General features: G+C 37.5%; 1 protein-coding gene and 1 pseudogene across 3 annotated transcripts; both read right to left on the reverse strand.

Annotated features, from left to right (window-relative positions):
- Positions 1–8,482: 8,482 nt before the first annotated feature.
- SPRY3 (sprouty homolog 3 (Drosophila)) lies at positions 8,483–121,126 on the reverse strand. 2 transcript variants are annotated; one of them, XM_011982930.1, is made up of 3 exons: positions 121,044–121,126; positions 15,654–15,828; positions 8,901–10,041 (listed from the first exon to the last, which is right to left on the reverse strand). In XM_011982930.1, exon 3 carries the CDS (start codon positions 9,933–9,935, stop codon positions 9,069–9,071), a length of 867 nt encoding a protein of 288 aa, XP_011838320.1. In that variant the 5' UTR covers positions 9,936–10,041; positions 15,654–15,828; positions 121,044–121,126; the 3' UTR covers positions 8,901–9,068. The 2 variants fall into 2 exon arrangements, with proteins under 2 accessions (XP_011838319.1, XP_011838320.1); XM_011982929.1 differs by lacking the exon at positions 121,044–121,126 and having other exon boundaries at positions 8,483–10,041; positions 15,654–16,054.
- LOC105541770 lies at positions 38,141–39,310 on the reverse strand (annotated as a pseudogene). The gene has a single exon (XR_001006380.1). The product of XR_001006380.1 is annotated as a 60S ribosome subunit biogenesis protein NIP7 homolog pseudogene (transcript).
- Positions 121,127–130,284: the final 9,158 nt, after the last annotated feature.

Genomic DNA, 130,284 nt, shown 5'->3' on the forward strand with positions numbered 1-130,284 from the left:
CTGAGGGCACGCTTGAATTTACCGTTTTATGTTGTTCTCCAATCACATTCATCTGTTTAGATGAAAATGTGGAACAAGTGATTATATTTAAGTTTCAGATTTTGTCAGGCAAGTATGCTAGAGGGAGAGAGGGAATGTAATCTGGGTAACAAGGGAGGTCAGAGTTTGGGGGGCCTGATGGATAATAAACAATTGGGGATTAAACATAATGTTGAAAATTATATATAAGTCATGTTAAGATATGCTCTGAGTATAAGGAGGCACTATTAAAAATATTTTAGAAACAGATATTAGCTGAGACAGTCTTGGGCAAATCGGGACGTATTACAATCCTATTAACATAGCCATTTTTATACTGAAAAGGAGATTGCAGTAGTTAAGAGCACAAAATCTTTAGAGTCATGGTTCCTGGGTTCAAAACCAGGCACAGAAAAGCTAACTTGTCAAAGGTGGAGCCAGCTACAATCCTTTAGATGAAACCCATCAAGCATGGTTCCCTGCATTGCACCCTCTCTTGTGTATTATTTGTATCTTCTGATTCTAAATTCAGTGCTGCTTTTGGACTTCAGGTATGCTCTAGCCTCTTATGCAGTAATTACTCTTTATTCTCCTTCTTGGCTTCAGTCTCCATCTTGTTTATCTGAAGTGCTCTTGAAATACATTTCAGTTTCTTCAACTATTAACACCTACCCCAACCAAATTTGACCCTTCCTTCAGAACTACAGATTGAGTCTGATTTTTCATTCTGTCCACCTGCACTTTATGCAGCTCATACCTAGGCTCTTGGGTTAATTGTTGTGCGGCAAAGTACAAGAACTTCTTCGGCAGTGTAATTACTAGCAAGGAGCTCTTTGGGTCTATATTTGCTAGGAAATCATAGGCCCCTACATGGCCTCGAAACAACCCAATTTTTCCTAAACATAGGTCATCACCTCTTAATTACCTGAAAGGAAACCCCTGAGATGAATCTGAATTATAAATATTTGTCATTATACTTTTAGGCCTCTTGATTTACACTAATTCCTTGTTTCTCTACCCTCCCCTTAAAAGGCAGGTATTTCAAGATGAAATGAGAATATATTTATCAAATAGATTTTTAAAACTTACTTGTAATGTGACATATAGAATTATCTAGTTTAATCATGGCATGTTTTACATTTTTTAGTATGGTTCAGATAAGAGGATAAAGAAGTGCTTTATTAAATACACATATTTTTGTATTTAAAAATAACTTTCAAATAAATACTTTAAAATCATTGGCAAAAATGAATGATGAATTAGGAATGTATATTATAATTTCAAAATAAGGAAGACATAAGAGGCCCATTTTATAAATGGCATAGAATTTTATTTTTAACAAATAAACAAGTAGCCAGATGTATGACTCCTAGGGGAGTAGAAGTGGCCCTCTCTGGAAATTCATAATATCCAGGATGGATAGGATGGAATTGGATATGGATACCCTGTTCTGGGGCTCTGGAGTTCAGGAAATGTGTTTCTTATGGTTACAGATTATTCTGGGAGTACTAGATCCTCAAATAATCTATTTCTTCGGATGCGCCAAGTCAGGAAGCCCCTTTCCTCCATTCTGGCTTCTACTAAAGAAGCTCCTCCTAGTGGGCAACCCTCCCCCTTGGCTTTCCATGGGTACTGCCTTTCAAAAGAGACATCCTTCAACCAGGACCAGCCTCAGGAATGGGATCTACAAATTCCATAGAAACCCTGGGCTAGTTCAGCACTAAGGCCATGTTGTGATTGACTGCATATAAGAAATCCAGGTATTCCATTGCTTTTATATTCCTCTTGATCCCTATTCCAGCAAGGGCAAGAGAAAAATGTATGACCTCTTTCTTCAACTGCTAATTTTGATTGTCACTGAGGCCAAGTTCAGTTTAAAGGCACATACAACCTACACACGTGTTCAATCTTGTTACATGCTATCAGGTAGACATAATACCGAAATGATCGACTAAAATAAAAACAACTTTTATTATGTTGTTTTAGAGACTCAGCCCCACATATATGTTATACATTAATTCCCTTGCATTTGTATAGAACCTTGTACATTAAGAAAAATGCTTCTGCTTTAATGATTCTCATACACTCTCTAGGCTTTATTATCTTCATTTTACAGATGAGAAAAGCAAAGGCTCAGAGGAGGAATACGGTAGAGTTAGAAGCAGTATAGCATAAAGACAAGAATTCTGGCCTAGGAGTCTGCAGACCTGGATTCTTATCCTGACTTCGTCACTAACTCACTGCGTGGTTATAAGTAAGTCACTTTCCCTCTCTTAGCCTCACTATCTGCTTTTATAGAACAAAGTGATGAGTGGATTTTCTCAAATCTGTTTGCATATTATAATCATCTGGGAACTTTAAAAATTCATTTCTCAACACCCCCAAAGATTCTGATTTAATTGGTCTCAGGGTAATGTGATTTCTACAACACCATTTTGACTCAGAAACAACCAATCCAGGGAAAACCACAAACCCAGTCTGGTATTTCTCTCTGAAGGAGAGAAACCTTGTCATTTAATATAAGATCTAAGTACTACAGAGCATGTCCTAGAAGGGAGTTTGAAAGGCACATAGTGTTAGTGGCATATTCTAACTTTGAACCTGTAGGAGACAGGCCGAGTCTCCACCCATCTCTCTCTCTCTCTCTTTCTTTCTCCCGCTCTCTCCCTTTCTCCTCCCTTCCACCCTATAGAATCATTCCAGATGAAGAGCTATAGGAGTTTGGAAAAGAAGAGTGTTGATATAAGTCAAAGACAAAATGGAATTCAAGGGTACAACTGAACCAAGCAGTTAGTAAATAGTGTTTTAGGTGAGAGAAACACACTGATTACAGAGCTTTTTTCTTTCACATATCTCATTTTCTTAACCTTTGTTTTTCTTTCTGGATCTACATTTACTATTACTTCCCATTACTTTTTTCTTTCTTTCTTTCTTTCAATATGGTTTATGTATTAAGAAAGGCCTGGGGCCTTCACCTACTTGGGAGGCCTTCACCTCCATTGGAAGGGGATCATTAAGAAAAATATTCACAGAGTAAAGTTGTTTAAGCCAACTAATCTCTGGTATAAAAATGAGTATTTCCCAAACTAATTCTGTTAAGCCTTGGTGTGTGAATCCCCAACCAAGGACACATGATTTTCTATCCAAGACTATAAAGCTGAATATCAGAGTCTTTTGGAAACTTCATATATTTTTCTATATAAAGAAATGCATATATGAATAACTAAATAATTGGTAGACATTAAAAAAATGAGTGTCCCTTTCCTTGCAGTTTCTTTGTAGTGTTTCTTTTTGTTATTAGAGTGGTAAGACTTTGAAGATGAGGATCAAAGTACTTTAGGCCTTAGGACATAGGTTCGGTTCAAAATGACTCTTCAGGGTTCACAAATGGTCAGCCCCATCTTGTTACAGTAAGAGAACATGCCTGTGACTTGATGTTAAAGCCTTATATTAATAAAGCCAGGGTATTTGCCTACATTACCACTTCTGTTTTCAGCAGTTTAGTTAGTTCTTCAAGGACCTGGGAGCTTCCAAAGCCTTGACATCTCTGTCTTTTACCATCAGAGACATGACTATTACCTGGAATGGTCAAAAGGTTAGTTTGGGAATGACAATGTGTGAGTTAGAATTACTGTCTTCTTTTTCAGGAGATGGGCCAACAAATACATATGGGAGCAAACATATATAACTTGGATTGTAATGACAGCAAGATTCCTAGCAATAGTCAGTGTCATTCCCAAAATGCCTTTCCTTATCTTGTCCATCCTGGCCTTTAATAGCAACAACACTGGTAGTGTTATGATCTTATCTTTGAGGGTCAAAATGAGGATATGGGCCTAAACTAGGATAAAGGGACCAAGAATGTCAGTTCTACAAAATCTTATCAAACCTTAAGCCAAAGGTCCAAATGGGGCACTAATGCTTTTGCTTTATGTGACAATGATCTATAGGACACAGGGAACTATTATATATGTGAATAAAAGCTAGTATAATTCTTAGAATGTGTCTGTGTCATGTCATAATTAGTGGCTGAAATATTTTTTAAAAAGCCAGTCAACCAACTCATTGCTTTATTTTCATGTTACAGAATACCTTGTTTAGCCATTTTTTTCCCCAGCATTTATTGACTTGACCAGTTTTCCTGCTATTATGCTCATGGAACCTAAAAGAACATATGTGCATTCACATACATATTTTCACTTAGACATGCTTTTTGAGGAGTTCAATAATATGAAATTCCTTTTTATATTAAGAAGAAAGATATTTTGAGAGTTTGTTACTCCTTTAATTGAACAGGGAATTAATTTCCATATAAAAAAGAAGCCCTTTAAAGCAAGCTAGGGAATAAACAGGGTCAGGAAGGCAAACATAGTGCAGTTCTAAGAGCCACAATAAAGCCTTATTTACTTTAAAGGTGGTAGGTTATCTCTAACTTACTTTGAAGGAATGTGATTAAAGACATAAGGTAAAAGCACCACCCTAGTTTATCACTTTAAATTTAATCTCCCTATATTCATATACTTGCCTTACTGTTTGTAGTGGAGCTACAATCCTTCCCATTACTGCTGAAGCATGAAATGCCAAGGTACATACTTAAGTGCCACCACGCACTACCCAAAAGTGTAGAAGGGTTAATATCACATGGGGAAGAATTTGACTAATGAGATGAGAGCTAGCAGATGAATTCACCTCCTTTCCTCCGCCAGGTGGGCTGTATGGAGATGTAGTAGTTTCACATGGTCTGTCATAGAAAATTGTGAAATTAGCTTGCCAAGGAACAGATTGTGGCCAACTCAGTGACATACTTTTTATTTGTTCTTCTTTCTTCTCTCCCTTATTAGCCCTTTCCTTACTCATACTACCCTGGATTGTACATAGCTTTTGCTTCAAATTCTATTTTCTAAGAAACCGAGGCTAAGATACCTGGAAATTAGGAACTCTGGCATAAAGTCATAATTCCACTCAATTTTCAGAACTGTGTGACTTTGGACAGGTTATTTTCCCTCTCTGTGCATCCCTTTCTCCACCTATAAAATGTTGACATTGGACTAGATGTTATTTAAAGGTCCTTTGGCAAAGTTAAAGGATTCAGTGTGAAGGAGCTGTCGGTAAAAGGTGTTATATGGATCAGTGGTCATTTGACTCAGAAGACTGCTCTCAATATAATCAATAAGTTTGAGTGTTAACAGCTGTAGCAAATCTTAAGCTCCAAAAACAGTCTCAGTTCTACTTTGTTCAGAAAAAAATTGAATTAGTTTTCCCTGGCCAATAAAGATAAGACTAATAAACTCTTACCCTCTTTGGCACAAGTGAAACTACTCCCTTAATAGCTCTACGTCATAAGCTAAGAAATGGTAACTGGCTGCAAGCATGTTTTCAAAGTGAATACTGGAAAAATTTGTAATGCCACCATTTTGGGAGCAAGACAGCTAATACCTAATGCCTGTAACTGTTGCTTTACCCTTAACATAGCAGCATACTTATTTTAACTCCTAGGTTGCAGGTGGACCAGAGTTAGGTAAAGAATTATTCACCACTTGAGGCTTGTTACTCCAGAATGGTTTACATTGTGCTCCAGCCTTCTATATCTGATTCTGGAGCACGGACCTGGGAGTCAGACGCCCTATGTTCAAATCTTAGCTCTACCGTTTACAATTGTCACCTTTGGCAAGTCACTTAACCTCTCTGTGCTTCAGTTTTCTCATCTGTAAAATAGAATTGGAATTATACCTATGTTGTAGAATTGTGAGGAATGAATGAGCTAATATAAATAATATGCTAAAAATAGCGCTTAGCATATAGTAAACACTATGTAAGTGTTCACTATATTTATTATTGTAATTGTGATTAGGGAAGATGGGCTGGAACCACAGGAAAACTCTTGGCTGATGCCATATGAAATGTATCAAGGAACCAATACGTGGAAAGCAATAGAGTTAGGGACTAACAGATGATTTAACTGCAAAAAAATGCTAAGCAGGAAACACCCTCTAAATATTCCTGTTTATATAGGACATGACACAAAGTAGAAAAATAATGAAAACAGAGCCTCCCTGCAGGATTTAGAGTTCTTTCGTATATATTTTAAATATACATGTGCAATACATTAAAATATATAGAGATGTGTGAATATATATTTACATATATATATATATATATATAAAATCACAGAAGGGATACATATGCACACTCACTCACACGTCCATGCGCATACCCCAACAGGACCCATCTATATGTAAACCAGATGCAGTCCATATCAGGCCAACTTGGACACAAGTGAAAGCCCTGACTCAACAGCAGATTGCAGATTGCAACTGTATTTGAGTAACCCTTCAATTTCTTCTACCAAGTGTAAGGCCATTTAGAAACACACTGAGAAAGGCTCCTCTGGGTATATGGCAGAACCCAGGGCCCCTCTGGCAGTGCACAATTTGCCTGAGTTAGGACTGCAAGATTGGGATATCAAGGAGCTATCAAGGAGGAGGGGCTCATGTTATTTTGGGGCCTGAAACGAATAAGCAAACATCCATAGAATAACTTTAGCTCCAGGAACAATGCACTAGTGTCAGAGAATCCTTAGATAACTGAGCTCTAAGCACATTTCAGGCAGAAGCAGAGAAGTGTGGTTGCTACTCATCACCATCCAGCTTGACCCAGAGAACTGGGCAGAGCTTTTAGGGGTAGATAAGTGTAAAGTACAATCAAGCAGACTTGTAAGATTAAAAAGTTACTTAAAATTGAAGATCTGAAAGCAACATAAGAGGTTACAGGTATTGGTTTGGGTTTATAAATGTTCCAAGAAGCCTAACCTTATATATGGCACCATTTGCAGCAATATCATTAACATTATTAATAATCATCATAACATATTTATATATACAAAAATAGAGCAAAGCAATTCTAGAAGAGGAGGTGTAAGTGAAGGTGTGGGGCTCTGTGTAGCCCAAATGTCAGTACACTTCAGGAAGATTCAGAACCAACAAAAACTGAGTGGCACATATTTCCGTAATATGTATCCAACAAAGGGACATGGATGTCTCCTCTTCCCCTGTGTACGACTATACACTTGTCCCCACTTCTCCACCCTGCAACACACATCCATGCACACTCTAAAAGAGATGATCTATAAAGTTAGAGTCTGGAGGTCTTAAACTAAGTTGGAGCACCTTGATTTCAAGCAAGTGCCCTCAATCTCTGAATTCCTCAGTGAATTCTGGATTCACTTATAGAGGGAAACTGTATAATTCTTGTGTCTTTAAGCAGCAGTCTTTAGGAGCCTGCCATCACCACTGCAGCTTTTTCCCATTGAAGGGGGTTCACAGCACAGGCTCTCTGTATTTTTTAAGAGAGAAGTCAGTTCTCTGAATTATACATCTTTCATCTCAGTTTTTCACTGTTGCTGAAATTTAAGTTCTCAGGCAGCTGCCATTGCAGACAAGCCAGGAGCAAGCACAGTGTGTGCAGCAAAGAGTAGATGCAATGGCGAAGATACAGCTTGGTTAGGGCTTCTTTAAGCTTTTCTTTTCCACACTTGAGCTTCTACAAGGTGACAGAGCCAAAGGTGATGTCCACTGGGGGCAGCCTCAACATCTCATAGTTAATTAGCTACCCACCATGCACTGGAGAAAGACCACCACACTAACTTGGCATGGTTTCTGAAAAGTAATTGAATGGGAATGGCTTTCTGTCACTGTTAATAGAGCCCTAGGAAAAAGTCCCATGACTCAATGTGGTACAGGGGTAAGAATACCGAACTAGGAGTCAGATGGCCTATATTCCAGTCCCAATTCTGCTGTTAACTCAGTGTGTGGCCTTGGGCAAGTCCCTTCCTATCTCCAGGCCTCAGTTTTCCCATCTGTAAAATATGGGCATTGAACTAGATTAATAGTTAAGATTCCTTCCAGCTCTAACATTTTATGACTTTTTATGTCCATTATTAACGCCTGAGCCATGCAGTCTCAGGGAAGTTAGCTTCTAAGAGAGAACATACCTCTGTATCCTTTGCTTTGTTCATTTAGCTATAAAGCACGTCTGCCTTTGGCACTTGGGTCAGACATACAAAGTTATGAGCATCCTGATTTACTGTCCTACTCAGCATGCTAGTGGAATCTGTCAGTACTATAAGTTGATTATTGAGAAAGGGAGAAAAACTCCAACTAGTTAAACCTGGAAATATAAGATAACTTTGCCGCATGTGCTCACAAACAGGTGAGAGTGATTGTGAGCACACACACACATCGGGATACAGACTATTGCTAGTGATCAGTTCATTACAGTAATCCATTTCCCTTAATAAAAATTAGTAAATACTATAGCAGAGCAAAGTTTGGCGTCTAAGGAAACATCTATGGAAAAACAGCACTTTTGGACATGTTAGAGAAAGAGGGAAGGTAGAGAGAGACAAATACAGATCAAATGAGATAGAAAAACAGGCAGAGAAAGGATCAGTCTGAAAAAGAAGGAAGGGAGAAGGAGAAAGGGAGGAAGAAAGAGAAAAAGTAAAAGTAGACAGGGTGAGAATGAAGGTGAAAAGAATACAGAACAGAATAATGAAAGAGGAGAGAGGAATAAAGAAGGGCAGTAACAGGGAGAAGGGGTCATATTCCCTGGAAGGTTGAACGCTGTTCCACATGTACCTGTGAAAATCATCTTAGAAGAAAGCTTCCAAAGGCACAGCAGAAAACAGTGATGATCAGAGCCTGCATCGAGAGGTATTACACTGGGGAGCCCCTAAACCTCCACGTTGCTGGCCCTGTCAGTCCTCAGTGTTCAAACCTCATACCCATATATCACCTGAATTTGCCATGACAACCATAAGGGCTGAGCTGGCAGGGTGTAAAGACTGAAGAGGAGTGGGATAGATACTGTGAGAAAGAACAAGGCATCCTGCACCAGGATGTACTTGGTCATTTCCCTGACACTGCCGGAACAAAAGAGGAGAGGCCCTAACTTTGGCTAGTTTGTCACTCCTTCCCTCTCCAAAGATGAGGCCTATGCATTACTGATGGGGGCTAGAAGGAGAAAAGCTCTGGATCCACCTTGCTGGAAGGTCATACAGACTTTTCCTGGGCCTTGGGGAAGGGTGCACTACCAGAAGAGATCTTTCTGCACACAGTGTTGGTGTGCCTCTTGCAGCGGCAGCCTGGTCGCCGGAGGCTATCGTAGCCCCGTTGGCACAGATGGAGGCATCCACGGGTAGGCAGGTAGCAGCACAGGCAGGGTAGGAAGAGGGAGATGAGGCTCATGGCTGCCCAGCGGACGAAGCAAGAACTAGGCCCACAAGAGCAGGGCTCATCAGCACAGTTGTCTTCATCATCAGTGGAGCAGTGGTAGAAGAGGCCCTTGACACAGCAGAGACAAGTGCCATAATCGAGGAGGCTCTCAGCAGAGCAAAGGCAACGCTGGTTGCACAGCCAGCAGGAGGGGAGAGGGCGAGCTGCTGTGCAGGGGACACACTTGCAGCGCCCACACTCCTCACAGATGAAGAGGTGCTCACTAGGGTGCCCTGCAGATTGCTCAGCTTCTCCCTTCAGAGCACCATCAGCCTTTGGGTGGACCCCTGCTCCAGGCTGGGTTCGGATGATGGATTGGCCTGAAGGTGAGGGTGTAATGCTGGCCAAGAGCCTTTGATCAGAGGCAGTGGTGCTATGAGACATTGAGCTGGCAATGCTAGATTGGCTCAGATGCTGAGGCAAGGGCTGCAGTTGATGGCACTGGCTGAGACTACGGGGGAGAGAAGTAGGCATGGTAACCAGAGACCAATCAGACTTGTGGGTTTGCACAATAAGGGAAGGGCTTGAGAGGGCCTGTTTACAGGGGGCTGGAGGCCGTTCCACATAGTCATTGCTAGCATGAGTAGAGCGCAGCTGTTCAATAGGCAGAATTTGTTGAAAATCATCTGTCACCGCAGCATCCATTTTGCCTTGATTTTTAAGCTCTGAGTGGTTTTAAGCCAGGGTGGCACTTATGGTGATAAAGAGGAGCCCTTGTAGTTACATGGATCTCAGGGCACATGAGAAAATCCTAGGAGAGAAGGCATAAAAACAGTAAATGAGAACACACAGGCATAAGTACTTTGCAAGAAACCAACAAAGCTCAGGCCCTATCACCACCGCTACCTTCAATTGCTTTATAGTAATCTTCATGCTACACATTTATTCTGTAATTAACCTCACTTACTTCTTTATAGGCCAATCTGATCATCCCATCCAGACTATAAAGAAGTTTGGGAACAAAGATCAGGTAGTTGATTCTTTTTGTATTCCATCAAATGCCTAGTTTCATAGGAGCAGTTAGCTCATTCAGGTATTTGCTAGCAGAGACATCCAAGCCTTGGGTATCAGAATTTTAATACAAATGGAACCTAGTATTACATGCAAAGGCTATTTTCTGAAGCAATGCTGCAGGAAAAGAGAAAGCCTCAAAAGTCTCCCATGAGAAGTTGCTCTCTCATATATATATATATATATATATATATATATATATATATATATATATATATATATATATAAAACCAATCAAAATTATCTTTTCAGTGTGAATTTATGATAAGCAGTAATACACAGATAAGAAAGGACATTACTTTATTCAGTGAATACAGGCAAGCAAGGAGAATGCAATAAAGGCAGAGATACAGCAAACACACAGAGGGTAGGAATTAAGCTGTCTGCAGTGTAGGAGAAAAAAAAAAAGGCTTCCCAAGAGTATAAGGAAGCCAAGACTAATCATCTTGCAGTTCTCCTCACCTTACTGGCTGCTTTAACTTACTAAGGAAGTGATTCTTTTTAAATAGAATGGAGGCTCTAGAATCAAGCTTTCGTACACATGGGATTAATACTGGGGATCAAGGAACTATAGAAGACAAGTCCTGAATTATTTCAAAAATCATCTGTAATTATACCTATTACTATCCTAAGTCAACTCCATATTGATGGGATTTACCAAGCAGAATCTGCTTGGACTTCTTTTCTGTATCACTACCTTACACAATAAACTGACTTTCTTAAAGGACAGTGGCATTCTTATACCATCTTTAAGCTAAGTTGAGTATCTAGAAAGTATATGCTTGTATTTCCTTTGTACCATAGTCAGGAAGAGGTGGTTGGTCATTCCCTGAAGGATTTTACCACCCCTAGAACTGATGATGATGACCATGGGGAAAATATTGTACAAATAGTAGACTGCTGTATCACACCACTTAGAAGACTGAAGAGCCAAAGAGATGTAAATGAGGAAACCTAAACACAAATCCAGGAAACATCCTGGAGGCATTAGGACCTAGCAAAACACTAGCATGAATAAAGTATATATTTGAGACCCATCAGATTTCAGGCCTCCTCAAAATAGATCAATTACTCACACTACTGTATGTGATGGATAGCTTGAATGAGTAATAGAAATGAACAAGTGAGAGAGGATGGTGCTTGATTAGGTTTCCATAAGCAAGCAAACATGACACTGAAATGGGCCCAAAGCTCAGTAACAGCAAAAACGACTCAGTGGCTAATAATATAACCAGACTCAGTTGACTTTTGAGGCTATATCCTCATGCAAACCTGATTAGCTGAATTTACATCTGTTCATTATTTGAAAAGATTTAATTTGGTTAAAAATAACCTTTTTTGGCATATCACATCAAAGAACCAGTCTGACAAAAATTTCACGCTTTAACTAGTTGTTTTGGTGTTAAATAAATGCATCATAACAGAATGCAAATAAATATTATGGAAACTCTCAGACTCAAATATTTATGTCACTTTTGTCAAATCACTTGCTTTCTTTGGACCTCAGTTTCACTATCTATGTGAAACTGAAGGATATGTGAAGTGAACAAGGTGATCTTGAAGGACCTTGAGCCATTATGGTCTGTATTTCTTTCTATAACTATATAATTTTCTAAACTATTTCTTTTCATTCATATCTTCTATATCTTCAAGTCCTTGAGGGTAAGGTGGGCAATGTGCCCTTATTTATTTGGGTATTCAAAAGCAAAATGTATGTTTCCTTTATTTACTTGCACTCAAAGGCTCATGCAACCTGCCACCTCTACCTTTGCTGTATCTTTATAGATTCATAGTCTCAGCATTGGAAAGGAACTGGCAGCTTTCATGTAGACACCCAAATAAAAAAGCTTGGAGGGTATGGCTTGGAGGGTATGTAGATGTAGGAACTTGGGACTGGGAAGAGTCTTTTGACAAATTTATGAGAAATATATTTATGTCCCATTGATCAGCTAAAGAATATGTAGAGCCCTGCAAATCCTTTGTACTATAAGAACAATAATATACATGCTGAATGCGGTTTAGACTAATTGATTTCCCAAAAGAAACTAGATTCAAAACATATTGAAAATTCCAGGAAGCAATAATTTAAAGGAAGGTATACAAGGTCTTAAAGTTACAGGAGATAAACAGGTGAGATTCCAAAGACAGGATTCTAGGGATGTCACTAGGTACCTCAGGGACATGCCCAAAAGGTTGAAAGTTAATCTGTGAGGAATCTAGGTCATAATATAAATGACTCTGAAACAATAATGAGAATTATGTTCAAAGGGGAGCAGAAGGGTACATGGTGTTTAGGTTGAAAAGTTGTATTTCAATATTGATTATATTTCTGCAAGACTGATAAATTGAGATGCTTGGTTGGATGATTAAAGGAAGCTGTGGGCATCAGTCTGAAATAATGATGTACTGTCTTGCCTACAAGTAAGGGGACTGACAGGATGAACTTAGAAGGTTTCTTCCTGCTCTGTAGAATCTTTTATTCAAATGGACTCTGGGATCTACTGTGGGAGACCTGCAATAAGTGGACAGTAGGACCTGAATAAAATCAGAGTGTTGAGTAGGATTTAAGGATTGAATGACAATAAATTGGTTGCCATTCAGGATGTGCTGAATCTGATCTGGCTAACAGGATGAACTGAAATAGATACTGTACAGGAAGGTAAGAGAGAAAAATATGTTGAGAAAGGAACAGGCAAGACACTGCTGTAGCACATAGGCTAGATGAAAAACTACCACTACATGAATGTTTATGATTCAGAAATCCACCCACTAAAGAGCCATTCATTGTGAGTAGCAACAGTTAAGAAACTGACTGTGCAGTTGGCCAATTCCATATTCTATCGAATGAGAGAGAGAGAGAGAGAATGTACACATCACATATTATTAAATAAGAGCAAAGGTGATTACAGGTCTTGGCTGCACATTGATGGGATCTAGTGATTTTTGTCACGTAGTGCCTCTGCAGTAATGAATGATGCATTGTAAACCCACTCCCATCACAGTCTCTCTGGCCAGGTGCTCATAGCTTTCTAAACAGTTTTTCTGTAGCCCTGAATTTGCCATGTTCAACCTAAAAAAATTTTCTTTTCTTATGCCAATTTAGGGACTAGAAAGCTAAGCCCATTCAAGAAATGCTAATGTTTGTTAATGAAAGAAAATGTATTTTCTCCCTGGAACCTAAAATCTGCCATGTTGAGAATAAAGTTGAAAACTTTCCTATCGAAAGCCCTTCTATGCTAACACCTTAAGACAGTTCTGATTTCTATGGTAAATCCTTTCTGATACAGTATGACTCAATGTTGATTTCAAAGAAGAGTGGGGAAGAGGAGATCCTGGCTCTTGTTTTCTCCCACTCCCGTGGGTTCAATGCTGTTTTGTACCTTACTGTGTAACGGCTCTTAGGTGTGTTGCTTTTTTCTATGCTCTGCTGTTATATACACTCCTTCTCAGAATAACTGAAAGCAAACATAGGGGGAATTTCTGCTTTGGCTTTATATGTTTTCTTAGTTCTACTGTTCCAAAGTCTGCTCTCTAAAAATCCCTCTCTGTGCAAAAGCATTTGCATCTCTATCAAAGCACTCCCCCCTTACAAATACCAAGTTGTATATAGTTTACATTACTAACCTCTCTGCCACTGACTGGGCCTCCCTCCTACCGCATACATCTTGTTGGAGCTGCCAGGTTCTCACCACATTTAACTCTTAACTTGTCACTTTGCTACCCTAGTCCTATTCATTACTTTAATGGTTTCATTAAGACTCATAGCAGTTTATTTCAAACCAGGGAGTCTTGCAGTTTTAAGACCTTGAATTTTAAAAGATATAGGTCTTTTAGTGATGAATGATACAGGGAAAAGTTGTAATACCAAATGAATTCACATACTTCTAATCCTGAGGAAAAGTCTAAGAAGAAGCTGGTTGTTCATTTAAGAAGTAGGAATTTTTTTTAAAAAACTCAAATCCTTTTACATGACACAAGAAATTTAAGTTCTAGTCCTAATGCTAGCTCTACTTTGCTGTGTGGCTGTAGGCAAATGATCTCCGTTCTGGTCCTGTTTCTTCATCTGCAAAATAAAAGGAGGGTTTTTAAAGGCCTTTCTTGTCCAGATGCTCTAAATTTTAAGTTGGGTGTGTTGGTTGCATTTCTCTGTTTCAATAGTCTTTAAGGAAGAATTAGTCTCCTTTCCTTTTGGTTCTTTACTTCCTCACTACTCAACTCCTCAACTCTTAAAAAATATCTTCAAATCTAAGTCACTCAGATCACTATCTAGACTGTTTCACAGCTAGAGAGACCTAAAAACAGAACACAAAGAGACAAATATATAGAATGTTATAGTAATGTATTTGTACATGTTTGTTTACAGGCAAGGAGAGCAAGACCAATATTTCATTGTGGATAAAGTGCTAGCCTGTGCCTTACTTGTATTTATGAATGCAGTCGACTTTTTGGAAACATGATTTAACACCTGGTATATCCAAATTCATGTGATAACACATCATGATACAGTGAGGTTTTAATATTCCCAGAAAAGCAACAATAGTTTCCATTTCAAAATAGAGTTTCTGCTTAAGAGTTCAAGGTCTGTTTTCTGTTCATCCCACTTGGTTTGCAGCATGCAGAGGTGAATGATAATTATAATTAGTTAGCTTCATGGAAGTGAGTGTGCAGTAAACCATTGCCCTAGGTCGTATCAAATGCCTATTGGCTAAGTAGACGTGCTCACAGGTTCTCACTTTTGACAACATTTCCATATGCCACACAGCGACATGTGCACACGTACCCAGGCACGGATCCAGAGATTTCTAAATCACTGCTCTGACTCAATGTAAGTGGGGGGTTATGCCGTGTCAGCTTGCGCCATGTCTACCCAGGGCAAGGTGATGTGATGAAATCTGAACGATGCACAGCCCAGACTTGTGAGCCAATAGCAGGCTAGCCCCATGCTGACAGGATGCCCGCTGGGCAGCCAGACTGGCCTTAGCACGGGTTCTTTCTCTGTCCTCAGCTTGGGTGGTTAGGCTGCGTTTTGAAGGGTTTAGGCAAGTACCAAAATGCATTTAAAGGTTAACAGGCTAGAAATTAAATTGACATTCGCCTACAAAAATATTATTTTGAAGTTCTATTTTGATTTACACATTTCTAATATGGATAGTTTTCTGCAAGAGCTGGTTTATTTAAATATCATTTAAAGGGTTTTCATTTTATTTTATCCATGCGCTTGCGCGCGCGCGCGCAAGCGCGCGTACACACACGCACACACAGAGACAGCACAGGATGGCTGGAATGAATGGCAATCTGTGCATTGCATAGAAAGAATTCTGGGTTTTTAAAGAGCTAATTTCTATGGCTTACCTTGAGGAAAGGGCTTATCCATGCTGAGAAAAGCAGAAGAACTAATGCCCCATCTGGCTGAAAGGATCTCTTCTCCTCAGTCTTTAGGTTTCTCCACCTCTCTTCCGAAAGTCTGAATGAAAACTCCTTCACTGGCAGACAGTGGAGCCAGAAACAGAGATAGTTCTGTCTTGTTCTTTGCCACAGCAGAGAAAACAGAAAATAAAACGAAACAAAACAAAACAAAAACAAAAAAACGGGGGAGGGGAGAGTCAAACCTGTAGTGGCATATGCTTTGTATAGATTTTACAGGCAGATCTAAATCTTGATGCACGTATTCCCCAAAGAAAGCTCAGCAGGGTAAGTTGTTCACCTCCTCCTCTTTCTCCTCCTCCTCCTCTTTCTCCTCCTCCTCCGCCTCTTCTTTCTCCTCCTCCTCCGCCTCTTTCTCCTCCCCCTTCTCCTCCTCCTCCTGTTTCTTTTCCCCCTCCTCCTCCAGTATTTTCCTTCCCCTCCTCTTGCCCTCCCCTTTCCCTCCTCCCCTTCTTCCTCCTTTACCTCCTCCCCCTCCTTCTCTTTTGCCTTCGCCTCCGCCTCCACCTCGGCCTCCCTCTCCTCCAATCTGACAGATGAACCGAAGCAGCAGAAACTGCAGTTGTAGACACAGGGTATCTCAACGGAGCAATAGATACCGCCAGTGTGTGATTATTTATATGGCTCACGGTGTGTTGGTATATAATCTGCAGTGGGGGCAGGGAGTGCGGTTGCAGTGTCTTCAGCTTAGCTAGCTGGCTGTTTTGTGAATGTAGATGATTTCTGGAGGTCTTGTGAATGGGTTATAGCAGAGGATGGGAAAGAAGGGATTTATTGCTCCTTGTTATAATTTCTTTCTCTCCCCCCCGCCCCCGCCCCGGTGGCGTTTGCTTTCCCGGAGCTGTAGCTCTTAATGCTTGGCTAAGTGGCGTCATCCAGATGAAATTGAATCGACCCATTAAAACTCCCCATAGGAATCTCTGTATCCGGTCCCTGGGTAATGACTGAAACAAAATGTAAAGGAACGTGGGGGTGGGGTGGAGAGTAACAATTTTAAGGAGGTCTCATTTAAATATGTTTGCCAATCACATTTCTACCAATCTACTCAGCCTGTGCGCAGTGATTGCAGCTTCAATAAGATGAAGAGAAAGAGCTTCTCCTTTGTTTAAGGGTTCCTCCCACCTCTTTTCCTCATCTGTTCCCACTTTTTCCAGCCCTAATGATTGTCCATCCATTGCCACTGGGAAACCATTACCCAACCTACTTTCCCTTTAGCATGGCATGCATTCAACAACAAATATTTATTAACTGCCTTCCTTTGTGCTAGGTGTTGTGAATTCAATAAGGAAGACAGACAGCATTCCTGCCTTCATGGAGCCTCCCTGGGACTGAAAATAAAGCAGCCTTGGACATTTTCTCTTAAAGCCAAGGACAAAGCTTTCTGTAAATTACCCTCAGTCCACTGTTTAATTCAATAGGAAAGGATCTTTCTTCTGGGCATCCAGACAGAAGCACTTGGATGACAGCAAGCTTTATATTTAAAATAAAGGAGATCTGATTTCAAGTCCTATTTCAACGGACAAGTGGCAGGAGCTTGGCCATCAACATTCTTAGGATGCTTTGGTTACCTCATCTGTAAAATTGAGATGGTAAATGGTGACAGTTCAGAGTAAAACAAACTGTGAGTCAGGAAACTGAGATTCTTAATCTTATTCTGACTCCTTGTGTGACCTTAGCAATTTACTTCCCCTCTAGAGTGTCAATTTTTACATTAACATGAGAGGATCTGATTAGGTAATTGCTAACGTCCTTTCTAACTCTGACACTCTGTCATTTACCCTCTCTCAGATGTGTTAAGAAGACAAAAGAAAGCATGAGATTAAAGAAAGTACAGTTGTGGTGTGGGTCTGCATGCTCCTGTGTGTATGTATGTGTTTAAGGTGCTCCAAACAGTTGTGATGACGTATATATGTGTATGTGTGTGTGCGTGCGTGCATGCCTGTGTATGTGTGTGTGTGTAACTTCTAAACAAATCCAGCTCTCTTTTTCCATTTGGAATTTCTAGTAAAGAGATTTTCCTACGTAAATTCTCTTTTGTGGCTCATACCTTTTCCTTACTCTTAACATTGGCTTGAGCTTATCAAGATCATGAAAACCCTTAAAGCTAAACTGTAGGTTCATCTACAGAAGAAAATATACTTGCTGATATATTTATTCACCCACTTATTCAACAAATATTTATTGCACATTAACTATGTGTCAAGCACTGTACTAACTAGATTCAGGTCAAACAGATCAGGGTTCAGATTTTTGCTCCTCAACCTGGGAGCTACCTCACTTTAGGCAATTCAATTCACCTCTCTGGCATATAGCAAGCACCCCATGAATAGTAGCTATGAATGTTAAGAAATTGTTCTTGCTCTAATGTAACCCATAGGAGAGGCAACAGATGATTTCAATTTGAAGCCCTTTTATTTTTTAAAGTCTAACTTTAAAGTAGAATAGCTGGGTTGCCTAATTCCTTTCCCTCCTTTACTCTGTGGGCCTATATTAAGGCAACAATGAAAACAATTGGGATTATTCAACCTTCTTACCTCTTAGGATTATACCCATGACAAAAAAAAAAGTTAAATTGATGATCATTCATTCATTCAGCCATGCCTGGTATGGGCCACTTACTAAAGGCTAGTAATTCAACAGTTAGATTTCCTGCACTCCTGGAATTGACATTCAAGTGTGCAGGGTGACATGTTTACTCTTTGCCAGGTGCTGTTCTATGAATTTTACATGTTTTAACCTATTTAATTCTCACAACAAACCTGTGAGATACATTTATGAATTGTACTGATTTTTAAAATGAGAAACCAAGGTCCAAAGACCTCAAGTAACTTGTCCAAGTTAATTTGCAATTTGCAGATCTAGGATTTTAACTCAGGCTGACACTCCAGAGCTTGTACTTTTAACCACTATACCACAGTATCAAAACATCTGCAAATCCCTTCAGGGATTTTTGTTCTAACTTTTTAAAATTATTTGGTAAATGCTATGGTCTGAATATTTGTGTCTCTCCAAAATTCCTATGTTGAAACCTCTCCACCAATATGATAATATTAGGAGGTGGGGCCTTTGGGAGGTGATTAAATAATGTACGTGGAGCCCTCATGAATGGGATTAGTTCTCTTATAAAAGAGGCCCCAAACACCTGCCTTGCCACTTCCATCACGTGAGGACACAGCGAGAAGGCACTGTCTATGAGGAAGTACGACTCCCCCAGACATTGGTAACACCTTAATCTTGGACTTCCCAGCCTTTACAACTGTAAGAAATACATTTCTGTTGTTTATAAGTTATCTAGTCAAAGGTGTTTTGTTACAGTAGCCCAGTAAGACTAAGATAATATTCCTGGATATTTTATAGGCCTAGCAGTCACTTATTGCAGGAAAAGCCTTGCCTAATCAACTGTCTGTTCAAAAGACTAGAACAGATTTGTCCTCTTCTTTGTGCTCCAGAGGCCCCCTTTGTGCTTACCACCATTGCAGAACTTATCACCCTTTATTATAATTGTCTGTCTCCCAATTTAGACAGTGATCTCTTTGAGGGCAGATATAATATTTATTATATTTGTCTTCACTGCACATCCCCAAAGCCTAGCATACTGATCACTAAATTAATACTTATTGAATGAATGGATAACCAGTTTTTGGAAATCTACATGAATATCTTTATTTGTTCTTTAAGCTGTTTTGTTTCTAAAAGACAAATTGAAGTTCCATGATTTTTAATAGGCTATCACTATAGTACAATTATATACAGAAATTTGATGGTGAGACATTACAAAGCTCACTATGTATTGCCTGACAACTTCTTTCACAAACTTGTTACATTCTTGTAGCAGTGCACTTCAGAAAATTTGTTTTCTTAGCTCCTTAGTTAATGGTGTACTCTTCAGAAAACATATTTTGACAGATTCACTGAGTTGTCCAAGATCATGCAGCTAGTGACAGTGTTGGGCCTAGAAGTGAATACAAGTCTCCTGTTTCCCAATCCAATGCCTTCTTTCTCTTTTTAAGGCACCTTGCTGACATTAATTCAATTCCAGTTGAATTTGGATATGTTGTCTCAGCACAGATCAACATATCTATTTCTGAAAGCCATTGATTTTCAATAAATAAATAAGTAACCTTGAAGGACACCAGAAAAGTCACCCTGCCTTGGAAATATCTTCTTTACTAAGTCTGTTTTAGAAATCTCTGAGTCATGATTTTGTAATGAATAAAATACATCTTTCCACGCTTTGTAGTAACTGGTTGTTCAGATCATTTCTGATATGAGAGTTAACTCAAAAACATATTGAAAGAAGGGAGAGTATATCTAACAGAGCATACTGAAAAAGAGACTAGGGCATGGGTGAAAGTGATGAAGGAGTTACAAATGTTGCGATAAATTAGATAGGTAAGGATTCAAAGAGGAATTGAGATCTGGGCAGAAAATGAATAACCATATATAATTCACATGAAGGGTACATGTGGAAAGCTGGAGTGGTAGCAATGTGCATGGAGTCTGGGAAGAGTGAAACATTCAGACTGTCTTATGTAAGAGGTATATTGAAGAGAGGATTGGAATATATAATGTTGGAGAATAACTCGAATGACAGGCAATTTAGACTTACTGCTCTGGGAATTAGAAATACATTTTAGAACAAAGGAATAAAGTATGAAAATAAGCCACATTTAAGAAAGATACATTGGGCATGATATATAGAAGTGGGGAGATACTAGCGTCAGGTCAGCCAAATTGGGGTATTTTGGAGTAATCTAAACAGAAAATGATAAGGGCCTGGTTAGGGAATTGACAGTGAGAATGGGAAGTAAGGATGAGATGTTTTCAGTTGAATATGGTAATGGCAATGATACCATTGCCATACTCAGAAGTTGGAAGGGAGAGTCAGTTTAAAGGAATAAATATATGATATTAGGGTTGTAAAGAACTTTGGTTGGGGTAGGATTAATCCTGTCACCCAGGTAGTAAGCAGGCTATCCAATAGTTAGTTTTTCAACCCTTTATCCTTTCCCTCCCTCCCTCCTCTAGCAGTTCCCATTGTCTGCTGTTGCAATCTTTGTGTCCATGAGTACCCAATGTTAAGATCCCACTTATAAGTGAGAACATGAGGGTTTTTTTTGTTGTTCCTGTATTATTTCACTTAGGAAAATGGCCTCCAGCTGCATCCATGTTGCAGCAAAGAACATGATTTTGTTCCTTTTTTTTTTTTTTTGTGGTTGCATAGTAGTCCATGGTGTACCATATTTTCTTTATCCAATCCACTGCTGATGGGCACCCAGGTTGATTGATTCCATGTCTTTGCCATTGTGAACAGTGCTACAAAGAACATATGAGTGCATGTGTCTTTCTGGTAGAATGATTTATTTTCCTTTGGATATATACCCAATAATAGGATTGCTGGGTTGAATGGTGGTTCTGTTTTAAGTTTTTTTTCAGAAACCTCCAAACTGCTTTCTACAGGGGTTGAACTAATTAATATTTATATTTCCACCGACAGTGTATAAGTATACTCTTTTATCTGCAGCCTTGCTAACATCTGTTGATTTTTGACTTCTTAATAATAGCCATTCTGACTGGTGTGAGACCAACCTCAATTATAAAATTGTATTCAAAACCACAAGCTACCTGCTTATCCTGATTTCTCTTTTATTTGAGATGACATCACAAATGCTTTAGTTACACAAGTTTGAAACTTTAGCATCTATTTAACCTTTCTCTCTGTTAGCCTCCACTCATAAATGAATCAGGTATTATTGTTTCTGCCTCCAAATAGTCCAAAGACTACACCAAATACTATTTTCTCTACAATATAATTCATTGTCTCATCATCCAGAAATACCTCTGAACTCTCATGACAATGTAGTTATACTTCTCTTATGGTATTTATCACTTTCTAATTTGTACTGTAGTAACTTATGTATATGTCTTATCTTTCCAACTATAATTAGTTACTTGAAGATTTGTATATGACCCCTTCAAGGTACTGTTTACTGTGATTTTCATAAGATAAACACTTGTTGAGAAAAAACAGGAAATACCAAGTTAGTGGCAGAGCCAGGAGTAGAATCCAAGTCTCCTGACACTTGGTCTAGTATTCCTTTCACTATACCATAAATAGGGAATATAATGAGATCTTTGAGTTATTCTTCAGAAGTGTTGAATTTGAGGTAAAGATGAGACATTTTCAAGTAGGAATATTTGGTACAAAGTTAGAGATATGGTACTAGAGTTTGAGTGATAAGACAGGAGAGGAACTTGAGGAACTTTAAGGCTTGTTAACATGAAAGAGATCATTGGAGTTTTGAAAATGGATGAAATTGCTGAGGCAGAGGAAAGGGAGAATGAAAAGGACTGTGTTACCATATGGAACAGTTAGAGAACAAAAGGATAAAGAAGAATCATATAGCCAACAAACATATGAAAACATGCTCCATATCACTAATCATCAGAAGAATGTAAATCAAAACCACAATGAGATACCATCTCACACCAGTCAGAATGGCTACTATTAAAAAGTCAAAACAAACAAACAAACAAACAAAAAACAGGTGCTGGCAAGACTACAGAGAAAAGGGAACACTTATGCACTGTTATTGAGAATGTAAATTAGTTCAACCACTGTAGAAAGCACTTTGGAGATTTCTCAAAAAGCTTAAAATAGAACTACCATTCAACCCAGCAATCCCACTATTGAGTATATAACCAAAGGGAAATAAATTGTTCTACCAAAAAGACACATGCATGTGCCTGTTCATCACAGTACTATTCACAATAGCAAAGACATGGAATCAACCTAGGTGCCCATTAGTGGTAGACTGGATAAATAAAATAAGGCACATATACACCATGGAATACTATGCAGCCATGAAAAAGAACAAAATCTGTTTTTTGTTTTTTGGTTTTTTTTTGGGGGGGCAGCAACATGGATGCAGCTGGAAGCCATTATCCTGAGCAAATTAAATCAGTAACACAGAACCATATACCTCATGTTCTCACTTATAAGTGGGAGATAAACATTTGGTGGACAGAAAGATGGGAACAATAGACACTAGGGACTCCAAAAGAGAGGAGACAGATAGGAGGACAAGGGCTGAAAAACTACCTATTGGGCACTATACTCACTACCTAGGTGACAGGATCAATCATACCCCAAACCTCAGCATCACACAATATGCCAATGTAACAAACTTGCACAAGTACCCCTTGAATCTAAAATGAAAGTTGAAATTAAGAGGAATCAGTGAAGAAACAAGAGAAGGAGTAAGCAGATGTTAGAAAGGAATCAGGATAGCACATTGTCACAGAAGAGTAGAGAGAGTTTCAATAAAGATGGGGTAGTCAAAATGGGCTAATGGTGAAGAGAAATTAGGATAAGTAATTTAAAGTATTCAATGAATTTAGCCCCAAAGGGCTATTGGTGACTTATTGAAAATGGTTTTGGTGGTGGGGTAAAATGTCAAATCTCATAATTTAGTAGGAAAGCTAGCCAATAGACAAATGTAATAAAAGGTGACAAGTGTTTTGGAAAGGAGCAGAGAGGAAATATACCTAATCCAGTATTGAGGAGGTTATAAAATGCTTACAAGAAAAAGTGATATTTAAATATAAATTTGGCCAGGTGTGGTGGTTCATGCCTGTAATCCCAGCATTTTGGGAGGTTGAGGCGGGTGGATCACTTGAGGTCAGGAGTTTGAGCAGCCTGGCCAACATGGCGAAACCCAGTCTCTACTAAAAATACACAAATTAGCCGGGTGTGGTGGTGGGCGCCTGTAATCCCAGCTACTCGGCAGGCGGAGACTGCAGTGAGATTGTGCCACTGCGCTCCAACCTGGGTGACAGAGTAAGACTCAAAAAAAGAAAAAAAAGAATTAATAAGGTCCATTGACAGCAGAGAAATGGCATGCACAAAGATATAAAGATGTCAAAATGACATATTTCTAAACCATTCTAAGAGGGTCCCCTACACTCTGCTTGAGCAAACTAGACGCAGAAATTTTCTCTAGAAGGTTACACATTGCATGATTTATTTATATTCCTAGAATGTACTGAACTTATTTAGGATTTTACTAAATTGTAGCAAGTGGAAATAGACATAAAGAACCAACTTTATGTGACAGTCCAATATAGTGTTAAAAGTAATCATTATCAGGAACTTCATCCATTAATCCAATCAATTCTCTCTTATAACTCATTTTCTCTTGTTTTGTTTTATAAAACACAGGCTTCCACACAAATTCTGAAAGTCTTTCCTCATTCTCTTTCTCCCAGGACACATCCCAAATCCATTCGAGAGCCTGAAAGTTCCTATAGGAGGCCAGCTCTATCCATATTCTATTGAAGTCAGCAGGAGCTCTTTAGAAGTGCCAGATAAAAAGCTGATCTGTGGACATCCTGATTCAGCAGTGATGACACCAGAATTGTAAGCAATGCCAAGGGAACATAGATTCTTAACTGAAAAGCCTATGGGGGTGGAGATAACTATTTTCTTGTCACAGAAGCTGACAAATAGTTTAGGAGCAATATTACCAATAATGGAAGTATGTGAGGGACACAGTAAGTTTGAATATAAAACAAACATATATGCAGTACATACTTAAGGTAAGGCAATATACTTGATATGTGAGATACGGAAATGAATATGACACGGTATGCCATGTAGTAGGTTATCAATACATATTGGTTGAATGTATAAATGAATAGTTTTATCCTCTTATTCCTCACAGTCTGCTAAAACAAAAGGACAGAAGAGCAGAGGGGTTAAATAATGATGGGCTAGCCAAAATGGCCTAATACTGAAGAGAAATACAGTTATATAACATATAAACTGCAATAGAATCTGTCAATAAATCAAGTCAGAGATGACTGTGGACTGAATCATTGTAGGGACTGTGTGGATGAAGAAAAGTTGATGATTGGTAGAAGGCAGAATAAACAAGATCTAATGGCTTATGTGGGGTGTTAGTAGTTCCATTAACTGAGATATGGAGGAAATATAAGAAAGCTTTGGGTACATTGGGTTTCAGGTGCCCATGTAATGTCTAGATGGTAATATAGGTAATATTATACATGGGTTCTGAGCTTAGAAGAGGATCTGGATCAGGAATAGAAATATGGACATCAGTAGGGTACATATTTAAGCCATGTGAATGGATGACCCTAGCCAGAGAGAGTGTGTAAAATGTTACAGTGATAGAAAGGTAGAGGTTGAAACTTTGGAGAGCACCTATATTTAAGGAGTTGTCAGGAAAAAAGCCCATAAAATATACTGAGAAGGAACAGGAAGAAAGCTGGCAGGAGAATCATGTGTGTGGTACCTGGAAGCCAAGGAAGTAGAATATTTGAAGTTAAGAATGATTAACTATTAATTCCAAGAGAGTGGTCATATGAGATATATAAAGTATCTACTAGATTTGGCAATTGGAGATTACTACTAAATTTGGTGGATGTGCGTGCTTCTTTTTAGAGTGTGATTCTCAGGCAGGGCTGCACATCAGAATTACATAGGAACTTTATCAAACCAGAGAGGTAGCAGAGCGCTATATCACGTGGAGTCTTGCAGACCATGTTAATATTTTGCATTTTACTCAGGGTGGGCTGAGAAGATATTGTAGGGTTTTGTGCAGAGGAATGATGAATATGACTTACGATTTTAAAAAGATCTCTCTGGCTGCCCTGTAGAATATATATTCAGAAGAGGGGTTTATGTTGGAAGCAGGAAAACAATTAGGGAGCTATTGCAACTGTCTAGATGAGAGAATGGTAATAGTGGAAGTGATGAATTAAAGTTAGAAGTTAAAATTCTGGTTATATTTTGTTCCATCAAAATACCCATTTTCTAGTTTTTTTTCTCATTCAGTGAAAGGCATCATCTATATTTTCCCAACACAATATATGTTGTTTGTATTTGTGTGTGTGTATATCTAAATGTACCTGTAAGTCTCTTTGTCTTGTAAAGGAGCAGTAGATGGCATTGTACTTATGAATACAAGTATATTTATTCCTATTGGAAAAGGAAAACTTTCTCCTCATTTCCATCCTCCTCCACATGCATTCTGTTTTTGATGGCTCAAATCATGAATTCTCTGTCTTTTCCTAATGTATCCTAACCTGTGCCTGTCTGCATGCCCTATGTGAGTTCCCTAAGTCATACAAGCATGACATCTCCACAGAGAACTTACCTCTATGACACTTATCAGATGCTTCAAATATATCTTTATATATGGCCTGTCATACTTCTGACTAGGCCCCTATGTCTACAGTGGTATGCCAGATGTGTACCATGGATGTGGTGAATATTGCATCAAGCATCTGGCTACATGGTATTTAGATTCTGGTATTAAGTTAGTAGGATACTTCCCTGCTCCACATACACACCAACATATACTTCAATTTTCTCAGCTGTATAACTTATTTTCTCATTAATAAGAAGTTTTAAAACTTAGGAATGGGACAAGGAGATAAAGTGGGGCAAGTCCTTGTGAATGTCAGAAACTCTGAGGTAGCTGATATGACCATGTTCCACTCTCCTCTATAAGGAAGGCCAGCATGCTGCAGGTGACAACAGTGCAGAGGATTGCTTTCAGTTCTGGGAGCAGTTTATTTTCAGAACTGACATCCTACCCGATACTAAATATAGCCAATCTCTTCCTTTCAAACAAGAGTTTCTTTTCTGTTAAACTTCAATACAGCTCTTAGCTCTGTATTGCAAGGTCTCCCCCAACCATCCTACCTTCATGAACTTTATTCTTGTTATACTCTCTCTCCCCAGCCACCTACTTTCCTCTCCCTGGCCTCTTTGGTTTCTCCTCCTTCTGACGTTCTTCTCTTTTCTATTCGTCTTCTCTGCTTTCTTGGAGTCTTTCACTATCTCCCTCTGGCACTTTCCTCTTCATGCCCCCAACTTTTAAAAGGGAATCCCTTAGGAACACTCTCTCCAACAAGTTAAGAAAATGCAGATGCCCAAAGGCTAAAAATAAGATGTTTTGTTTGCTTATTTTAAAATCTTCCCAGGCTGGAGACAGATCTCCTTATATGCCAACAGGTTGACATGTAATATTAATGATGTCCTTGCATTTATTGAGCATTTACAGTGTATTGTTTCAGGAATTTTATATACATATTCTCACAAAAATCCTCTAAGGAAGGTGCTAAAATAACTCACATTTTAGAATGGGGCAGCTGAGGCCAAGAGAGGTAAAGGTATGTTTTAGGCAAAACAGCAAATATATAGCGTAATGAGATTTGAACCCAAGCAGTTTAACTCCAGAGCCCATACCCTCAACTCCCATGCCACACTACTTCTCTACATTAGGGTTAATGTCTATTGTATGCCTTCTAAATAAAGAGGGAGTAGTTACAGGGGAAGGAAGATTGAAGATTGGGAAGCATCTAAAATAGCTCTGAGCTGATAAAGAAGATTAACTTTGGTTTTAATAAAGTAAAATGTGAAGAAATTTAAAGACATTGGGGTAAAAGATTAAACTGGGATGTGTTCACTTTTACTTTTTACTGCAAGTTTTGAATTAGAATTCTGAGATTTAGGCACTAGTAATCTCATTGCTCTCCATTTAGACTATGTGAGTTCACCAGGACTCAAACAATTTTTACATTTTTTGTAGATATATTGCAAATTCTGCACTGTTATAGGGGCAAATGGTAGAGTGGTTATATTGATACAATGGATTACTACTCAACAAATGACTAATTTTTTCCACTGCTGTTACCCAACAGCCTGCAGGGTGTGTGTGTGTGTGTGTGCGCACGCGTGTGTGTGTATGCACACAAAATTATTTTTGCAATTATGTATATATCTATTTGTAACAAACTTCCAGAGCAAATTCTCTATTTAAAATACACACACACAGACACACACACACAAGTTCAATATACAAAAGTAGTTGTATATCTATGTACTAGCCATGAACAACCTGAAAATGCAATTAAGAAAAAGAATAGTCTTTTCAACAAATGGTGCTGGAACAACTGAATAGCCACATGCAAAATATTGAAGTTGGACTCCTACTTCAAATCATATGCTGTACAAAAAATTAACTCAAAATCATAGACATAAATGCATGAGCCAAAACTACAAAACTCTTAGAATAAAACATAGGAGTAAATATTTGTGACCTTCGATTAGGCAAAGTATTCCTAGATGCAACAAGAAAAGCACAAGTGACAAAAGAAGTAATAGATAAATTACGTTTCTTCAAAATCAAAACCTTTTTTTCCTGCCAAAAATATAATCAATAATGTGAAAATGCAGCCCACAGAATAGGAGAAAATGTTTGCCAGTCATATATCTGATAAGGAATTTGTATCCACAATAGATAAAGATCTTCAACTCAACAACAAAAACAAAGAACCAAATCGAAAAATGGGCAAAGGATTTGAATAGACATCTCTTCAAAGACACACAAATGGCCAATATGTGCATGAAAACATGCTCAATAACATCAGTCATTAGGTGAATGCAAAGCAGAAACAAAATTAGATACAACCTAACACCCACTAGAATGGCCAAAATCAAAACAACAGACAATCACACGTGGTAGTGAGGATGTGAAGAAACTGGAAGCCTCATACATTGCTGGTGAGATTGTAAATCTCCCAGCACTTTGTGAGTAGTGCAGCCACTTTGGAAGACAGTTTGGAATTTTCTTGAAATGTTAAACATGAAGTTATCATATGATCTAGTAATTCCATCCCTAGATACATAACCAAAAAAGTTGAAAACATGTGTCTATACAAAAACATGTATATGAATGTTCAATAGGATTATTAAGACTAATTGTTGAAAGATTGTTCAGCAGGACTGGCTAAACAAAACCTGACCTATCCATACAATGGAATATTTTCTAGATTCAAAAAGAATGAATCACTGATACATCCTACAATATGAATGAACCTTGAAAACATCACAATAAATGAAAGAAGCCAGACACAAAAGGTCACATATTATAATATTCAATTTATGTGAAATATCCAGAAAATGCAAATCCATAAGGAAAAGTCAATTTGTGGTTTCAGGGGCTGAGGGAAAGGAGAAATTGCGAGTGACTTCTAATTGGTACAGGTTTCTTTTTGGGTTGATGAAAATATTATGGTATTAGATAGTGGTGATAGTTGCACAATGTTGATAATATACTAAAAACTATTAAATTGTGCACATTACATGGGTGACTTATTGCATGTGAATTACATTTCCATAAAACTGTTTTTTAAAGAATACAGTTGGGAGACTGTTTAGTCCTCATGCAAACAGACTCCTGTTATATTTGACTCTTCTCTTTTCCAGAAGTACCAGTTTCTAACTAATAAACATTTAGATTGTTTTCAGACTTTTGGTATTACAAAAATGCTGCAATAAATATGTTTTACATGTATTTTGGATATTTGTGCTAATGTATCTATAGCACAAATTTCTAAAGTAAAAATGCTGGGACAAATACATGTTTTGAAATTTTGATTAATATTGCCAAATTGCTTACCAAAAAGCTTACGCCAATTTACTCCAGGACTTTAGGAGAATGCTCATTTCTCACACTCTCGGCAACCAAGTATATTATCAAATTTCTCAACCTTTTTCTATCTGAGAAGTAAAAACTGATATCTTGAGTTTTAAAAAATTTGAGTGAGATTCAATACTTTTAAATATAAATATTGGCTATTTATATGTTTCATTTTGAGAACTATTTTCTTGTTCTTTGTCCATTTTTTCTATTGAATTTTTCTTATTATGGATCTGTAACAACTTAATAGATACATTTAAATATCAATAGTAATATATAAACATCAAGGCATTAAACCTCTAGCATAAACATTACTTTCTTATCACTTTGCCATTGGTCTTTTTAATTAACTTATAATACTCCATGCTTTGCAAATGTTTTAAATTGTTATGCAGTCAAACTCATAGATCATCTTTTCCATATGGAATTATAGCATCTAGGTTTTTTGCCTTATCTCCTCGTGCTTTTTTTTTTCCGTCGCCCAGGCTGGAGTGCAGTGGCGCGATCTCGGCTCACAGCAAGCTCCGCCTCCCGGGTTCACACCATTCTCCTGCCTCAGCCTCCCGAGGAGCTGGGACCACAGGCGCCACCACCACGCCCTGCTAGTTTTTTGTATTTTTAGTAGAAACGGGGTTTCACCGTGTTAGCCAGGGTGGTCTCGATCTCCTGACCTCGTGATCCGCCCGCCTCGGCCTCCCAAAGTGCTGGGATTACAGGCGTGAGCCACTGCGCCAGTCCTGGCAATTGTATTTTTAATTTAAAAAATCGATATAGTAAACATTTGTCATATTTATGTCTGACCAACATATCATGTATAGCCTTTCTATATTTGGAAAAAATTCTTACATTATAGTATTTACCTCTTAAGTGTAGAAGTCAAAACTCAAACTTCTGTGTTGAAACTACAATGCAGGAATATGACTTATGTTCGCCCTCACACTTTCCACCTTTTCTGTTTCCATGTTAACTGGTTTGTTATTCATTTAATATTTAATATTATTTATTAATTTAATATTTAATTTAACATTTAATATTACGCTCCTTCATTCATGACCATTAACCTCAAGTGAGCTTTTAGAGCTTGGCAATGCTGTGACATTTTTATAACCCACTAGCTGTCTATTTTATACCATCTACTCTCTCCTTAAACCTCCCATATCGAGTACTCCATTCTCACTCTTAACTGATGACATTGTTTTACAAGCTACCCTTGTTGATATTACCATTGATCTCCATATTGCTAAATTCAAAGGTTAATTATCAGTCTACATCTTACTTAACCTGTTGGTATCATTTACATGGTTGATTATTCTCTCCTTCTTGAAGCACTTTCTTTACTTGACTTTCAGGTAGCCTCTTCATACTTCTCCTATCTCACTATTTATTTCATCTCAATTTCCTCTGGTGATATTTGTAAATTCTTTTTTTAAAATGATTTCAACTTTTAGGTTCAGAGGGTATATGTGCAGGTTTGTTACATGAGTATATTGTGTGATGCTGAGGTTTGGGGTACAACTGATCCCGTCACCCAGGTAATGAGCATAGTACCCAATAGTTAGTTTTTCAACCCTTGCACTCCTCCCTTCCCTGCGCTGTAGTCTGTAGTGCCTATTGTTGCCATCTTTATGTTCGTGTGTACCCAATGTTTAGCTTCCACTTATAAGTGAGAACATATAGTATTTTGTTTTCTGTTCCTGCATTAGTTCGCTTGGGATAATGGCCTCTAGCTGCATCCATGTTGCTGCAAAGGACATGATTTCACTCTTTTTTATGACTGTGTAGTATTCTACGGTGTATATGTATTTTGGTGATAGTTTAATTCCCAACTGTAAAATACTGAAGTAATGTAAGACTCAATCCTTGGTCCTCTTCTCTTCTTTATCTACATTCATTCCTTAGCTGGCCTCATGCAGTCTCATGACTTTAAATGCCTTCTATATAGAGAGAACTCTCAAATTAATATCTATAGACTCGATGCCTCCCCTGAACTCCAGAAAAATGTATCCCACTGGGTATTCAAAATCTCCAATTGAATGTTTAATATACATCTCCTAGTTAACATGTCCAAAACTATAGCTCTTCATTCTCCAACAAAAATTAACTGATTCTCCTATAATTTTCTCCATTATAATAAATAGTACCTTAGTTATTCTAGTTCCCCAGGAAAAAATCTTGGAGTCATTCTGTCCTTCTCTTATATTCCAAATTCAATCCATCAGGAAATACTGTCCATATTTTAAAAAATATATCCAGAGTCTGACCATATATTCCCATCCCCACTGCTAATACCCTGATCCAAGCCACAATCATCACATTCCTATATCATTGTAATAGCCTGCTAACTGATGTCCCTGCTTTTACCCTTGCCACCTCTAGCCTATTATCTATATAGCTACTAGAGTTATACTGTTAAAGGGTAAGTAAATTATCACAGTCTTTTCCTCATAATTCTACAATGGCTTTTCATACATCTCATAGTGAAAGCCAAAACACAATAGTCTACAAGGTCCTATATAATTTGGCCTATTCTTATTGCCCTCACCTAAATTTCTATCATTCTTTCTCACACAGCCCACTGAAGCCAAACTGGTGTCCTTGCTATTAGTCAAAACTCCCAGATACTTCCACCTCAAATCTTTTTTATTTTGTGTTCCTTTTGCTCAGAATATTTTTTCTCTTGCTCTTGATTCACCTCATCACTTCCTTTGATTCCTAGTTCAAATGTTACTTTATCAGAGAGGCCTTCTCTTACCACCCTATCTATAATACATACATGCATACACAGACACACTTACACACACCCCGTCGCTTGCTGTCTCCCTTACTCTGCTTGCCATTACTACCTGAATTATATGTTTATTTCCTTATAATCTCTAGCCTCTGACTGGAATATAAGCTCTTTAAGGACAGGGAATGTCTATTTTACTCACTGCTGTATTCCCAGTGCCTAAAAGAATAACCAACACATAGTTACCACTCATTAGATATTTGTTTAGTTTTAGACAAGCCCAAGTGGATTATATTGCTTATAGCTAAGAACTCTGATTACTTTCTTTTTTGTAAAAGCTTATTTTTATTTTATGGATCCAAGGTATTTAATGATGTATTGGGCATTGTGTGACTGAGTGTGAAAAATTTTTCTCTAAATCCTATTTATCCATATTTGTAGTTCACTTCTGTTTTCTCCACATACTGTTTCTTTAAACATTAGTTATTGTGTTGGTTGAGTCTGGTGGCTCTAATGTTTTTGGTTTTCACTCAGTTTGATGATTCTCAGTTGCCTGTTTATATTTACATATGAAGACCTGGATTAAAAAGTGTTTTTAGCTGGAATTCATATTTTCTGTACATGTGAAAAATCCTTGTTCCCTTGACAATTAATGCAGAATCTGATTGCCATATCTCTGGTTTATTGTACATGGGAAGAGAGAAAAGCCAGTATTTCCCCTTCATGGTGAATGGTTAGCTTGTCTTCTGATTCCATGTAGGAGTCAGACATTCCATGAGGTATTGCCCTGTTCTTTGGCCCTGATTTCCAATATGATAGCCTTCAGTGTCACAATTATTCCTTTAGAAGTCTTCATCCTGGAGCAAACATCACTGATAGAGGAAGCATTCATGTAACTATTCCTCATTTCTTTAATGAAATATACCACGTATCATCCTATTGTCAACTCCCTTTCTCTCCTTACTACCTCTGACCTTGGGGTTATTCCAGGTTTCTACTGGCAAAATTTCTCTTTTGTAAGTCTTCTCTTTTGCCTGCTTGGCAGTGTCACTCCCTAAACTCTATTCTTGGTAATTACGTAACTGTGAGAAAATGCTTTTTGATACAACCTACTTCTGGGCAAACATACTTTTCCCCATATTCATATGATTAACCAAGATTTCATCATTAAACTACTTTAAACATGGTTTATAAATGGCAATTGTTTTCATTGATACTATCTTTATAGCCAAGTGTTTACTATCTTGTTAAGCATGGCCACCAATCTTATATTTAACATACACACATCTCTGGTACTTACCAGCAGCAGGAATAGTTCCTTTCTAGCATGTCACTTGAACCATACTAAAAGAATAGGATGGCAAATGTAATTCTCATCCTTTCTCCCTTTCTGGAGCAGTGCTATCCAGCATGTATTCCACATACCAGTTCCAAAACTGTTACCAGTCCCTTATGAGATAAGTATAATAAGTATATAAATCATGAAAGTATATAGTTATACTGATCAAGTATACAAATGGTAAGTATTTAGAAATTTTTAGAGCATTTCACATTGCTGGTTTATCCAAGTGCATAATTTTCTATTTTACAAAAGTCCATGGCCGATTGGAAATTTAAAAAAAAAAAAAAGTTCCTTCACCACAAAGAGTTGAGAAGCACTGCTTTAGAGTGTCTCAATAATGCTTTTGGTCAGGTGGCATAGTTTCCCTTCTTGTATTACCTTTGTCTTCCTCAGAGCTGGCCTTAAAGCCAAGGGACCTGGCTGCCTTCCAGGCAGTCATTTCCGCATAGTTTAATAGCTATAGCCAGTGAACTGAAAGTGCATTTCCTGCCACCATACTGTACAATTATTACTAATGTAATAGGAGAATGCACTTCTGGTTTTGGCACTGATATTTGGGATACTGCATCAGGGCTGGTAGCTTAAAAGAGTGGGCAATATTTTGGAGTATGTATTAATGGAGATAGAACCACTAGGAATACTTCCTGTTAAAATATGCTATATTTGATCCATTTAGAGATAATTTAATAAGATGATACTTTAAATGAAAATAGGAAAATCTCTTCTTATGTGGGGCCATGAACCTTTGCTCAAGGAAGTTTTAAGGAGGTGGGTCTTAGTTCATTTTAAGAAATACGTTTCTAACTACTGATGGAATAGTTTTATTAGGTAAATGCTCAAAGACTGATTTACAAACTATCATTGGTTCTCTAATAATGAATCCTGCAGTTAGTTGAAAATTAGATTAAGCTCTAGGGTCCCTTCCAAAGCAGAATTATATAATTAGGTGCTGAAGTAGATTTAGGCATCAAAGGAAGGAAAATTAACTTTGAATCAGGAGTCATTAAGTGTGACGTCCTGTGATTCTCCTTTAATTTAGAGAAAAATTCTGCAATACTTCAGGAAGGATGTAATACTGAGGTCATTTGAAGGCTGAAAGTTTACTTGGAGTTGTACGTGGTCCCAGATCCACAGTTTGGAGCCAAGAGGAGACAATAAAAGATTTAAAGAAAGTCCTTCCAGAATGTGCAGTTATTAATGTCCGAGAACTTACAACTTAACGACTCAAACACAACCAAGATAAAGGAAAGAGTGAAAAGGAACTGGTCACTATTGAAACAATCTTAAGACTTGACATAAACAAAATGTTTTCTCCCCTTTACATTCATAAATAGAGGGTTAACAGCTATTTAGGTTACTGTTGAAGATTTAAATCTTGGAGAATAGAAAATTTAATTGAGGGCAAGATGATTTTCTAATTGTTTACAAGGTCTTTTTATTGCCTTTTGTTCATTAAAATGAAAAAATTGTATTAACAATATTAGAAAGCTAATATGTTGCTAATGAGGTTCTCCTCTACTGGAATAATTTCTAAAAATCAAATAAATAGGAAAAAATTAATGTTAAATTCGCTACAGTATCTGAATCAATTTATTTCTGCAAATTATTTCTGACCAAATGTCTCAGAAACAAATCAATGTAAAAGATTATTAATAATTACTTGCTTACAGGTATAAAAGAAAGTAACATGAAACTTTTTAAAGAAAAGAGAAGAATTTTCTTATGAGCCAATTCATACTGCTGCAAATATCTTGGATCCAAGACCAAAAGGTAGAAATGTAAATAATGATAGCACTGCTGCTGCTGCCCTAGATTGAATTACAAAACAAGCAGCACATTTAGAAATTTATGCTGGAAAAATCCTTTCAAATGTGTCTGAATACAGAGCAGTTACAGTGTTTGTGCAGTCATGCAGTTTGGACTTGTGCCAAGTGTAACGCTCTTATTCCTGGTCCCACCCTTCTGATGAGGAATCTGAAGGCCAGGTTACAATTCAAGGTCTCTATGGCTAGCTCAAGCTCCTACCCAGTGTTTCTGAGCTTTTATCCCTACTAAGTTTGCTCATGAAAATAACAATATTAATAACTAATGTATATTTGGTGCTTACTATATGCTAAGCATTATGCAAGGTAAATTATATATTTTATTTTAAGTTTCACAATAAACCTATGAGGTAAATACGTTTATGTTCAGATGGGGAATTTGATTCTGTATGAGGTTAAAGAAATTGCTCTAGGTCACATCATTATATCTGTTCCATTATAAATCTGTTGAGAAATCAGTAGTTTTTCTGCATGTCAAAGATGATTTTTGTTTGGAAGACAAGGCCAGGTATCTTAGAACAATAAGGTCTCCCAAGCCTCAATATCTAGCTGCTGCCCTCACAGGTGACTTCCCTCAACACAAGATTTTGTCTCTTATTCTTGCTAGTTGCTTTCAGCCACACCTCTAAGAAGTTGTCAGTAGCTCTCAATAGCTGCTCTTCATGATGATCCTTGTATCAGTCCCAGCCTTATGGGCTCCTCAATAGTGATATAACTTAATATTACAACAGGGTCTCTGATGCACCCTTAAATGACAGAAACAATTAAGAAATAAATCAAAGATCTTTACCCCTGCTTCAAGGAAAGAGTCTATGGAACATCAACTAGCTGACCCCCTCTAGTTGCCTATTTTTAATTTAAACAAAATTTGGGGAATGAAAGTTGGTCTGGGATAAGTTTCTCAAACTTGAAGAAAGATGGTTTTCTCTAGAGCAATTCCTTGCATAGGAGCTCTATTCTCCCTAAGGAACATTTGAATGGTGGGAAAATGAGACTAGGAACTGAAAGATGCTTCTATGTTCCTTAGACATGAGTTCAGATATTATTGGAAGTTAGTAAAGAGGCTTTGCACTCTGTAGCTTAACATCCTATTCTTCCTCAATTCTAAGTATTCCTAAAATACAATTTGAATCAGACACACACCAGAAAGAGCCCCTGAAGCCCAATCCAATGAACTGGGGGAGCATGAAAAATCTAAGCATTACCTGGAAAATCTGCTACAAAACAATACACAGGTAAAGTGGCCCCAGGCCAAACAAAGGAGTTTGCTAAGAGTGGTGCAGCAGGTTTCTGTTGAAGAGTTTGTTTCCTTCCAGTAATGCTCTACATAATGTGAGCAATGGTTGTGTGAGGCTGTGGTTCTGTCTCTCTGACTTTAGTGTCCTGGGTCTGCATTCATGTTGTATTTTTTTCCTTCTGTTTTTGTGACTAATTTTCTCTGTGGGACTAGTATTTTTCTGTACAGCATGACACTGAAAGAAACACTTTAAACTGCGTTTGCCAGGAAAAGTCACTTCCCATTTGGAATCCTAAGTGAAACCGACACCACACTTTAAGATTCTAGGATTGTTGCAGGGAAATGTCACCCAATAGCTCCAGGAAGCAGGAGCCCTATTGTTGCTGTTTAACCACTTCTTTCCCATTTTGGTGGCAAGTTGCCTCCTTACACACAAACTGCCTCAGAAGATCCTGAGGAGATCACGGTGTCTGTCTGTCCTTGCAAGAGCATGCATTATGGTAGGACATTGCCTTCATTCTGTTCCTTTTTCTCCAAGACTCTTGCTTATTCTCACCATTTGGCTCGACTTCCTACTGTAGGATTACCTCAGAATCCACACAAAACCCACAGGGTTTTAGAACTGCCTTGAATTACATGTTTTCCCAAACATCCACCCAGTTCATAGGTGGCCTCACCTCTGAAGTCTCAGAGTTGCAAGATGCCTTGAGTCTTAGACTGTCTTCCGTCTTCTTTCTCCCTTCTGCACCCCCTCTGGCCAAAGTTGCCCAGCCACACTAAATTGCATTCCTTGCAGTGTTGCATGCTTCCTTTGGGCAGCCTGACTTTTATGAATAGATGAGGATAAAACTGGGATATGAAAATACATTTATCTCTTTTTTTTTCATATAAAAGCAGGAGTTGGTAATGTTTTATTCTTAAAGACTTCATGTTTGGAACTTAAAATAAGCAGTATATTCATTAAATATATTAAATTCATTAAATATACAGGTAGTCTTTAAATTTTTTGTCTACAAAATGTTATTAAAGAAATATTCTAACAATCTTAAAATAACTTTGGGAGGCACGGGGAAGGACAAAGGGCCTGAATTTTTATGTCGCAGTCTCTGATCAGTGCTTTTAGTCCAATCCAGTCAAGTAAGTAAAGGTTCATAGAAAAAATTGTTTTATAAAATCATAGTGATGAAAAAAACATTCTAGCCTAGGATCATGTCATCCAAGAAAAATACAGAGAAAACAGCTTGTAAAAAAGAAGGTAATATAATCAAATTATACTCCTCATAAAACTCTACACTTAATAACAGGAATACATAATATACATAATATAAAAATAATTCTTACCATTTATTCCACACCTATCATTCCCCAGGCACTGTACACTGTACAATCAGCCTAGGATCATCTCATCCAAGAAAAATACTGAGAAAACAGCTTGTAAAAATTTATTTATTTATTTTTGAGACGGAGTCTCACTCTTTCGCCCAGGCTAGATTGCAATGGCACGATCTCGGCTCACTGCAACCTCTGCTTCCCGGGTTCAAGCCATTCTCCTGCCTCAGCCTCCCAAGTAACTAGGACCACAGCCATGTGCCACCACACCTGGCTAATTTTTGTATTTTTAGTAGAGATGGGGTTTCACCATGTTGGCCAGGCTGGTCTCAAACTCCTGACCTCATGATCTGCCCGCCTTGGCCTCTGAAAGTGCTAGGATTACAGGCGTGAGCCACTGTGCCCAGCCTACAATCATGATTTCTAATTCTTAGCTACTTTTTTAAGTTTCGTGTCTTTTTAAAGAGAAGAAAGTGAACTTTATTAAAGCTGAATGACTCACTCAAGGCCATATAGCTGGTAGATGGCAGAAGTGGGGTTTGAATCTGTTTTTCTTCCATACCACACACCAATTACTGTATAGAAAAATAGCTGAATTGCTCTTATTATTTTAGACAAATTTCATTTTTAAAACCCCACATGTGGTTTATTATTCTGTTATGGAAATGACTAACTTGCATATTAATAAAAAAGACAATCCCTGTGTTCTTATCATGAGTTTAGAAAAAAAAGTGTTATCACAGATAACAATAAGCTATTCTTGTTCCTAGTTCCAGTGATTTTGAACCTATTTCTCAGAACAAGAAGCCCTCTGATTCAAATATGAAACAGAGTATTCTATTTCATCACAAACACAAAGATCTGAAACCCCATTTTTGAGCCATCTCTGTATACAATAAGAATCCAGCCTGCATTTGTCAATGATAGAGAGTACAGTAAATAAGAAGTCCCTGAAGAGGTCAGAGTGTTGACAAAATTCAACATGATGGTGGAGTCCACACAAACACAGGAAACAAAGCTGGCCCTTACATACAGCCGCCTGTCCTTGCAATGACTTCGTTTTAAGTCAACGTCTCTTCATGCCGCACATATTCCCCAAAGTCTGCCTGATGAAATACCACAATCTGCAGTCTTGTGTAGATTTTGCTGCCACCCCAAAATGCAAAGGGATGTCTGCCATGGAGTACACCACCACGCTCTGGTACTGAGAAGTATTTTCAGTGGTTCGACCCAGACCACATTTCAACACATGGTTCCCACACAGGAACGACTGCTCTGCACCAGGCTTTATCCACACTTTATACTTGGCATAAGGTGCAAGGTAATCCAGGGCTGTGACGTGCAACCAAAACTTGTGGGTCTTAGTGACTTTTCCAAAGCAGGACCCCAGCGACACCAGCTTGTCCCCAGAGATATTAGCGGCCAACTTCATAATCTTTTCACTCACATAGTACACCCGGTCGTTGTGCAGATGGAAACAGTAGGTGCCATCGGGCTGGTCCACCAGCAGCTGAAGATTCTCCCCGATGTATTTCGCGATCTTCTCAAACATGACACGGGTCTCTTCTTCAGTCAAAGGCCGCATTTTCTCCCTGGGTTGGAACAACGGATCCTCCTATCTCTTAATATAATATAAATATATAAATGGAATTATTTAAAATTGTCCGTTTATGTCTAGCTTCTTAGCATAATGTTTTCAAGGTTCATTCATGTTGATGTATCATGATTTTATTCCTTTTTTATTTTTCAAGTTATCAACACTTATTTACATACTTGATAAATTTGTTGGAATTTTTAATTGTTTTATGTTCCAGGAGGAGTATATTTGCCTCATTTCAGGAACTATGTGTACATTCGTTTTTTGAGGATTATTTGGTGTTTAAAATTTACCCCCCAAAATATACTGAATTGCACAAAAAGAAAAGTTCTTGATAACTTTCTGGTTTGCTCAAAGACTCTCAGGTCTTTACATTTCTAAGGCATTTTTATACGTAGATTTTACCCTCACAGTGTTACTAAGAAAGCAGGTGCTGCCATCCCTATTTCAAACATAAAGAAACTGTGACCCAGGAAGAACAAGTAACATGCCCAGGTTGTCCACGTATCTCCATGCTTTATCTGGTATTAAGTCCAGGGGCCCTTATTCAGCATCATTTATACCTCTAGTCTAACAGAAGCTCTTGGAGGAGGGACACTTGGCATGACCATGTGCACATCCCCAGAACTAATTCAGAGTACTGCCATGGGGAGCCAATTCCCCTAGATCTGTGACACACTGGTTAGGCTTGCTGTGTCTCAGGACATGTCTGTGATTTTATTAAGGATTTTTGCATCGAGGTTCATCAGGGATATTGGCCTGAAGTTTTCTTTTTTTGTTGTATCTCTGCCAGGTTTTGGTTATCAGCATGATACTGGCCTCATAAAATGAGTTGGGGAGGAGTCCCTCCTTTTCAATTGTTTGGAATAGTTTCAGAAGAAAATGGTACCAGCTCCTCTTTGTACCTCTGGTAGAATTCAGCTGTAAATCCAACTGGTCCAGGGCTTTTTTTCATTGGCAGGCTATTTAATGCTGCCTCAATTTCAGAACTTGTTATTGGTCTAATCAGGGATTCAGCTTCTTCCTGGTTTAGACTTGGGAGGGTGTATGTGTCCAGGGATTTATCCATTTCTTCTAGGTTTTCTAGTTTATTTACACAGAGGTGTTCATAGCATTCTCCAATGGTTGTTTGTATTTCTGTGGGGTCAGCGGTGATATCCCCCTTACCATTTCTGATTGTGTCTATTTGATTCTTCTCTCTTTTCTTCTTTATTAGTCTAGCTAGCAGTCTATTTTATTAATTTTTTCAAAAAAACAGCTCCTGGTTTTGTTGATTTTTGGAGGGTTTTTGTGTCTGTATCTCCTTCAATTCTGCTCTGATGTTGGTTATTTCTTGTCTTCTGCTAGCTTTGGGGTTCTTTTAATTCTTTTAGTTGTGATGTTAGCTTGCTGATTTGAGATCTTTCTAGCTTTTTGATGTGGGCATTTAATGCTATGAATATCCCTCTTAACACTGCTTTAGCTGTGTCCCAGGGATTCTGGCACATTGCCTCTTTGTTCTCATTAGTTTCGAAGAACATCTTGATTTCCACCTTAATTTCATTATTTACTCAGGAGTCATTCAGGAGCAGGTTGTTCAATTTCCATGTGGATGTGTGATTTTGAGTGAGTTTCTTAATCTTGAGGTCCAATTTGATTGTGCTGTGGTCTGAGAGACTGTTATGATTTCAGCTCTTGTGCATTTGCTGAGGAGTGTTTTACTTACAATTATGTGATCAATTTTAGAGTAAGTGCCACATGGCATTGAAAGGAATGCATATTCTATTGTTTTTGGGTGGAGAGTTCAGTAGATATCTATCAGGTCTGCTTGATTCAGAGCAGGGTTCAGGTCCTGTATATCTTTCTTAATTTTCCATTTTAATGATCTGTCTAATATTGACAGTGGAGTGATAAAGTCTCCTAGTATTATTGTGTGGGAGTCTTAGTCTCTTTATAGGTCTCTAAGAACTTGCTTTATGAATCTGGGTGCTTCTGTATTGGGCGCATATATATTTAGGATAGTTAGCTCTTCTTGTTGAATTGAACTCTACCATTATGCAATGCCCTTTTTTGTCTTTTTTGATCTTTGTTGATCTAAAATCTGTTTTGTCAGACACCATAATTGTGACCCCTGCTTTTTTCTGCTTTCCATTTGCTTGGTAAATTTTCCTCCATCCCTTTATTTTGTGCCTACATGTGTCTTTGCACATGAGATGGGTCTCTTGAAGATAGCATACTGATGGGTCTTCACTCTTTATCCAGCTTGCCATTTGATGTCTTTTAATTGGGGCATTTAGCTAATTTACATTTAAGGTTAATATTGTTATGTGTAAATTTGATCCTGTCATCATGATGCTAGCTGGTTATTTTGCAGACTTGTTGATGTGGTTACTTCATAGTGTCACTGGTCTCTGTACTTCAGTGTGTCTTAGTAGTGGCTGGCAAAGATTTTTCCTTTCAATATTTAGTGCTTCCTTCAGGAGCTCTTGCAAGGGAGGCCTGGTGGTGATAGATTCCCTCAGCATTTGTTTTTCTGAAAAGGATCTTATTTCTCTTTTGCTTATGAAGCTCAGTTTGGCCAGATGTTCTGGGTTGGAAACTCTTTTTTAAGAATGTTGAATACTGGCTCCCAATCTCTTCTGGCTTGTAGGGTTTCTGCTGAGAGGCCTGCTGTTAGTCTGATGAGCTTCCCTTTGTAGGTGACCTGGCCTTTCTCTCTGGCTGTCCTTTACATTTTTTCTCTCATTTCGACCTTGGAGAATCTGACAATTATATGTCTTGGGGTTGATCTTCTCATGGAGCATCTTACCAGGGTTCTCTGGATTTCCTGAATTTGAATGTTGGCCTGTCTTGCTAAGTTGGGGAATTTCTTCTGGATGATATCGTGAAGTATGTTTTCCAACTTGTTTCTGTTCTCCCCATATCTTTCAGGTACCCCAATCAGTCGTAGGTTCAGTCTTTTTACATAATCCCATAGTTATTGGAGGTTTTGTTTGTTCCCTTTCATTCCTTTTTCTCTTTTCTTGTCCACCTGTCTTGTTTCAGAAAAATAGCCTTCAAGCTCTGAGAGTCTTTCCTTTACTTGGTCTATTCTTCTATTCTGCCATTGATACTTGTGATTGCTTTGTGAAGTTCTCCTGCTGTGGTTTTTGGCTCCATTGGGTCATTTATGTTCCTCTCTTAACTGGCTATTCTGGTTATCAGTTCCTGTATCATTTTTTTCATGATTCTTAGCTTTTTTTGCACTGGGTTAAAACACGTTCCTTTAGCTTAGCAAAGTTCATTATTATCAGGGGAACCTGCCCCCAATATTTCAACGTAGGTTCTTTCTATTTTCCATAAGTGTTGGCCAGCTGAGAAATAAAAAGAAAGAGTACAAAGAGAAGAATTTTACAGCTGGGCCTCCGGGAGTGACATCACATATTGGTAGGACTGTGATACCCACCTGAGCCGCAAAACCAGCAGATTTTTATTAAGGGTTTCAAAAGGGGAGGGGGTGTGTGAATGGTGAGTAGGTCACAAAGATCATATGATTCAAAGGGCAAAAAAGAGAACAAAGATCACATCCTTCCAAGGAAACAGGACAAAAGGCAAAACAGAACTACTGATAAGGGTCTATGTTCAGCTGTGCATGTATTGTCTTGATAAATATCTTAAACAACAGAAAACAGGGTTCAAGAGGAGAGAACCGGTCTGACCTCAAATTTACCAGGGTGGGGTTTTTCCCCACCCTAGTAAGCCTGAGGGTACTGCAGGAGACCAGGGCGTATTTCAGTCCTTATCTCAACCACAGAAGACAGACACTCCCAGAGTGGCTGTTTATAGACCTCCCCCGCAGGAATGCATTCCTTTCCGAGGGTCTTAATTATTAATATTGCTTGCTAGGAAAAGAATTTAGTGATATCTTCCCTACTTGCACGTCCATTTATAGGCTCTCTGCAAGAAGAAAAATATGGCTCTATTCTGCCCAGCCCCGCAGGCAGTCAGACCTTATGGTTGTCTTCCCTTGTTCCCTAAAATCGCTGTTATTCTGTTCTTTTTCAAGGTGCACTGATTTCATATTGTTAAAACACACGTTTTACAATCAATTAATACAGTTAACACAATAGTGGTCCTGAGGTGATGTACATCCTCAGCCTATGAAGATAACAAGATTAAGAGATTAAAGTAAAACAGGTGTAAGAAATTATAAAAGTATTAATTTTGGGAACTGATATATGTCCATATTAAAATGAAATCTTTGTAATTTATGTTCCTCTGCTGTGGCTCCAGCCGGTCCCTCCATTCGGGGTCCCTGACTTCCTGCAACACATTATTACTCACCTTATGAAGCCCACTTCTGTCAATCTAGCCATCTCAGCCTTGGCCCAGTTCTGTGCCCTTGATGGAAAGGTGCTGTGGTCATTTGGAGGAGAAGAGACACTGTGGCATTTTGAGTTTTCAGTGTTTTTGCACTGATTCTTTCTCATCTTTGTGGGTTCATCTTTGATCTTTGAGGTTGCTAACCTTTGAATACGGGTTTTTGTGGGGTCTTTTTTTGTTGTTGTTGCTGTTGCTTCCTGTTTGTTTGTTTATCTTTTAACAGTCAGGCCACTCTTCCACAGACTGCTGCAGTTTGCTGGGGGTCCACTCCAGACCCTAGTCACCTTGGTCCCTCCTTCACCTGGATATATCACCAGTGAAGGCTGCAAAACAGAAAAGATGGCAGCTGGCTCCTTCTTCTGAAAGCTCCGTCCCAGTGGTCACCAATCTGATGCTGGTCTGAACACTCCTCTAGGAGGTGTCTGGAGACCCCTGTTGGGAGGTCTCACCCAGTCAGGAGGAATGGGATCAGGGGCCAACTTAAAGAAGCAGTCTGGCTGCCCTTTGACTGAGCAAATGTGCTGCACTAGGGGGAACCCCACCACCTTGTCCAAACCACCCAGACTCTCCAGAGCCAGCAGGCTGGAAATGCTGTCAGCTGAACTGCAGAGACAGTGGTTGCCCCTCCCCCTGGGGGCTCCATCTCAGGGAGATCAGAGTTATGTCCATATAACCCTGGCCAGAATTGTTGAAATTCCCACAGGGAGTCCCTCCCCCCACACCTCAGTGAGGAGAGATGGGTTGGGATTCCACTTAAAGAAGCAGTCTGGCCATGATCTGGCACAGCAGGAGCTGTGCTTCCTTGTGGAGAACTCCTGCCGGTCTGGACCACCTGGACTCTCTGGAGCCAGCAGGCTAGAACGGCTGACTTGAACCACAGAGATGGCATCTGCCCCTCCCCCCAGGAACTCAGTCCATCTCAGGCAGTCTCCAGCCTGCTGCCTCTAGCCAGCTGGAATTCTAACCCAGTGGGTTGTAACTTGTGAGGTGCCATGGAAGTGGGGCCCATAGAACAATGCCAGTTGGCTCCCTTTATTCAACCCCCTTCCTAGGGGAATGTACAAATGATATCCCACCTCAACTGGAATTTCCAGGGGTGGAGTATGCAAAGCTCCTGTGTCTCCATGTGTGCCTGATCAGCTACTTTGCTGAGACTCTATACAACCCTGTGCTTCAGACCCAAGGCCCTGGTGGTGTGGGTTCACGAGGGGATCTCCTGATCTGCAGGTTGCAAAGATCTGTGGGAAAAGTGTGGTTTCTCAGGAAGGGTTGCACAATCACTCACCACCTCCCTTGGCTGGGGGTGGGGCTATCCTGGCTCTGTACCACTCCCGGGTAGGCCATCGCTCCACCCTGCTTTCCTTGCTGTCCACGGGTCAAGTCATCTGCCTAGTCAGTCCCAGTATGAGAACCTGGATACCTCAGTTGAAGGTGCAGAATTCACTCACCATTTTCATTCCTCTCCATGAAAGCCATGGACTGAATGAAGCTGCTTCTAATCTAACATCTTAGTCTGTCCTATTTGTTTTCTTTAGTTCAATGTCTGTTCATGTTTTTGACCATTTTCTAATTGGATTGTTTGTTTTTTTTTTTTTTTTTTTTTTTTTTTACTGCTGAGTTCTGAGCACACTTTATATATATTGTGGAAACATATTCTCTGTTGCAGTTGTGAGTTGCAAGCATTTTTTTCCCCAATCTGCACCTTGTTTTTTCATCCTCTTAACATCTTTTCCCAGTGCATTTTTTTCATTTTGATAAAGTCTAATTTAGCAATTGTTTTCTTTTAAAGATTTGTGCTTTTGGTCTCAGGCATAAGAACTCTTTATCCACCTGTAGTTCCCAAAGATTTTATCCTATGTTTACTTCCAAAAATGTTTTACAGTTTACATTTAAATCCATGATCTATTTTGCATGGATTTTTGTACAAGGTGTGAGAATTAGGTCCTAATTATTTTTAAAAGGTGAATGCATTCAAATATACTCGGGTAACTCAAATTTAATTAAAAATAGAAATCAGGGGTGGTAATAATGTAAGGTTAAATACACTCTTATATTCCCACATTCCAATTCATACTCCATTTTGAAGGTATAGAATCTTCCTAAAGTACAATTCATATTGTATCACTCACTTGCTTAAATTCTTTCAATACCTCCTCACTTACCTTAGGATAAATTCTAAACTCCTTACTATGAGCAAAAGGCTTCACATGATTTGGGTCCTCTCCAGTCTTATTTTTGCATCCCTGCTCTCTATCCCCCAGTCACATTCACAATCCAGTCACAGTGAACTTCAGTTTCCTAACTATCACATCCAGGTCTTCAAACATGTTTGGAACATTTTTTATTCATTCTTTACTTGGTTAGCTCCTATTTATCCTTTAGGTCTCAGCTTGATCATAACTTCTTCCTAGAAAGCCTTCCCTAACTCCCCATCTGCGTTATATTGCCCTTTCTATGTTCTTACATAGTACTCTGTATGATCCTCATTACAGCATTTTTTTCATTGTATTACAGTTGTCTGTTTACTTGTCTGCATCTTACCTCTAGATTATGAGTCTCATAATGACAAGGATTGTTCTATTGTGCTCACCATTGTTTCACAGATAACTAGCATGCCACCTGAATCATATTGATGTGCAACAAATATTTGCTAGCAAAGACATGGAGTCAATCTAGATGCCTATCAGTGGTGGATTGGATAAGAAAATGTGGTACATATGCTCCATGGAATACTGTGTAGCCATGAAAAAGAATGAAATCATGCCTTTTGCAGCAACATGGATGCAGCTGGAAGCCATCATACTAAGCAAATTAATGCAGGAACAGAAAACCAAATACTGCATATTCTCACTTCCAAGTGGGAGTTAAGCCTTGGGTGCACATGGACATAAAGACAGCAACAATAGATACTGGAGGCCCCAAAAGAGGGGAGGGAGAAAGGGGATAAGTGCTGAAAAATAGCCTATTGGGTACTATCCTCATTATCTGAGTGACAGGATCATTCATACCCCAAATCTCAGTGTCACTCAATATACTCATGTAACAAATGTACACTGAATCTAAAATTACAGTTGTAATTATTACAGATAAAATAATAAAACATTTTCTTATAGACTAAAAAACACACACAAGTATTCGTTGAATAAATACAATGGACATAGAATATTTAAATAATGTAATCAACAATGTTGACGCTACACTTATCATATTGTTAGAAATAGTTTTTAAATATCTATAAAAAGGTTATAGAATTCATTGTATAATATACTACGAAGAAAATTCAAATTTAAAAAAAAATAAGAAACAGAGGACAAGTTGACCATAATATAATTAAAATACAATTAAAATAAAAATTAAGTAAACAAAATGCAAACACTTAGAAATTTTTAAACTTCACCTTAAATATATTGGGCAGAGACAATTCTTAAAATGCAGTAACTCTTAAGAAATCTTAAAAATTAAACTAAATTGACTTTGGGTTTTGATCTGACACGTAAAGAGCTTGGAAGTCTTCACAATAAGAAAAAAGCTGAAAAACTAAAAATCAACAACTCTTCTTAGATCCATCAAAGAATCGACGTCACAGGACAAGCCATTGCCATAAAAACTGGAGACACATATAGGTAGATACAGAGAATCACAGCTTACTCGGAACAGAAACATGCTAAAAGACAAAACAAACAAACAAACAAACCCAAAACCAAAGAACAAAAAAACAACCAGTCTGAAGAGACAAGGCAAGCATCAGATCCAGACTTGTATGCAGCAGAAATTTAGGAGGGGCGCCCGCCATTGCTGAGGCTTAAGTAGGTAAACAAAGCCACTGGGAAGCTCGAACTGGGTGGAGCTCACAGCAGCTCAAGGAAACCTGCCTGTCTCTGTACACTCCACCTCTGGGGACAGGGCACAGTAAACAATAACAAACGCAGCAGAAACCTCTGCAGACGCAAACGACTCTGTCTGACAGCTTTGAAGAGAGCAGTGGATCTCCCAACACGGAGGTTGAGATCTGAGAAGGGACAGACTGCCTGCTCAAGCGGGTCCCTGACCCCTGAGTAGCCTAACTGGGAGACATCCCCCACTAGGGGCAGTCTGACACCCCACACCTCACAGGGTGGAGTACACCCCTGAGAGGACGCCTCCAAAGCAAGAATCAGACAGGTACACTCGCAGATAGATGAAGTAAAGCTTTCCTCCTGTTCCCCAGATGCAATAAGTCCTCATCAATGCCATAATGCCAGAGGTTCTGGTTGCTCTTCCCTCCAAAGTTCAAGGCTTTATTTTCTGTATTAGAAGTAGAGGAGAAATATCCAGGGGGAGTTTCTTGTTCCTCCAACATAGCTACTGATATCTTACTCCAAATCTGCATCACAGCATACACTTCTAGAATGCTCTCTGATATTTTCTATGAGCACCCATTGAGGTTCATGGAGGACCGTGCAAGGTGACACTGACCCCTCCAAGTTCTTGGCACATAGGGGTTTTACACTATCTTGTCAGATTACTCTCAGCCTTCACCACGTTGTTAACTATTCTAGCTCAATGCTTCTTACAAGGTTCTTGTGTCTTATATGAGTATGTACTTTTGTCTTCTCATTTGTCACATGCACCATCCTTTCTCCCTTAGATATGGGCCATTTGTTTGCTCTGAAACCCAAGCTCCTTGATGGGTTCAAAAAAGCTATGAGTTCTAGAAGTTTTTCTGTAGACTCTTTGGGATTATCTGTAGAGACACTGTTGTTGTCTGTGAATAGAGTTATCTTTCTTACTTTCCAATCTGTTTGTCTTATATTTCTTTTTCCTTACTTAAATCTTAGCGCTGGCTACGGATTCCAATACAATGTTGATTATGAGTGGTGTTAGTGAATATCTTTGCCTTGTTTTCAATCTTAGTGGAAACAAGAATTCAGTCTTTCATTATTATGATGCTAGTTATAGTCCTATGTGGATGCCACTTACTAGGTTAAATTTTGATATAGGATATTCATTGACTGGGGAAATCTCTACACCATTAATTTTCACATGTAATAGCCAACTACATGTTGCTAGCCATTCTGTATTAATCAGCACAGTCTAACCAGATTGTCTCTAGTGCAAATGGGGAAGGAAAGAGTCACAAAATATTAAAGTGGATGGTGAAATAGGGATAGGTAGTGGATTACTTGCTTGCTTCTCAGTATCCATTACTCCCTACTTCTGCTAACAATACCTTGAATTCCCTTTTTGAAACTACCCTTCTCACATTCTCAACCATCTTGGTCAAAGTAATTGATACAGGGATTGGCACACAATTCATTGAGAGCCAATAAGATGAAAAAAAAAGTACTGGCTAAAGAGGAGTTCTTTCTCTTCCCTGGGAATTGATGGCATGAGGATGTGAGCTTTAGATAAGCAGAAAACATCTTGCCACCATATCAGGGCCTGAAGATGAAGTTTATATACCAAAGAAGGAAGAACTAAGAGATGCAGAGAAATGGAGTGTGGTAGACACTGCCAATTAGCTGACACAACGTCCATTCCCAAATCCATTTTTATGTTGTCTGCCACTCTAAAGGCAGAAAAATCTGAATATTCACTTTATCATCCTCCTTTGTAACTAGATGTGGCCATATGACAGTTTGCCAAGGAGATATAAGTGAAATTTTGCTGAGGAAGTTCCAATAAATTTTTGTTTTTTTCTTGATAAAGGGGACATAAATGAATGATACTACTCATCCATCTTTATTTCTTGCATTGAATGAAGATTTGATCTCTGGAGCCGCAGCACTACTTTGTAGCCATGAAGTGACAAGCATGAGGGAAGTGCAAAGATAATTGTAAAAAATTGTGACATTGTCAGGCTGCTAAACAAACCCATGAAGCAGCCTATTTAGAGACTTCTTGATATATGGTAATAATACATTCTTCTTTGAGTAAGCCGCTATAAGGCATGCTTTACTAATATATGAACCGTATATTCACTATTTTTTTGAGAAAGATTGAATTAGGTTTTCTGTTATTTATAACCAAAAATTTCTAACTGATACAGATAGTATTATAAAGGAATTTCCCTAGGGATTCAGGATTATGTAGATTCAGTCTTACCTCATCTACTCTTCCTGCCCAAAGAGAAACCGGGACTCAAACTCAAATCCATGTCTAAGTTTCCTTATACGAGAAATGGGTTGTATTAGTCAGTGTTCTCCAGAAAAACAGAACCAATTTATACACACACACACACACACACACACACACCCCTACAATGCACAACCAGGCACTATTCTAAGTGCTTTATGCATATAATCTCATTTAATCCTCACATTGTCCCATAATCAGATATATATGTATATATGCATGTGTGTGTGTGTGTGTGTGTGTGTGTGTGTGTGTGTGTGTGTGTGTAATAAAAAAATTGGCTCATTGGCTCGTGTGTTTGTGGAGGCTGAGAAGTCTCACAGTCTTCCATTTGCAAGCTGGATATGCAGAAATGCCAATGGTATAGTTCTAGTCTGAATCTGAAGGACTGAGAACCAGGAGAAATGAAGCTGTAACTTCCTGTCTAAATTCAAAGGCAGAGGAAGACCAATGTCCAAGCTTAAGCAGTCAGGCAGAGAAAGAATCCACCTTTCCTCTACCTTTTGTTCTATTCAGGTCCTGAATGGATTGGATGATGCCCACCTACACTGGGAAGGGCAATATTTTTATTCAGTCTAACAATTCTAATGCTAACCTCATGTCAAAACACCCTCACAGACACAACCAAAAATAATGTTTAGCTTGATATCTGTTCCTTCCATGGCCCAGTCAAGTTGACACATAAAATTAACCATCACAGGGGTACAATAATAGTTCTTACTTCACAGGACTATTGTGAGGATTAAATGAGATGATATGCATAAAGCACTTAGAATAGTGCCTGGCAGTACATTGTAAGTACCCATTACTAGGTTGTACTATCCTGATTCTTAAGATATACTTAAAAGGCCCTTGATCACAGATTTAATCTTGACATTTAAAAAGGAATAACTATAAAAGTTCTAGTGTTTTTTTTGGTTGTTTTTGTTTTTGTTTTCTAGGGAAAAGTTCTAGTTGTTTTGAGGATACATGTCACAATCACCAACCCAGAAGTTTCCAATACTCATGTCTTTGAGGAGTGAAATCATTTATCTAAACCAGAAACTCAGTTGGATTGTCCATACTGAATTATGGGGTAAAACCCTGGAATGAAGGTTCTGGTTTGTTAGTGGTGGCTAGTGGTGGCTGTGTTTATTTGTCATCTTAAATCTTATTTTATGACCAAGTTATTCTCAAGGTCAATACAAAGGGGCCTAGACACAGAGGTCTTGAAATTATTCTCTGCCCAACTACATTAGGCTTAATTTTGTTGAGTGCTATTAATTGCAAGAAGAGAAAAGATTATGCAAATGGAAGGAGAAAAATGATTTCAATGCATGACTTCTGGGAAGATGATTTTTAAAATTTAGCATGTTGCTGTGTATATTTTTGGAGTCCGTGTGAATCTATTTGTTTTAACTAAACTCAGTTATCAAAGTCTTAGGGGTATATAAAAGGACACTTCAAAATATCAAATTTACCTATAAACAATCAAGAAGGAGGTGCTGCCTCAGATATGACATGATAAGTGCGGTACAGACCAATTATCCCACAAACAGCAACTACTATTAACTCCAGACTCTCTCTCTCTCTAAATATATATATAAAAGATATATATACACACATATATATTATATATACATATATAATGTGCGTGTGTGTGTGTATGTAATAAACACTTGAGAATTCTGAAATATAAACAAAAGAAGGAAGATAGGGTAAGGTAGTCAAAACTGTCAAGAGGGCAAGTTCCCTCTTAAATTTTCTGAGACAACAAAACATCAGCATTCATCAGACAAATATAACAGAACCCACAGCCTCCATAACATAATGTCCACAATATTCAGAGTATAATCCAAAATTACTGGAAACACAAAGAGCCAGGAAAATGTGACCAATTCTCAAGAGAAAATATAATCAGCACAGGCCAACTCTGAGATGACCTAGATGCTAAAATTGTCATACAAGGACTTTAAAGCAGCTACTATAACTATATTAAATGAATTAAAGAAATTACACTAGAAGTGAATTGAAAATATAGGAAAAATCAGCAGAAAAATAGAAAACACAGAAAAAAAAATTTTGGAGATGAAAAATGCAATAGCTGAAATTAAAACTTCATTAGATGGACTTAAGAGAAGAATAGAGGTGACAGAGGAAAAAGAAAACGAATGTAAATATAGATTCATGGAAATTATACTACCTGAAAACGATAAGGAAAAAATATTTTAAAATGAACAGATTATCAGATATATGTAGGACAATATCAAAATGTTCAGTATATGTATAATTAGAGTCAAAGAAGAAACAGGGAGAAAATGGGGCAGAAAAAATATGTAAAGAAATTATGGCTGAAAGTTTTCCAAATTTGAGGTAAGTCATAAGTGTACATATCTAGAGATTTCAATCAGAATACATTAAAAAAATCATTCCTAGGCACATTATAACCAAACTACTGAAAACCAAAAAAAAAAAAAAAAAAGAAAATCTTAAAAGCATCTAGAGAACAATGACACATTACATAGAAGAAAACAATAATTTGAGTGACTGCAGACTTCTCATCATAACTCATAGAGACAATGAAATGATTCTTTAATATGTGGAAGGAAAAAATGATCAATCTAGTTTTATAAACTGTGAAAACATTCTTCAATAATGGAGATAAAATAACATTTTTAGAAAAGGAAAACCAAGAAAATTCATGCAGAGCAAGCCTGCATTAGAAGAAATGCTAAAAGAAGTACATAGGCTGAAGGAGAATTATACCAGAGGGAAACATGGGTCCAAAAAATGAACCAAAAAATGCATCAGAGATAGTAAATATGAAAGATTATTTTTTCCCTCATAATTTCTTTAAAATGCATATGCCCTTTTAAAGCAAAAATTATAGCATTATATTGTGAAATTGTTAATACATATAGTTTTAATATGTATGAGAACTATAACATAAAGCAAGGGTCCCCAACCCCTGGGCCACAAAGCAGTACCAGTCTGTGGCCTGTTAGGAACCCTGTAAGGGATCTAGGTTAGAATCTAATGCCTGGCAGTCTCTCACTGTCTTCCAACACTCCCAGATGGGACCATCTAGTTGCAGGAAAACATGCTCAGGCTCCCACTGATTCTACATTATGGTGAGTTGTATAATTATTTCATTACATATTACAATGTAATACTAATAGAAATAAAGTGTACAATAAATGTAATGCACTTGAATCATCCCCAAACCATTGTCCCTCACCCACCCCGGTTCATGGAAAAATTGTCTTCCATGAAACTGGTCCCTGGTGCCAAAAGGATTGGGACCACCGATATAAAGAATAATCAAGATGTGTAAAGAGATCTGTATATTTCCAACGTGTCCAAATTTTCTACGAAGTGATACAATATTAACTGTAAATGGACTGCAAAGATGATGCATATTTCAATCCTTAGAGAAGCCACTAAAATCACAAACACGTACGTACACACACAGACACACAAACATATTATCTTAAAAGGTCACAGATAAAACTGAATAATAAAAACATTACAATAATCTGAAAGAAGACAGGAAATGTGAAATGGAGGAACAATAAAATAGAGGGAACAAAGATAAAATAATAAAATGGTAGAGCTAGGTCCAATTACATAAAAATTACATTAAGAATTAATGGTCTATGGCCAAGCATGGTGGCTCATGCCTATAATCCCAGTGCTTTGGGAGGTCAAAGCAGGAGGATCACTTGAGGTCAGGAGTTTTAGACCAGCCTGGGCAACATAGCCAGACCTTGTCTCTACAAAAAATAAAAATTAGCGAGGTGCGGTGGTGTGCACCTGTAGTCACTCCTAGCTACTCAGAAGGCTGATGCCAGAGAATCACTTGAGCCCACGAGTTGGAGGCTTCAGGGAGCTATTGTGCCATTGTACTCCAGCCTGAGCAACACAGCAAGACCCTGTCTCTAAGAAAAAGAAAAAAGAATTAAACATTCTAATGAAAATACAGAAATTATCAGTATGTATAAAAATACAATTATATCCTGCCTCAAAATGGCACACTTTAAACACAAAGATACAAAGAGACTGTTGATCATGAGGATATAAGAATGATATGTATGTACATGCCTATAATACAGCCTCAAAGTGCATGAGACAAAAATTGACAGAGAGAAATAAACAACCCTAAAATTGTTGTAGGAGATTTTAACACCTATGCTTTAGCAATTGAAACAGCAACTAAACAAAAAAGTCAGTAAAGATATACATGACATGAACAACTCTATCAACTACTGTGACTTAATATTTATAAAATACTACACCAGGCAATTGCAGAATACACATCATTATTGTCAAGTACACATGATGCATTTACTAAGGTGGACTATATTCTGGGTCATAAAACAAGTTTCAATAAATATAAAATGATTGAAATTATGCAAAGGATGTTCTCTGACCACAGTGGAATTAAATTAGAAATAAATATCAATAATATATATCAGAAACTCCAAATATTTGCAAATTTAAAAATACACTTCTAAATAAATCATGAGTCAAAGAATAAATTACAAGAGGTGTTAGATAATATTTTGAGATGAATGATAATGAATATGCAACAAAACTTTGTTGGATTAAGATGATACAGTACTTACAAAGAAAATCAAAGCTTTGAATGTTTTTTGAAAAGGAAAAAGGCCTTAAATCAATGATTAAGAAGCTAGAAAAAGAACAAAGTACAACTGAGGTAAGCGAGTAGAAGAAAGAAAAAATAAAGAGGAAAAAACAATAAAATAGAAGAAAAACCTAATAAATAAATTAAAGATCAACTAAAGATCAAAATCAACAAACATCCAGATAGACAGATCAAGAAAATAAAAGAGAAAACAAACAATATCAGAAATAGCAAAGAGCACATCAGTATATATCATTAAGTCATTAAAAGGTAATAAGTAAGTATTGTGAACAATTTTATGCTAGAATACTTGACAATTTACGTGAACAAATTCCTTGAAAAAATAACCTACAAAAATGGACAGAAGCTAAAACAGAAAATATGAAAAACATTATATATAGTAAAGAAATTTAATTTGTTACTAAACATCTAGAAATTCCAGGTCCAGATGGCTTCACTGAAGTCTATCAGACATTCAACAGAAAAAAATACCAGCAAAGTGACATATAGATTTAATGCAATAACAATAAAAACCTCAGCAGACTCTTTTTCTATAGACATTGACAAGTTGATAGTATAATTTATATGGAAACACAAATAACCTAGAAAATGCAAATCAATTTCTTAAAATATAAACAATATTAGAGAAATTACAGTGCTTAAGTTAGCCTTATTATAGTTACAGTAATCAAGAGTTAGACATTGGTGAAAGCATAGACATATAGGTCACTGAAACGTAATAGACTCAGACATGTTCAATTCATTTGCTACAAAGATTCAAAGGAGTAAAATGTCTTTTCATCAAAATAGTGCTAGAACAACTGGATATTCATACGGAAAAAATGAACATTGACTTTTGCCTCACAGTATACACAAAATTTAACTCAAAATTAACCAGGGAGCTAAAGGTAAAATATAAAGCTGTACCCATTTACTATTCCCTCTTTATCCCTCTTCCCTACTACCCTTCCCAGTCTCTGGTAGCCATCATTCTACTCTCTATCTCCATGAGTTCATTTTTTAAAGCTCCCAATATGAGTAAGAATATGTAATAGTTATCTTTTTGAGCCTGGCTTATTTCACTTAACAAAATGGGTACAAAAATACAGTTACTATTTGGGAAGTTGATGTGGGAAGATTGCTTGAGCCCAGGAGTTTGAGGCTAGCCTGGGCAACATAGTAATACCCCATCTTGAAAAAACTTATAGTTAGATGGAAGTAAAAAAAGTCTAGAATACAGTATCACGATAGGGCAACTATAGTTAACAATAATTTATTGCATATTTCTAAATAACTAAAAGAGTGGAATTGGAATGTTCCTAACATGAAGAAATAATAAATGGTTGAGGTGATGGATATCCCAGTTACTGTGATTTGATTATTGCACATTGTATGCTTGTATAAAAATACCACATGTACCCTATAAGTATGTACAATTAATATCCATAATAGTTAATCCTTTTCCTATTTAGAAAAAAAAGTGCAGCTCACTGCCAGCACTCTTTTAATTTTACATAAACACACTCTTTGAGGCTGGAGCAAATCTGACTGATTTTCAATGTGAAAATAAAATATAAAAACTGTTCTTGGAATTATTTCTAAACAGAACTAACATCAGAACCATCTGAATCATCAGAATCATCTACTTCAGAAAAACTGAATTCATCAAATGAATCTTTGGCCAACAACTGTTTGAGAACGATGTTAACATCATGTGTAGGAATGCTATGTATTCTAGAATTTGAAATTTTCAGCAATCAAGAATTACTATATTTTGTAAATGTAAATACCGCCACTAAAAACAGAATGCTATAAATAGAATAATGCCTTTTGTTTCCAAAGCTGATATAATTGACCAATGCAAAAATAATAATAAAAGTGAAATATTTTGTGGCAAAGTTATGTCAGGGTAAATGCTGCAGCTGCAGGTGCCACTGATGAATATTCTTGGGGCAAACAAGAACAGGGTTAAAAACGAAAAATTAAATAGATAAAACCGTAATAACTCTAGGAGAAAACATAGGAAAAATATTTTCAAATTTGTAGGAAGGCAATACTCCTTAGATAGGACACAAATCATATATGATATAATAAAAATATTACAAAAATTTAACTTAAAATTAAAACCTTTTACTCTTTGAAAAAAATTGGTAAGAAAATGAAAAAGCAAGCTAGAATGAAAAAAAATTCATCACACATATATTGATAAAGGTATATCCAGAACTGATATAAGTTCATCCAGAATAGAAAAATAACTTTTTCAGGTCCAATTGATTCAGTGCTGAGTTCAGGTAAATGTCTTTGTTAATTTTCTGGTTTGATGATTTGCCTAATACTATCAGTGGGGTATTGAAGTCTCCCACTATTATTGTGTGGGAGTCTAAGTCTTTTTGAAGGTCTCTAAGAATTTGCTTTATGAATCTGGGTACTCCTGTATTGGGTGCATATATATTTAGGAGAGTTAGGTCTTCTTGTCGAATTGAACCCTTTACCATTATGTAATGCCCTTCTTTGTCTTTTTAAAACTTTGTTGGTTTAAACCTGTTTTGTCTGAAATTAGGATTGAAACTCCTGCCCTTCAATTGGGGCATTTAGCCTGTTTATATTCATGGTTGTTATTGATATGTGTAATTAACGTGACAGACATCTACAGAACCCTCTACCCAAAAACAATAGAATATACATTCTTTTCATTGCCATATGGCACATGCTCTAAAGTTGACCATATAATTGGACACAAAACACTCCCAAGCAAATGCAAAAGAAGTGAAATCATAACAACCACTCTCTTGGACCACAGCACAATCAAATTAGAAATCAAGACTAAGAAATTTGTTCAAAACCTTACAGTTACATGGAAATTAAATAACCAGGCCTGCCCTACAAGAGATCTTGAAGGAAGCCCTAAACATGGAAAGGAACAACCAGTACCAGCCATTGCAAAAACATGCCAAAATGTAAAGACCATCAATGCTAGGAAGAAACTGCATCAACTAACGAGCAAAATAACCAGTTAATATCACAATGACAGGATCAAGTTCACACATAATAATATTAACCTTAAATGTAAATGGACTAAATGCTCCAATTAAAAGACACAGACTGGCAAACTGGATAAAGAGTCAAGACCCATCAGTCTGCTGTATTCAGGAGACCCATCTCACATGCAGAGACATACATAGGCTCAAAATAAAGGGATGGAAACTGAATAACCTGCTCCTGAACAACTTTTGGGTAAATAATGAAATTAAGGCAGTATTAAGAGGAAAATTTATAGCACTAAATGCCCACATCAAAAAGTTATAAAGATCTCAATTTAACAAACTAACCAAGAGCAAACCAACCCCAAGGCTAGCAGAAGATAAGAAATAACCCAAATCAGAGCTGAACTGAAGATGATTGAGATATAAGAAACCATTCATTTATCTTTTGAAGGCAGAAATCAAGAAGCTCTTTGAAACTGATGAGAACAAAGACACAACATACCAGAATCTCTGGAACACAGCTAAGGCAGTATTAAGAGGAAAATTTATAGCACTAAATGCCCACATCAAAAAGTTATAAAGATCTCAATTTAACAAACTAACATCACAACTAAATGAACTAGAGAACCAAGAGCAAACCAACCCCAAGGCTAGCAGAAGATAAGAAATAACCCAAATCAGAGCTGAACTGAAGATGATTGAGATATAAGAAACCATTTAAAAGATAAATGAATCCAGCAGTTGTTTTTTTTAAAAAAAAAAAATCAATAAAATAGACAGACTGCCAGCTAGACTAATAAAGAAAAAAAGGAAAGAAGATCTAAATAAACACAATTAAAAATGACAAAGGGGATATTACCACTAACCCCACAGAAAAACAAAGAATCATTGGGATATTATGGACACCTCTATACACATAAACTAGAAAATCTGGAAGAAATGATGACACATTCTTTTCCTTTCACATTCAACGAAGAAATGACACATATCTTCTCTGTCCAGGAAGAAATTCCTGGACACATACCCTCTCCCAAGACCAACAACAGACTCTGAAATTGAATCAGTAATAAATAGCCTACCAACCAGAAAAAGCCCAGGACCATTTATACTGAAACTCTTCCAAAAAAATGAGGAGGAGGAACCCCTCCCTAAGAGGCACAACAACAACAACAACAACAACAACAACACTTCACGCCAATATTCTTGATGAACACTGATGCAAAAATCCTCAACAAGATCCTGGCAAATCAAATCCAGCAGCACATCAAAAAGCTTATTCACTAAATCAAGTAGGCTTTATCCCTGGGAGGCAAAGTTGGTTCAACATACACAAATCAATAAATGTGATTTAAGAACAAAGCTGGAGGTATAACACTACCTGACGTCAAACTATACTATAGTAACCAAAACAGCATGTGGTACAAAAACAGATGCATAGACCAATGGAACAGAGTAGAGAACTCAGAAATAAGACTGCACACCTACAACTATCTGATCCTCAACAAACCTGACAAAAACAAGCATTGCAGAAAGGATTCCCTATTCAATAAATGGTGCTGGGATAACTGGCTAGCCATATGCAGAAGATCAAAACTGGACCCCTTCCTTACACCATATACAAAAATTAACTCAGGATGGATTAAATACTTAAATGTAAAATCCCGAACTATGAAAACCCTGGAAGAAAACCTAGGCAGTACCATTCAGAACATAGGCATGGGCAAAGATTTCATGATGAAAACACCAAAAGCAAATGCAACAAAAGCCAAAATTGTCATATGTGATCTAATTATGCTAAAGAGCTTCTGCACAGCAAAAGAAACTATCAACAGACAGACAACCTACAAAATGGGAGAAAATTTATGCAAACTATGCATTTGACAAAGGTCTAATATCCAACATCTATAAGAAACTTAAACAAATTTACAAGAAAAAGCCAAGCAACCTCATTAAAAAGTGGGCAAAGGATATGAACAGACACTGCATGTTCTCACTTATAAGTGGTAGCTGAACAATGAGAACACATGGACACAGAGAAGGGAACAACACACACTGGGGCCTGTTGGAGGAGGGCAGTGGTGGGGAGAGCATTAGGAAAATAGCTGATGCATGCTGGGCTTAATAGCTAGGTGATGGGTTGATAAGTGCAGCAAACCACCATGGCTCACGTTTACCTGTGTAACAAACTTGTACATCCTGCACATGTACCCCAGAACTTAAAAAAAAAACAATTTAAAAAAAGACATACATGCTGCCAACAATCATATGGAAAAAAAGCTCAACATCACTGATCATTAGAGAAATGCAAATCAAAACCACAATGAAATACCATGTCACATCCGTTAGAATGGCTATTATTATTATTATTATTTTTTTTTGAGACGGAGTCTCGCTCTGTCGCCCAGGCTGGAGTGCAGTGGCCGGATCTCAGCTCACTGCAAGCTCCGCCTCCCGGGTTCACGCCATTCTCCTGCCTCAGCCTCCCGAGTAGCTGGGACTACAGGCGCCCGCCACCTCGCCCGGCTAGTTTTTTTTTGTTTTTTTTGGTATTTTTTAGTAGAGACGGGGTTTTACCGTGTTAGCCAGGATGGTCTCGATCTCCTGACCTCGTGATCCGCCCGTCTCGGCCTCCCAAAGTGCTGGGATTACAGGCCTGAGCCACCGCGCCCGGCAGAATGGCGATTATTAAAAAGTCAAAAAATAACAGGCTAGAAAGGTTGTGAAGGAAAAAAATGCTTTTACACTGTTGGTGGGAGTGTAAATCAGTTCAAGAATTGTGGAAGACAGTGTGGCAATTACTCAAAGAGCTAAAGACAGAAACACTATTTGACCCAGTAATTCCACTACCGGATATGTACCCAAAGGAATATAAATCATTCTATTATAAAGACATATGCATGCGTATTTTCACTGCAGCACTATTCCCAATAGCAAAGACATGGAATCAACCTAAATGCCCATCAATGATGGACTGGATAAAGAAAATGTGGTCCATATACATCATGGAATACTCTGCAGCTATAAAAAGGAACAAGATCACGTCCTCTTCAGGGACGCGAATGGAAGCCATTATCCTCAGTGAACTAACTCAGGAACAGAAAAGCAGACACTGCATGTTCTCACTTACAAGTGGGGGCTGAATGATGAGAACACATGGACACAGGGAGGGGAACAACACTCACTGGGGCCTGTCAGGGGAGGGGTGGGGGAGGAAGAGCATCAGGAAGAATAGCTAATGGATGCTATACTTAATACCTTGGTGATGGGATGACCTGTGCAGCAAACCACCATGGCATACATTTACCTTTGTAGCAAACCTGCACGTCTTGCACATGTATCCCTGAACTTAAAAGTTGAAGCAAAAAAGAAGAAAGTGGCTTCTCCCCACAAAATACACTTACCATAAGAGCCAGCAATCCCACTTCTAAGTATTTACCAAAGAAAAATGAAAATATATTTCCTTACGAAGAATTGAATATGAATGATAAATGTTTGAGGTGATTAATATGCTAATTACCCTGATTTGATCATTAAACATTGTATACCACATTTTTGTTTTCTTTTTAAAAAGATTTTACTTTAAATTCTGGGATACATGTGCTGAACGTGCAGGCTTATTACATAGGTATACATGTGCCTGGTGGTTTGCTGCACTTATCAACTCATCATCCAGGTTTTAAGCCCTGCATGCATTAGGTATTTGTCCTAATGCTCTCCCTCTGTATCCATTCACTTTCTGTGCTTTGGGTAAAGCTCTCTATTTCTAGTTCCAAGAATTCACATGCCACACAGGTCTGGCCGATCACTCTTGTAAGCCACAATATATGGTTAAGATATGAGCATGTTACTCAAGTAAACTGTTCTGATCTGATCAGAGATAGTGCCAGTAATCTTGTTCAAGTAATAGACAAAGAGGTGTTCTCTATTCTGCTGGACTTAAAGTCATGAAATTGTAAACCAGGAGTTATTGGCAACTACCCTGCCACAATGAGAGAAGAACCTGTAAGAAAGGGATATAATGCCAAAGAAAGCATAACAGAAATGGATAGAGCTCATGCCTTGACATTATTTGAGTTCCTGGATTCAATCATGTTATCTAAAACTAGCTCTATCCCTGGGCTATTCTGTTACATGAGCCAATATATTTCCCTTTTGATAAAGTCAATTTGGATTAAGTTCCTGACCAGTTGCAAATATTAGTTCTAACTGAAATATTAGTCTTGTGAGTATAGACAACTATTTTTTGTCAAATAGGGGTATCCTGGTCTATACTGAGAAGGGAAAGTAAGCATGTCAGTCAGGCTCAAAGCCTAAGCCAAGTCAATTTATAAATGATGCTTTGTTGCAAACTCCCTGTTCTGGGTAATGTGCAAGGACTTATGTGGAAAAACTTTCAGTTCTTGCACAGGTGGAATAATAATGTATACCTTCCTTTCTCTCCCATTGAACTGAACTTCAAAATGTGGACAGAATGCATGAACAGCTATTTGAGAATGCTAAAAAGTAAATAGCAGATATATTGTGAAAAAACATCAGAATTCAAAGTACCAACAAACCAGCACCATGTTTTTTTTTTCTTCTGGCAGCCCCTGGCCTCAACTCAATGTAACCCAAATCTCAGAAGTTAACACAGGGGAAAGGTAATATCTAAAGCTAGATCCTAAGCTCCCTGGCCTTCTCTGATTTCTTACAATAGTGATCACTCTCTCTAGCTCACTCTTTCTCCTGTATTTTCAACATCTCCAATGTTCAGGAAGCAAAAAGGAAAACAGTCTCCTTCAAAACTACATCCCCTCCTCTCTCCCTTAACCTTCCTCTTCCCTATCAACCCCCTCAAACGCTCCATCATCTCACTTCTTGCTCTCTCAGTCTACTCCAGTCTGGCCTGGCCTCCACGACCCCAGCTTGTTGTCGAGGCCGCCAATGACCTTTATGGTGTCACCACCCCTGGCCACCTGTCAGCCCCCATCTTCCTTGACCTCTCGGGATAGCACACTCCTGACTCGAACTCTCCAGACATTCTTCATTCTCCTTAGTTAGATCATTTTCCCCTACTCTCCTCTTAAAAGCTGGACTTTCCCAGGCTTCTGTTCCAGGCTGTCCTCTCATCTCCTTCTATATATTCTTTCTGAATTATCTCATCCATTTGTATGGTCAAAATTATTATTACTGTCTATATGCCAATGGCTCCTAAATTTACATCTCTGGCCCAGTCATCTTTCCTTAGCCAGAACTATATATCCAACTGCCACTTTAATACAAGCATATCTCAGAGATATTGTGGGTTCATGTTCAGACCACCACAGTAAAGCACATATCACAATAAAAATAGTCACATGAATTTCTTGGTTTCCCAGGACATGTAAAGGTTATGTTTACACCAAATTGCAGTATATTAATTGTAAAATTATGTCTAAAAAGTAATGTACATACCTTAATAAAGGATACTTTATTGCTAAAAAATGCTAACAATCATCCGAGCCTACAGTAAGTCCTAACCTTTTTGCTGGTAGAAGGTCTTGCCTCAATGTTGGTGTCTGCTGACTGATCAGGGTGGTGGTTGCTGAAGGTTGGAGTGGCTGTGGCAATTCCTTAAAATAAGACAACAATGACATTTGCCCACTTGACTGACTCTTACTTTCACAAAGATTTCTCTGTAGCATGCAATGCGGTTTGATAGCATTTTACCCACAGCAGAACTTCTTTCAAAATTGGAGTCAATCCTTTCAAACCATACCACTGCTTTATCAACTGGAATATTCTAAATCCTTTGCTGCCATTTCAACAATGTTCACAGCATCCTTACCAGGAGTAGACTCCATCTCAAGAAACCACTTTCTATTTTCATCCATTAGAAGCAACTCCTCATCATGTTAAAGTTTTATCATGATATTGCAGCAGCTCAGTCACATCTTCAGGCTGCACTTCTAATTTTTCTGTTTTTACCACATCTGCAGTTACTTCCTCCACTGAAGTCTTGAACCCTTCAAAGTCATCATGAGGATTGGAATCAACTTCTTCCAAACTCCTGCTAACGTTAATATTTTGACTTCAACTCATGAATCATAAATATTCTTTATGCCATCTAGACTGTTGAATCTTTCCAAAAGGTTTTCAATGTACTTTTCCCAGATACTTCAGTGTAATCACTATGTATAGCAGCGGTAGCATTAAAAATGTATTTTTTTAGCCTGAGTGACACAGTAAGACCTTATCTTTACAAAAAAATTAAAAATTAACCAGGTGCGATGGCACACATCTGTAGTCCCAGATACTCAGGAGGCTGAGGCAGGAGGATCACTTGAGCCCAGCAGGCTGAGGCTGCAATGAGCAATGATTGTGCCACTGCATTCCAGCCTGATACTCTGTCTGGAGCATCCAGGTGATACTCTGCCTCAAAAAATGCTTAAAAAAATTAACAAGGCTTGAAACTCTTTGTACCAGAGAAGGATCCACACAAAAAACTTGAAAGTCAAAATTACTCCTTGATCCATGGGCCACAGAATGGATGTTGTGCTAGCAGGCATGAAAACAACATTAATCTTCTTGTACATCTCCATCAGAGCTCTTGACCTAGCAGGTGCATTGTCAATGGGCAGTAATATTTTGAAAGAAAACATTTTTTTCTTAGCAGTAGGTATCCACAATGGGCTTTAAATATTCAGTAAACTATGCTGTAAACATAAAAGGTGTGCTGCCTTCCAGACTTTGTTGTTCCATTCACAGAGCAAAAGTAGAGTAGATGTAGCATAATTCTTCAGGGCCCAAGGATTTTCAGAATGATAAATGACCATTGGCTTCAACTTAAAATCACCAGCTGCATTAGCCCCTAACAAGAGAGTCAGCCTGTCCTTAGAAGCTTTGAAATCACGCATTGACTTCTCTCTAGCTATGAAAGTTCTAGATGGCATATTCTTCCAATAGAAGACTGTTTCATTAACATTGAAAATCTACTGCTTAGTGTAACCACTTTTATCAGTTTTCTGAGCTAGATCTTCTGGATAACTTACTGCACCTTCCCCAACAGCACTTGCTGCCTCACCTTCCACTTTTGTTATGGAAATGGCTTCTTTCCTTAAATTTCATGAACCAACCTCTGCTAGCTTCAGACTTTTCTTCTGCAGCTTTCTTGCCTCTCTCAGCCTTCATTGAGTTGAACAGAGTTAAGCCCTTGCTCTGAATTAGGCTTCAGTTTAAGGGAATTTTGTGGTTGGTCTGATCTTCTATCCTGAGCACACAAACTTTCTCCAGATGAGTAATATAAGGTTATCTCACTTTCTTATCATTCATGTGTTCAGGAAAGTGGCACTTTTAATTTTTTCAAGAGGTTTTCTTTGCATTTACAATGTGGCTATTGCTTGACGTAGGATTTCCACAAAACTTTAATTTGTAAAAAATGCAGTATCTATGAAGCACAGTAGAGCAAAGCACAATAAAATTAAGTATGCCTGTATCTCTATTTGAATATTTCACAGTTATCTGAAATTCAGTGTTCAAAAGGAACTGATCATCTCTCTCCTGCCAAAAAATAAATAAGTAAATTCCACTATTCTAGTATTTTGTATCTCAGCAAACAATCCTGCCATCCATCCAGTCAGCCAAGTCAAAATGACTGTGGGGAATATCCCACATTCAATCTAGAACTAAGTCATGTGTATTTTACCTCCTAAAAGTCTCTCAAGTTAGATGACTTATTCCCCATGCCCATAATTTCCCATTTCTACCTTAAGTCTTCACCATTTTCTCATGGTGATTTTAGTAATCTTAAGACTGGTTCCCCTGTTACCTTTCTTGGCCTCCTATATACTAGTCTCCATACTAGGGCCAGAGTAGTAGTAGCATCTACAAATACCAGTTTGACTCCTCTTTTCTTCCCTTCTCTTCCCTTCCCTTCCTTTCCCTTCCCTTCCCTTCCCTTCCCTTCCCTTCCCTTCCCTTCCCTTCCTTTCCCTTCTTGTCCCTCCTCTTCTCTTCTCTTTTCTTCTCGTCAGTAGTAGTATCTCTATAAAATACCAATTTGACTCCTTCTGTTCTCTTCTCTTGTCTTCTCTTCTCTCTCTCTCTCTCTCTCTCTCTCTCTAACACACACACACCAGCATTGCTTAAAATCTTATCTTTCAGTGGCTCCTCATTGCTATTAAAATAAAGTCCAATGTTTAAAATCTTGAACCCTGTGAGAACTCTCCTATATCTCCCATTGTGGTTTCACTTTTTGATTCACTCCCTTGATTTCTACTTTCTAGCCACACTTTCTAGCTCTTAATTATTCTATAATAGCAGACACTCATGACTCTGGTCCTCTTCATATACTGTTTCCATTGCCTTGAATGTCTTCCTTTCATTTATAAAGGCTAGTACAGACTGCTAGTATGTAATTATTTAATGATTATCTCCCCTCACTATATTTGAAAGTTCCATGAGGACAAGAATCATATCTATTGTTTACTCATTGCTATGGTTTGAATGCATGTGTCCCTCCAAAATTCATATGTTAGAACTTAAACCCCAATGTGATAGTATTAAGAGGTGAGACCTTTAGGAGGTGATTAAGTCATGACATTACAAGAGGGCTGGAAGGAACTAGCTACTCCCACCCCCACCCTTTTTGGCCTTTCTTCTGCCATATGAGAGAGCAGCAAGAGGCACCATCTTTGAGCAGAGAGCAGCCTTCATCAGACACCAAATCTGCTGGTGTCTTGATCTCGGACTTCCCAACATTCTGTGAGCAATACATTTCTGTTATTTATAAGTTACCTAGCCTCAGATATTTTGTTATAGCATCATGAATAGATTAAGACAGTCTTATTCTTTTTTAAAAAATTTGTATTCATGTTTTTTATTTTTTATTTTTATTTATTACACTTTAAGTTCTAGGGTACATGTGCAGAACATGCAGATTTGATACACAGGTATACATGTGCCATGTTGGTGTGCTGCACCCATTAACTCATCATTTACACTGGGTATTTCTCCTAATGCTATCCCTCCCCCCTACCCCCACCCGCCAACAGGCCCCCGTGTGTGATGTTCCTCTCCGTGTGTCTATGCGTTCTCATTGTTCAATTCCCACTTATGAGTGAGAACATGTGGTGTTATTCTTAAGACATGAAGGTGCCTGGTACAGAGTAGGAGCTCAAGAATATTTGTTGAATGAATCTGTCCTCTCAAGACGGTCAGAGTGTAAAAGAACTCATTATACTCTAATTTTCGTTGAAAAAACATACAAGTTTTCAAAATTAAAAGTTTCTGAGAAAATAAAATGCACAGTCATAAATGAGATGATAGATTACAGGTTTGTCATTCACATTTATATAAAATCTAGCCCAGATTGACTTCACTTGCACAGTTTGCAAGGCATCACAGTTTTCTGTTTCTTTCCCTCACTTCAACCAAGTATGGACATGGATGCAGCTGGAAACCATCATTCTCAGCAAACTATCGCAAGAACAGAAAACCAAACACCGCTCGTTCTCACTCATAGGTGGGAACTGAACAATGAGAACACTTGGACACAGGAAGGGGAACATCACACACTGGGGCCTCTCGTGGGGTGGGGTGAAGGGGGAGGGATAGCATTAGGAGATATACCTAATGTAAATGACGAGTTAATGGGTGCAGCACACCAACATGGCACATGTATACATATGTAACAAACCTGCACGTTGTGCACATGTACCCTAGAACTTAAAGTATAATAAGAAAAAAAAACCCATACAAAGCCACTCTTTTCAGTTCTTTAACAATATGGTTATTCCTCCCCTCTTCTTTTGGGTCTCTTTTTTACTCCAAGGGAAAGGGCTGATTTGGGAGCTCTGGCGAAGAAACACAGACTGTTAATTCGCTAAGTATTTGCTAAGGGGTTTCTCCAGCCAGAAAAGAAAGGACATTCGAATTGGATACTTTATATATTAACATAACAGAATCACAAGTAGATAGGCCAGTGTCTTACTCAGCATGGTTTTTACTGTCCCTTTTGAAGGGTACTGGAGTCATTCTATTGCAAACATTAGAGACTTTTTTCCATCCTGATAATATTATAGGAACTTCTTCCTAACTATTTTTGGAGGTAGAATGGTTTCTCATAAATTCAGAGCACAGATGATTAAGGTAAGGAGAGAAGAATTTCTATTACATAAGGAGAAATCCCTTTTGACAACAAGCCCATTCAGTCTAGAAATACTACTCTATTAGGGTCTGTAGGATTCCCTACATTTCAGTCCAGGTGATCTCATTCAAGAAGACAGTATTGAGATATCCCTGGAAATATCTATGTCTTTTTCAAACCTGCACAAGCTTGTGTGGAAGGGGCCAGTAAAGCAAAACACAGGTATTAGGTTTTTCCACAAGAACAAGATCTGGTGTATTGCCTTCCTTGTGGAAGTTTTCCAAGGTTACTAGGGTGTCTAGTACCAAATTGTCACACAGTAGGCATTTCGGTCTCTCAATGGGGGTAGTGAAAGACTATTTCATCAAAGTGTTGGCCAGGAAAATAGATAATCTTTCTGCTCTGATAAACGTTTATTGGAATGAGTCCCAAGATACACAATGGGACTGAAGTCCACAGACGTTGCATGTTCCTTCTAGGTTTGTAGGACTTCTACTTTCTGGTTTAAGGGTTTTAAGGATGGCACAATATAATTCACTCTGTCTTTGCCTGAGTTTGGGACCAATTGAAAGACAGAGAAGTGATACACATGGAGGTCAAATCATTAGCTTTATTACTGATAAAGCTAATATTGGAGAATGTGGCTTTCCTAATATTGCACCATAGGTAATGTTATATAACCATAGGTGTCCTCATAGGAAAGTCTCTCCCTGTAAAACTTAAGGAATAAAGGAGCAGACAAGAATGCACACTTCCGATGGGCAACTGGCTCCAAAGAAAATGGAGAGGAAAGAGAGTGAGTTACACTTGCACATTTCATGCTCCTAAATTCACCAACTGGGTTAAGCCATCAGAATTAGTAGGTGAGAAAACAGACAGATGCCAGGAGAGTGTAAGGAAAATGTTTCCTGGTGGAACCCAGATTCCCATCTCCCAGAACATCAGTTTTCACATGCAACATCTAACATTCTATAAGTCTATATCTCCAAGTAATAAGACTATTCCAAACGTTGCATCAGTATCTTTTTATTGATAAGTATATATCTTTAAATTGATGTTACAGATAACTTTATGGTACATTTGCAAATGACTCTTTTTGATTTGTTAGTGTTTCTCACTGTGAACATTCTGGGAGAAATGCAAATATACAATTATATGATTTAATTAATATCTTCAATAGCCGATCTGAACTGACTAAAAGAATACATCTAGAAATGGAAAGGATGAAAGAAAAACACAGGAATAACACAAAAGAGGCCCAAGATGTCTGTAGGGAAAATAGATAACATAAAAACATGAATTCTATGGTTTGAATGTATCCCCTCAAAAATTCAGGTGCTGCCAATGTGATAGTATTACGAGGCCTTTAAGAAGTGATTAGGCCATGAGGGCTCCTCCCTCATAAATGGAATTGGGTGTCCCTATAAAGGGGCTTCACAGAGGGAGTTGGTTCCCTCTTGCCCTCCACCTTCCACCATGTGAGGACACAACAAGAAGGCCCTCACAAAATGCCAGTGTTGTGATCTTGAACTTCCCAAACTCCAGAATTGTGAGGAAATATATTTCTGTTTTTTAATAAATTACCCAGTCTCAGCAATTTTGTTATAGCAGCACAAAACAGACTAACATAGCGGGCATCTATGATTATAGAAATTTAATATTCTAATAGATGCTTAGAATCACAAAGTCTGTAGAAGAGCTTAGGCATCACTTGACCCACTTCATTTGCCACTAAGGTCCAGAGAGGGGAAGGGACTTGCCAAAAATCATAACAGCAAATATGAGCACAGGGAGGGAAGTGAGATTAAAATTTAGGTCTTCTGATTTCCATTACAAAATATAACACCAATATTTATCCTTAGATCATAATTACTCAACTACCATTTTGCCACCATCTCCTTTGTCAAAGATAATGTTACTTACACTGGATATATTAGAACATTTAAAAGGGAGAGTATAACCCAAGATAGATGAAAAAAAATAGAAGAAAGCATATAGTTTACTCAGTAAGTTCAAGTCTTATGACCAGATGAATCATATTCATATTGAGAAAAATTATGAATTAGATCCTTCTTGGTGATCTTTGAAGACTCATGGAGAAAGAGAAACGCACTCTAAAATGAGCCTAGAAAATGTATTTCTTCGTTTCAAAAAAAAAAAAGAGAAATTTTCAGAGCTTAAAAAATGTGACTTTGATGTAAAATTTAGTCAAGGCTTAGAACTGATTACCAAAAAAGAATTACTGATGAGCAGAAATGTACCCTAGAACTTAAAGTATAATAATAATAAAAAATAAAATTAAAAAAAAAAGAAAGAAGTGGTGATTACCAGGAATGAACATGTATGACCAACAGCTAGTTTTGGTGAAATAATCTAATTACCTACTGAAAACTCCATGCTTATTTTTGATACAACAAAGGATCCAAATTAAGTTATTGTAAATAACAAATCTTGGTATGTGGTACATCTAGAAATATCTGTTATACTGAGACAAACAGCTTTCTTTTCTCCTAAGCATAATATTTTGCATTTTATGCACTCTTGGCACAATGTTACACTAAGTTCAATTAATAAAAAACAATATACAACAACATTGTCAATAGCTGGCATAGGCAGCTGGCTAGCTATACCTTTCCACACTGGCTAATTCATAGTCATTTAGATGTCCTTTGTCTCATTTATAATGACCAGAACTGTGGAAAATATTCCAGCTGGGGAACCACCATCTTTGCATCGTGTCTCCTGACACCGAAAATCATGTTCCTCCTACCTTTGTGGGGCTCAACGGACTGCTTTACTTAACTCTGACATTTCTGGCATAGCTTTAAGCTATGTGCTGGCCACTCTCAATTACTTTCATGTATCACACTTCCTCTCATTATATGACCGCCCCCTCCAAATTTTCCTCCTCTCTTTCCATGCAGAGACACACTTCTGGCTTCCCTTGGAGCCTTTCCCCTCAAATAATCCACAGACACATTTCCACAAATTATATTTGTGTACTTACTGGCAAGCTATAGTTAAGCTTCCAACTTATTTTTTCACACTTATTTAAGGATGTATTGCAGTGCCTTCACAGGGTTAGTAGGTTAGTAATAAGATGAATGTTGTATATATAGTGTATCTAGCTGGACTGAAACATTGTCAAACATTATATTGAAACATATTATATTTTTCATCATAAAAATGTAGACAGCAATACAATTATATAGGTTCACAATTAATTGAACAATTATACCCAAACGTTTCTGCTCACTGGATTAATTTTAATAATTATAAGCTCCATAAGGGCATGAACTACAGGTATTAAGATCATCAAATAAAAGATGGTTAAGAAATAGTTAAGTGAAGGGATAAAAGTTATCAAACATAGAAAGATCTGTAGTCCTTGCCTTGTTCAATATTTTTGTTGATGACTTGGACATGGATGAAGAGAGCTGAAATGGACCCAATATTTGTTAAAAATGTGTAATGATCAATGGAAAAATCTTTCAAATACACAGGATAAAGCAGGCTTGGCTTAAGAGCTTCATATGTGAAAAAAAAGAATTTAAGGACTTAGTTGACAGCAAGCTTGAGTCAACAGTGTGTAGTTACTGAAAAAGTTGGTAAAATCTCAGTCCTCATTAATTAAAGTATAATATGCAAAGGAAGGAAGGTATAAAATTCATATTTAAATTTGCCCTGACAAAATCTCATCTGAAAGAATGTAGTCTGTTCTGAGAGGCAAATTTTAGTTTGATAATAAGTAGAACTGTATAACCATTAGATTTAGCCAACAATAGAACAGACTTCCTTCCTTGAGAGAGGCAGTAGGTTTCCCAACACTAGAAGTATTAAGTAGAGAATGGAAATCTACTTGGAAAGACATTGTACAGGAAATTCATCTTCAATAAGAGAGGATGGTGAGAAAATAAAAGGAAAATCTTAGGGCCGAATTGGTTATTGTCTTTGTTACACTAGTTCCCACAAGCAGACTATAGGTATACAATAAGGTATTAATCCTTTCAGCACTCATGGCAACCAGGCAGGGCTTTGGGTAGCTGGAACCTCCAGGCTAGTTGCCTTTGGCTGCAAGCAGTCTTAGCTATGTGTCCCAGTGAAATATACAAATGCCATTTTTTATTTGAGTCATAATGTAAAAAGATTGGGAACCACTGTACAAAATTAACTCTGGGTTCCTTTCAGCTATGATGAGTGAATTGTCCAAGTTAATGTCCAAGTAATGTCACTAGAAATTAGTCCATGGTTCTTTCTAAATTACAGAACCCATAATAGAGAGTAAAACACCTAAGACTGTAGAATTAAAGCAAAATAAAGATAGCCGCTGTGGAATTTGACTTAGAGAAAAATGGTAAAGAAGACAAATGGATAGGCTGCAGTTCTAAAGGTTTGGAACCTGGAGGAGGAATCCTATCCTTTGTGCATTGATGGTGGAATTGACCGTAGGCAAAGAGGGGTGCCCTCTCTTAAGTGTATCCTGAATCAGTGCCTATATGCAGAGAATTAGCCTTTCCAATTCCAGGGCCTTTTGAAAAAGAGCATAGATAAATTTTGACTAGCAAAAGACTAAATAGAAAAACTCCAAGAAGGAACTGCCCAAGCAAGGCAGAAATGGATGAGATGCTGTAAGAGGGGGGCTTGTAAGCTTGGAACAGTCTGAAGGCATTGAAGATTTGAGAACCAGTAGTCAGGGAAGCTGGAAGGGCACCAAAGAAACCTTGGCTGATTTCACACTTTGGCAGCATTTCTGACAAACTTCAGCCAGAAATATCTCCCATTGCAATGTCCCCTTTTGAGAATATCAGGCAAGATTTACAAAAACCAACAGATGCCTTTCACAGAAGCAATATTAGCGCTTTTCAAATCTACTTCATATTTAGTGAACAAAGAAGAAAACACTGTTCTATACAAATGACAGCTTAAAAGCATATCATGCTCATTGTCATGTGTTGTTCTCATGACATGAAGACTTTAAAGGCAGAAACTGTCTTAAGGTTTTATATTTGCATTCTGATGCCTAACAGAGCACAGCATGGATCATGTGATAGATCGATACATAAATACATACATATATAAATACATAGATATATACATACATACAAAATGGAGACACTATGGCTATCTGCTCAAAACAAATGTTCAAGTGAAATAGTTGGATAATTATTAGGACTTGGAATGAGACCAATAAAAAGACAGAGAAAGATTTTGCCCTAGCCCTTGGCAGATCATTCCTGCTTCCTCACCAAACCCAAATACCAACTCTCAAGATACCCCCATCCCCTGGACATTGGAAGAAGCAATAACCTTCCTGCAGAAGAAAACTGGTTCCTTGTCTCAGAGATCAGAATGACTCAGAGGGAGAGAGAGAGATTAAAAAAATGTTATCAGGCTAAAAGGTTACTGTTTAAATCATAAGCGTCTTAGGAGAAGACCAGTTCAGAATAAGTAACTATTTTACTTTTCACAACCAATCATTCTCTCATCTCACATAGTTCTACATCCCCAGTTCCCAACTTCCTCATCATCTCTAAAATAAAGTATCACACCTCAGTAGATTGTCTCAGCACCTTCTAAAGCCTCAGAAGGTGGGATTACAGTGGTCCAGCGGAGGTCGATGGAGATAAACGTCACATTGTATGGCAAATGTATTTGCATGCAAAGATTATGGACTATAGTAATTGGTACAGATTTCCTCAAGGAATACTGTTTAGGATGACCAGTGTATTTGGCTCCTAGAGAGTTTTTAAAGGCCACTATTGTAGTATGAGAAGAACATTGCAATAAAAGGCTTGTAGCCCTCATTCTGCCTTATGTGAACTTGGACAAGTCCCCTTTGCTCTTCTGGCCTAATTTGTAAAATAGAAAACAATACCTGCTTTGCCTGCCCCACAGATTGTTATGAAGAACTCAATTGACTTGTTGCTCCAAGACACCGCAAGAAGCTTCCCCAGAGGGAAAGAATCGGACAAGGCCCAACAACTTGAGTGGATACTAAGAAGTACTGATACTGATAGGCTTAGAAAGAAAGAGCCACATTCACTTTTTATAGTGCACTTTTCATAAATAATAGAGGCCACACTGGAATAAAGGCTATGAGCACAAGTTCTAGATCTAGAGATAGACCTGGGTTCAAATCTTGGATATATTATTTACTAGCTGTATGACTTTGAGCAAGTGACTTTATTACTTTTGCTCCCCTAGCCATCAATGGGGATAGTAAGAAAAACTATTCATTAGGTAGCTGTTAGAAATAAATGAGATAAACCATATCAGGTGTTTTAACATGATGCCTAGTACTTAAGTCCTCAATAAATTAGCTATTCTTATCATTCATTTTGGTGTTGTTCTTATTCTTATTCAGCCCTAAAACTTCAAAGGAATAACAGTTACCAGTGTGGCTTCTATTATTTATGAAAAGTGCACTATAAAAGTGAGATCACATAAATGCTTGAGAGATGGCCATAGTCATGCCTATCACCACATGGCCCATAGAAGTATCAGTGCCATTTAAAATGCCAGAGACAGAATGGACAACCTCAGACTGGCCACACGATTACTTCCTTAAAGGAGTGAAAATAGACAGTTTGTCTTCTTCACTAACTTGGTATATGTGAGAACTCAATTGTCTTGTTGCTCCAAGACACTGCAAGAAGCTTCCCCAGAGGGAAAGGTATAAGAAATGTTTATCATGAACAGATATTTCGTTTCATCAAGTGCTTTTTGCCATTTATTGAGATGATCCTATAATTTTTCATCTTAAATTGGTTAATACAATAAATTACATTCCCTAATTTTGAATATGCCATACTTACTCATTATAGATTATTTTCTAATACATCACTTGATTCAATTCTCTAATGTTTTATTAATTTTGAAAAAATCTGTTAGTGAGATTGATCTACAGGGTTTTTATTGCTCTGTTTTGCTTTATTTTATACTAGCTGACTTTGCTATCAATATTATACTATCCTCACAGAATGATTTGGGAAACTCAATGTTTTTTCTCTGTGTTCTAGAAATGAACACTACGAGTCAGGGGAAGGGTAAGAAGGAATGATTTATTTGGCAAAATTAACGGTAAAAGTATTAAAACTAATAAGAGAATTACTAAGGTGGCGATATATAAAATAAATACAATTCAAATACACTTAAATAATATAAAACAGAAAATGTTGACAACTCTATAACTTCTGAATGGTAACACTTTTAAGGTGGAAGTAATTATACATTTGGAAAATATGAATGTGGTATAGTATTATAATTTTGATTGTTAATCTTGAATGGTTTAGGACTTTATTTACATGATAGCATCAGTTTGGGTGAAGAAAGTTCTTAGACATGAATTTCATTATTATTGTAGCCATCAAATGGGTAGTTATGGTAGTTACGATAAGTGTAAAGATGAGCATATAAGCATAGAGTGCCTAATTCATTTAGAATGATAATTTACATATTTGCATTCACATTTCAGTGGAACTTATTGAGGAATGTCTAGATATCATCACTATAAATTTAGGCATTGTCTGTCGATTTTTACTTAGAAAAATGTTTGCAATGCTAAACATGTCTATCTTAACATGTTTAGTCGTTAACTGAAACTGTACTGTATTTTGTGTTATGACTAGCAGATGATGTATCAGCATAGGAATAATAAACATGCTTATGAATCATCTTTCTGGAAGGTGTGAAATTTTCCATTTGAGCTCAGTTTCTTAGAGATCCAGGTAATAATATGATAGAATGATTTGACTTAAAGACCTTGCACATCATAAATAGGTCAATGTTTAAAAACTCAGAAATGAGAAGTCAAGGACAAATTTTAAAAGGCTTTACGGGAGATGACTGAGGAATACAATAGTATAAGTATTTAAAGATGATGTAAAGGAATAGGTACATAAAGGTAAAGGAAGGATGAGAAAAGAGGGCAAAGGAGAATTAGCTTAAAGGTAACCCTTAAAAAAGTCATTAATGATTATTTAGAGACACATTAGAAATTATTCAGTAGATACTTTGAGCCCCAGAATCTCTTTATTACTTGTCTGCTCTAGGTTGTTTATCTCCAAAAGCATATCATTGGAATGGGGCCAGTATTGCATTAGGATTACTAATGGCTCACTGTCTATGTTTGCCTTATTTTTTTTTTTTTTTTTTTTGAAAGACACTGAAAGAACAATCCTCAGTAAGTACTCCTGAGCCCTTGGACTTTTATAACATGAACAATTCTAAATCATAGAACAGGGAAGAGGGCAGAAATAGAATATCCTAAGAGCCAATAGTTATGGCTTGGAACATAGTGACTGGAATATTCCTATAAGATTAGCCTACGCAAAAAACAAAGTGGAAAAAGGATCAGCAGATCAAGATATAGAACACATCCAGCACCCTAGATTCTATATTCCATTAATCTCTTCCCAAGAGGTAACCCCTATTCAGACTTTTTCTTATCATAGATTAAATTTGCCTTTTCTAGAAATTTATATAAATAGAATAATACAGTATGTACTCTTTTGTCTTACTTTTTCACTCAGCGTAATGTTTTTGAGATTTATTCATATTATTGCACATGTCAGTAGTGTGTAAATGTTGGGTTGTTTCCAGTTTGGGGCTATTACAAATGATGCTTTTTGGATCATTAATATCCATGTTTTTGGGTGAACATGCACATTTGTTTTTGTTGGTTATGCATTTAGGAGTGAACTTGCTTGGTTGTAGGTATTCATACTTTCAGCTGTAGTAGATACTGTCAATTTTTTTTAAAGTTGTTCCAATTAATACTCCCACCAGCAATGTGTAAGATTCCAAATGTTCAACAACCTTGGCAACACTTGGGGTCTATTGTTTAATTTTAGTCATTATTGTGGATGTAGAGAGGGCACATTGTGGATTTAATGTGCATTTCTTGATGAATAATTATGTTTTGTGTCTTTTCATATGTTAATTGAATGGCTCCATCACATCAGCATTTAAGCATTTCCATTTTTCTCCCATTTTTAAGAAAACAACAAACAAAATGCCCCCTTCACTTTTCATCCTCCTGCTGTATCCCTTCCTACCCCATTCACAGCCAATTTTTTCAAAAGGATTGTCCTTACTTTGTTTTGTTCATTTTGTCTGTTCTTTTCTTTATTCCTGCTCACTACTTAACCCTCTCAAGTCTGATTTCCACCCCATCTCTCTACAAAGATCACTAATGACTTCAATATCACTAAATGTAATTTACACTTACAAAATCTCGTTTTGTTGGATTTCTTAGTGGTAGTTGACAGACTTGACCACCACATGGTATACAAAACACTCTATCTTTAAGTATAGTACAGTCTCTTGGTTTTCCTTCTGCTTATCTTGCAGCTCCTTATCAGTATCCTTTGCTGGCTACACCACTTCCACCAAGCCATTAAATATTGAACCTCCTCAAAGCTCTATTCCAGCCTCTCTCCTAACTTCCATTAGTTCCTAAGTAGTTTCACCCACTCCCAAGGCTTTAATCATCCAAATTGCAAAGTCTTCCAGGTCCATATTTCCATTCCAGTCTTTTCTCCTAAGCTTTAAACATGTATAAATCCAAAATAAGCTCATCATTTTCATCCCACACATTCAACACAAATATATTTTACCTCCATTGTTACCATTGTTAGCAATATTGATCAATGATCAACTCTCGTCAGAAACCTGGGAGTCTTCTTTGATTCTTAGCACTCTCTTTCACTCCTCGCCAATAATAATATCTCATAAACATTCCAAAATCTGTTTACGCTTCTGCTTCCCCATTGTTATCAACTTGGTCTAAGCCCATATTATCTCTTTTTTGGATTATAGCTCCTAACTGGCCTCCTTTCTTTCACTCTTATGTCCAATAGTCCACTCTCAGTGTTGTAGTCAGAGCAGTGTTTTAAAAACACAACCCAGTTCAAGTCATTATTTTATTTAAAACCCTCAAATGGCTCCATCAAATTCAGGTTAATTCAGTTCTTATCCTGGTTTAAATATTTGCATGATCTATCCCATAAATATACACAATTATTATTTATCAATTAAAAATAAATAAAATAATTTAAAACAACAAAATATTTGCATGATCTGGCTCCCTGCTACTTCTGTGCTCTAATCTCCAATTGTTCATGTCATTGATCAGTCTCCTCCAGTTACATTTCCCTCCTTGATGCTCCTTGAACACCCCAATCATGTTCATACCTCAAAGCCTTTGCACTTGCTGATCCTTCAGCTGGAAACAGTGTACCCCACCAACCTTCAGATGGATTTTACTCACATTTCAGGACTCAGCTTACGTGTATTTTATTAGAGAAGCCTTCTTCAATTGTCCAAGGATTTACACCACCATATAATCAATTTGCACATTTGTAATATCGCAGTGATTTTTAAATTTTAAAATTGTAATTATGAAACATTTCAAACATACAGAAAATTTAAAAGGCACCTATATATCCACTATTGAGATTAAACAGACACCAATTTTTTGTTAATTTTACTTTATATCACTTAAAAAAATAAAACATTACAGATAGAGATAAACCCTACCTCCATTCCTTCATTCCCCCACTTCTCACTGATAGATGACCGCTATCCTGAAGTTGGCATGTATCATCCCAATACTTGCTTTTGTACTTTCACTAAATGTGCACATATCAACTAAAATGTATTCACTTGATTTCATGCTTAAAATTTAGGGATGAAGTGTTTCATACTGTACACACCTTTTGCATCTTGCTTTTTCCCCCACTCAATGTTATGATTTTAAGATTTATCTATATTGGTACACATTGATCTAGTTCATCCACATAACTACTTCATAGTATTCCACTGAATAAATGAACCATGCTAGCTCTTTTCTTCATTTCTCTGATGATGGGTAGTTAAGTACATTCCAATCTTTTTCTATACAAATTGTTTGCAATGAACATCCTTCACCATATCTCCTAATGCGTATGTACAGTTTTCAAGACTATATGCCTAGAAGTGGGTATGTATATCTCTATATTTATTAGATATTGCTAAATTCTTTCCAAAGCAGTTATAACAATTTACAATTAATAACAATGAGAAGTTCCTACTTCTCCTCATTTCTCCCAAAGTTGGTGTTATCAGAGTAAATTTTGTCAATCCAGTGAATATTAAATAATATCTCGTTGTGATGCAACCTCTGTGAGGTTGATTTTCTTTTAACAGGTTTACTGGTCATTCAAGATCCTTCCTCTAGTAATTGCTGATTCATATTATATCTATATTTTTTGATTTGGTTGTCTTTTTTTGTTTATAGAAATTCTTTATATATTCAGAATTTTAAACATTTGTCATTTGTGCATTGTAAATATCTTCTGTCAGTCTGTAACTTACCTTTACCTTTGCTTATACTGAAATATTTTAAATTTTAATACATTTAAATTTGTGTTTCCCTTTATGGTTTGTGTTTTTACGTTTTATTAAAGAACTCCTCCCCATCCAGATATCATAAAGACTTCCTACTGTTCTCTTTTTTCTTACTTTCTTCTTACTAATACACAAGCACACCACCCCTGCAAACATATGTATTCTACTCTTATTCTTATTTTTACTTAGGGTTTAAACCTGCCAGGAATTAAATTATTAAATTTTTATAAATGGTGTAAAGTATTGATCTAATTTTATCTGTTTCCATAAGCGTAACCAAATATCCTAATACCATTTATTGGAAAGTCCATCATGTATTCTTAAGTCTATTTGTAAGTTCATTGTATTTCTCCACCATTTATTTGTCTATTAATGCTATAATATTACACTTTTTAAAAACATTATGGCTTGATAAGTTTCACTATCTAGCAATGTCAGTTCTTCATGCTTATTCCTCAAAATAGTCATGATCATTATTGTCTATTTTCAATTTTATATGAATTTCAGTATCGGTATGTCAAGTTCTGTAAGAATAATATCCTTAATCCATATTTATTATTGATATCTTGATTAAACTTTCATTTAATGTATGGAATAACTTAAGAATAATCATTTATGTTCACAAGTCTTTCCCTCAGGAACACAGTATAACTCTACATTCATTTAGCCCTTTAAAATATATTGTAATCAAAGTTTTATCATTTTCTTCTTCAAGAGGAAACACTTTTAAATTATTGCATTTTATAAGAGTTATTTCTATATACCTTGTAATTTTTGTTGCCCTCATAGATGCTTGAGGGGATGGATACTCCATCTTCCATGATGTGATTATTTTGCATTGCGTGCCTGTATCCAAACATCTTATGTACCCCATAAATATAAATCCCCTACTATATACCTTCAAAACTTAAAAATTAAAAAAATAGTAGCTATGGGAGGAGGGGGTGTCCATTCTTGCATATTGTATGTGTATGTGTCTTATACCCATAAATATTTCACTATGTTTGCCTTGGTTTTTAATTTTGGTCTATCTTTTGCCATTTAGAAAAATTTTATTTTTGCTCTAAGGATATCTTGATTCTAGTGGTTTTCAAACTTTTAGCATACCTCAGAATCTCCTAGAGAGCTGTTACAACACATTGCTGGGCCCCAATTCCAAAATTTCTGATTCAACAGTTCTGGGGTAGGGTATGAGAATTTGTATTTCTAACAACTTTCCAAGAGATACTGATGGTACTGGTCTAGTACAACATTTGAAGAGTTATTATTTTATACTAATATATTTATATAATGCTTTTAGGTCCATTTTAAAGAAACTGTCTATTGGTTCCCCTCATGAGTCATAATGAAATTTGCTGGTAACCTCTTTTTGCGTTTCCTCTCTTTCTGACCTAGCCTCTGATTTAAACCTATGTTCTTTTGCTCCCAGTTAATATTTACAAGGCAATCCTCTTTCTATACCCATTATTATTATTTGTAGTATATTTATATTTCACAGCATATAATATTTAACTCTATTCTGTCATTCCATCCCCATTATTTATGCTTAACTTTACAGGTAAATATAGTTACTGCTCATCATTAGAAATGTCCCAAGCTTCTCCTATAGTTTCTTGCTTATCTGAAGCTTGTTCTCTATTAAATCCCTTAGGAAGGAATAACGACAATATTTCTTGAGTTCTTGCATATTCATTACAGCTTGTCTTTTAACTTGGTTGGATGTAAAATCTTTGGTATGCTGTTGCTTATCCATGTGATTTATAAGTAGTTTTCCTGCATCACGATCTTTGCAGATTTCTCTGAGCAATTTTTTCCTGAAGCCTTTCTTCTGGAAGAACTCTAATACTACATTAGACAAATACAAATAGTCTTTTTATGTATACTCAGAAATCTGGTGCTCATAGGTAAGCAGCTCCTTGGCAAAAGAAGTGCAGTAGTGGCCAGCTGCAATGGCCACTTCTATCCAGAGCTTTTCAGAACTGAACATTTCTTGGGGAATTAGGTGATGTCACCAGTGTACCCTGTGCTGTACTTCTTCCACTTTTCCACGTTTATATCCAGTTTTGATCTCCCTTACAGGCATTTGAACCCACATCCTAGTTAAGGCCCATTTATAGTCCATGGCCAGAAAATTTCCTTTGAATGCATAACTATTCTGTTGGTGGTAGAGTTTTTGTTTGTTTTTGTTTTTGCCAAACTACACTTTCACATGGCATGCAGGCCTTTTAGAAATCCAATTATATGCCTTCCAAAGGTCCAAGGCCTTATTTCTAGTCAACTTGTACAGACCGTTAACAACTTCAGCTAACACAAATGCACATTGTTCAGCTGGCTTTTATCTGCAAGAACTACCTACTGGCCTGAGGTAAAGCTGCACAACCCAATACAATGCCTGTTGACAAAATGCTTGTGCTGGGGAATTAGATAAGCTTCCTGAGACCTCCAAGTCCCTGTCTCTACAGGAGTCAGTGAGCCTGTTCACATCCCTAGTACACCACTACTATAATCAGATAATCAGCATTTGAGAAAACCACCACATTAAAGCTATTTATAATCCTGGCATTCGTACAGAGTCCTGGCCCACTGAAAGCACTCAGAAAACATGTCAAATGACTCTACTGAACATACATTACAGTCACACACTGAAGGAGGTGGGGGGAAACAAAAAGTCTCATCCAAATGAAAATAAATTCAAAAATAAGAAGTGACAGCTTATCCAGATAAGAAGGAACCAGTGTAAGAACTCTGGTAGTATAAAAAATGAAGTGTTTCAGCAACCCCAAAGAATCACACTAGCTCTCTAGCAATGAATTCTAGCCAAAATGAAAATTCTGCAATGGCAAATAAAGAATTAAAAGTATGGATTTTAAGGAAACTCAACGGAAACCAAGAGAAAGTTGAAAAGAACAGAAAGAAATCAGAAAAATAATTCAGGATATAAATGGAAATTTACTAAAGAGATAGACAATGTTTTAAAAAAAAATCATACAGAACTTCTGGAAATGAAAAATTCATTGAAGAAGTTCCAAAATATAGTTGAAAGCTTTAACAATAGACTAAACAAAGCAGAAGAAGGAATTTCAGAGCTTGAAGACAGGTCTTTTGAATTAACCTACTTAGACAGAAATAAAAAAAAGTTTTTAAAAATGAAGAAAGCCTTTGAAATATATGGCATTATGTAAAGTGACCAACCATACAAGTCATAGATATTCCTGAGGGAGAAGCAGAAAAAGTAAAAAGTTTGGAAAACCTATTTGAGGAAATAATTCAGAAAAAAATGCCTGGCCTTGTTAGAGATTTATACATCCAGATACAATAATCTCAAAGAATTCCTGGAAGATAGATTACAAGATGACCTTCACCAAACCATATAGTCTTCAGACTAGCCAAAGTCAAAGTGAAAGAAAAAATAATAAAAGCAGCAAGGGAGAAGCATCTAATCACCTATGAAGGAAATCCTATCAGACTAACGCCAGACTTCTCAGCAGAACCCTTATAAGCCATTGGGGTCCTGTTTTCAGTCTTCTTAAAGAAAAAACTGCCAGTCAAGAATTTTGTATCCCGTTAAACTAAGCTTCATAAATGAAGAAGAAATAAAGTCTTTCCCAGACAAGTAAAGGCTAAAGAAATTTGTCACCGCTAGACCAGTCCTACAAGAAATGCTGAAAGGAATTTTCAACAAGGAAACAAAAGAATGATACCATCATAAGAACACACAAAAAGTATAAAACACACAGTTCTTATAAAGCAATTACACAATTGAGACTACAAAACACCTATATAACAATTAAAATTATTACAGAAACAAAACCTTATGTATCAATATTAATCTTGAAAGTAAATGGAATAAATGCTCTCCACTTAAAAGATATTGACTAGTGGAATGGATTTAAAAAAACAAGATCCAAAAATATGCTGCTTACAAAAAAATCCACTTAACTGGTAAGAAATTTATAGACTTGAAGAAAAGAAGTGGAAAAAGATACTCCATTCAAACAGGACCAAAAGCAAGCAGGAGCACCTGTACTTATGTCAGATAAAACAGACTTTTAACTAGCAACAGGAAAAAAAAAAAAAAAAAAAAAGACAAAGAAGGTCAGTATATATGAGATAAAGGAATCAAATCAACAAGAAGATATGGCAATCCTAGACTGATATGCACACAATGCTGGAGCACTCAGATTTATAAAAATGAATACTACTAGACCTAAGAGAAGAGATAGACAGAAATGCAACAGACAGCAATTCAACACCTCATTGAAAGCACTAGACAGATCATTGAGGCAGAAAATCAACAAAGAAACTCTGGAATTAAATTGGGCTCAAGATAAAATAGACCCAATAGACATTTATAGAACATTCCACCTAACAACAGCAGTATATACATTCTTCTTATCTATGTCTAGAACTTTCTCCCAAATAGACCATATGCTAGACCACAAAACTAGTCTCAATAAATTTGAAAAATCAAAATCCTATTAAATATCTTCTCAGACCACAATGGAATACAAGTAAAAATCAACACCATGAGGGAGTCTCAAAACTATTCAAGTACGTGAAAATTAAACAATCTGCTCCTGAATAATCTGTGGGTGGATGATGATATTAAGGTGGAAATTTGAAAATTTTGAAACAAATGAAAATACAGACACAATGAACCCAAGATCCTGGGATACGGCAAAAACAGTGCTAAGAGGAGAGTTTATAGTATTAAATGCCTACATTCAAAAGATAGAAAGGCCTCTAATTAACAACTTAATGTCACACCTCAAGAAACTAGATAAACACCAAACCAAATCCAAAGCTGCAGAAGAAAAGAAATAACAGAGATCAATGCAGAACTAAATGAAATTGAAACCAAAAAATTATACAAAGAATCAATAAAATTAAAAGTTGGTTCTTTAACAAAATAAGCAAAATTGATAGACTGCTAGCTAGATTATCCAGGAAAAAAAAGAGAGAAGAGTCAAATAAGGACAATCAGAAATGATAAAAGTGACATTACAATTGATATCAGTTAAATACAAAAGGTCATCAGAGACTACTATAAACATCTCTATGCATACAAACTAGAAAACCTAGAGAAAATGGATATATTTCTGGAAACATACAACCTCCCAAGATTGAACTACAAAGAAGTAGAAAACCTGAACAGACCAATAACCAGTAGTGAAGATGAATCAGTCATAAAAATCTTTCTCTCAAAAGAGGCTGGATTCACAGCTAAATTCTACCAGATGCACAAAGAAGGAATGACACCAATATTACTGAAATAGTTTCCAAAAATCAAAGAGGAAGAAATCCTCCCTAATTCATTCTATAAAGCCATCATCACCTTGACACCAAAGGAGAGTAAGGACACAATGAAAAGAGAAAACTACAAGCCAATATCCCTAATGAACATAGGTACAAAAATCTTCAAAAAATAAATAAAGAAAAGGAACCCTAGCAAAAGGAATCCAACAGCACTTCACAAAGATAATACATCACAATCAAGTGGTCCTTATTCCAGGGATGCAAGGGTGGTTCAACACATGCAAATTAATAAATGTGATTCACCACGTATATAGAATTAAAAACAATAACCATATGCTCATCTAGATAGATGCAAAAAAGTGTTTGATAAAATTTAGTACCCTTTCATTATAAAACCCTCAACAAGCTAGGCATCAGAGGAACATACCTCAAAATAATAAAAGCCATATATAATAAACCCACAGCCAACATCATACTGAATGGGTAAAAAGTTGAAAGTATTCCACCTAAGAACAGGAAGAAGTCAAGGATGCCCATTTTTACCACTCCCTATTGAGCATACTACTGGAAGTCTTAGCTAGAGCAAAAAGGCAAGAGAAACGAATAAAAGGCATCCAGATTGGAAGAGAGGAAGTCAAATTATCTCTGTTTACTGATGATATGATCTCATACGTAGAAAACACTAAAGACTCTTCCAAGAGACTCCTAGATTTAAAGATGACTTCAGTAAAGTTTAAGGCTACAAAATCAATGTACAAAAATTAGTAACATTTCTATACACCAAACAGTATCAAGCAGAGCACTAAATCAAGAACTCAATGTCATTTGCAATAGCTACAAACTATAAAATACCTAAGAATGTATTTAACCAAGGAGGTGAAAGATCCTTACAAAACGAACTACAAAACACTGATGAAAGAAATCATAGATGACACAAACAAATGGAAAATAACTCATGCACATGAATTGAAAGAATCAATATTATTAAAATGACTATACTGCCCAATCTACAGATTCAATGTAATTCCTATCAAGTTACCAATGTCACCACAGAATTAGAAAAAAAAAATCATAAAGCACATATGGAACCAAAAAAGAGCCCAAATAGCCAAAGCAATCCTAAGCAAAAAGAACCAAGCTGAAGGTATCACATTATCCAAATGAAAATTATGCTACAAGGCTATAGGTACCAAAACAGCACAGTAGATTCTGCTGGCAAGAAAGTCAAATAGGAACAGCTCCAGTCTGCAGCTCCCAGGGAGACCAATGCAGAAGGCAGGTGATTTCTGCATTTCCAACTGAGGTACCCTGTTCATCTCACTGGGACTGGTTAGGCAGTAGGTGCAGCCCACGGAGGGTGAGCAGAATGAGGGTGGGGCGTCACTTCACCTGGGAAGTGCAAGGGGCTGGGGAACTCCCTCTCCTAGCCAAGGGAAGCCATGAGGGACTGTCATATCAGGCCCAGATACTATGCTTTTCCCACGGCTTTTGCAATCCACAGACCAGGCGATTCCCTCATGTGCCTACACCATCAGGGCCCTGGGATTCAAGCACAAAACTGGGCGGCTGTTCAGGCAGACACTGAGCTAGCTGCAGGAGTTTCCCACCCCTCTCACCCCCGCAGTGGCACCTGAAACCCCAGGGAGACAGAACCGTTCACTGTCCTGGAAAGGGGGCTGAAGCCAGGGAGCCAAGTGGTCTCACTCAGCGGGTCCCACTTCCGTGGAGCCTAGCGAGCTAAGAACTAATGACTTGAAATTCTTGCTGCCAGCACAGCAGTCTGAAGTTGACCTGGGAAGATCGAGCTTGGTGGCGGGGGGGGGCTTCTGCCATTACTGAGGCTTGAGTAGGCGGTTTTCCCCTGACCACACTAAAAAGGCTTAGAAGTTCAGACTAGGCGGAACTCAACACAGCACGGCAAAGTGGCTGTGGCCAGACTGTCTCTCTGGATTCCTCTTCACTGGGCAGGGCATCTCTGAAAGAAAGGCAGCAGCCCCAGTCAGGGGCTTATAGATAAAACTCCCATCTCCCTGAGGCAGAGCACCTGGGGGAAGGGGTGGCAGTGGGTGTAGCTTCAGCAGACTTAAACATACCTACCTGCCAGCTCTGAAGAGAGCAGCAGATCCTGACAAGGAGGATTCTCCCAGCACAGTACTTGAGCTCTGCTAAGGGACAGACTGCCTCCTCATGTGGGTCCCTGACCCACGTGCCTCCTGACTGGGAGAGACCTCCCAACAGGGGTTGACAGACACCTCATACAGGAGAGCTCTGGCTGGCATTAGGCCGGTGACCCTCTGGGACGAAGCTTCCAGAGGAAGGAACAGGCAGCAATCTTTGCTGTTCTGCAGCCTCCGCTGGTGATACCCACGCAAATAGGGTGTGGAGTGGACCTCCAGCAAACTCCAGCAGACCTGCAGCAGAGGGGCCTGACTGTTAGAAGAAAAACGAACAAACAGAAAGCAATAACATCAACATCAACAAAAAGGACCCCCACACAGAAACTCCATCCAAAGGTCATCAACCTCAAAGATCAAAGGTAGATAAATCCATGAAGATGAGAAAAAACCAGTGTAAAGAGGCTGAAAATTCCAAAAACCAGATGCCTCTTCTCCTCCAAATGATTGCAACTCCTCTCCAGCAAGTGCACAAAACTGGACAGAGAATGAGTTTGATGAATTGACAGAAGTAGGCTTCAGAAGGTGGGTAATAACAAACGCCTCTGAGCTAAAGGAGCATGTTCTAACCCAATGTAAGGAAGCTAAGAATGTTGAAAAAAGGCTACAGGAACTGCTAACTAGAATAACCAGTTTAAAGAAGAATATAAATGACCTGATGGAGCTGAAAAACACAGCACAAGAACTTCGTGAAGCATACACAAGTATCAACAGCCGAATCAATCACGTGGAAGAAAGAATATCAGAGACTGAAGATCAACTTACTAAATGAGGCATGAAGACAAGATTAGAGAAAAAAGATTAAAAAGGAACAAACAAAGCCTCCAAGAAATATGGGACTATGTGAAAAGATGCAACCTATGATTGATCGGGGTCCCTAAAAGTGACAGGGAGAATGGAGCCAAGTTGGAAAACACGCTTCAGGGTATTATCCAGGAGAACTTCCCCAAACTAGCAAGATAGACCAACATCAAATTCAGGAAATACAGAGAACACCACTAAGATACTCCTCGAGAAGAACAACCCCAAGACACATAATTGTCAGATTCTCCAAGGTTGAAACACAGGAAAAAATGTTAAGGGTAGCCAGGGAGAAAGGTCAGGTTACCTACACAGGGAAGACCATCAGTGGATGTCTTTGGAGAAACGCAACAAGCCAGAAGAGAGTGGGGGCCAATATTCAACATTCTTAAAGAAAAGAATTTTCAACCCAGAATTTCACATCCAGTCAAACTAAGTTTCATAAGTGAAGCAGAAATAAAATCCTTTACAGACAAGGAAATGCTGAGGGATTCTGTCACCACCAGGCCTGCCTTACAAGAGCTCTGGAAGGAAGCACTAAATATGGAAAGGAAAAACCGGTACCAGCCACTGCAAAAGTAGCATGGTAGTGGTATAAAAATAGACACATAGGTCAATGGAAGAGAATTGAGAATCCAGAAATAAAGCCACATATCCACAACCAACAAAAATACACACTGGGGAAAGGTCAGTCTATTCAATATGTGGTGCTGGGATTATTTAATCATCATATGCAGAAGAATGAACCTGGACCCGTATCTCTCACCATATACAAAAATTAACTCAAAATGGAGTAAATACTTAAATTTAAGACCTGAAACTATAAAAAATCCTAGAAGAACACCTAGGAAAAACTCTTTGGACTTTGGCTTAGGCAAAGAATTTATGACTAAGTCCCCAAAATCAAATGCAACAAAACAAAAAATAGACAAATGGGAATGAAACTAAAAGGCTTCTGCACAGCAAAAGAATCAGCAGAGCAAACAGAAAACCTATAGAATGGAAGAAAATATTTTCAAACTATGCATCTAACAAAAGGCTAATACCCAGAATCTACACGAAACTCAACTCAACAAGAAAAAAATCCCAAATAACGCCATTAAAAATGGCCAAAGGACACAACAGACATTTTTCAAAACAAGACATACAGTCAACAAATATATGAAGTCATGCTCAACATCACTAATCATCAGAGAAATGCAAATTAAAACCCCAATGAGATATCATTGTATCCCAGTCAGAATGGCTATTACTAAAAAGTCAAAAAATCAACGGATGTTGGCAAGGATTTAGAGAAAAGGGTATGCTTATACATAGTTGATGGAAATGCAAATTAATACAACCTCTACAGAAAACAGTGTGGGGATTTCTCAAAGAACTAAAAATAGAACTACCATTCAATCTAGCGATCTCACTATTATCTACCCAATGGAAAAGAAATCATTAATTAAAAGGATACTTGCACTCATATGTTTATTGCAGCATTATTCACAATAGCAAAGTCATGGAATCAACCTAAGTGTGCATAAACAGATGATTAGATAAAGAAGATTTTATATATATATATATACACACGCCATGGAATACTATGCAGCCATAAGAAAGAATGAAATCATGTCTTTTGCAGTTGCATGGATGGAACTGGAGGCCATATCCTAAGTGAAATAGCTCGGAAACAGAAAGTTGAAAACTGCATGTTCTCACTTGTAAGTGGGAAGTAAAAATGAGTACACATGGATATACAGAGTGAAATAATAGACATTGGAGATTCTAAAAGGTGGGAATAGTAGGAGGGGGTGAGGGTTGAAAAATTACCTAAGGGTACAATAGTCACTATTCAGGTGATGAGTAAACCAAAAATCCAGACTTTATCATTATGTAATATATCCACATGCCAAAAATTGGCTTCTATCTCCTAAATCTATAAAAATTTTAAAAATGTAAAAGCAACAGAAAATAGTTACCAAATATGGTAGATATATATTTTAAAAATCAATAACCACTTTAAATATAAATGATCTAAATGCACCAATTCAAAGAAAGATTGCCAACGTAGGTTTTTAATAAAATCCAACTACATGCTGTCTACAACAAACCCACTTTAAATACATAGACTCGGTTTTAGGAGCCATATTAGCAAATTAATCTAAACTGAGGGAAAGGTCAAGGGAATCCTGATTTATAGCTAGTTGTCAGAAGTATAGGTGACAAACTACTACTTATAACTGGTATCTGAAGTATACACAGTATTGCAGGGTTGAGCCCTTAACCTGTGGGATCTGACATTGTTTCTAGGCAGATGGTATCATAATTTAATTTAATTATAGGACACCAAGTGGGTGTCCACAGGAGAATAGATTGTTGGTGTGGAGAAATCCTCATATATAATTTGGTGACCAGAAGTGGTCTGTGCTAAGCATGAGAGTAGGAAAAACAGTTGGCTTTCCTATTATATGTAAACTCCCAATAACCTTTTCTATAGATATGGAAATGACAATACTAACATTCATATAGAATTGCAATGAGTCCAAATAGCCAAATCAATTTAGAAAAGAAAATAAAAAGTTGGAAGACTCACACTTTCCAATTTCAAAACTTATTATAACACTACAGTAATCCAAACAATGTGGCACTGGCATAAGGATAGACAATCACATCTATGAATCACTGAAATGGAGTTGAGAATCCAGAAATAAACCCAAACATCTATGTGTAATTGATTTTCAACCAGGATACCAAGACCATATAACGGAGAAAGAACAGTCTCGTCAACAAATGGTTCTGGGAAAACTGGATATCCAGATGCAAAAGAATGAAGTTGGACCTTTACCTAATATTATGTACAAAAATTAACTCAAAATAGATCAAAGACCTAAATATAAGAGCTAAAACTGTACAAATATTAGAAGAAAACCTGGGAATAAATCTTCATGATGTTGAATCAGGTAATGGTTTCTCAGATATGGCACCAAAAGCACAAGTAACAAAATTTTAAAAACCATAAAATGGACTTCATCAAAATTAAAAACCTTAGTGCACCAAAAGACATTATTAAGAGAGTGAAAAGACAATCCATAGAATAAGAGAACATATTTGTAAATCATATATCCGATAACTAGATAAGGGTCCATATATCTGATAACTAGATAAAGATCTAGTGTTCAGAATATATGAGTAACTCCTCCAACTCAATGAGAAAAGCAACCCAATTTAAAAATAAGCAAAGGACTTGAATAGACATTTCTCTAAAGGAGATATGCAAATGGCCAGTAAGCACATGAAAAGAGGCTCCATATTAAACATTAGGGAAATGCAAATCAAAACAATTAGATATCACTTCACACCCACTAGGATGCTAATAATAACAATAATGGCAGAAAATAACAAACGTTGGTGAGAATGTAGATAAACTGAACTATCAACGGGAATTTAAAATTGTGCAATCATGGCAAAAAACATTCTGGAAGTTACTCAAAAGCTTACACATAAAGTTACTATATCATCCAGCAATTCCACTCCAAGATATTTACTCAAGAGACTCAAAACCAAATATCCAACAAAAATATGCACACACATGTTCACAGAAACACTATTCACAGTAGCCCAACAGTGGTAACAACCTGAGTGTCCATTAATAGATAAATGTATAAATGAAATGTATTATTCAGCCACAAAAAGAAATAAAAGAGATCCTGTCATTTGCAACATGAAATAAGGCAGGCAAGAAAGACACATTTTGTGTTCTTACTTATTTGTGGGATCTAAAAGTCAAAACAACTGAATTCATGGAGATAGAGGGTAGAAGGATGGCTACCAGAGACTGGGAAAGGATGTAAGGGGCTGGAGTGAAGGAAGGTGGGGATAGTTAATGGATACAAAAAAAATAGTCAGAAAGAATGAATCAGACCTAGTATTTGATAGCACAACAGTGTCACTATAGTCAATAATAATTTAATTGTACATTTTAAAATAACTAAAACAGTGTAATTGGATTGTTTGTAACACTGATATGGTTTGGATTTGTGTTCCCGCCCAAATCTCATGTCAAATTGTAATCCCCAACGTTTGAGGAGGGGCCTAGTGGGAGGTTATTGGATCATGGGGGTGGATTTCCTCCTTGCTGTTCTGATGGTGAGTTCTCATGAGATCTGGTTGTTTAAAAGTGTGTAGCACCTCCCCGTTTGCTCTCTTCCTTCTGCTCCAGCCAGGTAGGACATTCCTGCTTCCTCTCTGCCTTTTGCCATGCTTGTAAGTTTCCTGAGGCTTCCCCAGCCATGCTTCCTGTACAGCCTGTGGAACTGTGAGCCAATTTTAAACTTCTTTTCTTTACAGTCTCAGGTAGTTCTTTATAACAATGCAAAAATGGACTAATACGGACACAAAGGATAAATGCTTGAGGGAATGGATACCCCATTTTACATGATATGATTATTATGCATTGCATGCCTATATCAAAACATCTCATGTACCCCATAAATAATTAAAATAAAAATTTTTAAAGCATGATACATAAAATGAAAATTGATAACTTACACCTCATCAGAATTTTAAAACCTTTTGCTCTGCAAAAACTCTGTTATAAGGATAAAAAGACGAGCAACAGACTGGGATATTTGTAAATCTAGGACTAGTATCTAGAACATATTTTTAAAATTCAAAATTCAATAATTAGGAAATGGACAAAAGATACAGACATTTCATTGAAAGGAGTATGCAAATTGCAAATAAGGGCATGAAAAGAGAAAATACATCATTAGCCATCAGAGGGAACTGCAAATTAAAAGCACAATGAGATATCCTTATAAACCTACCAGAATGACTAGACTTAAAAAAATGTGGGCTGGGTGAGCTGGCTCATGCCTGTAATCCCAGTACTTTGGGAGGCTGAGGTGGGCAGATCACTTGAAACCAAGTGATCAGCCTGGTGAAACCCCATCTCTACTAAAATTACAAAAATTTGCCGGGTGTAGTAGTGTATGCCTATAATCCCAGGAGGCTGAGGCACTAGGATCACTTGAACCCAGGAGGTGGAGGCTGCCATAAGCCAAGATTGCACCACTGCACTCCATCCCAGAAAACATAGTAAGACTCTGTCTCAAAAAAAAAAAAAAAAAAAAGTGATAACATCAATGGTGGTTAGGATGCAGAGAAACTGGATCACTGATACATTGCTGGTGGGAATATAAAATGATACATTCTCTATGGAAAACAGCTTTGTGTTTTCTTATAAAAATAAAAATGTAATTACCACATGCCCCTGAAACTGTGCTCTTGAGAATTTATCTCAGAGAAATGAAAAATGATGCTCTTGGCCGGGTGCGGTGGCTCAAGCCTGTAATCCCAGCACTTTGGGAGGCCGAGACAGGCGGATCACGAGGTCAGGAGATCGAGACCATCCTGGCTAACACGGTGAAACCCCGTCTCTACTAAAAATACAAAAAACTAGCCGGGCGAGGTGGCGGGCGCCTGTAGTCCTAGCTACTCCGGAGGCTGAGGCAGGAGAATGGCGCAAACCCGGGAGGCGGAGCTTGCAGTGAGCTGAGATCCGGCCACTGCACTCCAGCCCGGGCTACAGAGCGAGACTCCGTCTCAAAAAAATAAAAAATAAAAAAAAAATTAAAAAAAAAAAATGAAAAATGATGCTCTTGAAGAATTCTGTACATAAGTGACTGTAGAAGAATGTTGCATTGGGTAGCAATAGTCAAGGTCTAGTATCTTCATAGTGCTCAGTTTTTGTCTGGGAACTTTCCAGTGAGAATTTGGCATTCCATCAAACCGTGTGTCAGATCCCCAGATTGTTGCAGCTGAAGGGTTTCAGCTAAATGCACCTACTGTGGAGGTACTTACCTGAAGGGAGAGCGAAGTGGCACACCACATGGCTGCTGCACAAATGTACAAAAAAATTCAGCATGTAGAGGATTTGAAAAACGCAATTAATAAACTTGACCTAATTGACCTATATAAAACACTGCATCCAACTACTGCAGAATACATATAGCTTTCAGATATGTATAAAAAAATCTATAAAAGCTGAGCATATGCTGGGTCATAAATCAATTTATAATTCTATTAAGCTCGAAGTTAAAAACTGCTAAAAATCCACATTTGAAATTTAAGCAAGAAGCTTCCAAAGTAATTAAAAAATTAAAAAAGAAATAACCACAATTACTTAACACACTGAACTAAAAGACTATAACAATATATCATAGTTCTTTTTGCTTAGGATTGTCTTGGCTATACGGCCTCTATTTTGACTCCATATGAAATTTCAATTAGTTTTTTCTAATTCTGTGAGGAAATTCAATGGTAGCTTGACAAAGATAGCATTGAATCTATAAATTACTACGAGCAGCATGGCCATTTTCATGATATTGATTCTTCCTATCCATGAGCATGGAATATTTTTCCATTTGTTTGTGTCCTCTCTTATTTCCTTGAGCAGTGGTTTGTAGTTCTCCTTGGAGAGGTCCTTCGCGTCCCTTGTAAGGTGTATTCCTAGGTATTTTATTCTCTTTGTAGCAATTGTGAATGGGAGTTCACTCATGATTTGACTCGCTATTATTGGTATATAAGAATGCTTGTGATTTTTGCACATCGATGTTGTATCCTGAGCCTGCTGAAGTTGCTTATCAGCTTAAGGAGTTTTTGGGCTGAGATGATGGAGTTTTCTAAATATAAAAACATGTCATCTGCAAATAGAGACAATTTGACTTCCTCTCTTCCTATATGTATACCCTTTATTTATTTCTCTTACCTGATTGCCCTGGACAGAACTTCCAATACTATGTTGAATAGGAGTGGTGAGAGAGGGCATCCTTGTCTTATACTGGTTTTCAAAGGGAATGCTTCCAGCTTTTGCCCATTTAGTATGATATTGGCTGTGGGTTTGTCATAAATAGCTTTTATTATTTTGAGATACGTTCCATCAATACCTAGTTTATTGATGGTTTTTAGCATGAAGGGGTGTTGAATTTTATTGAAGGCCTTTTCTGCATCTATTGAGATAATCATGTGGTTTTTGTAACTGGTTCCGTTTATGTGATGGATTATGTTTATTGATTTGTGTATGTTGAACCAGTCTTGCATCCCAGGGATGAAGCCTACTTGATTGTGGTGGATAAGCTTTTTGACATGCTTCTGGATTCAGTTTGCCAGTATTTTATTGAGGATTTTTATATCAATGTTCATCAAAGACATTGGCCTGAAATTTTGTTGTTGTCGTTGTTGTTGTTGTGTCTCTGCCAGGTTTTGGTATCAAGATGATGCTGGCCTCATAAAATGAGAGGGAGGATTTCCTCTTTTTCTATTGTTTGGAATAGTTTCAGAAGGAATGGTACCAGCTCCTCTTTGTACCTCTGGTAGAATTCGGCTGTGAATCTGTCTGGTTCTGGGCTTTTTTTGGTTAGTAGGCTATTAATTACTGCCTGAATTTCAGAACTTGTTATTGGTCTATTCAGGGATTCGACTTCTTCCTGGTTTAGTCTTGGGAAGGTGTATGTGTCCAGGAAATTATCCATTTCTTCTAGATTTTCTAGTTTATTTGTGTAGAGGTGTTTATAGTATTCTCTGATGGTAGTTTATATGTCTGTCGGATCAGTGGTGATCTCCCCTTTATCATTTTTCATTTTGTCTATTTGATTCTTCTCTCTTTTCTTCTTTATTAGTCTGACTAGTAGTCTATTTTGTTAATCTTTTAAAAAAACCAGCTCCTGTATTCATTGATTTTTTGAAGGCTTTTTCATGTCTCTATATCCTTCAGTTCTACTCTGATCTTAGTTACTTCTTATCTTCTAAAGCTGGAGGCATGACGCTACCTGACTTCAAACTGTACTAGAAGGCTACAGTAACCACAACAGCATGGTACTTGTACCAAAACAGAGATATAGACCAATGGAACAGAACAGAGTCCTCAGAAATGACACCACACATCTACAACCATCTGATCTTTGACAAACCTGACAAAAACAAGCAATGGGGAAAGGATTCCCTATTTAATAAATCGTGCTGGGAAAACTGGCCAGCCATATGCAGAAAACTGAAACTGGACCCCTTCCTTACACCTTATACAAAAATTAACTCAAGAGGGATTAAAGATTTAAACATAAGACTAAAACCATAAAAACTCTAGAAGAAAACCTAGGCAATGCCATTCAGGACATAGGCGTGGGCAAAGACTTCATGTCTAAAACACCAAAAGCAATAGCAACAAAAGCCAAAATTGACAAATGGGATATAATTAAACTAAAGAGCTTCTGCATAGCAAAAGAAACTATCATCAGAGTGAACTGGCAACCTACAGAATGAGAGCAAATTTTTGTAATCTATTCATCTGATAAAGGGCTAAAATCCAGAACCTACAAGGAACTTAAACAAATTTATAAGAAAAAAACAACCCCATCAAAACCACAATGAGATACCATCTCATACCAGTTAGAATGGCGATCATTAAAAAGTACCCTTTGGGGTCCCTGATTCTAGGCCTTGGCTCTTGGATGTATTTCTGGACCTGCCCTGGGTCAGAGGGGAGCCCACATTCCTGAAGGGTGCCTCTAAGGTGAGACAGCACTCACCACAAGCTGACTGAAGAGCCCTTGGTACTTAATGGAACATCAGTAGTAGCCTGGCAGTACTCCCTGTAAGCCTGTGGTGGTGGCCATAAGGTGAGGCTCCTCTGCCTATGGAAAGGAGAGGAAAGAGCAGGAAGCACTGTGACTTATGGGTTGAGTGCCGGGTCAGACACAGTACAATAGAACACCAGGTAGAATTGTACAGACTTTGATGCCAATCCCTGGTTCCTGGATGGTACCTTAGGACCTGCCTGGGGCCTGGTGGAACTCACTGCCCTGAAAGGAAAAACACAGGTCTGGCTGTCTTTGCCATCTGCTGATTGTGGAGCCCCAGGGCCTTGAACAAACATACACAGTAGCCAGGTAGTGATTACAGCAGGCCTTGGGCAAGACCCATTGCTGTACTGGCTTCAGGTCTGATCCAGTGCAGTCCCTATGGTGGTGACCACAGGGGTGCTCATGTGATGCCATCCCCAGATCCAGGTGACTCAGAACAGAAAGGGAGACTTCATTTGTGTGTGAAGGAAAAAATACTTTCACCTAGAATAGTATATCTGGCAAAAATATCCTTCAAGCTTGAAAGAGAAATAACAACTTTCCCAGACAAACAAAAGCTCGGGGATTTCATCCACATCAGACTTGTCCGACAAGAAATGTTAAAGGGAGTACTTCAAGCAGAAAGAAAAGGACATTAGTGAGCAATAAGAAATCATTGGAAGGTTCAAAACTCATTGATAATAGTAAGTACACAGAAAACACACAAAATATTACAACACTGTAACTGTGGTATGTAAACAAGTCCTATCTTAAGTAGAAAGACCAAAAGATGAACCAATGGAAAATAATAACTGCAACAATTTTAAAGGTATAGACAGTACAATAAGATAGAAATAGAAACAAAATTTTCTATAGAAATAGAAAAAAATTTTAAAGCAGGGGAATAAAGTGTAGAGCTTTTATTAGTTTTCCTTTCACTTTTTGTTTGTTTATGCAAACAATATTAAGTTGTTATTAGCTTAAAAAATGGATTATAAGATAGTATTTTCAAGCCTCATGGTAACCTCAAATAGAAAACCATACAATGGACACATTAAAAAGTGAGAAATTAAATAATACCAGCAGAAAAAAAAAATCACCTTCACTAAAAGAAAGAAACGAAGGAAGGTGAGAGAAAAGACTACAAAACAACTAGAAAACAAATAACAATATGGCAGTAGTAAGTCCTTACTTATCAATAATAATGGTGAATGTAGACGGACTAAACTCTCCAATCAAAAGACACAGAGTAGCTGAATGAATAAAAACAACACCCAATAATATGGTGCCTACAAGAAACACGCTTCACTTATAGACACACGTAGACTAAAAATAAAGGGATAGAAAGACATTCCATGCCAAAAAAAGAGCAGGGGTAGTTACACTTATATCAGACAAAATTAATTTCAAGACAAAAACTATATGAAGAGACAAGGAATATATATAATATATAATATAATATAATATAATAAAAAATATCTCAGAGCTAAAGAGAGATAGATCCCAATACAATAATAGCTGGAGACTTCAACACACAACTTGCAGCATTGGACAGAGCTTCCAGACAGAAAATCAACAAAGAAACATCAGACTTAATCTGCACTATAGACCAAATGGACCTAATAGATTTGTACAGAACATTTCATCCAAAAGCTGCAGAATACACATTCCTCTCCTCAGCACAAGGGACATTATCAAAGATAAACCATATCTTAGGTCACAAAATAAATCTTAAAAGATGCAAAGAATTGAAATAATATCAAGCATCTTCCCTGACCACAGTGGAATAAAACTACATATTAACAGCAAGAAGAATTTTGGAAACTATACACACCCATGGAAATTTAAAAATATGCTCTTGAATGACCAGTGAGTCAATGAAGAAATTAAGAAGGAAATTGAAAAATTTCTTGAAACAAATGATAATGGAAACACAGCATACTAAAACCTAGAAGATACAGTAAAAGCAGTCCTAAATGGGAAGTTTATAGCTGTAAGTGCCTACATTAAGAAAGAAGAACTTCAAATAAACAACCTAATAATAAATCTTAAACAACTAGAAAAGCAAGAGTAAACCATACCCCAAATTAGTCGAAGAAAATAATAAAAATCTGAGAATAAAGAAACAAATTTGAAATGAAGAAAACAATATAAAAAAAAGAAACAAAAAATGGTTTTTTGGAAAGATAAACAAAATTCACAAACCTTTAGGCAGACTAATTAAAAAAAAAAGAGAGCAGACCCAAATAAATAAAATAAGAGATAAAAAGGAGATATTACAACTGATACCACAGAAGTTCAAAGGATCGTTAGTGGCTACTATAAGCAACTATATGCCAATAAATTGAAAAATCTTGAAGAAATGGATAAATTCCTAGACATATACAACCTACTAAGATTGAGTGATAAGGAAATCCAAAACCCGAACAGACCAATAACAACTAATAAGATGAAAGCCATAATAAAAAGTCTCCGTGCAAAGAAAAGGCCAGGACCCGATGGCTTCACTGGTAAATTCTACCAAACATTTAAAGAAGAGCTAATACCAATCCTATTCAAACTATTCCAAATAATAGAGGAGGAGGAACTCATTCTCTGAGGCCATATTACCCTGATATCAAAACCAGACAAAAACACATTGAGAGGAGGTTCCAACTGGGCTTCCTGGGTCTAGTTGGGGCTCAGAAAGCTGTGAAACTCACTCATTTTCTGCAACAGGATTTACTTAGGTCCTGGATGAATAATATTGAAGATATGTGCTTAAAATATTCCTAACATCAGAATTTGTGCATGTGTTTTCTTCCCCAGGAAAGCTACAAACAGCGAAACTTTTGCTGTAAGCTTCCCTGTGTCCTCGCTCCCTCTCTCCCTTCCCCCTCCCCTGAAACTAAAAGGAATGTTAAAAGCCTGTTTTCCTGTGACCAGCGGACCTTATCTATGCTCCCAATTCCGATTCCTTGTAAACACAGTTTGTAAAATCCTGTGAGATCCTGTCTCCTTTGCCCTGCCGCTGCAAGGTTATAAAGTCATCAAACTTAAATTACAATTCCAGTTTTCCTCAAGATCTGAGACATGTTAATTGTCTTTGTTTCTCACTCTGGTAACATCTTCCTGCCGCACGTATTTCCCGCCTTAAAGAGTTTAAAAGGTGGTCAAAAAATCTAACACTGGCTACCCGCTGAGGACCCCTTCCACGCTGTGGAAACTTTGTACTGCCACTCTGCTCAATAAAGCCTACAGCTTTTTTCTCTCGGTCCGATCCGTGTCTCTCCCACCGCGGGCTACCGCGACACCAATTCTTTGGCGTGGCTAAGGCAAGAATCTTTGGTGTTACAACACCACAAAAGAAAACTATAGGCCAATATCACTAATGAATATTGACTCAAAATTTTTCAACCAAATACTAGAAAACCAAATTCTATAAAACATTAAAAAGATCATTTATCATGACCAAGTGGGATTTATTGCAAAGGCTTCCAGTCAACAGGGAGCTATTAGAAGTTAAGTTTTTGGAGAGTCAAAAGTTATATGTAGATTTTCAACTGTGCAGAGAGTTGGTGCCCCAACTCCTGTGTTGTTCGAAAGTCACTGTGTACAAGAAATTCCTGCAACTCGATAGCAAAAAACAAATAACTCAATTAAAAAGTGGGCAAAGGACTTGGACAGACATTTCTCCAAAGAAGACATACAAATGGCCAACAGATAATGAAAAGATGCCCAACATAATTAATTATCAGTGAAATACAAATCAAAACTACAATGAGATATCACCTCATATTTATTAGGATGGCTATTATCAAAAACCCAAACATAGCAAATGTTAGTGAGGATATGAAGTAACTGGAACACTTGTATACTGTTAGTGGGAAAATGAAATTATGCAGCAGCTATAGAAAATACTAAAGAGTTTCCTCAAAAACTTAAAAATAAAACTATCATGTGATCCAACAATCCCACTTCTGAGTATATACCCAAAATAATTGAAATAAGGACCTTGAAAAGATATCTGCACTCACACATTCATTGCAGCAGTATTCATAATAGCCAAAATATGGAAACAATTCAAATGTCCATCTACAGATGAATGGATAAAGAAAATGTGGTGGATACATACAGCAGAATATTATTCAGCCTTAAAGAGGAAGAAAATCTTACCATATGTGACAACATGGTTGAACCCGGATGATATTATGTTAAATGAAGAAAGCCAGTCACATAAGGACAAATACTCCTATATGAGAAATATATAATAATCAAACTCATAGAAGCAGAGAACATAATAGTGGTTGCCAAGGGCTAGGGAGGTGGGGGAAATGGGGACTTGTTCAATGAGCATAAAGTTTTAGTTATGCTAGATGAATAACTTTTATAAATCTGTTGTGCAATATAGTGCCTGTAGTTAACTGTATTGTTACTACATTGTTAATACTGTATTGTTAACTACAACTTCAAAATTTGTTAAGAGGGTAGATCCCATGTTAAGTGTTATTACCACAAACAAGCCAAAAAACCCGAAGGGACACAAGGAAACTGAAGGTGTTTGATGCATTTATTACATTGATTGTGGTGATGGTATAATGGATACTTGTATGTACTCAAACATCAAATTATACACATTAAATATGTGCAGTTCTTTATATATCAATTATGTTTTAATAAAGCTGTTGTTAAAATTAGAATAATTCTGGAGGGTTTGTTTTCAAAGTAAGTATTCAAAAATGTATGGATATATTGTAGAGGAAACACAAAGGGTAATGTAGGACCTAGGGATAATAGCAGTGGAGTAGCAGTTACCAAGCTTAGTTCAGTAGGGACAAAAGGAGGAAGCAATTGTCAGAACCCAAAAGGAGTGAGTCCTGTAGAGATGGATGCTTTTATTAAGCAGTGAGCTTCAGTTGAGGCTAACCCAAGACAATCTTTCAAGGAGAGACCCAGAGAAATAAATACTCCGACCTCACCCTCCTCTCTCATTCTGATTTCCTTCTGGGGTACTGGCCAAATCTAACCAGAAGCCATAGGGCAAGGCATTTCATTAATGTAGTCCATATTCCTGGGTGCAAAAGGATGATGGGTCTGGATGAGAAGATATCTAGCACTATTGTATTGGTGGGCTTAAAGACATAATATGACAAAGATGTTCTCCCCAAATTGTTCTAAAGATTTAGTCACAACCAAAATTTCCACAGATTTATTTTGTGACTTGACAAGCTGATTTTTTAATGTAGAAATGCACATGGTCAAATCATCCTTGAAGAAGAAGATGTAATATGGAATAGCAGGAAAGATGATGAAGCTAGCTAATTAGGACTTGATGTATAGTGCAAGAATAGACCAAAAAAATCCGTTAGAATGGGATGGAGAGTTCAGAAACAGGCCCATACACATATGGATACTGGATTTATTACAAAGGTGGCACTGCAGAGCAGTACAGAAAGGGTGATATTTTCTTTCTTCCTTTAAAAAAAATGTATATATATGTGTATATATATACACATATATTTTAGAGGTAGGGGCTCGCCATGTTGCCCAGGCTGGTCTTGAACTTCTGGGCTCAAGCAATCCTCCCACCTCGGCCTCCCAACCTGTTGGGATTGCAGGCATGAGCTATTACGCCCAGCCAGGGGATCTTTTCAATAAGTGGTGCTGGCTGGGATATCCACTTGGGAAAAAAGGCAACCCAATAAGAAACTCAGACACTCCACTAAAAATGAAAAAGATTCTTGACTTTATAAATTTTCTGGAAATTTTAAATTAAAACCCAATGGGGTTACCTTACACACCCATGAAAATGGCTAAATTTAAAAAAAGGACACCTGAGAATTACTAACAATTCCTTCTGTTGTAAGGACTGTGGAACAAAGGACATGCTTTTACATTGCTGGTATGCCTGTAAATTGCTTGTGTCAATCAGGTTCCAGGCAGGAGACAGAAAACACACCAATTGTTTTAGCAGAGGAAACTAACATAAGGAATTACTAGGCATTGGAAAAATAAAAATGCAAAAAGAAAACAATAAGTTACCATGGATATGATAACAGCAGGAAGCAGCTACCACTCCCAGGGTGGAACAAAGGGAAGAGTTTGAAATTACTAAATCCTAGAAATTTGGAGGAAAGGCTTTGCAAAAGTGAAATGCAGACTTCTCAGGAGGGAGCATAAGCCTGATGATGCTCATCTGAGTGCACCTGAGGAGGGTCTTCCAGTGGAACACTTCTGGGGAGCAGGTACTGCCAGCTGGTGGTGGAGTATCTGAGGAAGTGCAATAAGGCTAATTCTGGAAATGTTGGGGAAACTGCAAACTGGATTAAGCTGCTGCTACCAGCAGGAACTGATACTGCCATAGCACCTTCTTTTGGCAAAGACTACCAGGGAGCTAGCAGGCAGAGCATAAATGTGGTTTACAAAATTTGAGCCCCAACATCACAGAGCATAACACAGTGTGGCCTGAGTCTCAGAGACTATTAATAACCAGCACAGCATACCAATTTGGCTACTAAGTATTCATATATATCCTTCCACATGTATCTTCACTTCTATACACCAACAAAACTAGCTCTTTGTATTTTAATATTATTAATTTTAATTAATAAGTTGTCACTGTCAGGCGTCTGAGCCCAAAACAAGCCATCGCATCCCCTGTGACCTGCACGTATACACCCAGATGGCCTGAAGTAACTGAAGAATCACAAAAGAAGTGCAAATGCCCTGCCTGGACTTAACCGATGACATTCCACCACAAAAGAAGAGAAAATGGCCGGTCCTTGCCTTAAGCGATGATATTATCTTGTGAAATTCCTTTTCCTGGCTCATCCTGGCTCAAAAAGCTCCCCCACTGAGCACCTTGTGACCCCCACTCCTGCCCGCCAGAGAACAACCCCCCTTTGACTGTAATTTTCCTTTACCTACCCAAATCCTATGAAACGGCCCCACCCTTATCTCCCTTTGCTGACTCTCTTTTCGGACTCAGCCCGCCTGCACCCAGGTGAAATAAACAGCCATGTTGCTCACACAAAGCCTGTTTGGTGGTCTCTTCACAGGGACGCGCATGACAGTCACTATCCTTCATACAAAATCACTCTCACAATCTCCCCAAAATGAGAAGTGACAAAGTCACAATAGTTATTGTATTTGCCTCTATGAAGGCAAAATCAACTATGTTGATTTCTCTTCAAATCAGTCCCATCTGAAAATTTTTACATAAATACTAAGCTGTAAAGTTAACTTCCAAAAATGATTTTATATAAAATAATAAGGGAAGAGAAATAAAAATAAATTAGTCAATATATGCATACAGTTTATACATAATACATACATACATACATACATACAAAAAAGGAAGACACTGTCTCATTAATACATATATATACACCATATGGTTTTGGATTATAGTTAATATCTAAAACATCCTTCTTCAACTAATTCATATATCCTTGACCCATTTTGTGTTACCTGGTAGGGAGACGCACAGCTTTATTCCCGAACGGTCTGAATCCTTAAAAATCTTGCCTATTTCCTGTTTGATGTAGTTTTCTATTAATCTTCACTATTCAGCATAGAAATACAAAGAGGTTCCCCAGGGAATTTCCCAAGTGCAAGCATAGTCCTCTCTGACCCCACTGTGGGACAGCAACTTAATTTCTTTGGAGATCTGGATCAATCACTCCAGCCTGTAGAGTAGCCTTTCCTGATTGTTGGTTCAGTGGCATAAGAACTTCCAAAAAGCTAATAGCAGGTGGCAGTCTCAACTTCCAATTCAGTGGAATCATTATATCCCCAATTAAAGCATTCCTCCTCTGGTAAGTAAAACCTCTAAGCCAGCAGTGCTCAAAGTTACCAGAACAAGAACCAAAATTCTGTAAGTGAGTTATTGAGAAGCCACTTCCACTTTGATTTCTTGGTTCTTAAAAACAGAATTTAAGTGTTGTCTCCTAACTCATGTCACAGTGGATCTTCAGCAATCTATCCATTGTTCATTAAGTCCAGCTGCTTCTGGGTGACGCGGCATATGGTAAGTCAAATTAATTCCATGGTATGGAGTCACTTCTACTTTGATTTCTAGTTTTAGATCCTTGAGGAATCGCTACACTGTCTTCCACAATGGTTGAACTAATTTACACTCCCACCAACAATGTAAAAGTGTTCCTATTTCTCTACATTCTCTCCAGCATCTGTTGTTTCCTGACTTTTTAATGATCGCCATTCTAACCAGTATGAGATGATATCTCATTATGGTTTTGATATGCATTTCTCTGATGACCAGTGATGATGAGATTTTTCATATATTTGTTGGCTGCATAAATGTCTTTTTTTGAGAAGGGTCTGTTCATATCCTTTGCCCACTTTTTGATGGGGTTGTTTTTTTCTTGTAAATTTGTTTAAGTTCTTTGTAGATTCTGGATATTTAGCCCTTTGTCAGATGAATAGATTCCTCAAGGATCTAGAACTGGAAATACTGTTTGACCCAGCAATCCCATTACTGGGTATGTACCCAATGGATTATAAATCATTCTTCTATAAAGACACATGCACACATATGTCTATTGTGGCACTGTTCACAACAGCAAAGACTTGGAAGCAACCCAAATGCTCATCAACGATAGACTGGATAAAGATAAATGTGGCACATAGACACCATGGAATACTATGCAGCCATAAAAAAGGATGAGTTCATGTCCTTTGCAGGGACATGGATGAAGCTGGAAACCATCATTCTCAGCAAACTAACACAAAAACAGAAAACCAAACACAACATGTTCTCACTCATAAGTGGGAGTTGAACAATGAGAACACAAGGACATGGGAGAAGGGCATCACACACTGGGGCCTCGTGGGAGGTGGGGGGCTGGGGGAGGGATAGCATTAGGAGAAATACCTAATGGAGATGAAGGGGTTGATGAGTGCAGCAAACCACCAGGGCACATGTATACCTATGTAACAAATCTGCATATTCTGCACATGTACTCCAGAACTTAAAGTATATATATATGTGTATGTGTGTGTGTGTATATATATGTGTGTGTGTATATATATATATGAGCCCCTTGGGAAAATTGGCCTCATGCCTTGTGTACACAGTCCCTGAACGGGGTTCCTGACCTGTGGTAAATAAACAATTTCACTTTCCGACAGGCCCAGGAGCCCAAAGTTATCTTGGGACCTCAAGAGGAGAGGAATTTATCCAACTCACAGGTATTTGATAATACAAATCCATGGCGGGGCTCAGCTTTAAAAAAGTATTATCTGAGGATCCTTCTATGGAACAAAGTTCCATCAAAGCCAATTTAAAACACCTATGTAAAAAATAATTATTTTTGCTGCACTTTATATAAATAATGTAGCCAAGTATAATACAACAAAACAAAACAAAACCCAACAAAATTTAGGAGTTGTTTCCCAACTCATGTCACAACTGGATCTTCAGCAGTCTAACCATTGTTCAGTCAGTTCAGCTGCCTTTGGGTGATTTCGTATAGGGTGAGTCAAATGAATTCCACGGTATAAGCCCATTTCTGTGCTTCATTTGCTGTGAATTGAGTTTCTTATTAAGAATCATTGTCATTAGAATATCATGATGGTACATAAGACATTTCACAGGTCCACACATGATAATGCGAGAATAAATATTATGGTAAATCCATACTCAGAGCGTATGTCTATTTCAGTAAGGAAAGATCATTTACTACTCCTTGATAGAGGCTATCCTATGTAGTCAACTTGTCACCAGGTGGATGGTTTGTTCCCTCCAAGTGTTCCTCTCCTACCTTGGCAGGTTAGGCACTCAACAGTAACAATATCCAGGTAAGGCGTGTGAGAAGATAAATCAAAATGCTCCTGACCATTGGATCCCAAGAAAACTTCACTGAAGTGATAGGTTCTGATTTTTTTTTTTTTTTTTTTTTGATGGAGGCTCACTCTGTCGCCAGGCTGGACTGCAGTGGCATGATCTCGGCTCACTGCAACCTCCTCCTCCTGGGTTCAAGTGATTCTCCTGCCTCAACCTCCCGAGTAGCTGGAACTACGGGTGCATGCCACCATGCCCAGCTAATTTTTGTATTTTTAGTAGAGATGGGGTTTCACCATGGTGGTTTACTATTCTGTTACTAATGGGAAGTTCTTGAGGCTTATACTTGCCTCCTCCTACAATAATAACTCTCATTTCATGGATCAGATAGCAAATGTGAAGATTCTGCCACTGTCTGAATGTGTCTACTCCAATTATATATTCAAGAGCTTGGGGGAATAACCACAGGGTGGGTAATCTGATTTACTTGTCACAAACATAGGTGAAAAATCCACTATCATCTTACTTCCATAAGCCCACACTTAAGCTTGTGAACCAGTGTAATAATGTGGGTTCTCACAAATTAACATCAATTCAGAGCTAGTGTCTAATATCCCCCAAAAGATCTGGCTATTTCCTTTTCCCTATGCTGTCCCCACGGTAAATGGCTATAGATCCATTTGGAGAAGGTTTGGGATATGGTTTACAAATATATTTGTGGCAGTGCCCTGGGGTGTTTCATCAAGGGGATCTATCCTCTCCTTCAATCACAGAGCTCTAGGTCTATGAACTTTTTAGGTGTTTAGAACTGGGTTTGAGGAGCCATGAATTTCCATTTTAGTGATTCAAGTCAAGTTTCTATCAAATCTAGAGTCTTGTTGTTTAGCTCAAGTATCATTTTAGTAATCTACCCGTCTATTTCATTCCTAAGGACACTGTGATGAATTAGCTGCCATCAAAAATCGTTGAGGACCAAAACACTGTGATAATCACTTTGTCCTTATTTCCAACTAAAGTACTTACTCTCATCTCTTGTAGTTAAGGGCTGACAGTTGGCCTCAGGTACTCAGGGATGCCATCATACTGACTGATATCAGGGCAGTCATCTCAGTGTTGTAAGTTTCCACTGTCATACCTGGCCTACATAAGACAACCATCACAGAACTTTACAAGGGCACTGGTTGTAGTAGATTGAATAGATGGCCACAATTCTTTACTCCTCCCTGTATCCATGCCCCTTTGCTCTGTGGCAAATAACCTCCTATCAAGAGGTGGAATATATTTCGCCATACCTTGAATCTAGTCTAGCCTTGTAACATGCTTTGACCAATAGAATGTGATAGAGTGACATTGTACTAGTTTTGAGCCCATGCCTCAAGAGCCTTGCACACTTTCACTTTCTCTTTTGGAACCTTATTCACAGTCATATAAATAACCCTAAGCTAGCCTGCTGGAAGATGAGAAAACAATGTGGAATAGAGATGAGCCATTTAAACTGAGTTCTTTCAAGACCAGCCAGCCCTCAGATGACCTGCTGGCTGATGTCATAAGCATGAGTGAGTCTTGTCAAAGTAAGCTGAGCCTGGTGCAGGACAGCAGAACCAGTAGGTCAATCTGTAAACTTGTGATTTAAATAAATTTTTTTTAATCTTCCAAGTTTGAGGATGGTTTGTTAATGTAGCACTAGGCGACTAATACAGTGGTGCTCTTCTCACTAATATATTTCTCAAAACCTTAGTGAAAGGAATATTTTCTGGGTCATCATGGGGGATACAGTGTGTGTGTATGTGTGTGTGTCTGTGTGTGGTGGCTGTGAAAATCACATATGATTGATTCACTCCATCATTCCTATCTCCCTAAGCTTTTATGTTCCTTCCTCTATATTATGTCATGAAAGTTCTAACATCTCAACTGATTTAAATGTAGTCCAAATTTTAGCCAACTAGCCAATGAAGCTGTTAGAGTTACTTCCTTCTGTACAAGCTAATGCACTAAATCCATAATCTCTAATAAGTGTACCTATATTAACAACTTTATCAATAATAATTGTTGAACATTTAAAAATAACTAAAACAGTGTAATCATATTGTTTATAACACAAAGGACAAATGCTTGAGAAGATGGATAGCCCATTTACCCTGTTGTGATTATTACACATTGCATGCCTGTATCAAGATATCTCATGCACCCCATAAATATATATACCAACTATGTACCCACAAAAATTAAAATTAACAATAAAAAATAAATCCTATAACTAAAAATGCAATTAATAAAATAAAAATGCAATAGAGAGAATCAACAGCTGAACTGATCAAACAGAAGAAAGAATGTGAATTTGAAGAAAGATTATTCAAAAATATGTAGTCAGAATGGCTATTAATAAAAAGTCAAAAAAAACAGCAGATGCTAGTAAGGCTGCAGAGAAAAGGGAATGCTTATACACCATTGATGGGAATGTAAATTAGTCCAGCTCTGTGGAAAGCAGTCTAGAGACTTCTCAAAAAACTTAAAAAAACAGAGCTACCATTTGATCCAGCAATTCCATTACTGGGTATATATATCCAGAGGAAAATAAATAATAAACCGAAAAGACACATGCACTCATATGTTCATCATAGCACTATTCACAATAGCCAAGACGTGGAATCAACCCAGCTGCCCATCAATGGCAAATTGGATAAAGAAAATACAGTACATATACTACATGGAATACTATGCAGCCATATTGAAGAATGAAATCATGTCCTTTGGAGAAATATGGATACAGTTGGAGGCCACAATCCTAAGCAAATTAACACAGAAACAGAAATCCAAATACAGCATATTCTCATTTAAAAGTGGGAGACAAACACTGAGCACACATGGACATAAATATGAGAGCAATAGACCCTGTGGACTACTAGAGTGGGGAGAGAAGGAGGAGTGAGGGTTGAAAAGCTACCTACTGGGTACTGTGCTCACTACCTAGGTGACAGGATCTGTACCCCAAGTCTCAGCATCACACAAATCTCCATATGACAAGCCTGCACGTGTACCCCCATATCTAAAATAAAAGTTGAAATTTAAAAAATACACTCAAAGGAGAAAAAACAAAAAGAATAAAAAGGAATAAAGAAAGCTTCTGAGATTTATGGGATAGCATCAAAAGAGCAAACGTTCAGATTATAGGGGTTCATGAAGGGGAAGAGAAAAAGAAAGGGAAAGGGATTGAAGCTTATTCAAAGAAATAATAGAAAAATTTCCAAATCTGGAGAAAGATATAAATCTCCAGGTACAGGAAGGTCAAAAGTCTCCAATCAGATTCAATCCAAATAAGAATATTATGATGAAACTATCAAAAATCAAAGACAAAAAATGATCCTGAAATCAGCAGCAAGAGAAATAAAGCAAATACTATATAAGGGAGTTCCAATATGCCTAGCAGTGAACTTTTCAGAATAAACTTTGTAGGCCAGCATAGAATGGGATGATATATTCAAAGTGCTGAAAAGAAAAAAAAAAAAAAAAACCCACTGTCAACCAAGAATACTATACCAGCAAAACTATCCTTCAGAAATGAAGGAAAGATAAAGACTTTCTCAGACAAACAAAAGCTGAGGGAGTTTAGCACCATCAGACTTGTCATAGAAGAAATGTTAAAGGGAGTTATTCAAGCTGCAAAAGAAAGAACTCTAATGAGTAACATGAAAACATTTGAAAGTATAAAACTGTAGTAAAATTGAGGACATAGTCAAATTCAGAATAATACGGTAATGGTGGCATGTAAATCACTTATATGTTTAGTATGAAGATTAAAAGACAAAATTATCAAATATAATAATAACTATGATAACTTGTTAAGGGATACGCAATATTAAAATATGCAAATGGTGACATCAAAAATTCAAAATGTGGGAGTATAGAATGGGGTACAATTCTAGGTTTTTTTTTTCTTTTGGCTATCAAAGTTAAGTTGCTGTCAGCTTAAAACAACCTGTTATAACTATATGATGTTTTCTGTAAGCCTAACAGAATGAAACTATGAAACTACTAGAAGAAAACATATGGGAAAAGCTACACAGTGGCCTCAAAAGTGCAGGCAACAAAAGTGAAAATAAACAAATGGGATTACATCAAACTAAAAAGGTTCTGTACAGCAAAGGAAATAAGCAGAGTGAAGAGAATGAGAGAAAGTATTTGCAAACTATGTATCTAATAAGGGAGTAAGGAACTCACACAAGTCGATAGCAAGAGAACAAATAACCTGATTTAAAAATGGGCAAAACATCAGAGAAATGCAAATCAAAACCATCTCACAACAGTTAGAATGGCAATCATTAAAAAGTCAGGAAACAACAGGTGCCGGAGAGGATGTGGAGAAATAGGAACACTTTTACATTGTTGGTGGGATTGTAAACTAGTTCAACCATTGTGTAAGACAGTGTGGGGATTCATCAAGGATCTAGAACTAGAAATACCATTTGACCCAGTGATCCCATTATTGGGTATATACCCAAAGGATTATAAATCATGCTACTACAAAGACACATGCACACGTATGTTTATTGCGGCACTATCTACAACAGCAAAGACTTGCAACCAACCAAATGTCCATCAATGATAGACTGGATTAAGAAAATGTGGCACATATACACCACAGAGTACTATGCAGCCATAAAAAAGGATGAGTTCATGTCCTCTTTAGGGAAATGGATGAAGCTGGAAACCATCATTCCGAGCAAACTATCACAAGGACAGAAAACCAAACACTGCATGTTCCCACTCATAGATGGGAATTGAACAATGAGAACACTTGGACACAGGGTGGGGGAACATCACACACCAGCACCTGTCATGGGGTGGGGTGGGGGATAGCATTAGGAGGAATAACTAATGTAAATGATGAGTTAATGGGTGCGGCACACCAACATGGCACATGTATACATATGTAACAAACCTGCATGTTGTGCACATGTACCCTAGAACTTAAAGAATAATAAAAAACTACAAGAACAACAACAAAAAACAAATAAAAGACAAAAAAATGGGCAAAAGACCTGAATCAACGTTTCTCAAAAAAAGACATACAAATGGTCAACAAGTATATGAAAAAATACTCAACATCATTACCATCAGGGAAATGCAAAGCAAAACCACAATAAGATATTGCCTCATTCCAATTAGGATGGCTATTACCAAAAAGACAAAAGATAACAAGTGTTGGTGAGGATGTGGAAAAAAGGAAACCTCTGCACACTGTTGGTGGAAAGGTAAATTATTATACTAACTATGGAAAATAACATGGAGGTTCCTCAAAAAATTTTAAAAAGCTTTGCCAGCATCTGTTGTCTCTTGACCCTTTAATAATCAACATTCTGACTGGAGTGGGATAGTATTTCATTGTGGTTTTGGTTTGCATTTCTCTAATGATCAATGATGTTGAGATTTTTTTCATATGTTTGTTGGCCACATAAATATCTTCTTTTGAGAAGTGTCTCTTCATTTCCTTTGACCACTTTTTGATTTTTTTTCTTGTAAATTTGTTTAAGTTCCTTGTAAATTCTGGATATTAGACCTTTGTCAGATGGGTAGATTGCAAAAGTTTTCTCCCATTCTGTAGGTTGCCTGTTTGCTCTGAAGATAGTTTCTTTTCCTGTGCAGAAGCTCTTTAGTTTAATTAGATCCCATTTGTCAATTTTTGCTTTTGTTGCAATTGCTTGGAGAAATAGGAACACTTTTACACTGTTGGTGGGAATGTTAATTAGTTCAACTATTGTGGAAGACAGTGTGGCAATTCCCCAAAGAGCCAGAACCAGAAATACCATTTGACCCAGTAATCCCATTACTGGGTATATACCCAAAGGAATATAAATCATTCTATTATAAACATACATGCACATGTATGTTCATTGCAGCACTATTCACAATAGCAAACACATAGAAACAACCCAAATGCCCATCAATGATAGACTGGATAAAGAAAATGTGGTACATATACACCATGGAATACTATGCATCCATAAAAAAGAATGAGATCATGTCCTTTGCAGGGACATGGATGAAGCTGGAAGTCATCATCTTCAGCCAACTAATACAGGAACAGAAAATCAAACACTGCATGTTCTCACTTGTAAGTGGGAGCTGAACAATGAGAACACATGGACACAGGGAAGGGAACAACACATAATGGGCCGTTGAGGGGAGGGAGGGAGAGCATCAGGATAAATAGCTAATGCATGTGGGGCTTAGTACCTAGATGATGGGTTGATAAGTGCAGCAAACCACCATGGCACATGTTTATCTATGTAACAAACCTTCACGTTCTGCACATGTATCTCAGAACTTAAAATTAAATTAAATTTAAAAATTTTAAAAAGAACTAGCATATGATCCAGCAATCCCACTATTGGGTATACATCCAAAGAAAACGTAATCAGTGTGTCAAAGAGGTATCTGCATACCCATGTTTATCGCAGCACTATTCACAATAGCCAAGATATGGAATAAAACTAAGTGTCCATCAATGAGTGAAATATTATTCCAGTACCACTTTGGAATATTATTTAGCCATAAAAAATACATATAATTTTATCTGTCAATTTAACAAAAGAAAGATATACCAGCTCTGGCTTCAGATGAAGGAGCTTTGGGGTAGAATGATTTGAAACCTTTGCTCCCTATCAAATTCTAATGCTTTCTCAGGTCATATTGAGTTGAGATAATTGAACTGAGGGGACACTTACTTACGTGGTAATTTTTGGCTAAAAAACAGGACACTGAAAACATGCCGACAATATGAAAGAATGAATTTACATCTCATCATATACAAAAATTAACTAAAAACATATCAAATATAAAAATGTAAGAGCTAAAATATAAAACTCATAGAAGAAACACAGATGTAACTCCTTATGACTATAGCTTGGGCAGTAGTTTCTTAGATATAACATCAAAAGCACAAGAAACAAAAGGTGAAAATAGATAAACTCAACAACAAAATTAAAAACTACTATGCTTCAAAAGACACCATCAGGACAGTGAAAAGACTACTCACAGATGGTAAAATATTCTGCAAATCATATATTTGACAGAATCTTGTATCTAGAGTATGTAAAGTGCTCTTACAACTCAACAATAAAATGAAGAATAAGCCAATTTTAAAATGGGCTAAGGATTTGCATAGGTATTCCTCCAAATAACATATACAAATGGACAATAAGCAAATAAAAAGATGCTCAACATCATTAGTCCCTAGAGAAATAAAAATCCAAACCATAATGTGATACCACTTCACCTCCTCTAGGATAGTAAATAATAATAAGGAAATCAACTAAAATGAGACTTGGAGAGGATATGGATAAATTGGAGACCTCATACATTGCCAGTAAGAATGTAAAATTGTGTAGCCATTGTGGAAAATAGTCTGGCAGTTCCTCAATTGGTTAAACATAGAATTACCATATAATCCAGCAATTCCATTCCAGAAAAATGAGAATGTATTTACACAAAATATCTTGTATATGAATGTTCATAGTAGAATTACTCACAAAAGCCAAAAGTAGAAACAACACAAATGTATATCAACCAATAAAAAGATAAACAAAATGTGGTTTATCCATATGATGAAATACTCTTCAGCCATGAAAAGAAATGAAGTGAAACATGAATTGACCTTGAAAACATTATGCTCAGTGAAATAATACAGTTACAAAGGACCACATTGTATTATTTGATTTATATAAAATGTCTGGAATAATAGAAAATGAATTAGTGGTTGCCAGTGGTAGGGGGTGATGTTGGGGTGTCATGGCTAAGGGATGCAGTGTTTGTTTTTGGGGTAATGAAAATGTTCTAAACTTGATTGTGATGGTGGATACACAACTCTGTGGATATACTGGATTTACTGAAAGTGAATTATATCTCAACAAAGTTGTTTAAAAACATTCTCACAGGCAAAACTGACTGTGGGAAACAAAAAAAAACCTTCGACAAATAAATAACAAGAAAAAAAAGTAAGGAAGGAGAGGAAATATCTATTCAAACTAAGTTAAAAAACATAATGCCCAATTGGGATACTGATATCTACATATTTGATATCAGGGGAAAATTGTTGTAATAATTGCACGTGGTTATGTTGAATAAAACAGTTTTTATCTTTTATAGGTACATACTAACTAAACATTTACAGATGAGGGGCTTGCTTCAAAATAATCTGGATATTTGCCATGAATTGAATAGTTGAAGCTGAATGATAGGTATATGGGGGATCATATCATTCTCTCTAGTACAGGTTTAGAATTTTCCATTTTAATTAGCTTGATTGAATCTTTCTACAATGCATACATAAGTAAAAGCATCACATTGTACTTCATAAATATACACAATTATTTGTCAATTAAAATTTTTAAAAAATTTGATCAAAAAAATGTTTTAAAAAGATGCCTCAAAGCTGTGAAATGTGGAATAAAGTGAATAGCTCCTTTTATTTTCCTGTTTCCTTTTATAGTTTAGGGACTTAAATAAATTGACTCAACTACTCTGTGTTTCATTTTTGCATTGCATCACATTGTATTAAGAGAAGAAATTTACTTTTGTACTAGAATGTAACTTTCTTGCCAGTAGCCATTTCTATCTGTTATTCCCTGTTCTATTCTCAGAATAGGCATATAATAGGTGTTTAATAAACATTTGTTGAATGAACAAAACAAAAAGGAAGAAATACTCTGCTTAGTCTATTAAGTTCATTATCCTTGACTATTAAATTACTGTCAATGCACAATTTAAATTGTCTACTTCATTAAAATGTATTTGATATTATATACTGTTATCAGGCCTGCTAAATAACATATGAAACTAATCAGTAAAAATACTACATTATGAAATCTCTTGCCAGAGGCAAACTGATCATTTTAAAAGGGATTTTGTAGTGTTGCTATAGCCACAAATAGATGTATAGATGATAGATAGATAGATAAATAGATGATTGATAGATAAATAGATGATAGATGTAAATATAGATTATATAGATAGGTAAATAGATATATAGTGTATTTCTGTAACTTCAACCTAAATTTCATACTTTACCAAAAAAAAGTCACTGAAAATGGATAATAGACTTAAATGTAAACCACAAAACTACAAAACTTTTTTAAAAACATGATAAAAATCTTCGGAATCTTTGGAGACTTTATTACTGACTCAATCTTGCTACTCATTATTGGTCTGTTCATGTTTTCCATTTCTTCCCAATGAAGAAAAGCACAGGACTGGATGAATTCACTGACAAATTCTACCAGAAGAACTAACACCAATTCTCCTGAAACTATTCTAAAAAATGGAAGAGGAGAGAACTCCTCCAAGACTTGACATCTAAAGCACAATCCATAAAAAACTTGGTAGATTGGATTCATCAAAATTCAAAACTTTTACTCTGCAGAATATTGTCTTACGAGGATGAAAAGACAAGCAACAGAGTGGGAGAAAATACTTGTAAACCACATATCTAACAAAGAATTAGTATGTTAAATATATAAAGTTCTCAAAACTCAACCATAAAAAATGCTGAACAATCCAAGTAGAAAATGGGCAAAAGACATGAAGAAACCTTTCACCAAAGATTATATACAGATAGAAAATAAGCACATGAAAATATGTTCAATATCATTCATCATTAGAGAAAGGCAAATTAAAATCACAATTAGATATCACCACAGACCTGTCAGAATACCTGACATAAAAAATAGCTAAGATAAAAAATACAATACAAAATGCTGGAAAGGTTGTATGGAAGCTGGATCTCTCATACATTGACAGTGGGAATATAAAATGGTACAGCCACTCTGGAAGACAGTTTTGTAGTTTCTTAAAGTATTAAATATGCAACTAGCATATAACCCAGGAATTGTATTTCTGGGCATTTAGGTCAGAAAAATTAAAACTGGTATTCCCACAAAACCCATGTGTACAGGAATGCTCATAGAAGCTTCACTGACAATAGAAAAATACTGAAAACAGCTCAAATGTTCTTCAGTGGGTTATTGGTTGAACAAACTCTGATACATACCTACCATGAAATACCACTCAACAATAAAAAAGAATCAACTATCGACACACACAACTTAGCTGGATCTAAAGGGAGTTAAGCTGAGTAGAAAAAAGCCACTCCCAAAAGGTTACATATTGCCTAACTCCATTAACATAGCATTCTTGAAATGACAAAGTTATAGAGATGGAGAACATATTAATGGTTGCCAGGTGTTGAGAAGGAGAAAGGGAAGTGAGTGTGGCTATAAAAGTACAACAATGAGAAAGCTTGTGGCAATGGAAATGTTCTATATTTTAATTGTGGTGGTCATTATACAAAGTTACACATATGATAATATTTTGTAGAACTACACACACACATATGCACGTGTAACTGGTAAAATTCAAATATGCTCTGTGGATTTTACCAATGTCGGTTTCCTGGATTGATACTGTACCAGAGTTAGGCAAGATTTTACCATTGGAGGAAATTGTGTAAAGGGTACACAAGGTCCTCCCTGTATTTTTTTGGAAACTTCCTGTGAATTGATAATTATTTCAAAATAGAAGGTTAAAACCAAAGAAATATATGACCATAATATATGTAGGTTTATTACTGGATTCTGAGCTATTTTATTGACTTATTTGTTATTTCTTACTCTAGTACCACACTGTTTTGATAAGTGTAGTTTCATAGTAAGTCTTGAAACCAAGAAGTTCTATAACTCCTCCTCTTTTTAAAGTTTTGCTGGAAACCCTAAGACATATGTTTACTCATCCCAACATCTGCACAGATTATCTTCTCTAATGCCTTGCTCCATAGATTTCAGCTGCTTCCACTACCCTGAGCTCTGATCTTTGCCTCCTTCATTCAATGAGACTGCAAGCTCAGCTTGGAATCTAGCTCTTGATGCTGGGATCAGAAAATAGTCACCAGGCAAAGAGCTGAGGCAGTCTTGGGGCTTAATTTGTGAGTTTCTCTTTTCCTGGGGATCATAATCATGTGCTACTATTGCTCAATATCTTTAAACAGTTTCCTTGCACATTTTATGCAGTTTTATGATTTTTCTAACGGCAGGAGTGCTGGTCTAGTGTCATTCCCAACATAACTTTTTTTCCTGCTTAAATCAGTCAGATTCAGCTTTTGTTGCATGCAACTAAGAACCTTGGCTGATACAAGCCCCTATTTTATGCCATGTCCTATGATAGGTGCTTGACATTTATTATGTGGTTTAATCTTAATTTAGATAAATAATTCCATGTGGAAACCAGAGAAATGGGCAAGAAGCATTTCTAACAGTGAGGACAAGGGTGAGGGGAGGGAGGTTGCTGTGAGAAGCGCATTCTAGATGGAGGAAGAATGTATAAATGCACAAGAGAATCAGCATGCAAGAAATAAAGTATGAAACTTTTGTCATCTTCAAGGGGATTCTTCTGAGACCTTTATAAATTCTCCTAATCCAATAAAACCACTATACATAGAATTTCCTCCATAAATGCAGTAAAGTACAATTGTTTATATAGTAGGATATTATGCGACGGTTTTAACTTTCCCACCCCTATCAACATGGGTACTACTAAAATAACTAACCATCCTAGTTTGCCCTGGACTGTTGTGGTTTTAGCACATTACAGGAGAATTCCTCAGCCCCAGGAAAACTGAGAAAATTATCCTTTGGTATATGTGACATTGCTCACCTAGCTACAGTTGATTGGTTTTGGGTGGCCACCAGACTCAAACTTGGCCAATAAATCCCTCATAGATTTATGAAGATAGGACCATAAAGGTCTATGGCAACCAGGAAGTGCCTCTCAGATCTTTCAAGGGAAAACCTACTATGAGGAGTGGAGTCAGCTAACAGTCTCCAGCTGGAGCACTTTTGGGATATTTTTGCATCATTTGATCCAAGGTCATTCCCTTCCCAGGCATCTGCAGCCAATCTCTGAGCACAAGAATTCTGTCTAACGCAGGATTCCTCTAATTAGCAATCTCTGTTGGGGTGGTTGAGACTTCCATAGAGCTGTACTGTAATCTCCTCTTTATCTTGCCAGCCATTACCCACGATAGATCTCTAGATTTGTAACTCCATCTCGGCATCTGCTTTTCAGAGGACCTGATCTGGCTTAGTGTCTCTCTTCAGTGGTTGAATCTGTAATATGAAAATCTAGGAAGGTGTCCGTAACCATATCTACTGTTACATGGACTTGGGAAACAAAAAGAGCTTGAGAGGAGTGGGGAGGAAAGCAAGGGAGGGAGCGAGGGCGAGAGAGAGAGAGAGAGAGACAGAGAGAGAGACAGAGAGAGAGAGAGAGAGAGAGAGAGAGAGCGCAGATAAATGTGCAGGGAAGAATAGGGGTAAAAGAATGATAGAGTCAATGTCATTGGAATCCTTGTTTTTGACAATTCTTGAGACCTAACTATACCTTGCCTTTTTAAAAGTTTTGATTGTTCCAATCCTTCTTGAGTTCTGTGAAACACCTTATTATCTTCCCATAAATTTCTCTCTTTGGCTTGTTAGTTTCAGGTAGGTTTTGATAACTTTTAACTAGTGAGTAATAACTAATACTTCTTCACTGCAAAATTAATTATATAGGTTACTAAGTTTATGCTGAATCACATTTCTGTTGAGAGTCAGAAATGTTCATATCCCCAGAGTCAGAAATGTTCATAACCCCAGACACAAATTAATATACCCTTCAGCTTTACCAAATTTTTGTCCATGAGTAGGTGAGGAAAATTTTGTATGGTCTAGAAGATTTCTGCAAAGTTTTAGCATTTATTTGTTTCTGTATAGGGTACATAGCAGAATTCTTGTCATAGACCAAAGTTTCAGCCAAATTCAACATTGCACTGTGTCCAGAATATTTATTTTCTGGCTAAAGTCACTACTTTCATTATAAATCTTCCTTATTTTTTAACTCTTTCAAAGATCACTAGTAGTTAGTTCTTTTAAAGACCATCTTTGATAAATCAAAGTTCAAAATCACAATTAACACATAGTTTTAACCACATTTCAAGAACTCAAGGTTATGAATATGATTAGAGATCATTAAAGCTTCACTGAGATGCTGATAAAACCAAGGTATAGATGTTAGTCAAAGATGATGACTCTCAGACATCATTTAATACAGTAGTCTATGCAAGAGATGGTGATAATTTGGCCTAGAGCAAGGGTCTAAAAATTACTGTCCACAGGGCAAATCCTGCCTCTTGCCTGTTTTTGTAAATAAACTTTTATTGGAACATACCTACATTCATTCATTTAGGTATTGTCTGTGACTTCTTTCACTCTATGAAAGCAGAATTTAATACTTGGAGACAGAGACTGTATGTGACTCAAAAAGCCTAAAATATTTACCAGCTGACCCTTCACCAAAAAAAAAAAAAAAAAAAAAAAAAAAAGCCAAACTCTGGTCCTGAATGTTAGCAGTACAGTGAGGGACAAATGCATGAGCAGATTATATTTTGGAAGCAGAACAAGAACAAGTTTGGTGTGTTCTAGGAATAGCTGGTGTGGCGGGAACATAAAAAGACCCAGATACTATTGTTTTTTTCTATTTTGTTTTCTAGCACATTTGTACCTATTGCTTTTATTCAGCTATTCATTCATTCCAAAAATATTAAGAAGTTCCACTCTGTGCCATACACCATGTGACCTGCTACACACACACACACACACAGACACACACACACACAGAGGAAACAGTAAAATATCTGACTTTTATTTTATTACAAGCAAAATTTATATTTTATTAAAAGTAAAATATCCAGGCTCCCTAGAGTCTGGAACCAGATTACCTAGGTTTGATTCTCAGCTCTAAAATTTAACTGCCATGTGATCCTGGTGAAAATTGCTTAACCTATCTGTGCCTCGGTTGCCTTATCCTTAAAGTAGAAATAATATCATCTACCTTAAGTGTTTGATATAAAACACTTAGCCTAGTGTTTAGCATATAGTGCACATTTTATAAATGTTGGTTACTATTATTAAGGAAACTTGCTTCTTTTACTGACTCAAACAAACAGGTGTTGTCTATCAAACTCTTGCCTTTTCTGAGTACTTTGTGTTGATTTCAGCTTACCTTTAGTGAGCTCATTCACTCTAATTGCTACAGTTATGATCTTCCTATTACAGGACATTGGATCATGCTGTTGTTTCTGCCTAAAACTTTTTTCGTTTTCCCATTTGCCTGGCCAACTCCAATTTGTTCTTTAAACATAAGGGCATAAGGGCATGGACTATATCTGGACTTTGTTTATCATTTTACACCCAGAGCTTAGTGCAGTGCCTGGCATACAGTAGGCACTCATTAATGTTTATTGCATGAACGAATACCAGTCAGACTAAATCTAGATTCTCATTGTATTTAATTTTTCCTCTTTATGTTACATTCATACTCTGGATATGTCCTTTTGCTTACACCCTGGTTCCAGAAATTTTTCAACAAATATTTATTAAATATATAGACATTTTAGACTGTGCTTGGAGAACAAATATGAAAAATACAAGTTTTCTACTCTCAAGAAGCTACTTATTCATTAGAGGACAATGACATGCAGAAAGAGAAATTATAATCTAGAATAAGTGGTACTCATGAGGTCTGTAGGAGATCCATTGAGCATACTGGACCCAGGGAAAAGAAGCATACAAACTTATTTGGGAAAGATAGGGAAGGCTTCACAGAGGAGGTACTATCTAAATTGAGTCAAAAATAACGAGTAGCCGTTTTGCAAATAAACAAGTGCGGGGTAAGAGCATTCATGGCAGAAGGAATTCCAGAGCAAAGGTGTGGAGGCTTTTTCCTCTTTTGTTGATCCTGACTTCTACAAACCAATTCCTTTATTGCTTTTTTGACATTAGATTAACACTTTTAATCTCGAATCAATATAATCCTGCACAATTTCCCATTTTTAGTATATATGCATTTTTCGTTCCTAATGGGTATTCCCTTCTAGTGCTCACTGTACATAGCACTGTATCTGGACCCTGGGTTCAAGATGCTCAGCTGAATCGATGGGAGTAACGAGCGGTATATGACGACCATAAAGTCAAGAAAGTGGTGGAAAGGTAGTAGAATTTTAGTTCTAGTAAACCTTGATAAACCACCATAAATAGAAGCACCTATGGCTTCAAATCTGTTTAATAAAGGCGATTGACTGCCCCGGCCCAATCCTTCAGAATGGGAGAGTGACGCCCTAGCACCGGGCGAAGTCCCGGGCGCCAGAGGCACCCACCCCGCACAGCCGGAAGGAGTGGGGCGGGGCCTAGAGGCTCTCCGCTGGGCCCGAGCGGGCTGGGGGAGGGGAGCGTCGGGTCGACGGTTTTGGGGGTGAAAAGGCAAAAGGCGGGTGAAAGGCTGCCTCCCGAGGCTCTCCTTGCTTGGAATTCTGCCCACTCTGCGAAGTTAGGAGTCACGACCTCCAGCACAGGTGGGTTCCGTCCCGTGGGTCAGGGAAGGGGTGTCCCGATGGGTGCTGCGGGTGGGTTTGCCCAGGCGCTGGCTTTCAGGCCTGTCGCAGTGGGCGGCGGAGGCTCTCACCCGGGCTGCTGGGCCCAAGGGCGGTGGTACTCACCTTAACCCTGGCGGAGGAGAAGGCCACTCCTGCCTTGCCGCAGGGCTGTCGTCACGATCTGTGCCAGTTGCGCTACAGAGTCTGCCCGGAGATCAGCGTGAGGCCAGATGGGCCCAGCGCTCAGGAAGAGCTGGAAGAGCTGGAGCAAGCTGGCGTTGGGACTGACGCCCAGTGTACATTGTTTCAATCTCGGTCGAACTTTACAGCCCTGGATCTGTCACTGACTTGGTGTTTAGCTTTCAGCGAGTCCCTGCCCTCTCCCTGCCTCACTTTGTTCGGCAGTAGAGTGGAAGGTGGAACTCAGCTGTCTACAAGATCTTGCAGCACTTTCTTTCGTTCTCATATCAACTAATGTTCTCTGCCCAGATTTTACCCTTTGTCTGCCCCTCTGAAGCAAGGCACTGGGTAAGTTAGGCTAGGAAGTTTTCTTTCTCTTCCGAAAACAATGGAAAAGCCTTTAAATACTCCTGACTGCCCTGGAAACGACATTCAAACCATTAATTGAATGTCAACTCTAAAGAATGTGTTTCTGAATGCCATACTATTAAACATTTTAACCAGATGATTGCCTAAAATGATGTGTGTTGAGTGGACATAGTACACTGCCTAGCAAAAGTCTCATGATAAACAAGTTGGGTGCTTTAACTCAGTCGCTGAAAGAAAAACTTGAGCTCTCATATTTAAGAAACACCTTCGTAATCCACTCCCATGCAGTAGTCTTTTAGTGTTGCTTGTAGCTTGGTTTGCCCTTTCAGGACACACTGTAGTAAAAATTACATACACTTTATTTTACATTAAGTTAACTATAAAGAGAAAGGCCTATAAACATTATGGATCAACATTTTGGTGTCAACTTCTGGTTTCTCCTCATTAAGGAACTGGTGATAATGATAATGGTGACCATATATTATGCAAAATACTATAATTGTCACAACCACCCCAAGACATTAAGTATGGTTATTTATCATAAGGCTTAAAAATCTTATACTTTATCTCATAAACAGTGTGATGAACGGAATGTTCACTGGGGTGGTTGAGTCTGGGGGCTTGTTTAGCGTGCCCCACCTAGTTCTTTATTTCTTGGAAGCTTGGACTGGAACAGATCACTTCCTTGTTTTGGCGTCTGTTTCAGGAACCACCATTTGTTCTGTATTTCTGCTTGTCAACCCTGGGAACAACAGCAAAACCAGCCAAGCAGATCACTTGGTGTTTACAATATTTCTGACAGCTGTGTTTTCTGCCTCCAAGGGGTGGGAGGGGGACCCCTAGATTAATAAACCTCTTTGTTGGGAAGAGTCTCTTCCTGCTTGGAGCAAAACAGAACGCAGATCCATCAGTTGGGCACCACTGTGGTCCCCTTTCTATAACACTAAGCATCCCCCATGCTCATATGGGCTGTACATGCACCTGCCATTGCCCTGTGTAAAGATTTACAGGATAAGAAACCCTTGAAAGAACTCAGCCTGCTCCATACCTGTAGGTTGTAGGGAAGGAGTGACTGATATGTAGGTGAGTATTCTTCTGGATGAGAGAAAGACCTCATGATTCCCCAAATGGTTTGAAAAGTGAGAAGAAAATTGTGCTGGACATCTACTGAGCCAGCCTTAAGGGTGAGTTTTCTACTGGCTATTTGGCAGGACCTGATGTCTGCCTCGTTTAGCCATATTTTTACTCTATTCATCATACTCTGTTCGTTCACTCCAAAGGCAATCAATGAATGTCAACTCTGTGCCAGGATGCTGATCCATTCACTGAGATTGGCAGCACGGGAGGACAGCCAGTTCGGGAGGACAACAGGAATTCAACTTTAAGCATACTCAGTCTGAGGCCTCCTCACCTTTCCCCACTCCCTATATCTAACCACTACAAAATCTTGTCACTTCTACATCTTGAATATTTAAAAAATCCATCCACTTCTCTTTGCCCCATGGCCACTCCAGATTTCAAGCCAGCAACATTCTTTTTTAATTGAGACCAAATGGTTGCTTGACCTTCGACTCTCATGAGAAAACCACAACCCTTACTGTCACCACCACCACCACCACCACAGCAACAACAACAAACAGCCTAATGACCTCTGTGTGATCCCTAATAAATTGGCAAAGTAAAGAGATGAATGTTCTCTTTTGTTTTCTTGATGCTGAATGTGTTTAAAAACATGTTTAGGATAATTAGCGTGCCCTAAAATCCATGTATTTAAAGTGATTTTATAAATTTATTGGGTGGTGCATCCATCACTACAATCTAATTTTAGAACACTTGCATCACGTCAGTGACATCTTCCTTGACCATTTGCAGTCAGTCTTCATTACCACTCCCAGCATCAGACAACCAGTAATCTACATTCTGTGCCTATGGATTTGCCTATCCTGAAAATTTCATCTAAATAATGTCTCCAAAGTTTATTAATGTTGTGGCATATATAAATACTTCATTCCTTTTTATAGCTGAGTGATATTCCATTGCATCAGTATACTACATTTTGTCTATCTAGTCATCAGTTGATGGACACTTGGATTGTTTCTATCTTTTGGCTATTGTGAATAAAGCTGCTATAAACATTTGTGTACAAGTTTTTGGGTGGACGTTCATTTTCAGTTCTCTTGGTTAAACACCTATGAGTGGAATTACTTGGTCATATTATAACTGTATGTTTAATTTTCTGCCAAACTGTTTTCCCAAGGGGCTGTACTATTTTACAGTTGTTAGATTTATATGAACTACTAGCAATGTATTTCTTCACATCATCACCACTTTTGTTATTTCCCCGTTTTTTTTTTTTTCAAATGTGTAGCTATTCTTGTGGGTGTGGAGTAGTATCTCATTGTGATTTAGATTTGCATTTCCCTAATGGCTAATTGAGCATCTTTTTATTTGATTGTTAGATATTTGTATATGTTCTTTGGAGAAATGTCTCCTCACATATATTGCCCATTTCTGATTAGGTTGTTTCCTTACTATTGAGATGTAAGAGTTGCTTATATACAAGTCCTTTATCAGATATGTAGTTTGAAAATATTTTCTCCAAGTGTATGGTTTGTCTTTTCATTTTCTTACTATCGTATGTTGAAGAACAAAGGTTTTTACTTATTTTACTTTTATTTTAGTTTCAGAGGTACAGGGCCAGTTGGTTCTATAGATAAATTGTGTGTCACAGGGGTGTGGCGTACATATTATTTCATCACACAGGCAATAAGCATAGTACCCAATAGGTAGTTTTTTGATCCTCACCCTCCTCCTAACCTCCATCCTCAAGTAGACCCCAGTGTCTGTTGTCCCCTTGTTTGTGTCCATGTGTACTCAACATTAGCTCCCATTTATAAATGAGAACATGTAGTGTTTGGTTTTCTGTTCCTGTGTTACTTTGCTTAGAATAATGGCCTCCAACTCCATCTATGTTGCTGCCAAGGACATGATCTCATTCTTTTTATGGCTGCATAGTATTCCATGGTGTATATGTACCAAATTTTCTTTATCCCATATACCATTGATGGGCATTTAGGTTGACTCCATGTTGTTGCTGTTGTCAGTAGTGCTGTGAAGAACATATGCATGCATGTGTCTTTATGGCAGAATGATTTATATTTCTTTGGGTATATACCCAATAATGGATGGCTGGGTCAAATGGTAGTTCTGTCTTAAGTTCTTTGAGGAATTGTCAAACTGCTTCCCACAGTGGCTGAACTAACTGACATTCCTAGCAGCAGTGTATAAGTGTTCCCTTTTCTTTGCAACATTCAACATCTGTTATTTTTGCCTTTTTAATAATAGTCATCCTGACTGGTGTAAGATGGTATTTCATTGTGGTTTTCATTGATTAGTGATGTTGAGCATTTTTACATATGCTTATTGACCACATGTATGTCTTCTTTTGAAAAGTGTCTATTCGTATCCTTTGCCCACTTTTTAATGAGGTTGTTTGGTTTTTGCTTGTTAATTTAAGTGCCTTATAGAGTCTAGATATTAGCACTTTGTCAGATGCCTAGTTTGCAAATATTTTCTCCCATTCTATGTGTTGTCTATTTACTCTATTGATAGTTTCTTTTGCTGTACAGAAGTCCTTCAGTTTAACTAGGTGCTATTTATCAATTTTTGTTATTGTTGCCGTTGCTTTTGATGTCTTTGTCATGAAATATTTGACAGGGCCCATGTCTAGAATGGTATTGCCTAGGTCTTCTTCAAGGGTTTTTATGGTTTTAGTTGTTACATTTAAGTCTAATCCATTTTGGGTTGATTTTTGTATATGGTGTAAAGAAGGGGTCTGGTTTCTATCTTCTACACACAGCAATCCTAGCACCATTTGTTGAATAGGGAGTATTTACCCTATTACTTGTTTTTGTCAGTGTCAAAGATCAGATGGCTGTAGGCACACAACTTTATTTCTGGGCTCTCCATTTTGTTCCATTGGTCTATATGTCTGTTGTTGTACCAGTACCATGCTCTTTTGGTTACTGTAGCCTTGTATAGTTTGAAGTCAAGTAATGTGATGCTTCCAGGTATGTATTTTTGCTTAAGATTTCTTTGGCTATTTGGGCTCCTTTTTGGTTCCATATGAATTTTAGAATAATATTATTTTAATTATGTGAAGAATGTCATTGGTAGTTTGATAAGAATAGCATTGAATCTATAAAATGCTTTGAGCGGTATGGCTATTTTAACAATATTGATTCTTCCTATCCACGAGCATGGAATTATTTTTCATTTGTTTGTATCATCTCTGATTTCTTTCAGCAGTGTTTTGTAATTCTCATTGCAGATATCTTTCATCTCCCAGGTTAACTGTATTCTCAGGTAGTTTATTCTTTTTATGGCTATTGTGACTGGGATTGCATTCTTTATTTGGTTCTCAGCTTGGACATTATTGATGTATAGAAATGCTACTGATTTTTGCACATTGATTTTGTAGCCTGAAACTTTGCTGAAGTTGTTGATATGATCTTGGAGATTTTTGTCAGAGACTATGGGGTTTTCTATGCATAAAATCATATTGTCTGCAAACAGAGATAGTTTGACTTCCTTTCTTCCTATTTGAGTGCCTTTTATTTCTTTCTTTTGCCTGATTGCTCTGGCCAAGACTTCCCATAGTATGTTGACAGTGGGCATCCTTGTCTTGTTCCAGTTCTCAGGGAGAATGCTTCCAGTTTTGCTCATTCAGTATATGTTGGCTGGGGGTTTGTCATAGATAGCTCTTATTATTTTGAGGTATGTTCCTTCAGTGCCTAGTTTGTTGAGAGTTTTTAATATGAATGGATACTGAAATTTATCAAAAGCCTTTTCTGCATCTGTTGAAATGAACATGTGTTTTTTGTTTTTAGTTTCGTTTATATGATTAATAACATTTATTGATTTGCAAACATTGAACCAACCTTGCATCCCAGGGATAAACCCTGCTTGATCTTGGTGAATTAGCTTTTTGGCATGCTACATTCTTCACGGATATTGGCCTGAAGTTTTCCTTTGTTGTGGTGTCTTTGCCAGGTTTTAGTATCAGCATGCTACTGGCCTCAAAGAAGGAGTTAGGAAGGAGTCCCTCCTCAATTCTTTGGAATAGTTTCAATAGGAATGGTACCAGCTCTTCTTTTATGTCTGGCAGAATTCAGCTATGAATCCTTCTGTAACTGCGTTTTTTTCTGGTTTGTAGGCTTTTCATTACTGATTCAATTTTGGAACTTGTTAGTGGTCTGCTCAGGGTTTGAATTTCTTCCTGGTTCAGTCTTAGGAGGTTGTATGTTCCAGTAATTTATCAGTTTATTCTAGGTTTTCTAGTTTGTGTGCAGAAAGGTGTTCATAATAGTCTCTGATTTTTTTTTTTTTTTTTTTTTGGTATTTCTGTGGGGTTGGTGATGATATCCCCTTTATCATTTTCATTTTTGATTACTTATGTCTTCTCTTTTTTTCTTTGTTAGTCTAGCTAGCAGTCCATCTTATTTATTCTTTAAAGAAACCAGTCTCATTGATTTCATTGATTTTTTTAAATCATTGAATGTTATAATCTTTCCTCTTGATACTGTTTTAGCTGTGTCTCAGAGATTCTGATATGTTGTATCTTTGTTGTCATTAGTTTCCAAGAATTTATTGATATCTGACTTAATTTCATTGTTTACTCAAAAGTCATTCAGGAGTAGGTTGTTTAATTTCCGTGTAATTTTACAGTTTTGACCAATCTTCTTGGTATAGATTTCTATTTTTATTGTGCTGTGGTCAGAGAATGTGGCTGGTATGATTTTTGTTGTTGTTGGTTTTAATTTGCTGATAATTGTCTTATGGCTGACTGTGTGGTCGATAGAGTATGTGCTATTTGCAGATGTGAAGAATGTATAGTCTGTTGTTTTCAGGTGGATTGTTGTGTAGATGTCTGTTAGCTCCACTTGATCAAATATTGAGTTCAGGTCCCAAATATCTTTGTTAGTTTTCTGCCTCGAGGATCTGTCTAATACTGTCAGTGGGGTATTGAAATCTCCCACTATTATTTTACAGTTATCTAAGTTTCTTCATAGGTCTCTGAAAACTGGTTTTATGAATCTGGGTGCTCCTGTGTTGGCTGCATATATATTTAGGATAGTTAAGTCTTCTTGTTGACTCTTTACCATTTGTAACGTCCTTCTTTGCCTTTTTTCGTCATTGTTGGTTGAATGTCTATTTTGTCTGAAATTAAAATAGTATCCCTGCTTTTTTTGTTGTTCTTTGTTTGCTTTGTAGGTTTTTCTCCATCCATTTACTTTGAGCCTATGGGTGTCATTGTATGTGAGATGGGACTCTTGAAGACAGCATACCACTGGGTCTTGCTTCTTTATCCAACTCGCCACTTGGATACCTTTTAATTTTGGCATTTAGCCATTTACACTTAAGATTAATATTGATATGTGCAGATTTGATCCTGGCATCATGTTGTTAGCTAGTTATTATGTACACTTGATCGTGTGGTTGCTTTATAGTGTCAGTGGTCTATGTATTTAAGTGTTTTTTGTGGTGGCCAGTAATGGTCTTTTGTTTCCATATTTAGCACTCCCTTTAAGGACCTCTTGTAAGGCAGGTCTGATGGTAATGACTTCCCTTAGCATTTGCTTGTCTAAAAAAAGATCTTATTTCTCCTTTACTTATGAAGCTTAGTTTGGCTGGATATGAAATTCTTGGTTGTAGTTTCTTTTCTTTAAGAATGCTGAATCTAGGCCCCCAATCTCTCTTGACTTGCAAGATTTCTGCTGAAAGGTCTGCTGTTAGCCTGATGGAGCATCTGATGACTATGTGTCTTGGGGATGGTCCTCTTGTATAGTTATTGCAGTGGTTCTCTGAATTTCCTAAATTTGAATGTTGGCCTTTCTAGTGAGGTTTGGGAAATTTTCTTGGACAGTAGTATGTTTTTCAGCTCTATCATATGAGTTTGGTTCTTTCTTAAAATGACCATTTCATCTTTCAGCTCCTGTATTGTGTTTCTGTAATTCTTAAATTCCTTGGATTCAGTTTCCACTTTCTCATGGATCTCAAATGATCTTAATTCCTATCCACATTCTGAATTCTGTATCTGCCATTTTAGCCATTTCAGCCTGGTTAAGAATCCTTGCTGGGGAACTAGTGTTGTTTGGAGGAAAAAAGACACTCTGGCTTTGTGAGTTGTCAGCGTTCTTGTGCTGGTTCTTTCTCCTCTGTGTGGGCTAGTGTTTCTTTAACTGTGGTGTAATTTGAGTATAGTTAGTTGATCTCATTTCCGGACATTATCAGAGTGCTGGTGCTTTGTGCGGGTCTTTATTTGTAGCTGAATTCTCGTCCTTGGTTTCACAGAGGGATATATTAACTAAGTATTTTTGGTGTCAAAATTTGGGCTGTGATCCAGTAGATGGTGCTTAAGTATAATGGCCATTAGGCTCTTGCTCAGCCATGTGACTCCTCTATTTCCTTGTGTTTGCAGCCATACTCCCTCTTAGTGCTCTGAGGGTGTGGGCTCCTCTCCCACTTGAATGCTGGCTGCAGAGCTTGGCTTGACACTCTTGGGCTTCACATGCAGCCTTTGGGTGAACTCAGACTTTGTGTTCCCTCCCCAGCTTGGGAGAAGCAGGGGCAGGGACCTTGGCAGTCACAATTGCAGAGGGCCTTTCACTTGTCTTTTGGGTCTCCACTCCAGAGAAATGCAGAGATACTATCATTTGGAGCATTCATCCTGGGGTGGAGTGGCTGCATTGTGGGCCTGAGCCAGGGGGCCCTGCCTGGTGATGAATGGGGAGAGGGAGAAGGGAGCTCACAGGGAAGACAGACTAGCCTCTTCTCCTTTGGTTGGCTGTGGCATGATGGAGGTATGAGTACAACACTCAGGGTGTTTGTTCCTTCCCCAATCCAAGGGCAGCAAGGGCAGTACCACTGCAGTGGCAGTCTCAAAGGGCATTTCATTTGCCTCTGGGAGCTCTACCCCAGAGCAACACAAAACCACTGACAATGGGAATGTTCAGCCAGCAGGTAGGGCAGTTGTTCTGTGGGCCCAAGCCAGGGGCCCTGCTTGGTGAAGACCAGGGGGTTGGAGGCTCACAGAGATGAGAGACTTGGCTCTATTCTGTATGGCAACTGTGGCATGTTAGAGGTGCAAGTAAATCCCTCAGGCTCTTTATTCCTTCCCCAGTCTGAGGGCAGCAAGGACAGAGCTGCTACAATGGCAGTGGCAGAGGGGCTGTCAGTTCTTTATTTTTGATAAAATCCAAGTTACCTTTTTTCTTTTGTCAATTGTGTTTTTTGGTGTTGTATCTAATAATTCTTTGCCTAACCCAATATCATGAAGGTTTTCCTATATTTCTAAAAGTTTTATAGTTTTACCTCTTTCATTTATGTCTTTGATTCATTCTGAGTTATTTTGTATATGGTGTAAGGTGAAGGTCTTCATTAATCTTTTTGCATATGGATATCCAGTTGTACTATCATCATTTGTTGAAAAACTAACCTTTTCCTGTTGAATTGCCTTGGAACCTTTTTTGAAAACCAATCGACCATAAATATAAGGGTTTATAGCTGAACTCTCAATTGTGTTCCATTAGTTTATATTTCTATTTTTATGCCAGTCCCTACTGTCTTGACTATTGTGGCATGGTAATATGTATTTAAATTGAGAAGGGTGAATCCTCAAATTCTGTTCTTCTTTTTCAACATTGTTTTGGGTATTCTGGTTTCTTTCCATTTCCATATAAATATGAGGATCATCTTGTCAATTTCTTCCTTCCTTCCTTCCTTTCTTCCTTCCTTCCTTCCTTCCTTCCTTCCC

The sequence above is a fragment of the Mandrillus leucophaeus genome, unplaced genomic scaffold, assembly GCF_000951045.1.
Source record: "Mandrillus leucophaeus isolate KB7577 unplaced genomic scaffold, Mleu.le_1.0 Scaffold2445, whole genome shotgun sequence".
In the NCBI taxonomy this organism is placed as follows: domain Eukaryota; kingdom Metazoa; phylum Chordata; class Mammalia; order Primates; family Cercopithecidae; genus Mandrillus; species Mandrillus leucophaeus.

Excerpts from the sequence above, each read along its gene's own strand:
- SPRY3 (XM_011982929.1), bottom strand. The coding sequence starts at position 9,935 with ATGGATGCTGCGGTGACAGATGATTTTCAACAAATTCTGCCTATTGAA.